We start from the raw sequence: 144,179 nt of genomic DNA on the forward strand, positions 1-144,179 counted from the left end.
CAGCTCATGCCCCGTGTGTCTCCCCCTTCCCCTCCACCCCCCGCTCATGCCCCGTGTGTCTCTCCCCTTCCCCCCACCCCCTGCTCATGTCCCGTGTCTCTCCCCCTTTCCCTCCTACCCCTGTTCATGCCCTGTGTCTCTCTCCCCTTCCCTCCTACCCCTCGCTCATGCCCTGTGTCTCTCTCCCCTTCCCCCCTACCCCCCACACATGCCCCTGTGTCTACACTTCCCCCCACCCCCCGCTCATGCCCCGTGTGTCTCTCCCCTCCCCCCACCCCCGCGTATTCTCCGTGTCTCCCTACTGTTCCCCCCACCCAACCGCTCATGACCCATGTCTCTCCCCTCCCCCTCACCCCCCGCTCAAGCCCCGTGTGTCTCTCCGCTTCCCCCACACCCCTGCTCATGCCCCGTGTCTGTCTAACCTCCCCCCCACCCCCGCTCATGCCCCGTGTGTCTCTTCCCTTCCCCCCACCCCCCGCTCATGCCCCGTGTCTCCCTCCTTTCCCCCCACCCCTCCAGCTCATGCCCCATGTCTCTCCCCTCCCCCCAAACCCCGCTAATACCCCGTGTGTCTCTCCCTTCCCACCACACCCCCTTCATGCCCCGTGTGTCTCACCCCTTCCCCCAACCCCCCGCTCATGCCTCGTGTGTCTCTCCCCTTCCCCCCAACCCCCGCTCATGCCCTGTGTCTCCCTACTGTTCCCCTCACCCCCCGCTCATGCCCCGTGAGTCTCTCCCCTTCCCCCACCCCCCGCTCATGCCCCGTGTGTCTCTCTCCTTCCCCCCCACCCCCCGCTCATGCCCCATGTCTCACCCTTTCCCCCATCCCCCGCTCATGCCCCATGTCTCCCTACTGTTCCCCCATCCCCCGCTCATGCCCCGTGTGTCTCTCCCCTTCCCCCCACCCCCTGCTCATGCCCCGTGTGTCTCTCCCCTTCCCCCCAGCCCCCGCTCATGCCCCGTGTGTCTCTCCCCTTCCCCCCACCCCTGCTCATGCCCTGTGTGTCTCTCCCCTTCCCCCACCCCCTGCTCATGCCCTGTGTCTCTCTCCCCTTCCCCCCACCCCACGCTCATGCCCCGTGTCTCTCTCCCCTTCCCCTCACCCCGCGCTCATGCCCGTGTCTCCCTCCTTTCCCCCCACCCCCTGCTCATGCCCCGTGTCTCCCTCTTTCCCCCACCCCTCGCTCATGCCCCGTGTGTCTCTCCCCCCCACCCCCCGCTCATGCCCCGTGTGTCTCTCCCCTTCCCCCACCCCCCGCTCATGCCCCGTGTCTCCCTACTGTTCCCCCCACCCTCCGCTCATGCCCTGTGTCTCTCTCCACTTCCCCCCACTCCCCGCTCATGCCACATGTCTCCCTCCTGTTCCCCCCACCCCCCACTCATGCCCCGTGTCTCCGTCATGTACCTCCCACCCCCTGCTCATGCCCCGTGTCGCCCCTGTTCCCCCCCACCCCCCGCTCATGCCCCATGTCCCCAGTTCCCCCACCCCCTGCTCATACCTCATGTGTGCCCTGTTCCCCCCCACCCCCCGCTCATGCCCACGTGTCTCCCCTGTTCACCCAACCCCCGCTCATGGCCCTTGTCTCCCTACTGTTCCCCCCACCCTGCCGCTCATGGCCCGTGTCTCCCTACTGTTCCCTCACCCCTGCTCATGGCCGTGTCTCCCTACTGTTCCCCCCACCCCAGCTCATGGCCCGTGTCTCCCCTGTTCCCCCCACCCCCGCTCATGCCCCGTGTGTGCCCTGTCTCCTCCTCACCCCCACTCATGCCCCGTGTCTCCCCTGTTCCCCCCACCCCCCGCTCTTGCCGTGTTTCCCTTGTGTTACCCCCCACCCCCCGCTCATGCCCCGTGTGTCTCCTGTTGCCCCCCACCCCCCGCTCATGCCATATGTCTCCCGCGTGTTCCCCCACCCCCTGCTCATGCCCCGTGTCTCCTGTTGCCCCCACCCCCTGCTCATGCCCCATGTCTTCCTCGTGTACCCCCCACCCCCCGCTCATGCCCTGTGTGTCTCCTGTTGCCCCCACCCCCATTCATGCCCCGTGTCTCCCTCGTGTTTCCCCTACCCCCTGCTCATGCCCCATGTTTCCTTGTGTTACCCCCCAACCCCCGCTCATGCCCTGTGTTTCCCTTGTGTTACCCCCCACGCCCCGCTCAAGCCCTGTGTCTCCAGTGTTCCCCCCACCCCCCGCTCATGCCCTGTGTCACCACTGTTCCCCCCACCCCCCGCTCAAGCCCCATGTCTCCCTACTGTTCTCCCCACACCCCGCTCATGCCCCTTGTCTCCCTTGTGTTACCCTCCCACCCCCCGCTCATGCCCCATGTCTCCCTCGTGTTACCCCCACCCCATCTCATGCCCCGTGTCTCCCTTGTGTTACCCCCGACCCATGCCCTGTCTCCCCTGTTACCCCCACCACCCGCTCATGCCCCGTGTCTCCCTTGTGTTACCCCCCCACCCCCCGCTCATGCCCTGTGTGTCTCTCCCCTTCCCCCCACCCCCTGCTCATGCCCTGTGTATCTCTCCCCTTCCCCCACGCCGCTCATGCCCCGTGTCTCTCTTACCCTACCCCTCTCCCCCTGCTCATGCCCTGTCTCTCTCCCGTTCCCCCCCACCGCCCCGCTCATGCCCCGTGTCTCTCTCCCCTTCTCCCCCACCACCCGCTCATGCCTCGTGTCTCTCTCCCCTTCCCCCACCCCCCGCTCAGGCCCCGTGTCTCTCTCCCCTTCCCTCCCACCCCCCGCTCATGCCCCGTGTGTCTCTCCCCTTCCCCCCACCCCCCTCATGCCCTGAGTGTTTCTCCCCTTCCCACCACCGCCCGCTCATGCCCCGTGTGTCTCTCCCCTTCCCTCCTCCCCCCTCTCATGCTCTGTGTGTCTCTCCCCTTCCCCCCACCCCCCGCTCATGCCCCGTGTCTCCCTAATGTTCCCCCCACCCCCCGCTCATGCCCCGTGTGTCTCTCCCCTTCCCCACCACCCCCTGCTCATGCCCCGTGTGTCTCTCTCCTCTTCCCCCCACCGCCCGCTCATGCCCCGTGTGTCTCTCTCCCCTTCCCCACCACCCCCCGCTCATGCCCGGTGTGTCTCTCCCCTTTACCCCCACCACCCGCTCATGCCCCGTGTGTCTCCCCCTTCCCCCCCACCCCCGCTCATGCCCCATGTGTCTCTCCCCTTCCCCCACTCCCTGCTCATGCCCGTGTGTCTCCCTCCTTTCCCCCCACCCCCCGCTCATGCCCCGTGTGTCTCTCCCCTCCCCCCACCCATGCCCCGTGTGTCTCTCCCCTTCCCCCCACCCCCAACTCATGCCCCGTGTGTCTCTCCCCTTCCCTCCCATCCCCCGCTCATGCCCCTTGTCTCTCTCCCCTTCCCCTCACCCCCGCTCATGCCCCGTGTCTCTCTCTCCTTCCCCCCACACCCCTGCTCATACCCCGTGTCTCTCTCCCCTTCCCCCCACCCCCCGCTCATGCCCCGTGTCACTCTCCCCTTCCCCCCACCCCCCGCTCATGCCCCGTGTGTCTCTCCCCTTCCCCACCACCCCCTGCTCATGCCCCGTGTGTCTCTCTCCTCTTCCCCCACCGCCTGCTCATGCCCCGTGTGTCTCTCTCCCCTTCCCCACCACCCCCCGCTCATGCCCCGTTTGTCTCTCCCCTTCCCGCCCACCCCCCGCTCATGCCCCGTGTGTCTCCCCCTTTCCCCCCACCCCCCACTCATGCCCTGTGTGTCTCTCCCCTTCCCCGCCACTCCCCGCTCATGCCTGTGTGTCTCCCTCCTTTCCCCCACCCCCCGCTCATACCCTGTGTGTCTCTCCCCTCCACCCGCCCATGCCCCGTGTGTCTCTCCCCTTCCCCTCCACCCCCACCTCATGCCCCGTGTGTCTCTCCCCTTCCCTCCCATCCCCCGCTCATGCCCCGTGTCTCTCTCCCCTTCCCCTCACCCCCGCGCCTGCCCCGTGTCTCTCTCCCCTTCCCCCTGACCCCCCTCTCATGCCCTGTGTCTCTCTCCCCTTCCCCCCACCCCGCGCTCATGCCCCGTGTCTCCCTCCTTTCCCCCCACCCCCCGCTCATGCCCCGTGTGTCTCTCCCCTTCCCCCCACCCCACACTAATGCCCCATGTGTCTCGCCCCTTCCCCCCAACCCCAGCTCATGCCCCGTGTGTCTCTCCCCTTCCCCCCACCCCCTGCTCATGCCCCATGTGTCTCTCTCCTCTTCCCCCCACCCCCCGCTCAGGCCCCGTGTCTCTCTCCGCTTCCCTCCCACCCCCCGCTCATGCCCCGTGTGTCTCTCCCCTTCCCCCCACCCCCCGCTCATGACCCGTGTCGCCCTCCTTTCCCCCCACCCCCTGCTCATGCCCCGTGTGTCTCTCCCCTTCCCCCCACCCTACACTAATGCCCCATGTGTCTCTCCCCTTCCCCCCAACCCCAGCTCATGCCCCGTGTGTCTCTCCCCTTCCCCCCACCCCCTGCTCATGCCCCATGTGTCTCTCTCCCCTTCCACCCACCCCCCGCTCATGCCCTATGTCTCTCTCCCCCCACCCCACGCTCATGCCCTGTGTGTCTCTCCCCTTCCCCCCAACCCCCGCTCATGCCCCGTGTGTCTCTCCCTTTCCCCCCACCCCCAGCTCATGCCCCGTGTGTCTCTCCCTTTCCCCCGCACTACCCGCTCATGCCCCGTGTGTCTCTCCCCTTCCCCCGCACTACCCGCTCATGCCCCGTGTGTCTCCCTCCTTTCCCCCCACCCCCCGCTCATGCCCCGTGTCTCCCTCCTTTCCCCCCACCCCCGCTCATGCCCCGTGTGTCTCTCCCCTTCCCCCACCCCAAACTAATGCCCCATGTGTCTCTCCCCTTCCCCCCAACCCCAGCTCATGCCCCATGTGTCTCTCCCCTTCCCCCCACCCCCTGCTCATGCCCCATGTGTCTCTCTCCCCTTCCACCCACCCCCCGCTCATGCCCCATGTGTCTCTCTCCTCTTCCCCCCACCCCCCGCTCAGGCCCCGTGTCTCTCTCCCCTTCCCTCCCACCCCCCGCTCATGCCCCGTGTGTCTCTCCCCTTCCCCCCACCCCCCGCTCATGCCCCATGTCTCCCTCCTTTCCCCCCACCCCCCGCTCATGCCCCGTGTGTCTCTCCCCTTCCCCCCACCCCACACTAATGCCCCATGTGTCTCTCCCCTTCCCCCAACCCCAGCTCATGCCCCGTGTGTCTCTCCCCTTCCCCCCACCCCCTGCTCATGCCCCATGTGTCTCTCTCCCCTTCCACCCACCCCCCGCTCATGCCCTGTGTCTCTCTCCCCCACCCCACGCTCATGCCCTGTGTGTCTCTCCCCTTCCCCCCAACCCCCACTCATGCCCCGTGTGTCTCTCCCTTTCCCCCCCACCCCCAGCTCATGCCCCGTGTGTCTCTCCCCTTCCCCCGCACTACCCGCTCATGCCCCGTGTGTCTCTCCCCTTCCCCCGCACTACCCGCTCATGCCCCGTGTGTCTCCCTCCTTTCCCCCCACCCCCCGCTCATGCCCCATGTGTCTCTCCCCTCCCCCTTCCCATCCCCCGTGTGTCTCTCCCCTTCCCCCCACCCTCCCGCTCATGCCCCGTGTGTCTCTCCCCTTCCCCCCACCCCCCGCTCATGCCCCGTGTCTCTCCCCTCTCCCCCGACCCCCTGCTCATGCCCCGTGTCTCTCCCCTTCCCCCCATCCCCACTCATGCCCCGTGCCTCTCTCCCCTTCCCCCAGCCCCGCTCATGCCTCGTGTCTCTCTCCCCTTCCCTCCCACCCCCTGCTCATGCTCCGTGTGTCTCCCCTGTTCCCCCCACCCCCCACTCATGCCCCGTGTTTCCCTCGTGTTACCCCCACCCCCTGCTCCTGCCCCGTGTCTCCCTCGTGTTCCCTTGTCTCTCTCCTTTCCCCCACACCCCCGCTCATGCCCCGGGTGTGCCCTCTTCCCACAACCCCCTGCATACGCCCTGTGTGTGCCCTGTTCCCCCCACCCCCCTGCTCATGCCCCGTGTGCCCTGTTCCCCCCCACCCGCTGCTCATGCCCCGTGTCTCTCTCGTGTTCCCCCCACCCCTACCCCGTGTTTCCTTCCTTTTCCCCCCCACCCCCTGCTCATGCCTCGTTTGTAACCTGTTCCCTCTCACCCCCCGCTCATGCTCATGTGTCTCGCCTGTCCCCCCCCACCCCCTGCTCATGCCCTGTTCTGTTCTCTTTATACACCCCGCCTGCCCTTTCCGTGGTGGCCATCTTGGTAAAAGTTTTCCTTCCTACACTGGGACGCCGCAGCCGTCCCGGTGCAGTAAGGAAAATCTTTTTTTTATTACCACCCGGGGTTCCCACTTTGAGGACCTAAGATGCTAGTGGTCTTCATCTATTGAAAAGGATGTTATGGTGACGTTGCACTAATAAAAACCTATAAAATTCAGTAAAAAATAAATGTGTTAAAGGGACGTTATGGTTAAGTTGCACTACTAAAAACCTATGAAATTCAGTGAAAAAACGTTGTCAAAGGGACGTTATGGTTCCAAGTAAAACCGAAAAACACTAGAAATTCGCCAGTTATGGTAAGCTAAGCAACAATAACTCGCGCCACCACCGTGCACAGCTAAGACTAACACCCAGGACATCAAAGATGACATCACAAATGTCATTGATGACATCACTGATGACATCACATGTCTGGCTCACTCTTTTTTCTTTTGCTGACATATCTAGGCCACATAGTTTTCTTCAGTAACAGTCAGAAACTAAAAAATGTATTTTATTTGTAGACGTATCCTTCAAGTAGGTTCTTACAGTAATTCCCTTAGAGTCCAGTCACATCGTATGAAACATATACATACGGGAAGACACAAGCTTGAAAGACAGCAATCGTTTTTGTGCATAAAGATAATCAATAGACTCATGAGCACTTTCTGATAGTTCTGTTGTTTTTTTTATGGCTGTACTTTCCCTGTATATGGTCATATTTGTATACATTGTACTCACACTACTTTCCTTAGGGTCCAATAACATCAAGTGATACATATACATAGGGTAAATAGCAGCTTTGAAACAGAGCAATCATTTATTTGCATGAAAATAATCAGTTAAGTTATGAATTGTTTCTGCTACTACTTGTGCTTTTTTGCTAACTTCACTTTCCCTGTATATACCCATATTGGTATGTGTTCTTGTGTCTTTGTGTTTTGTCTATAGTAATGCAATTATGTAATACGTGTCTTTTATTAGCTACTTATTACATATTTCACAGTACACAAAAATCTATTAACAAAACAATTAACATTTCATTATTCAACATATTAATATTACGAATACTATACCTTCATCTTGTACGCTGCACACAATGTTATGTTTCTGTATGAGTAGCTTAGTATACTAGATAGAACCCCATAATAGAATGCTATTTATATCAATGCATCGTTCAATGCACTAATTAGCGTATGATATTTATTGCTATGATCCTTGACACTTGTTTCGCAACATTGTAATAAGAATCCCTTGTACACATATTTCATGAAAAGTACATACACATGTGAAGTCATCAGTGATGTTGTCAATGACATTTGTGATGTCATCTTTGATGTCCTGGGTGTTAGTCTTAGCAGTGCACGGTGGTGGCGCGAGTTATGGTTGCTTAGCTTACCATAACTGGCAAATTTCAAGGGTTTTTCGGTTTTACTTGGAACCATAACGTCCCTTTGACAATGTTTTTTCACTGAATTTCATAGGTTTTTTGTAGCGCAACTTAACCATAACGTCCCTTTAACAACGTTTTTTCAATGACTATATATATATGTATATACATACATATATATATTCAGTGAAAAAACTTTGTTAAAGGGACGTTATGGTTAAGTTGCGCTACTAAAAACCTATGAAATTCAGTGAAAAAAACGTTGTTAAAGGGACGTTATGGTTAAGTTGCGCTACTAAAAACCTATGAAATTCAGTGAAAAAACTTTGTTAAAGGGACGTTATGGTTCCAAGTAAAACCGAAAAACCCTTGAAATTCGCCAGTTATGGTAAGCTAAGCAACCATAACTCGCGCCACCACCGTGCACTGCTAAAACTAACACCCAGGACATCAAAGATGACATCACAAATGTCATTGATGACATCACTGATGACATCACATGTCTGGCTCACTATTTTTTCTTTTGCTGACATATCTAGGCCACATAGTTTTCTTCAGTAAGTCAGAAACTAAGAATTTTATTTTATTTGTAGACGTATCCTTCTAGTAGGTTCTTACAGTAATTCCCTTAGAGTACAGTCACATCATATGAAACATATACATATGGGAAAACACAAGCTTGAAAGACAGCAATCCTTTTTGTGCATAAAGATAATCACTAGACTTATGAGCACTTTCTGATAGTTCTGTTGTTTTTTTTTTATGGCTGTACTTTCCCTGTAAATGGTCATATTTGTATACATTGTACTCACACTACTTTCCTTAGGGTCCAATCACATCAAGTGATACATATACATAGGGTAAATAGCAGCTTTGAAACAGAGCAATCATTTATTTGCATGAAACTAATCAGTTAAATTATGAATTGTTTCTGCTACTACTTTTGCTTTTTTGCTAACTTCACTTTCCTTATATATACCCATATTGGTATGTGTTCTTGTGTCTTTGTGTTTTGTCTATAGTAATGCAATTATGTAATACATGGGTTTTATTAGCTACTTATTACATATTTCACAGTACACAAAAATCTATTAAGAAAACAATTATCATTTCATTATTCAACATATTAACATTACGAATATCATACCTTCATCTTGTACGCTGCACACAATGTTATGTTTCTGTATGAGTAGCTTAGTATACTAGATAGAACCCCATAATAGGATGCTATTTATATCAATGCATCGTTCAATGCACTTATTAGGGTATATTTCTTGCAATGATTCTTGACACTTTTTTCGCAACATAATAAGAATCCCTTCTACACATACTTCATGAGAAGTACATACACATGTGATGTCATCAGTGATGTCATCAATGACATTTGTGATGTCATCTTTGATGTCCTGGGTGTTATTCTTAGCAGTGCACAGTGGTGGTGCGAGTTATGGTTGCTTAGCTTACCATAACTGGCGAATTTCAAGGGTTTTTCGGTTTTACTTGGAACCATAACGTCCCTTTAACAAAGTTTTTTCACTGAATTTCATAGGTTTTTAGTAGCGCAACTTAACCATAATGTCCCTTTAACAAAGTTTTTTTCACTGAATTTCATAGGTTTTTAGTAGCGCAACTTAACCATAACGTCCCTTTAACAAAGTTTTTTCACTGAATTTCATAGTTTTTTAGTAGCACAACTTAACAATAATGACTTTGACTTTATATACATGTCATATGGAACTGACTAGATCTCTTCTTATGAACTTGATGTCCGCAAACTTATTTAATGTTCGCGGACATGTTCGGAGAACAGTACCACCACCTAAAAACTCTGGGGAGGTATGATGTGTAATAGTTATATCATAACATCGGAACATTTAACAAATTCACAAAGCATCACACATACAAAGTATATGTAGTAATACTTAAAAAATGTTACCCATATATGTAACACACTAACCATTCATGTAAATACAATATGTTTTAAAATGGAATATACCAAAAGAAGATAAAGTGGCTTCCACCATAATTACCTCACAGACGCTCCACAACCAACAGCAAGACCAGACGTATACACTACTGATTACATATATCACCAGACATAGTAAGTGCACTTATTTTTACTCATATATTTATAAACTTTCTATATTAGAAAAAAAAAACATATTACTTCTTTGTTTTTTCACAGAAACGTGTAGTACTCTGGACTGGCTAGAGGACCATTTCCCACGAGACGAAATGTTAGAAGATAGTCCACTTAATGGTACACACTTTACTGTATAAACCAATTGATAAATATTATTTTGTATACATTTAACATATACATTTCTTTTACAGACCCTACAAAAATTGCAACTTCCAAAGAAAAAGAAGTTGTGGATAACACTCTTGAACACATTACCCACAAAATGGACCAACTTATGGCAAATTTTATGGATTTAAAGAACTTTGTGGAAGATCACCTAAAACCACCAACAACATACCATTGTCCCACCTGTACTTGCCCCCCCTCACCATATCCCATTCATTTATCCCCAAACTCTCTCCATGGACCACAACGTTTTGATGAGATTTCCATCCCTTCTTCACCTGATCCCACTAATATTGAAAACCCTAATTCTCCTGTTTTTGTTTCCGTTTCTGCCCCACCTTCTCAGTCATAAATTGTTTATATATGTTACATAAAGTTACTTTTTTATATTGTGTTGTAATTACTTTCAGTTCCTTGTAATAAAACCAATTTAGGTGTCCACGGACACCGCGGTTGTTCGGAAATGTTCGTAAAGAAACGAAAATGTAACTGTCCTGAGGACACTACATCTGTCCATAATGTTCTCATGCAAGTTCAAAATGTTCTAAGAACACTCGTAGTGTCCTGAAATGTTCGTAAAGAAACAAACATTAAAGTGTTCTAAAGAACACTATATCTGTCCGTAATGTTCGCTATCAACTTAAAACTGTCCTAAGAACACAATTGGTGTCCTGAAATGTTCGTAAATAAACAAAATGATGTGTCCTGAACAACAGTACAACTGTTCGTAGTGTTCGCTACCCAATTGAAAGTGTTCTAAGAACACAATTGGTGTCCTGAAATGTTCGTACATAAACTAAATTACACGTGTCCTGAAGAACACTATATCTGTCCTTACTGTTCGCTACCAAGTTTAAACTGTTCTAAGAACACATGCGGTGTCCTGAAATAATCGTTTCACGTGTGACGCACTTTTAATTACTTCAGAACCCGAACAGTGTCCGTAGGACATCAATGCGCATGCGCTAACCAATCTCCGTGCACTTGGTGTCCTGCGGACAGGGGCTTCCTTCGCAGACTAGTTCGCAAACAGATCATATGACCGCGCCCACGCTCATCGTGTGTCCTGAAATGCGGACACTGTTCGTGTCCCCGAACAATTTAAAAGTACATTTTCAGTTAATCCATAATATTTTTCAATAAAATCTCACCATGCCACAAGTCCCACATAGTAATCTTGAGTTTCTATATACCTTTTGAAACTTTCCGATCCTTTTTTTGTGTTCGATCTGTCCGCGCACAGTGTGCATGTCCGCGGACCGCACACAAGCACCCCTATAAAAGACCACGCCCAAGAGCTTATTACCATTGTGTTTCTGGCTATTCTTCAGAACACAGTGATTTTTGCTGCCACCTGCAGACTACACCATCATCAACATGGCATCCTTGTCTGCTGAACTGCCACTTGGTGCTGCCCTGCTTCAGCACCACCACCACCCCCTCCACCACCACCACCTCCTCAAGGGCCTGAAGAGGGGAACAGGACTGAGGATGCGGAGGAGGAAGAAGAGGATGATGAGAATGAGGTAGAGGAAATCCCTACTACCCGCACTAGGCGTGAGTCTTGGGTGTGGCGGTTATTTACCATTCATGGGAATGGTCCTAAGGCTTGTGCGAACCATGTTACCTGCAATGAGTGCAAAATGATACTCAGTCGCGGGAAGCACGGTAACTACAGCTTTGGGACCACTACTATGAAGCAACACCTGAGGTCATTTCACTCTGGGGCTATTCGCAGGGTTGTACCTTGCGAAGAACGTAGCAGGTTGATTTCCTCTACTTCATCCTCTGTTTCTGATCCTGTCACCACAAGGACCACCTCTGTGGGACAGCGTCTTTCTCAAGCTGCCTCACAGGCCATACAGAATGCTGATGACCCTTACCTTTCGAGGGTCACAGTTGTATGTATGTACTGTGACACCGTACTCTGCAGGGGGGAGCGACATCGGAGTGCTTTTGAGACTATCGTCTCAGAGCACGAGAAGACCTGCTCACTACCCAAATAAAACCCACTCTACATCTTCCTCTCTCAGCTCGCCCTTTCTTATCCCTGTGGTTGGTGTCCCCTTATTTACCCTCCTTTACCCTCCTCTCCTAGTGTGTCGTGTCTGAAAAACCAAAAAAAATACAAAATTACAAAAATCAAAAAGAAATAAGGCTCTTTTCAGAGCCGCCTTTCCCAGTTAAAAAATAGAAGTGAAAATAAATGAAGCAGGGCTCTTTGTATTTTTTAGAAGTCCGCGGACAGTTCGCGAATATTAAAAAAATGGGTTACTACTCCATCACAAACATTGTAATTTTCTCTGGAAAGAAGTGGTGGCTCTGAAAAGAGCCTTTGGGTGGTGTTTGTAAGTCAAAAATTGTAAATGCTTAACATCTACTTCAAAATCGTTGTTGTAATTCCAAAAAAGGTCGCAGTGCATTTTGTATATTTCTCAGAAAAATCTGATTGCCAGCATAAGTAAGATGGACTCCATCTCTGCGAAAAATGTATGTACTACAAAACATAATATTTTCATTGTGAAAAGAAGACATGCCAAAATCTCTTAGAAAGCCACAAACAGCCTTATTAACATTGCGCCTTGCTTTTTCCATTTGTGGACCAAATGAAAAAGAACGAAGCCACATTTGTCTCTGCGCAATCCGTGAAAATATCACTTGAGAATTAGGAAACATGTCCATAACCTTCCTGAGTCCTTCTTTCATAGCAAATTGCAAACAAAAAAATTCCAGTCACATGCCCTAAACTGTTCCCTCCACAATGAATTACAATTATGTCTGGATGTTGCTCTGTCTCCAAAGTAGCACAGAGAGGTAGCAAATCCAACCACTTCATTCCACGTACTCCATGCCAGTGTACTTCCACATGTGGGAATCCAAGATCTACAGCTACTCCACAGCTTTCTGCATGCACCTTCAACCAATGTATCCACAAATCTCCTAAAATCCAAACAATCAGTTTTCTGAAACACACAGCCATAGCTATCTTTTGTTCTCTCAGCAAAAATAGTATCTCAGAAAATCTCTCCTGGCACAACACACCGACCAAACTTTCCTGACCAATCCCTTTCAGTGCTTATTCTCATTTACATGACTTCTAAACCCAAAAATCCCCGGATGTAACTCCCGATGTCCGGGAACTACCGCCATGTCCGCGGACATATCGTAACATGAACAGCCCTTCTACCATTTCCACTACACTCTCTCTGCCATTCCCTCATTGGATGTACCTCAAAAATCACATGACCATGCACCAATCACATTCAAGACCTCTACATCTAACTGCATCATCATAGATCAGCACTGCAAATGTACTCTGAATCTCTCTGAGTCCAAGTGTCATATCATTGGCAAGCAGCATCTACCACAAATACTGTACAAGTCTTCAAGATTTCTACTTGCAGCTCCATGCATATCCATATGCATGAACACAAACTTCAGATATGCATATTTTCTGTATAGTAGATGACATAGCTCTCAACCATTTTTGTTTTACAGGCTGGTGAAATCACCCGATTTTGTTTTTGGCGGGTGAGACGCCCATTGGAATGAATGGGCATGCAGGAGGCTTGGCGGGTGAGTCTGCCCTTTACAAGGCGTGTGACACCCGCCAAAAGCGTGTGAGTTGAGAGCTATGGTAGATGAACACATTTTCAAACAGACTTTTACCTTGTAAAATCTGTAAAATGAATTTACTGTACTTTTTTCAATTTCCTAAAATCAACTATCACTTATACACCTTTATACTTTTTACTTTCTTTATACACACACACTCAAATCATGTTAAACTAACATTTTTTAAATGAAATATATAGATTACATATATTCAAACAAAATTGCATGCAAACACAATCTATGTTTAAACCTTTATAAAAAATACTTATACAATTTCATATTTTTTGTTTTTATTTATTTATTTACTTAATTACTTTAAATTAGACATGACATTGAGGCGCTATTACCTAGAACAGTTTACTTACAGAAATAGTGGTATTCACTAATATATTATGAATTTCACAAGACATAGTAAAGATATTTTATTTTTGCCACACTTAGTCATTCAATACAATTTGTTCATTAAGAACATATCATATGTACTGAACTGATGCAATGTATCTTATGTAAATAAATTAGTTTAATGGTTTTACAGAAGGCACTGAGGATTTCAATTAAAAAAATCAATATCTAAATTAAAAACAGTGCTATATACAAACAAAGTTACTAATTTGAAGCTTTTACAGTTGCAGTGAAGACCAATTTCCTGAAAAGAAGCAGCCGAATTCGAAGAAGAAAGAAAAACTAAGAAGTTACCTGTTAATTTAAAAAAAAAGTAAGTAAAATATCACCATAATATTTATATTAGTAATCAAATATACTATAACATTAATACCAGCTATTTTGGTTTCTTAAAATAGAGATTTTGTACCATTTTGTCCAGAAATGTCCATGTCGTAAACAGCGATTTACAACCAGAATGGCCCACAAATTTCTATTTTTGGACACACAAATTAGCCAACTGAACCACTACAATTTTCATATTATAGAACAAACAACTGTTTTAATTGTATACATTAGATTTACTATTTGTACTTTTCCACACCACTAGCTTACTTTTTTTTTGTAATCTGAACCCCAGTTTAGTGACACATACATTCAAGAATACCTATCCCTACTAGTTTTAGTTCCCAATGCACAATCACACACCATTACATACATCTTTATCATCTTACTCAAACACTCATGCACACAGCACACATACATTCCAGAACACCCCAACCCATATCTTCTTTATTTTTTTCAACAGACCCTAAAGAATGCCTACCAAAAGACAACTCCGTAGAAAGCAACGCAAAATTAGAGCAAATGAAAATAAAGGTGTCCAACATAAGCATCCATCTCTAGCAGAATTTGTAAAAAAAGTTGAAACAAAACAGCTAATACAATCATTTAGTGAAACACAAGAAGTTTCAAGTACAACAACTTCGCTTCCTCTATCAAAATGTAAAACAAACCAAAAAACAATTAACAGAAAATCAGCTATCAGTACAGATAAAACTACTTATTCAAATTTTAATATAGTGCAAAGTAAGCATACCAAGAAAAGTATTTTAGCCAAAATATACCGTCACAAAGTCCTTCAAAATCTTATAAAAACAGGAGAGAAATCAGGTTCAAAGCTTAAAACCTATCGTAGGAAATTAATCTTAGAAGCATTGATGGACAGTGCAATTCTTCTCAAAAGAAATGTATTTATTTTACTGTTAAACAAAATGAAACCACTAACAAAACTAATAACTAAATTACAAAAAAGACTTCTCAATAAGCGAAATGTCAACAGAAAGAACTTCTTAAGTATCTGCGGAGGTGAATGGAATCACACTACGAGCACAGAACCATATTTTAATGAAGAAGCGTACAAACAAAAGCAAACAAATACAATTGCCATAAATAGCAGTGGTCGAGGTTATGAAAAAGTGAATAATACCATAATGGAACAAGAAGTACTCCTTACAAAAATATGCCCTGAAAACTTAGAATTACCCCTCCATTCAACTGAATCAGAACGTCTAGTGTACAATTGGCCATGCACGTCAATGTGTAACATTCCCAAACAATGTTTCAAATCTTTACACCAATTCCTCAATAAATATGTAAAAAGCAAAGACAAAATCAAAATTAAATTACTGCAAAATATAGATACCTGTCCAGTGCGCAAGTACACAGGACTACAAGGACATTCATTGGCCTGCATTACAGGACCTACTTGTAAAACCACTTTCCATGATATCAAAAGGATATCAACACATCATTCAACTATAAGAAATCTAGTCTATAAACTGTACTATGCTAAAAGTCCTGCTTTAGCACTAGCAGTGTTAAATAACATCCTTCTACATGGTACAGCAAAAGACCTACTTGAAGAAATTCACTATATCCAGAAAAAATATTTTGGAAGTGAAAGCCATTTACAGAATGAAATAGCTTTAAACCAATTAAGCAGCAATTCTACACATGGCAACCTTTTGCTAAACACATACAAAAAAGAAATACTAAAATTTAAAAGTACATCAGCTGAAGTACCAAACCATGTATGTGTATGTTGCCGTAGAATTTTTTATAAAAGTGACACAAAAACTGTGGACCTATCATACAAAATAGAAGACAATGAAGATTCTAAATGGTTTGAATTAGCTCTCTACCTTCTAGCAGAAAACAAATATGAAATAACTGAGCCCTTAATACTTTGCAGTTATTGCACTACAAAACTTGACAACAACCAAACTCCTTCACGTTCTATCACAAATAATTTGGAATTATACCCAGTACCAAAACCTCTACAACAACTTAATTTGTATGAGAGCATCATAATTCAAACAGTACACCCATTTCAAGCAATAATACGCCTTCAACCAAAAACAGCAAAATTACCTCCCTCTGAATTGGTAAAAGGCATTCGTGGAAAAGTAGTTTATTTACCATTAAATCTAAAAGAAAATGTGCATACTCTAGGAGTGCAACGTCCAATGCAGCAAACTTTAATTATATTAGTAAATGGAGTACCTACAAAAGACAAAAAAATATGGCAACAGCTAGTAGATTTATATAAAGTTAGACAAGCCTTCCAATATCTTAAAGAGAATAATGAATATTACAAAGAAATTAATATTGAAGAAAACTTGAAAGATACAACTGAAATAATTCAAGAAACACAAGAAGCTACTAGATCCTGCTACAATATCAAATACTTTAGACCATTATACAATTCATCCTTTGCACTGTAATGACACCGTACAAGATGTACTAGAAACTTACCAAAAGGATCACCAATCAGTATATGGGAAAAAAGTATAGAAGCACGTGCTTTTCCTCTACTCTTTCCTACTGGCAAAGGAGGAAGGTATGATGATAGACCTTTTCAAATATCAGCTTCAGGATACCGCTCATTACGGATGTATTCTGAATATCCCAGATTTAGACAAAATGTGGAATACATATTCCACCTACTCTTTGAAAGTGAACTAGCAACTTTATGTTACGGAGTTGCACACATATTAAAATTAGGATCACACTTTCAAAATATGACAGCTACACAATTATTAGAGAAAGTGCAACAAAAGGATGAGGTTTTACAATAAAATATTACAAATCTATTAGCAAATATGCGTGGTACTAAAGAGTACTGGTTTCGACGTCATGGAGATGTACGTTGTATGATCAGAAACCTTGGCCCACCCACTTGGTTTGTTACATTAAGTTGTGCAGAATATGCATGGGAAGATCTACATGATTTCCTACGCATATCAAATAAAAACAAAACAAACATAGATATTCTAACACCTGGAGAACTTTGTTCTTTGGATCCTGTTAATGTTTCAAGATATTTTCACCATCGCTTCATTGCTATGCTACATTTTATTTGTAATAAAACTGTTCCTCCCCTTGGAGAAGTGCAACACTTCTTTTGGAGAAAAGAATACCAAGCCAGAGGAGCACCACATATCCACATGCTTTTATGGATTAAAGATGCTCCTAAATTTGGTCAAGACAGTGATGCCACTGTTTTACAGTTTATTGAAAAATATGTCACTTGTGAAATTCCATCAGAAGCCACAAATAGTGATCTTCGTGCACAAATTTTACAATTTCAAAGACACAAATGTGGAAAATATTGTCGTCGCAAATACAAAAACAAAGGCAAATACTACACCAAATGCCGATTTGGTTTCCCTAGACCAGTTACAAATACAGGTCAAGTAAACAACCTCATGTCTTCAGTTAGACATACTGTTAAAGGAAAGTCACCTAAAAATACATATTACATAAAAAGAAAAGAAGAAGAAAAATATATCAATGATTATAATGCAATCATTGCCCACTTATGGAATGCAAACATAGATGTGCAGTACATTGCAGACAATTCTACTGCAGTTGCACGATATGTCACAGCATACTTAACTAAAGCAGAAAAGACAGAGCTCCAAGACCTCTGGAATGACCTGTCATCAGATAAAACAGTATCTCAGAAATTATACAGCTTGGGCATAAAAATGCTCACCCATAGAGAATGTGGATCTTATGAAGCAGCTGATCGTTTAACTGGTACTTCATTGTATGGTAAATCTGAAAATATAGTATGGCTAAGTCTTGGTCCAGCTAAATCTAGAAAAAGAGTTCTAAAATCATATGAAGATATAGAAACAATAGCCAAACATGATCCCAACTGCCAAGACATTTTAAAAAACAATTTATTGGACACATACTACCCAAACAGAAGTAATACTTTGGAAAACATGTGTCTATACCAAATAGCCCAAAACTACACATACAAAAATAATATGAAACCCGATGAAAAAAAAGGTAAATATAGAGTGACAGACTGTGAAGGCAGCTTAGTTAAACTCACTAAACCAAATTTAATTAATCATATCAAATTGTCATTGAAGACTCCTCAACATAAAGAAGTATATTACATGTCCCTGCTACAACTCTTCAAAGCATGGAGAAAAGAAGAACAATTACTAGATAACTATGACTCATATGAGGATGCTTTCAAATCAAATGAAAGCACTATAACTGATGTAAACTTTACACAGTACAAAACAATGTTGCACAATGAACAGCAACATGAAGAAGAACTCCAAGCCCAACTAGATAAGGATACTCCTGACAGCAGTCAACCTTCTGTAACAGGAAGCCAAGAACCACTGGGAGAACCACTAATAACAAATGAGGCAGAATTAGCTATGATAGAAGTAGAAAACACCATGTGTCAGTATGAAGATAAGGAAGACTTAACTATACTACAATCAAAACTAAACAATGAGCAAAGTAGCATTTTTCAAGAAGTAACAAAACAAATTGCACATGATGTAAAACATGAAAATAAAGAATGTTCCTGCCATAATTATAAACCTATACTACTGTACGTCAGTGGTGAAGCTGGTTCTGACAAAACATTCCTAATCAAAATCATTAGTAAGTTCCTTCAACAATTGACAAACAACAAACTGTCAGCTGCTGTCACTGCCCCCACAGGTTTAGCTGCCTACAACATAGGTGGTGTTACATTACACCGATTACTACTATTACCAGTAGAACACCAGAACAAATTAGACTATTACAAACTTTCTGCAAAAGCTGCAATGGAATTATGCAGAGTATTGAAACAAATGAAAATGCTACTAATAGATGAAGTGAGTATGGTCTCCAACCTGATGTTAGCTTTGATTCACCTCCGATTACAAGAAGTACTCAAAACAGACTATGAAGAGCTCTTTGCAGGAAAACACATTATTGTTTTTGGAGATCTGCTTCAATTAACACCAGTAAAAGGTGAACCTATTTTTAAAGCATTAGGGCACAAACTCTGCCGTAAAACTGTTGGCAGCATTGGAAATGTCAACCTTTGGCAACATTTCCAATACAGAGAATTAACAGAAAACATGTGCCAATCTGCAGATCTAACTTATGCCAACATTTTAAAACGTTTGAGAGTTGGTATACTTTCTAAAGAAGCAGAAGCATAATTGAAAACACGGCACATTAATGCACTTTATGGCGATAATGCATGTGCTACAGATGTTATGGAACAATTAGCCCACAAAAATGTCAATTGTATGGCCTTAATGCCAACTCTTGCAAGCTGTTTCAAATTCAATGAAATCATTCTAAGTAAAGAAATGCAACCAATAATGGAAATTAGCGCCACAGACAAACTAGATGTACATGGTATGACACTACCCATGTGTGACCAAGCCACAACAAGACTAAATAATTTAGAAAAATCAATCTCAAACACAGCAGGCTTAGAAAAGATGTTAAAATTATCCTTAAATTGCAGAGTAATGCTTAAACGTAACCTTGACGTGGACCAAGGACTAGTTAATGGAGCACTGGGTACAGTTGTTGGCTTTCAAACATACCCACGTGACAACAAAATTCAGTTTGTCAATATACTCTTTGACAAACTTTCAAAAGTAAAACGGATAGGACGCTCAAAAGCTAGATTCCTTCTCTTCAAAGATATGTATGTACGCAGAGAACAATTTTCTCTAACTCTTGCACACGCAGTCACGATTCATAAATCACAAGGTCTTACCCTAGACAAAGCAATGATAGATATTGGTAACACAGTCTTTAAAGAAGGCATGAGCTACGTAGCACTATCACGCTTACGTACACTTGACGGTCTATTTCTAATCAACTTTGATGCAAGTAAAGTAAACGCTGATATTCCTTGCATTTTAGAATATAATAGACTTCGCTCACTATACACTCCCCATCTAAACACATATTCTGTTCCACAAAAACTAAAACATTGTAAAAGAAAACTAAATCAAACAGAAATGCAACAGGACGTCACTGCAAATCCTCCAAAGAGAGTAAAAGAAACTAATACTTCATCAAGTACCACAAACAAAAAAGAATGAATTAGAGAAAGTAAACCAGATACTTCTTTAAAGAAGGAAGACAAACTCCAAAAAAAGCAGTTAGATACAGAACTACCTGGACCATTTAAATTCTCAAATATAGTTGGTGTAAGTTGCTATGCAAATGTAGCAATGAATATTCTATTTCAATTACCACCAATTGTTGACAACATTTACTCACACAGTACAGACCCATTGTGTTTGCAAATGTTAGTACTTCACAGAAATGCAGCAAACAATCCTGACAACACATATAGTGTTTTTGGAATAAGACGACAATTGGACTACTGTGCTGGAATGGTGAAATTCACCATAAACTCACAGGAAGATCCACTAGAATTTCTAATGTACTGACTACAAGTACTGGAAAACAAAAAAATACCTATAAATGAAATCTTTCGGATTTCATACATGTGGAAACATACATGCACTCTCTGCAACAATGTGACACAAGAAGAAATCCCCAATGAACGCTTCATATATATATCAATACCAAATTGTGAATCCATTCCATTTCAGCAACTTGTACAAAATGCAAACCATGGTAGATTATGCTCTACCTGCAATTCAGATAATCGCTCCACGTTAGTAATACAAACACATAGTAAATACGTAATACTAATGTTTCTACGTTACAATGCAGATGGTACCAAAAACAACTGCAAGCTGACTGGATTCACACATGGTCAAATATCACTTGGTAAGAAAACCTTCACAACAATAGGTATAATCTACCACGCAGGAGCCACAACCAATTCAGGGCACTACACTGCATACATAAAAAAGAAATGTGGATGGTTTGAATGTAATGATAGTACCATTACTCTAAAGCAGAGATTACCAGCAAATCTTACAAACGCTTATTTGATGTTCTTAAAACCAAAATTTGATAAATAAACTGTATTTAAACCTTTAAGTAAATTTGTGTTACAAAAATATAAACTGTTAGAATACACCAAAAGCTATCTAACTGCTCAAAGATTCTGCAACAACTAATCAGATAAATGAATACCACTAAATTAGACCAAAAAATACACAGTTAGAATACACCAATTGGTATCTAACTGTCCCAAAATTATAAATTTGTGTTAAAATTATATAAACTGTTAGAGTACTCCAAAAGCTATCTAACAGCTGAAAGATTCTACAACAACTAATCAGATAAATGAATACCACTAAATTAGGCCAAAAAATACACAGTTAGAATACGCCAATTGGTATCTAACTGTCCGAAAATTTAACAATATCCAAATAGGTAAATCAAAACCACTAAAATATATTAAAAAAATAGACAGTTAGAATATGCCAATTGGTATCTAACTGCTCCAAAATTTTATAATATCAAAACAAATGAAGAATCTGTTACTGCTCCAAAAAAAATACAACAAAGCAAAGTATAAAGCATTAGCCAGAAACAACAAGTGAACACTGAAAACAAACAAACAAATAAACTGTAGCATAACAGAAAAAGGTTTTTCTTTTAATCCAACATGGATTTTTTTTTCTCCCACAGACCCAATGATTTTAGCAACAAATACAGAAACTGAGCAAATTGCACAGTACTCTGATTTGTACTCTACTAAATATGAGGGTCGAAAAAAAAATAAAAGTATATTGCTTATACAATGTAATAAGTCATTACAAAATACTAATACTAATATGCTATTTTCTTTTATCACAGAAATGAAGAAGAAAAACATGGACTCCCATTACTAGACCAAACAGTAAGTATACAATAATAAGGACAACCATAGCAGCATATCACATCCATAGTATCTAATACCTTTTTTCCTTATACATTTGTTTTTCACCCAAAGTTATAAGCAAATATGAATGTGATATGCTGCGGTGGTTGTTGCCAGGGCATAGAGTCTTGGGTGCATGGCCAAATGGCCATGCACCCAAGACTCTATGCCCTGGCAACAACCACCGCAGCATATCACATCCATAGAGTCAAACATTTCAACTATGATCTATGGGAAACTTTTAATGTCCGCGAACAATGTGAGTGTTCTTAGAACACTTTGAACTTGCCAGCGAACAATACGGACACTGTTTTCAGGACACCCCCTACGAACATTTCAGAACAACGCGATAGTTCTTACAACACTTTCAACTTAACAACGAACAATACGGACAGCGTCCTAAGGACACCCCCTACGAACATTCCAGGACACCGGAAGTGTTCTTAGAAGTGTCTTCAGAACACCACCATCTTGTTTATTTGCGAAGATTTCAGGACACCGCGAGTGTTCTTAGGACACATTCAACTTGACAAAGAACAATACGCACAGCGTCCTCAGGACACCCCCTACGAACACTCCCCGGACAACGGGAGTGTTCTTAGAAGCGTCTTCAGAACACCACCATCTTGTTTATTTGCGAACATTTCAGGACACCGCGAGTGTTCTTAGGACACATTCAACTTGACAAAGAACAATACGGACAGCGTCCTCAGGACACCCCCTACGAACACTCCCCGGACACCGCGAGTGTTCTTAGAAGCGTCTTCAGAACACCCCCATTTTGTTTATTTGCGAACATTTCAGGACACCGCGAGTGTTCTTAGGACACATTCAACTTGACAGAGAACAATACGAACAGCGTCCTCAGGACAGCCCCTACGAACACTCCCCGGACACCGCGAGTGTTCTTAGAAGCGTCTTCAGAACACCCCCATTTTGTTTATTTGCACACATTTCAGGACACCGCGAGTGTTCTTAGGACACATTCAACTTGACAGAGAACAATACGGACAGCGTCCTCAGGACACCCCCTACGAACACTCCCCGGACACCGCGAGTGTTCTTAGAAGCGTCTTCAGAACACCCCCATTTTGTTTATTTGCGAACATTTCAGGACACCGCCAGTGTTCTTAGAACACATTCAACTTGACAGAGAACAATATGGACAGCGTCCTCAGAACAACACCTACAAACATTTCAGGACACCGCGAGTGTTCTTAGAACAGTTTCACTTTGCTTGCAAACAAAACGGACACATATTGACTCCTTAGAACACCCCCTAGTCAGTTTATTTAGAACATTTCAGAACACCCGTGATGGCCGCAAACAAATCGAACACAAAAAGAACGTCTAACACATAAAAAACACAACTTTCATCCTATCTCATACACTCCCACCCTCCCCAAACACTCCTACACACCAACACACTCTACAAAATACACATTTTGAACAAAGTTTCACCGCGCTGTCCGGGGACGTCCGCGAATCCAATATGGCGGGCGCTACCGAAAAATCTGACGCGCTTCACGCTCCACGCCGTCCAATCAGCGAACACTTTGCATGGCCAATCAGGACACTTTCCGCGCAGCGAACAGGGAAGTGTATCCGCAAACCGAACACAGATATCACTAATTTTTTTTGACCTACTTTTTGGTCATTTTAAAAAAAACTACTGGACGGATTTTCACCAAATTTGCAAAAGCACGCTTTCGGGACCAAGCCGCTGCTCCTGGTCCAAATTTGGTGGAAATCCGTCCAGCGGTTGGGGCTGTATGCGCGAGCAAAATTTTTTTCCCATTCACTCTATGGAGAGTGAGTATAATGTATACAAATATGAGCATATTGAGAGAAGGTAGAGTAATAAAAATAAAACTATGAGAAAGTGCTGATAACCATAATGATTATCTTCATGCACAGAAAGGATTGCTCTCTTTCAAGCCTGTATCTTCCGCTATGTACATGTTTCATATGATGTGACAGGACCCTAAATCTACAAATATAGTACCTTTTCAATTTTTACTTCCTGACTGTTACTGAAGAAAACTATGTGGCTTCGATATGTCAGTAAAGGATAAAAAGGGAGAGCCAGCCATGTGATGTCATCAGTTATGTCATCAATGACATTTGTGATGTCATCTTTGATGTCCTGGGTGTTAGTGTTAGCAGTGCACGGTGGCGCGAGTTATGGTTGCTTATGTTACCATAACTGGCGAATTTCAGGAGTTTTTCGGTTTTACTTTGAGCCATAACGTCCCTTTAACAAAGTTTTTTCACTGAATTCCATAGGTTTTTAATAGCGCAACTTAACCATAACGTCCCTTTAACAAAGTTTTTTTTAATATCACGCAAACAATATACAAACATGGCGTGCAAAAACCAACTTCTACAGATGGCTTTACACAGAATGTTGCAAAGTAAGAATTTATGCTCGTTCACAGTGAAGGTCAGCTGCTTCCACAACTTCTACAGATGGCTTTACACAGAATGTTGCAAAGTAAGAATGTATGCTCGTTCACGCTTCCATTTTTTTCTCGGGCCCCGGAGAGGCTCACGAAGCGGACTATAAGGTTGTATTGTGTTTTGACCTTGACAGACAGAGATTGTGATGAAAGACTTCTCTTGAAGGAGTGTTGCTAAAACGTAAGAGAAGATAAAGATGAAATTTCTGAAACGAAACCACTTTTACATATTATATCACTATACGAAAGATCGTTGGCACACGCGGAGTCGTATTTTGGGACTGCACCACTCGTAGACAATGGAAATTGCAATTGTACTGTAAGTAACCCTTTAGATTACTTTATACCAAATATAATTACAATAGCGTAGCATTAAAGACCGCTCATGTTGAACTTGTTTGTTGAAAGTGGCATAATGTTTTCTACCGCGCACTATCACCGCCGAATTGATCCCCTGTCATTTAGAGGGCTCTGAAAAAGGCAGACGACACAGGGTGGGTTAATAGAAATAATTTAACTGGTCTATAGGCGGTCAAGCGCTCTACTCGCTGTGCCACTTCACTGTAGCCTGTTAAGTGGCACAGCGAGTACAGCGCTCGCTTTGACATCCGTGTACAGCTTGCTAACGCAAGTTTGAATCCCGGCAAGGCGAAACTCAGCCTTTCATCCTTCCGTGGTCGTTAAATGAGCACCACACACCGTGGTTAACAATAAGCACCGCTTACATACCTCACGGTTCTTAGCGCTATATGAATGGGAAAATATTATTATTTTATTATTAACATACTCTGTTGCACTATCTTCGATAGCAAATAGTTTCACGCCCTAATAAATAAAATGATGATTTTTAATGAAGATCGGCTGGTGAGACTAATTTATGTTTTTTAAAACAGGTACGTGGCCCCATTTTGTCTATGTCACGATTTACAGACTCCAGCGGATGGGGTCTTCAACTGACAGGTGCAAGTCCAAATATGCAACTTCATGACCCTCACCATTTTATGGGACAATCGCCAAGGACCAATATGCCCTTACGCAGTACTAGTGGCTACAAACAACATACCAACCAATAGGGTGGTCTAATGGCTCGTTGTTGGAGCAACCTTCCGATTATCAGAGCGACCATTTACTGCTTTTATCATAAACCAACAGCCTATCTACCGCAAAGGAACAACGCATGGCTCCAAATAAACTTTTGCTGATCGACAGCAGAGACAATAGCAAATCGCTGAATATTCACTAAACATTTCATGTGAAATAAATGTACTTTACCAAATGTACAATCCTGCTGTTTACTTTTAAACCACAGTTTCATATTCCGAATTGTGGCGCACTGAGTTGTAAGCTGACCTAACACTCTCTGTACCGCAAAGGAACATTGCGTGTATCAACATGAACTTTTGCGGATCAACAACAAAGACAAATGCAAATTGCTGAATATTCTCTAAACATTTGATGTCAAATAAATGTACTTTACAACATTTACAATCTTGCTCTTTGCTTTTAAATCACAGTTTCATATTCCGAATTGTGGCGCGCTGTGTTGTGACATAATGTGTGTTGTCTTCCGGGTTCTGTGTAAAGTCGCGTAGTACTGGAGATGACTGGGCGTGTTTCATTACGCACCCTGTAACGTCACGGAGAAAGGCAGGGAAAATGAATGCTTTGATAATATCAGGCTTAGGGGCGGGAGCTATGATTTAGTGTCGCAACAGCCAGTCAGCCAGGTCAATAGCGCCAATCATAGGATTATCACATAATGTCGGCGCACACCAGCCGGATTTATCGTTTCTTTAGTGGACAAAAAGTCGGTTGATGCCCCTAGGAAATTGTACTATTAGCGAACAAAAGGAGTGCTCTTAAAACAAGTTCACCCTGACAACGAACAATACAAACAACGTTCTCAGAACACCCCCATTTTGTGTAATTGCAACCATTTCGGGACACTGCGAGTGTTCTTAGAACACATTCAACTAGACAGATTACAATATGGACAGCGTCCTGAGGACACCCCCAGTTTGTGTATTTACGAACAATTAAGTACACCGCGAGTGTTCATAGCTCATTTTTACCTTCCTTGCGAACAAAAATGACACATACTCCGTCCTCTAAACACCCCACCATTTAGTTTATTTACAAAATGTCAGAATAGCCGTGTTCTCCGCGGACAAATCGAACGCAACAAAAAGGTCTAGCACATAAAAAAACAAAACATTGAACCTATCTCATACTCCCCAACCCTCCCCAAACACTCTTACACACCAACACACGGCACTAAATACAATTTTTTATCCACGTTTCACTGCGCTGTATGCGGTCGACTGCGAATACAAGATGGCGGGTGCCACAGAAAATCTGACGCGCTCCACGCCCCTCACCGTCCAATCAGCGAACACGTTGCATGTCTGCGGACATGACGCAAGCCCATGGGCCAATCGGGGTGCTGTCCGCGGAGCGAACAGGGAAGTCTGTCCGCGAAGCGAACGCAGATATCACTAATTTTTTTGCCTTACATTTTGGTTATTTTCTAAAAAACTACTGGACAGATTTACACCAAATTTACAAAATCACGCTTTTGGGACCAGGCCGCCGCTCCTGCCGCAAATTTGGTGTAAATCCGTCCAGCGGTTCGGGCTGTAGCCGTGCGCAAAGTTTTTTCCCATTCAGTCTATGGGAAAAAAGAAAGTTTTGGGACCCTCCCTATAAATTTTCCCCCCCTGGACGAATCCTCACCAAACTTTGCAAAAAAAATCAGAGTGACCCAACTACTTTTTTTGCAAAGTTTGGTGAGGATCCGTCCAGGTAGAGAAAAGTTATAAGCCGCCCAAAAAGTGCTCTTCATATGGAAACAGCAACTTAACCATAACTACATGGCCACTACCGTGGCCATGTAATATATATATATTAATAAAACATTCGACCTGCATGTAGAACCAATAGAAAATACTGTACAAAAACCCACCCCAAAGGAAGAACTGTGAAGTTGCAAGAGACTGGAGAAAGTAGCACTCTGACCATAGTTCCAAGGGTGGTAGGTAATTCACTAGCCACAAAATGATATTGGTGCTGAAAACAAAAGCTATTGTGTCCTAACCAGTCACTAGATTCCAAATGAACCGAGGGGGTCAGTTCAGAGTCAACTGTACCTGGATTCAGTTCTTGGTGAGTTGACACAGTCAGACTCTGCATCGAACATAGAATCAAGTGGATCAGACTCAGTTCGGGTGCATAGGATTGTGGAGGTCCCAGTAGCAAGCAGGCGCCAAGTAGGGGTGAAGAAGGGTGCTCTGTGTGGTAGAAGGGCAGCTATCACGTATGGAGTTTGGGGAAGTCCCAAGAACGCTTTGCAGCGCGTCAGGCCAAGTTGGGCTTTAGTCGCCAGGAGGGTTCAATGAGTTAGGCTCCAGCTGTTCAAGTCAGCAGACGGTGGTCGTCACAGTGGTGATCTTGAATGCTTCAAAATGCGATCAATGAGGCAGCAGTTAAATAGCTAGCTGGGTTGAGCCGTGGTTGTAACTCCCAGTTAGAGTCGGTGTGTGACTGTCCAGTGATTCATTTCAGGTCCTGGTGTCAAGCAGCCATTTCAGGCCTTAAAGATGACGACTCAATGCAGTGTTGAGCTGGTTGAAAGTGTAAGCAATATTTGATGGGATGAAGGAGTGCAGCAGCCAGCACCAGTGACTTCCTTTCTGTTCTAGGTGCAATGAACATGGAGCCACCAATTTGGTGCTATAGAACAGGAAGCTTCAGCTGGTCTAGCCCTCTGATTTATGTGAGCCCCAGTTAAGGGGACTTGAGGATAGGATGGTTTAGTTCATGGTCTAATCTCCCAGCTTAGGAGATTCCTGTGCAGAGGGGTAGGTCCTGATTCACTGCAGAGGTCACTCCCGATATACACTGGGAGTAGGTAGGGAACAGATCTTTCTTCTGTCTTGGATGATTCATTCATCATCTCAGACTGAGGGCATCGGAAAGTATAAAGTTCCCAAAGGAAGTCCAGTGTGATCTTTTGAATTAATCTGCAGCCTTAAAGGATGTAAGAGGAACTGACTGAATTTGAAGAGGAACTGAGTGAATTTGAAGAAGGGGTGGGAGAACTACACACATAGGCTATCAACATGTTGGATGGCTAGAGGTGTGTCTGAGGAAATAATGTGCTCCACATTACAGTCATTCCCTGGGGCATTATCATTAAAAAGATTGTTGTGTATTAACAAGGGCCGTTTCAATCTGTTGTTTTTGAGAGCAGTTACTGCAAAATAGAAGGGCTAATCTGACATTTCCAATTGCCCTGTCTGTGAGTATCAGTTTGAGGACATCTTACATTTTGTAATGTTTTTCCCTCTATATTTATCCGTTAGACGATGCACAATTCTGCCTGTTTTATGACAGATGAAATTTGAGCAATGCAGGCCTGCAATATGTTTCCTTTCAAAGGCAGATAACTCTTATGTGGCATGGACACTGCTTTTGTTTATGAAGGGAGCTTTGAACTCAAGAAAACTGTATATAGCTCTTATACCAGAGGTTTAAATTGCGACAGTTAAAGAGTATTTGCGCATAGGTTCTTAAGTGATCCTGAATATTAATCCTAACTATGGATTGCTTTATCTGTTTTGTCTGGTCTGCAGGGATTTGGTAGGAGTAAATAGTGTTTTATGAAAACTATTTATTTCATGATGATCTATTTTGTATTTTAACGTAGGATCTAGTAACTCTGTAACAAGGAACAATGATTAAGCATTGTCCGTATGGTTTGTACACAATGTTGATTTGGGACTATTTGTTTTTCTCATAATTGTATTTGACTTTTAAGGCACTTTGTGGCTGAAATAAAGTGTTAGAGCGATCATTAAAAAAATCCTCAATCATTCTTCCACCTGTTACCTTGTGTCTTTATAGATCCTCTGGACTAGGTTCAGTGTTGCACGACCACAAACATACATTGCATTCAAACATTAATTCAGTCCATTATCACATTTCAATGGGATAAACTCATCACTGCTTTAATCATGAGAACATATGAGCAAACTTCTTTTAAATAATTTAAACAACAGCGTGTCTTCTCTCAGGTGTAGTGAGGGTTAGTAGCAAATTGTGAAGATATCGTAATACATTATAAATCCTTTGTGATCTCAAAAAATCATGTATGGGACCAACACAGAGCCCTTCAACTTAGTGTCACACGAGGGGCCTATAATTGCTGGTATACCACTCTTTCACCTATTGCGACCCCCTGTCTTGGCATGCCACTGCGATATATCCAGGAAACGCAGGGTCATTGGTCATATTACCTATGACAATCCGCGTCATACATACAATTCAAACAACTTCACTGTAGCCTGTTAAGTGGCACAGCGAGTACAGCGCTTGCTTTGACATCCGTGCACAGCTTGCTAACGCAAGTTTGAATCCCGGCAAGGCGAAACTCAGCCTTTCATCCTTCCGTGGTCGATAAATGAGCACCACACACCGTGGTTAACAATAAGCACCGCTTACATACCTCACGGTTCTTAGCGCTATATGAATGGGAAAATATTATTATTTTATTATTAACATACTCTGTTGCACTATCTTCGATAGCAAATAGTTTCACGCCCTAATAAATAAAATGATGATTTTTAATGAAGATCGGCTGGTGAGACTAATTTATGTTTTTTAAAACAGGTACGTGGCCCCATTTTGTCTATGTCACGATTTACAGACTCCAGCGGATGGGGTCTTCAACTGCCAGGTGCAAGTCCAAATATGCAACTTCATGACCCTCACCATTTTATGGGACAATCGCCAAGGACCAATATGCCCTTACGCAGTACTAGTGGCTACAAACAACATACCAACCAATAGGGTGGTCTAATGGCTCGTTGTTGGAGCAACCTTCCGATTATCAGAGCGACCATTTACTGCTTTTATCATAAACCAACAGCCTATCTACCGCAAAGGAACAACGCATGGCTCCAAATAAACTTTTGCTGATCGACAGCAGAGACAATAGCAAATCGCTGAATATTCACTAAACATTTCATGTGAAATAAATTTACTTTACCAAATGAACAATCCTGCTGTTTACTTTTAAACCACAGTTTCATATTCCGAATTGTGGCGCACTGAGTTGTAAGCTGACCTAACACTCTCTGTACCGCAAAGGAACATCGCGTGTATCAACATGAACTTTTGCGGATCGACAACAAAGACAAATGCAAATTGCTGAATATTCTCTAAACATTTGATGTCAAATAAATGTACTTTACAACATTTACAATCTTGCTCTTTGCTTTTAAATCACAGTTTCATATTCCGAATTGTGGCGCGCTGTGTTGTGACATAATGTGTGTTGTCTTCCGGGTTCTGTGTAAAGTCGCGTAGTACTGGAGATGACTGGGCGCGTTTCATTACGCACCCTGTAACGTCACGGAGAAAGGCAGGGAATATGAATGCTTTGATAATATCAGGCTTAGGGCGGGAGATATGATTTAGTGTTGCAAAAGCCAGTCAGCCAGGTCAATAGCGCCAGTCATAGGATTATCACATAATGTCGGCGCACACCAGCTGGATTTATCGTTTCTTTAGTGGACAAAAAGTCAGTTGACGCCCCTAGGAAATTGTAGTATTAGCGAACAAAAGGAGTGCTCTTAAAACAAGTTCACCCTGACAACGAACAATACAAACAACGTTCTCAGAACACCCCCATTTTGTGTAATTGCAACCATTTCGGGACACTGCGAGTGTTCTTAGAACACATTCAACTAGACAGATTACAATATGGACAGCGTCCTGAGGACACCCCCAGTTTGTGTATTTACGAACAATTAAGTACACCGCGAGTGTTCATAGCTCATTTTTACCTTCCTTGCGAACACAAATGACACATACTCCGTCCTCTAAACACCCCACCATTTAGTTTATTTACAAAATGTCAGAGCAGCCGTGTTCTCCGCGGACAAATCGAACGCAACAAAAAGGTCTAGCACATAAAAAACAAAACATTGAACCTATCTCATACTCCCCAACCCTCCCCAAACACTCTTACACACCAACACACGGCACTAAATACAATTTTTTATCCACGTTTCACTGCGCTGTACGCGGTCGACTGCGAATACAAGATGGCGGGTGCCACAGAAAATCTGACGCGCTCCACGCCCCTCACCGTCCAATCAGCGAACACGTTGCATGTCCGCGGACATGACGCAAGCCCATGGGCCAATCGGGTTGCTGTCCGCGGAGCGAACAGGGAAGTCTGTCCGCGAAGCGAACGCAGATATCACTAATTTTTTTGCCTTACATTTTGGTCATTTTCTAAAAAACTACTCGACAGATTTACACCAAATTTACAAAATCACGCTTTTGGGACCAGGCCGCCACTCCTGCCGCAAATTTGGTGTAAATCCGTCCAGCGGTTCGGGCTGTAGCCGTGCGCAAAGTTTTTTCCCATTCAGTCTATGGGAAAAAAGAAAGTTTTGGGACCCTCCCTATACATTTTCCCCCCCTGGACGAATCCTCACCAAACTTTGCAAGAAAATTCAGAGTGACCCAACTACTTTTTTTGCAAAGTTTGGTGAGGATCCGTCTAGGTAGAGCGAAGTTATAAGCCGCCCAAAGAGTGCTCTTCCTATGGAAACAGCAACTTAACCATAACTACATGGCCACTACCGTGGCCATGTAATATATATATATTAATAAAACATTCGACCTGCATGTAGAACCAATAGAAAATACTGTACAAAAACCCACCCCAAAGGAAGAACTGTGAAGTTGCAAGAGACTGGAGAAAGTAGCACTCTGACCATAGTTCCAAGGGTGGTAGGTAATTCACTAGCCACAAAATGATATTGGTGCTGAAAACAAAAGCTATTGTGTCCTAACCAGTCACTAGATTCCAAATGAACCGAGGGGGGCAGTTCAGAGTCAACTGTACCTGGATTCAGTTCTTGGTGAGTTGACACAGTCAGACTCTGCATCGAACATAGATTCAAGTGGATCAGACTCAGTTCGGGTGCATAGGATTGTGGAGGTCCCAGTAGCAAGCAGGCGCCAAGTAGGGGTGAAGAAGGGTGCTCTGTGTGGTAGAAGGGCAGCTATCACGTATGGAGTTTGGGGAAGTCCCAAGAACGCTTTGCAGCGCGTCAGGCCAAGTTGGGCTTTAGTCGCCAGGAGGGTTCAATGAGTTAGGCTCCAGCTGTTCAAGTCAGCAGACGGTGGTCGTCACAGTGGTGATCTTGAATGCTTCAAAATGGGATCAATGAGGCAGCAGTTAAATAGCTAGCTGGGTTGAGCCGTGGTTGTAACTCCCAGTTAGAGTCGGTGTGTGACTGTCCAGTGATTCATTTCAGGTCCTGGTGTCAAGCAGCCATTTCAGGCCTTGCAGATGACGACTCAATGCAGTGTTGAGCTGGTTGAAAGTGTAAGCAATATTTGATGGGATGAAGGAGTGCAGCAGCCAGCACCAGTGACTTCCTTTCTGTTTTAGGTGCAATGAACATGGAGCCACCAATTTGGTGCTATAGAACAGGAAGCTTCAGCTGGTCTAGCCCTCTGATTTATGTGAGCCCCAGTTAAGGGGACTTGAGGATAGGATGGTTTAGTTCATGGTCTACTCTCCCAGTTTAGGAGATTCCGGTGCAGAGGGGTAGGTCCTGATTCACTGCAGAGGTCACTCCCGATATACACTGGGAGTAGGTAGGGAACAGATCTTTCTTCTGTCTTGGATGATTCATTCATCATCTCAGACTGAGGGCATCGGAAAGTATAAAGTTCCCAAAGGAAGTCCAGTGTGATCTTTTGAATGAATCTGCAGCCTTAAAGGATGTAAGAGGAACTGACTGAATTTGAAGAGGAACTGAGTGAATTTGAAGAAGGGTGGGAGAACTACACACATAGGCTATCAACATGTTGGATGGCTAGAGGTGTGTCTGAGGAAATAATGTGCTCCACATTACAGTCATTCCCTGGGGCATTATCATTAAAAAGATTGTTGTGTATTAACAAGGGCCGTTTCAATCTGTTGTTTTTGAGAGCAGTTACTGCAAAATAGAAGGGCTAATCTGACATTTCCAATTGCCGTGTCTGTGAGTATCAGTTTGAGGACATCTTACATTTTGTAATGTTTTTCCCTCTATATGTATCCGTTAGACGATGCACAATTCTGCCTGTTTTATGACAGATGAAATTTGAGCAATGCAGGCCTGCAATATGTTTCCTTTCAAAGGCAGATAACTCTTATGTGGCATGGACACTGCTTTTGTTTATGAAGGGAGCTTTGAACTCAAGAAAACTGTATATAGCTCTTATACCAGAGGTTTAAATTGCGACAGTTAAAGAGTATTTGCGCATAGGTTCTTAAGTGATCCTGAATATTAATCCTAACTATGGATTGCTTTATCTGTTTTGTCTGGTCTGCAGAGATTTGGTAGGAGTAAAAAGTGTTTTATGAAAACTATTTATTTCATGATGATCTATTTTGTATTTTAACGTAGGATCTAGTAACTCTGTAACAAGGAACAATGATTAAGCATTGTCTGTATGGTTTGTACACAATGTTGATTTGGGACTATTTGTTTTTCTCATAATTGTATTTGACTTTTAAGGCACTTTGTGGCTGAAATAAAGTGTTAGAGCGATCATTAAAAAAGTCCTCAATCATTCTTCCACCTGTTACCTTGTGTCTTTATAGATCCTCTGAACTAGGTTCAGTGTTGCACGACCCCAAACATACATTGCATTCAAACATTAATTCAGTCCATTATCACATTTCAATGGGATAAACTCATCACTGCTTTAATCATGAGAACATATGAGCAAACATCTTTTAAATAATTTAAACAACAGCGTGTCTTCTCTCAGGTGTAGTGAGGGTTAGTAGCAAATTGTGAAGATATCGTAATACATTATAAATCCTTTGTGATCTCAAAAAATCATGTATGGGACCAACACAGAGCCCTTCAACTTAGTGTCACACGAGGGGCCTATAATTGCTGGTATACCACTCTTTCACCTATTGCGATCCCCTGTCTTGGCATGCCCCTGCGATATATCCAGGAAACGCAGGGTCATTGGTCATATTACCTATGACAATCCGCGTCATACATACAATTCAAACAACTTCACTGTAGCCTGTTAAGTGGCACAGCGAGTACAGCGCTCGCTTTGACATCCGTGCACAGCTTGCTAACGCAAGTTTGAATCCCGGCAAGGCGAAACTCAGCCTTTCATCCTTCCGTGGTCGATAAATGAGCACCACACACCGTGGTTAACAATAAGCACCGCTTACATACCTCACGGTTCTTAGCGCTATATGAATGGGAAAATATTATTATTTTATTATTAACATACTCTGTTGCACTATCTTCGATAGCAAATAGTTTCACGCCCTAATAAATAAAATGATGATTTTTAATGAAGATCGGCTGGTGAGACTAATTTATGTTTTTTAAAACAGGTACGTGGCCCCATTTTGTCTATGTCACGATTTACAGACTCCAGCAGATGGGGTCTTCAACTGCCAGGTGCAAGTCCAAATATGCAACTTCATGACCCTCACCATTTTATGGGACAATCGCCAAGGACCAATATGCCCTTACGCAGTACTAGTGGCTACAAACAACATACCAACCAATAGGGTGGTCTAATGGCTCGTTGTTGGAGCAACCTTCCGATTATCAGAGCGACCATTTACTGCTTTTATCATAAACCAACAGCCTATCTACCGCAAAGGAACAACGCATGGCTCCAAATAAACTTTTGCTGATCGACAGCAGAGACAATAGCAAATCGCTGAATATTCACTAAACATTTCATGTGAAATAAATGTACTTTACCAAATGAACAATCCTGCTGTTTACTTTTAAACCACAGTTTCATATTCCGAATTGTGGCGCACTGAGTTGTAAGCTGACCTAACACTCTCTGTACCGAAAAAGGAACATCGCGTGTATCAACATGAACTTTTGCGGATCGACAACAAAGACAAATGCAAATTGCTGAATATTCTCTAAACATTTGATGTCAAATAAATGTACTTTACAACATTTACAATCTTGCTCTTTGCTTTTAAATCACAGTTTCATATTCCGAATTGTGGCGCGCTGTGTTGTGACATAATGTGTGTTGTCTTCCGGGTTCTGTGTAAAGTCGCGTAGTACTGGAGATGACTGGGCGCGTTTCATTACGCACCCTGTAACGTCACGGAGAAAGGCAGGGAATATGAATGCTTTGATAATATCAGGCTTAGGGGCGGGAGATATGATTTAGTGTCGCAAAAGCCAGTCAGCCAGGTCAATAGCGCCAGTCATAGGATTATCACATAATGTCGGCGCACACCAGCCGGATTTATCGTTTCTTTAGTGGACAAAAAGTCAGTTGACGCCCCTAGGAAATTGTACTATTAGCGAACAAAAGGAGTGCTCTTAAAACAAGTTCACCCTGACAACGAACAATACAAACAACGTTCTCAGAACACCCCCATTTTGTGTAATTGCAACCATTTCGGGACACTGCGAGTGTTCTTAGAACACATTCAACTAGACAGATTACAATATGGACAGTGTCCTGAGGACACCCCCAGTTTGTGTATTTACGAACAATTAAGTACACCGCGAGTGTTCATAGCTCATTTTTACCTTCCTTGCGAACACAAATGACACATACTCCGTCCTCTAAACACCCCACCATTTAGTTTATTTACAAAATGTCAGAGCAGCCGTGTTCTCCGCGGACAAATCGAACGCAACAAAAAGGTCTAGCACATAAAAAAACAAAACATTGAACCTATCTCATACTCCCCAACCCTCCCCAAACACTCTTACACACCAACACACGGCACTAAATACAATTTTTTATCCACGTTTCACTGCGCTGTACGCGGTCGACTGCGAATACAAGATGGCGGGTGCCACAGAAAATCTGATGCGCTCCACGCCCCTCACCGTCCAATCAGCGAACACGTTGCATGTCCGCGGACATGACGCAAGCCCATGGGCCAATCGGGGTGCTGTCCGCGGAGCGAACAGGGAAGTCTGTCCGCGAAGCGAACGCAGATATCACTAATTTATTTGCCTTACATTTTGGTCATTTTCTAAAAAACTACTGGACAGATTTACACCAAATTTACAAAATCACGCTTTTGGGACCAGGCCGCCACTCCTGCCGCAAATTTGGTGTAAATCCGTCCAGCGGTTCGGGCTGTAGCCGTGCGCAAAGTTTTTTCCCATTCAGTCTATGGGAAAAAAGAAAGTTTTGGGACCCTCCCTATACATTTTCCCCCCCTGGACGAATCCTCACCAAACTTTGCAAGAAAATTCAGAGTGACCCAACTACTTTTTTTGCAAAGTTTGGTGAGGATCCGTCCAGGTAGAGAGAAGTTATAAGCCGCCCAAAGAGTGCTCTTCCTATGGAAACAGCAACTTAACCATAACTACATGGCCACTACCGTGGCCATGTAATATATATATATTAATAAAACATTCGACCTGCATGTAGAACCAATAGAAAATACTGTACAAAAACCCACCCCAAAGGAAGAACTGTGAAGTTGCAAGAGACTGGAGAAAGTAGCACTCTGACCATAGTTCCAAGGGTGGTAGGTAATTCACTAGCCACAAAATGATATTGGTGCTGAAAACAAAAGCTATTGTGTCCTAACCAGTCACTAGATTCCAAATGAACCGAGGGGGGCAGTTCAGAGTCAACTGTACCTGGATTCAGTTCTTGGTGAGTTGACACAGTCAGACTCTGCATCGAACATAGATTCAAGTGGATCAGACTCAGTTCGGGTGCATAGGATTGTGGAGGTCCCAGTAGCAAGCAGGCGCCAAGTAGGGGTGAAGAAGGGTGCTCTGTGTGGTAGAAGGGCAGCTATCACGTATGGAGTTTGGGGAAGTCCCAAGAACGCTTTGCAGCGCGTCAGGCCAAGTTGGGCTTTAGTCGCCAGGAGGGTTCAATGAGTTAGGCTCCAGCTGTTCAAGTCAGCAGACGGTGGTCGTCACAGTGGTGACCTTGAATGCTTCAAAATGGGATCAATGAGGCAGCAGTTAAATAGCTAGCTGGGTTGAGCCATGGTTGTAACTCCCAGTTAGAGTCGGTGTGTGACTGTCCAGTGATTCATTTCAGGTCCTGGTGTCAAGCAGCCATTTCAGGCCTTGCAGATGACGACTCAATGCAGTGTTGAGCTGGTTGAAAGTGTAAGCAATATTTGATGGGATGAAGGAGTGCAGCAGCCAGCACCAGTGACTTCCTTTCTGTTCTAGGTGCAATGAACATGGAGCCACCAATTTGGTGCTATAGAACAGGAAGCTTCAGCTGGTCTAGCCCTCTGATTTATGTGAGCCCCAGTTAAGGGGACTTGAGGATAGGATGGTTTAGTTCATGGTCTACTCTCCCAGTTTAGGAGATTCCGGTGCAGAGGGGTAGGTCCTGATTCACTGCAGAGGTCACTCCCGATATACACTGGGAGTAGGTAGGGAACAGATCTTTCTTCTGTCTTGGATGATTCATTCATCATCTCAGACTGAGGGCATCGGAAAGTATAAAGTTCCCAAAGGAAGTCCAGTGTGATCTTTTGAATGAATCTGCAGCCTTAAAGGATGTAAGAGGAACTGACTGAATTTGAAGAGGAACTGAGTGAATTTGAAGAAGGGTGGGAGAACTACACACATAGGCTATCAACATGTTGGATGGCTAGAGGTGTGTCTGAGGAAATAATGTGCTCCACATTACAGTCATTCCCTGGGGCATTATCATTAAAAAGATTGTTGTGTATTAACAAGGGCCGTTTCAATCTGTTGTTTTTGAGAGCAGTTACTGCAAAATAGAAGGGCTAATCTGACATTTCCAATTGCCGTGTCTGTGAGTATCAGTTTGAGGACATCTTACATTTTGTAATGTTTTTCCCTCTATATTTATCCGTTAGACGATGCACAATTCTGCCTGTTTTATGACAGATGAAATTTGAGCAATGCAGGCCTGCAATATGTTTCCTTTCAAAGGCAGATAACTCTTATGTGGCATGGACACTGCTTTTGTTTATGAAGGGAGCTTTGAACTCAAGAAAACTGTATATAGCTCTTATACCAGAGGTTTAAATTGCGACAGTTAAAGAGTATTTGCGCATAGGTTCTTAAGTGATCCTGAATATTAATCCTAACTATGGATTGCTTTATCTGTTTTGTCTGGTCTGCAGAGATTTGGTAGGAGTAAAAAGTGTTTTATGAAAACTATTTATTTCATGATGATCTATTTTGTATTTTAACGTAGGATCTAGTAACTCTGTAACAAGGAACAATGATTAAGCATTGTCTGTATGGTTTGTACACAATGTTGATTTGGGACTATTTGTTTTTCTCATAATTGTATTTGACTTTTAAGGCACTTTGTGGCTGAAATAAAGTGTTAGAGCGATCATTAAAAAAGTCCTCAATCATTCTTCCACCTGTTACCTTGTGTCTTTATAGATCCTCTGAACTAGGTTCAGTGTTGCACGACCCCAAACATACATTGCATTCAAACATTAATTCAGTCCATTATCACATTTCAATGGGATAAACTCATCACTGCTTTAATCATGAGAACATATGAGCAAACATCTTTTAAATAATTTAAACAACAGCGTGTCTTCTCTCAGGTGTAGTGAGGGTTAGTAGCAAATTGTGAAGATATCGTAATACATTATAAATCCTTTGTGATCTCAAAAAATCATGTATGGGACCAACACAGAGCCCTTCAACTTAGTGTCACACGAGGGGCCTATAATTGCTGGTATACCACTCTTTCACCTATTGCGACCCCCTGTCTTGGCATGCCCCTGCGATATATCCAGGAAACGCAGGGTCATTGGTCATATTACCTATGACAATCTGCGTCATACATACAATTCAAACAACTATGATGTCTACACTCTGTTTCGGCCTACTTGACAGTGGTCGAGTTTGAGTTTCCAGGCAGGAAAGGGAGGTATCTTACTATCTACAGGATCCAATGCTTTGTAATGTGAAATAACCCCCCAATTTTGAAAGAACGTTTGGGGGACTTGATTTTGGACCAATAATCTATATACTCCCTCATGCCCAGAAGGAGCTTGCTTGCCTCCGTCACTCCAGGGGACAGTACTAACCTGTGCCCTGCCTCTATATTGGCCCTTAATTTGGTTTTTACATAAATTGTGAACTTATCTGATAACATCAGGCTGGAGGTTAAAGAGGACATGCCCAGTTTAAATGACATAGAGGACAGCCTTGGCTCTCCTTTGTATGGCCAGGACCTTTGAGCCACTTGTTTGAATATCATACCTCTGCATAAACCTCTGCCCATCATTGATCTAATTGAAATTCCACCTCCATCTAGTATCTAAAGGATGGAGCAGGGTTCTCCCCCTCTGGGGAATTCTGAGAGTAGTAACCAAGGTAAATCAATTGAAGCTCTATGTGAAATGATTGCATCAACCTCAGCAGCACCCCTCCAAGCTGCAAAATATAAACCTATGGTAACTGTTGGGAAAACATCTAGAAATCAGAAAAGAGGTAATTCCAATAAGAAATCTTCTAGGATCTCTTATTTTACAGGAAATAAAGTGAATCCCACAGGCCACTTTGTCACAGAAGCAATCTAGCCAGGTGAAAAAGAATCGACTTGGCAATAACACAAATATCATATTCAAGCCCAAAGTGACTATTGAAGAGCTGGCTGTAAGCCAACATGCACTGTTTGTTTCTATGGAGGTCAACACTGTTAGGAGTGGGGAATATGTGCTGGTGGTCTTGGAGGAAGTCAACCACTATTATGATCACGGGTTAGAGTGCCCAATATTTCAAATGATGGTGTATCAGACCCTAGAAGAGCCAGTATTCAGGCATCATTGCCCCATGTATTATCCATAAAGGAGAAAACCTTCAAGCCTGGGGATCTAGTAGAAGAAGTTTTGGTTTCCAGTAATAAGCATTACTAAGGACAACAGGATTGTCCAACACGGGTGAGTTTAGGACACAATACAGATCCTTGATGGAAGCCGCTCATTAACTGTCTCTCTAGATGCAGGACCTCATACCTTGTTTGATATTGGAATTCATCTTACAGGATCATTTTAAACCAGTTCTTAATAGATCAAATATACTGGCCCTGGTGTATGAAATGTTTACTCTAAGGCTTATTACCTCGTGTGATATTGACTTTGTGGAATGTATTGATGAGATAAGTGTGGATTTGGTCGGCCTGCAAATTCCTTTACGAGTGATTAGGGGCATGCTCTTGGGTGAGCCAGAAAGCCCCTAATTCCTATCCAGAGCGATTTCAGTCATTCAATCATTGAGAGTGTGGAGGAATTATTTATTAATTGAAGGAAGATGGCAAGGGGTGGTGCCAGGTGGAGATCGGTACAGGTCTGTAATAATTGGCGTAATGTAGAGTGGTCTTGGCTACCGGCTGTTCTCTCTAATCATCAGAACTATCCTGGTGCCACCCCACTGATGTTTTCATGTACTACCTGTTGTTTTTCTCAAATATGCGGAAACGTCAGCTCATGTGAAACCCTTCAGGACCACCAAATCATTATTCTACAGGAAACTTGGTGTGTGGTGAATATGTTTCGAGACAGTTTTAAGTTTTACTGTCAACCAGCTATTCAGGGGGCATGAGGTAGACCTTCTGGGTTTCTCATAATAAGCATAAATAACATATTGAATATGAACATTGGGAGGACATGGGTGGACTTTCACTGTCTTTTGGCCATTGAATGTAATTACCTTGCGGATTTGGTCCATTCTGACATTTAATTTTAAATATTTATTGCAACCCAACAATTCGATTGGCACTTCCTTAGGGAATTAAGATTGTTACTTGAAGAATGGAGGGATTTGTCATAACAGTGTGCCATTTTGTTAGCAGGTGACATTAACGCTTACATTCGATATATGGATACTGAGGAATTATTTCTAGCTGGAGGTTTGGCTCATTTATGGAAGGAAAGGTCTTCATGGTCCCCCTCCCCTCAATTCTCACCAGCATTCAGACTATGACTCGTCCAGCAGCCACCCATGCGCCTGTGGCCAGGGATGCAGGATGACTGCGGCCTGACACATGTGGCTGCAATGCTCATCTGGTAGGATGGTATCAGACTCCATTTTGTGACACGCTCAGGCTCCATTTTGAACATAACTACTTAGGCCTAACTGGCACAAGCCTCTCGCAAGCCTCTCGTAGGGCTGCAGATTTCCCCTCATAGCGAGCAAGTCCCTTCCCTCGTTCCCTCCCCTTGGCGGCCCTGCTACAGGCCTGTTCTCACCAGAGACGTGGCACGAACAAAGTTACATGACAAACACTGTATCTTTCACCTTCCACAGTCGATCATCGACCTCCAAATGACCAGGCCAATTCCGGGGTGTGAGAAAAACAAGCTGTCTCCATATACCGTGTCCTGTCCCCTCGAAATATGCTGTGGATAACCCCCCAACGCTGTTCCCTGTTTGAAGTGCCAGACACGTATTCCAAGCCTGTGTGCCACCCTGTTTCACCCATGCAGATAATCCTTCTGAAAGGACTATAAATTCACTTCTTTTGTCGTATGCCACAAGATTGATTGCATTTAATGAAACAGGGCGACCCTCACCTATCCCCGCCTGCACACAGAGAAGCCATGAATTGTATGTTTAAGGTCCTCTCCCTCGTTCAAATAACATTGGTTGCTGTAGACTACACAAGGCAATGTTTAATACCAATATGTACTCAGTGAGTTTCTAAACATGTATAATTCTCTGCATGACCAATCAGCATTGTCATGTGTATGGTCTTTTCATGGTATGTGGCAAAGTGTATATAGACCCGTTTTCTCAATCGTATAATTCCTGAGAATTGAATTGTGCAACCTATGATATAAGTGGCGTATCATACACCCTATTATTGTATTTGCACACATACTAACCTATTCCTACCCCATTCGTATGCTCCATGTGTGTGTCCCCCACGCACAGCTAAACAAGGTACGGTCATCAAGATACAGGGCCCCTTCTCCCCTCTCCGGTGGCGTTGCTTGCCAGCCCCCACCTTTTTCCCTCTCTGGTAGGCTGATTGTACAGCCTCAGGTCCACAAACAATGTGCTGCTATGAGTGTAACCCCTCACCCTCTTGGGCCCGCCAGACCCCACTCATCCCACTGTCTCTCTGATGTATATCATGTGCCCTCTGACTGGAAAGTAGTCCAGTTCACCTCAACCCTGAATGTCCCTCTGCTAGATCTACCGAAGAGAAAGTGATAGATGTATCCCTGGAATGTGCCCCCTTATAAGCCACCTGAACCCATGCGGCAGCCCACCTCGTGTTTAGTATATCCTGTGATGATGAAATACTCGCACTTAGAGTTATGTGTTATTTTTCTTGTGATGTTAGAATAACGAGTTGCTTTTACAGGGCATCATGAATTACAATTGATACTGAATGAGTATGTGTGGCCTCAAAGGAAAATGTTAAAATAGTCACAAGTTATAAATCAACCATCAACTGACCGGAGCTCCACCCTGATAAGTCCAGCTGACCTGCACGCATCATCAGGACCCTTCAAGGAGCCTCACCAATTCCAAAGCTTTGCATCTATGCATCTATAGGTGCTCTTCTCCATTGCCCAATCTCATCGATTCATGTATCCCTTCGTTCCCACGTCATAGGTGATGTGGTTTTGTAACAAAATGTGAATGTTTGCTGATGTTTGACAGAGCACTCTCGGAGTTTGCAGAGTTCTCTGCTTGCCCTACATTGGTTTGGATAAACTTTTGCTTTTTGACTTCTCCCGCACTTGGTCTTGGTCTCAATCCCATCTGGGATGTGTGCCTCATTGACTCTCAATGGGGAGTTTTAAATGCTTTTTTGGGGGACGCTCACTTTCACTCATACTAATGAGAATTGGCGTGGGCCACATTTTTAGATAAATGGAATTCACTCCAATTGAATGTGAATTTCATAAGAGCTGTGGGGAGGTTGGCAATTTATGAAAATTAAGCCCACTTTTCAAATATTGATTTCATTTGTGTTAGTAATAATCTGTTTCACAATTGCTCAATTCATAAGGTATTGAAAACTGAATACACTGATAATAGTATGTTTTTGCTGATTTTGGCCCGGTGAGGGGTGTTGCTAGTAAGAAGGGACTATCTGAGATTCCAGTGAGCATGGCTAGGAACTGTTTATCCTGGAACCACAAAAGCATTTGTAGACTTAATGCCTCAGTTTTGAAGTAATTGCTGCACTTAAAAGAGAATAAGGTGAAGCAACGTCTCTCCCCTTTAGTAGTGAATGCTTTTCTAAAAGAGAAGTGTGTCCACCTTCAAAGTCTAGAAGTTGGGGTGTAGTCTATTTACATGTGTTTGATGGTAATGTCCAAACTTTGAAGAGGAAATTCAGTAGGGAATTGAGATATATTAGAACCAGTAAAGAAAATCAAGTAACCAAACATGTTATCTCCCGCTCTTGAAATCAGACATATAAAAATTGTATCAGCCAACACCATTACACTATGGCACAGAGAGGTGCAGAAGTAATGTTGAAAACAATTGGAGAGAAAGATGTGAGGAATTTCTGGACCAGGATTCACTCAATAATATGGAAAGGGACCAAATAGTCACAAATGAATTTGGCCCTACAGGAGGAGTAGAGTAAGTACTTCCAAGAACTATATGCAGTGGGGCAGTGTACAGAAACAGAGCCTGTTCGGAAGTCCATAAAATAGTAACTGAATGTTGATATTGATGACATGTTAAAAAGACAGTACCTCTAGGGCTGTTGGTCCAAACCACCTCTCGAATTTGATGATAGAATCTCCAAATTTATCAGCCTAAATTCTGCTTACGTGGTTCTTGAATGTAGCCCGTCTTGGCAGCACTCCTGAATCCTGGAAATTGGCATATGTTGTGCCAATATGTAAAAAGGGCAACTGTCTTGAATCATCTACCTATTGATACATTACATTATTAGATATTGAAAGTATACATTGCTCTGCCATGATTCTGAAAGAGGTTGAAAGCTGGGCCATACGCATAGGACCTATGGGGACATTTCAGCGGGTTTTCTAAAAATGGTGGGGACCAAATTAAACACTAAGGGCCTCATTACACAGACAGCGGCAAGGGTTTACCGGTACCGGTATTTTACCGGTACCGGTAAAACCTTACAGCCTTACTACGAGGTCCCTTTGCGGGTTGGAGAATTTAACGCCTGCTTTTTGCAGGCGTTAAAAACCAACCCGCAAAGGGACCAAGGAGCTAATTACGGTACCGCAATTTACGGTGCCGTAATTAGCACCTTCCCCATTCCCATTATGCCCTATGGGGCAAAAATGGGAATGGGGAAGGGCAATGGGGGAAGGGGGAATTACCGCCCCACCAACCTTAGAATAGGGCGGTAATTCCCCTTTCCACCAAGGTGGTGCCGGTATTTTACCGGCATGGACCATGGTGCTAATAGCACCTTGGTCCACCGCAGTCCGTGTAATGAGGCCCTAAAATTCTGAACATCCTGCAGCATAGAGAAATGGTACCTCTTACTATGATTGTATACTTAAGCTTTGTTTACTTCTAATCAGCTTTCTATAGGGCGAATCGGTAGCAGCAGTGGTGGAAGTTATTTAATTGGGGTCTGCCTCCCGCCTCATTAAGCATCCTGAAATATCTTTATTGTGATACTTGCACACAGTTCTGACTTGACACCTTGGAGAATATCTCTGAGAAGATCCCTACAATGAAGGAGTTGGGATAGGCATACATTCTGGCACCATGCCTATTCAACATCTATATTTCTGACATAGGAGATTTTATTGATGGTGCAGCTTTGTGCCCCCGCACCTCCATTTGGGTGGAACGTGTCTTAAATGGTTAGCCTACACTGACAATTTTGTCATCATGATTTACGCACAATTGGGGATCCAAAGGATGCTAGAAGCAGTGTGCTGTTTCTTGTATTTCCCTGCACCTGCCCTGTATACATGGAATGCTAGAAGTGACTGACATGGAAAGCTTTCTGTGAGAATGTTATGTTCTGAATGGTTCATTGAAGGTCTTTTGATACTATGGGTTAAATGACAGAGGATGCCAGTGGATTTTCTGTCCATATAACTTACCTGCTGTGGCCTAAATGTATTCCTGCACCACGTACCCCGAGCTGGAACTTAGTAAAGATGTTTCCTCTTCATACGCTGCTGTCAGTGTCGTTCTTGGACAGGAAACCAACTTAACAATGGTGATGAGGATGCTGGCTGTGCTGGGCGACAACACCAGGAGAGGGACATCCACTGCCGCTCAAAACAAGAGAATATCCTCTCTTGAGGTAGGAGCACTGCAGGCTTCAGTGAGCCCTGCCATTGATGTGAGGATGCATCGTCAGGTCCTGGGGGCCTATTTTGTCTGCATGGGGCAGAGAATTTGCAGGGCTAAGGGTCCACCAAGTCTGCAAGGGACAGGCTGTAACTTTGCTGCATGAGGCATTCGTGACTAAATTTGGAGTCTGTGAGGGGCAACCAACCCAGGCCAAGGAAGGCCAGTAGTGACTGCAGGAACCAGTTTTGTCTGCGAGGGGCAGTGCAGGCCAGAGAAGAGTTAACAGGGACTTTGCTAGAGAAAACTGGTGAACATATTGCTGTGAGGGGCAGAACTACTTACATAAGTGAGGCACACGTGTGATATTGGTGGCTCTTGTAGGATCCCAGTGAAATGGGCCAATCTTGCTAGAATGAAGAAGGAAGTAGATCCCTTCGTGAGTAAAAGAGCCAGAGAGGGAGGCAGACCTGTCTCCCTAGGGTACTGTGGGGCAACATGTGTACACTGTTTGGTACTGCATCAAGAAGCAGTGATGGAGAAGAGAGGAGCTTTTCTTTTAAAGTGTGTGTCCTTTATCTGGTGCTGTAGTCGAAAGTCCAGAAAATAGCAATGTGTTGGTACTCCAGGAATTAGATCCTGGGTTCTTGATTTCAATTGAACAGAGAGAGTCTTAAGAGTTTAATTCACATTAGAGTTTTGGAATAGTGTGATGTGAGGCCTGTTGACTATTCTACATTTGTTGGTGTGCTTGTGTTTTGAGAGATTTATTGTGCATTTAGTTTTGTTTTGCTGAGGTTTAGTGTGCACTAATTATAGCTATGTTTTAATCCCTTTTTTTTACAGACGGATATTGTGTTTTAAAGTTAGTTAGGACACAGACTTCCTAAATTAGTAGGGTAACATGCAAGTTACGATGAATGTTCTGTTAACCCTTTTAGTTTACAGGCTGCATTTTTACTGATTGAATTAGAATTAGAATTTCACGTGCATAGTTTCAAGGGAGGTTTATTTTAATGTGTTTAGTGAACTGTGATAACCATCTAGAATATTTAGTCTGCATTGTCTGGTGCATGTGTCATGATGAGGTGTGGCTGTGCTTGGCTCTCTAAACTGGAGTTGCTAAAGTTGTGGAATGTAGTATTTCAGCAGAGGTGTCTTGTGGGGTGTCAACATCTGGAGTACTTGGAGTGCTCTTTCTGTGGGGTGTTAGTTATCTGTGGTACTTGGAGTACCCTGCCATATTTGAAAAGGTGCATTGTTGTATTTGGGAGCTGAGTTATGTTTATTGTACGAGTGTGTGATATACTGTGCATTTGGAGATCCACTCTTTGGGTGTGTTTTGAGAGAACCACTTTCTGTGCCCTCTGAGGTACTCCAGTATGTTGTAGTGAAGAGGTGTTTGGAAGATCAGTCTGCGTGCCCTCTGGGGCACACTTGGCATGTTTGTGTGGGGATGAGTTCTCCGTGCCTTCCGGGGCACACCTTGAATGCTAGTACGGTATGGTTTTTGCCTCAGTCATGTGGTTTGGGGCTGGAAGCCTGAAATTACTTGAAATTACTTGAACGTTTGGAAGTTGGATGTGGTATTCTTTTGTTCAGTGGTTGGTGTATCCATTAGTGGTAGAGGAATGGGAGTGGTTTATTATGGTGCAGATTGTCCCACTAGGTGAGGTTGGCTACACGTTGTGTGTGTGTGTGCATTGTTGGGAGGATTTGTTTTGGAAGTTGAGGATATACATGTGTTGTTGCGTGTGTATGTATGTCTTTTGCTTCTTGGGTGTGTCTTGTGTTGTTTAAGGGGAAAGATATGTTATGTCTTGTCTTTCCCTCCGCCTGCCCTGTATGCATGGAATGCCAGGAGTGACTGACATGGAATGCTGTGTGTGAGAATGTTATGTTCTGAATGGTTCTGTGAACGTCTGTTGAGAAGATGGGTTGACTGAGAGAGGATGCTGGTGGATGTTCTTTCCATATAACTTACCTGATGCAGCCTAAATGTATTCCTGTTCTGTGTACCTGGTGCTGGAACTTAGTAAAGGTGCTTCCTGTTCCTACACTGCTGTCAGTGTCATTCTTGGCCAGGCACCCAAATTAAGACTCTACAGGGCTCTCAGACTTATGTGTGTTTTTTCTCCAGTATTTAAAATGCATTGTGAAAGTACTTAAAATTGCATTGTGGAATCTAGGATTTCCCCCCCTCCTTTTACAGGACTCTCAGACTTAGGTGCGTTTTTCCTCAAGTATTTAAAATTGCATTGTGAAAATATTTAAAACTGCATTGTGAAAACTAGGCCTTTTTTCACCTTTTAGATGACTCTCAGACTTAGGTGTGTTTTCTCTAGTATCTAAACTACATTGTGAAAGTAGTGCTATACCACGGCTCTGACTTCTTAGCAAAGCATTCATCTAGCAAACCTTCTACCATTGTCTGAGCACCTGTCGTCTTGTCCAATTGTCTACTATTGTCTAGTTTCTCTCTGTCTAGTCTGCTTGTGCCTCTCCCTGCATCCTTTCCTCCTCCCTACCCTTATCCCCCCCTTCCTCTTCTCTCCTCTCTCCACCTAATCTGTGGTGTTTTTTCTCTATCTCCTATATTTTCCAACTGCTTCTCTATCGACCATCCTGATCTCCTCATTAAATCTGGTAGGAAGAACTTTAAAAAGGACATCCTGGTCTCCAACCCAGGCCTACCTATCGTGACACCTACGCACCTGCCTCATCCAGGCAAACCCTCACAGACATCCTCTTGGTTGTTCCCTCACCAGACCTATGGACTCTACATATGGTCTCTTTTACTATACAAGACCCAGATATATGGCTAAATTCAAGCCCCAGAACCAAGAATATTTTTCTTTTTTGGAACTAGCACTAACTTTGGCCTCATTTTCCGTACAGAATAGCTACAAGGAAAAGATACAGGGAGCCTTTCTCTAGACACCCACTATAGGGGGTCATATTAGCGAATTTAATAATAAGTTTTCCCTTTCAAAATTCATTTTTAAATGTCACACTTTGAAATTTTAATTATTGTTTGTCAGATTGTTGAATGTCTTTTGTGATGAAGCATGACGATAAATGCTTCTCGTTTGATTATGATATGTTTATTATGGAATACATTTTGGTTGAACACTGAGTAATCTTTGTATTAATGTTCTTTATTTTTTTGAACAACATGAATTAAAAAGCACATGTTATTTGAAAATGTGTTCTCACTCCAACCAGCTCAATTATTCTAAGATGTTCAGAAGTAATTGAATTAGATGATTGGTGCTTTTTAAAGGTCACCTGGAAAATAACAACTGAGTGATCACCTCCAAAATTGTTTCCATAGAGATTATTTTTGATGCAGGGTGGGATATATCTTTATGTTTACATTTGATATCTGGAGGCTTAGTATCCTCACCCTTTACAGCCTCGTCCTATAAACCCAAAGGGGGTTTATCTTGATACCAAACACGGGCAACCAAAGTTGCTAAGGACCTACTTACACCAGATAGGACTTTGTAAGTATTTTTTTATAATTATTTAGTCCACCACTTTATCATTTTGTGGCAAATAATTCTTTTACTATACAAGACCCAGATATACGGCTAAATTCAAGCCCCAGAACCAAGAATATTTTTCTTTTTTGGAACTAGCACTAACTTTGGCCTCATTTTCCGTACAGAATAGCTACAAGGAAAAGATAAAGGGAGCCTTTCTCTAGACATCCACTATAGGGGGTCATATTAGGGAATTTAATAATAAGTTTTCCCTTTCAAAATTCATTTTTAAATGTCACACTTCGAAATTTTAATTATTGTTTGTCAGATTGTTGAATGTCTTTTGTGATGAAGCATGAAGATAAATGCTTCTTGTTTGATTATGATATGTTTATTATGGAATACATTTTGGTTGAACACTGAGTAATCTTTGTATTAATGTTCTTTATTTTTTTGAACAACATGAATTAAAAAGCACATGTTATTTGAAAATGTTTTCTCTCTCCAACCAGCTCAATTATTCTAAGATGTTCAGAAGTAATTCAATTAGATGATTGGTGCTATTTACAGGTCACCTGGAAAATAACAACTGAGTGATCACCTCGAAAATTGTTTCCATAGAGATTATTTTTGATGCAGGGTGGGATATATATTTATGTTTACATTACCTATCGCTGACATCTACGCCACTGCCTCATTCAGACAAACCCTCACAGACATCCTCTTGGTCGTTCCCTCACCAGACCTATGGACTCTACATATGGTCTCTGTGCTCTCACCCTTCTCTCTTTTGCCAATTAATGGTGACTCCTCTAACGTCATCATAAATGTTTACCTGAATAGTACTGTCTTGGTCCAAGGCCCACAGGCCAACCTTCTCCTCTTTGATAGATGTTTCGCACACCTCTTCAACTTCCATCCTTCTCCTGCTGTCCCCTCTCTTCCCTCCATGGCTTCCTTGCCTCCCGCTGCGGTCTCCTCCTTGGCTACCTTGACTTCTCCTCCTTCCTCTTCTGCACCCCCTCGGGCTTCTTCTATACCTCTGCAGGGCATACCTCTTATTTTTACCCCTCCCCAGAAGTCTTTCAAGGACGGCAACCTACTCCATATTGCCACTCTTAACTCTTGCTTAGCTGTCAAATTCTCCTCTGACATCTGCCGCCTCCTAGAGAAACATGACCTCGATGTCCTCGGTCTCACTGAGACATGGTTAATGGCTAGCCCTGTCACGCGATTTGACACTCTCTTCCCTGATGGCTAGAAGATCCTCTCCGTGTCCAGGTCCAACTGTTCCAGAGGTGGCATAGCCCTGATCTCCCCCAAGTGGATTCCTGCCTCTGTCATTCCTACGCAGGCCTACTCCTCTTTCGAATGCCTGGTCTGCAGGCTCTCTCTCTCTCTCCTAACCATTCCCTTACTGTGGCTACCATCTATCAGCCATCTGGTCAGATGTCCTCCTTCCTCTCTGAGTGGGTGGACCTCTGCTCTTCCCTTCTGGTCTTGACCACTCATCTCCTCCTTCTTGGAGACTTCAACATCCTCCTGGATGCTTCCGGTTCTTCCTCTGGACTCTTTCGCTACCTCTTTGACTCTCTCTCGCTCTCTATTCTCCCCTCTGGCCCGAATCACTCTGCATGGCACACTCTGTATGTTCTTAAATCTTCAGACCTTCCCCTTTCTATCCCTTTTACCACTCCTCTCTCCTGGAGTCATCACTTTCTCCTTTCCTCCCACCCTACCTCTCTACCCCTCAGGCCAAGCCACCTCCAGCACTGCCACCCACCTTCTTGGTTATCCGACCCATGAAGTGTGTGTCAGTTGAGGCTTTTGCTGCCACTTTCTCACACCCTCCCCCTTTGGTTGACTCACACCCTGACACAGCCCTTTCCATGCACCACTCTGCTATATCCGATACTCTTGATGTTCTTGCCCCTGTCATGAGGATCCACCTGAAACCCAAAGCCAAGTGCAAGTCCTGGTATGACACAGACCTTGTCATCCTCAAACATGAGTGCATGGTGGCTGAAAGGAAATGGCGCACTTCTGGTACATCCTCCAACAAACTGGCCTGCCCCCTGCTCCAAAGGCAATACCGGCTCTCTGTCCACACCAAGAAAAGAGCTCAAATCCAAGCCCGTGTCTCTGCGGCATCTAAAATCTCAGCTGAACTCTTTAAAATCTGCAAGGTACTGGCCCATCTTGCTGCTGACTCTACCTCTCCTGTCCCCTCCTAGGCCCTCTGCACGGCTCTGGCTTCTCATTTCCTCTCTAAAACTCAGGACATCCTGTCAATTCTCTCTTCCTCCTCTCCTCCTCCCTCTACTCTCTGCTCTTCCTCCGGCCCTTCTTCAGCCTTCTCTCCTCCCTCCTTCTCTGCCTTTCCCCTGTTCTCTCCTGACAAGGTTTCTAGACAAGTCTGATCTATGAAAGTCTTGTCAAAACAGGTTCATCCCTGTTCCTACAAAACCATCAAGGACTACTTTGACACTGTGGCTCCTGCTCTGGCTGACTTCTGCAACCACTTCTTTACCACAGGAGTCTTCTCTTCCACCTGAAGCACTCCGTTGTTCACCCTCTTCTTACGAAACCCTCTGCTGACCCATCCTGCCTGGCTAACTATCACCCAATCTCCATCACTCCTTTCCTGGGCAAACTCCTGGAAAAGCTGGCCATCTCCCAACTTAATCTTCACACTGAATCTGTTGGCTGTCTCCATGACCATCAGTCTGGTTTCAGACGTGCCAGAAGCACAGACACTGCTCTCCTGAACATCCGTGAAGACCTGCTCTCCAACCTTGATTCCAACACCCCCTGTGTCCTCATCTTACTCAATCTCTCATCTGCCTTTGACACGGTCAACCATGCCATCCTGCTCAACTATCTCCGTGATAACCTGGGTATCACAAATCAGGCCTTGGCTTGGCTGACTTCTTTCCTCTCCGATGGACCCTCCCAGATCCAACTTGGGTCCTTCCTTTCCTCTACCTCCAGCTCTACCAGTGGTGTTCCCCAGGAGTCTAGCCTCTCTCCCTGGATGTTCAACCAATGCCTGGCACTTCTTGCTCACTGCATTGCTGCTCTCTGCCCCAACTTTCAGAGCTATGCAGATGACACTCAGCTCATTTTCAGGCTCCCTTCAGCCACCTCTCCTCCTTCTTTCATCTCCGAATGTCTGTCTGCTTTCCAGGAGTGGTGTGCTGACAATGATCTGTGCCTTTATGTCAGTAAGTCTGAGATTCTCCTCTTTGGCACACCCACTCCCTCTTTTCCTGTCTCTCTCTGGCCTGCCTCTCTATGGCCTCTTCCTGCTCCCACCTGTGAGACAAAAAACTTTGGGGTCATCTTCGACTCCACACTCTCCTTTTCTCCACACATCGCTGACGTCTCTAAGAAGTCTCACTACCAGCTGCACCTCCTCAGAGGCATTCTTCCTTTCCTCTCCTTCCCCCAGAAGCTCACTGTCTCCAGAGCTCTGGTTCTCTCTCGGTTGGACTACTGCAACAGCCTCTTTCTAAATCTGCCTGCCTCTACTCTCCACCCTCTGCAACTCATCCAGAACAGAACTGCTAGACTTGTCCTTGGCCTCAAGCCCAGGGATCGTTTTTCTCCAGGACTGAAATCTCTGCACTGGCTCCCAGTGGCTTTTAGGATTAAGTTAGAAAACCCTCTGCATTGTCCACAAGGCCTTATGGGGACTGGGGCCCCAATACCTTCAACTCTCTCTTCCTAAATATCTTCCTTCTCAAGCTCTTCGCTCATCTGCCTCCAACTCCCTCAGGGTCAGTCGCTTCTCCAAGCAACAAGTTAGTGGTAGATCTCTTTCCTTGGCTGGGGCCGCCTCTGGAACAGCCTACCTGCCTCGCTAAAACTTAGGAGAACCATCTCTGGTTCCGGAAGCACCTCAAGACCTTCTTCTTTGCTTCTGCTTTCTCACCTCCTCACCCCTGCCGATCTCCTGGCTAAATTGAAACAGCACTGGTCACCTGGCTACCCTCTGTTCTCAGGCCCAGGTCCCCTCCCTGCCAGTTGTACACCTGCACTGCCACCCTGGCAACCCTTGCACTCAGGAACTGTTCTGTATCCCTAGAGACCCCTACTAGCACTTGACACCTGATGTCTGCACTTACCCTTGCACTTACCACTAGCCAGCTGCACTTTTATTTATTGTCTTTATTTATTTTACTGCACTGCACTTCCCCTTTGCCCTGAATTTCCCCCTCCCCACTTCCCTGCACTTGTGTGATCTAAATGTCACCTGGCCTCGTAAGATCGATGACTCTGTCTTCCCTCTGTTTGCCCTCCCTTGCCTCATCGCACCTTGAAACTCTTGTGTATAGGCGTGTTATCAATGCCTTATCATTTCATATCATATCATAACAATAAACATAAGGCAACATTTCACTACATTTCTAGGCAGTTTGGCAGACATATGAGTAACATCAAAACACTGTTCTCTTTATTCTTTGTGAGACTGAAGTACAGTTTTGAGTAACCATTATAGAGTGCTTTTTATCCACAAAATATAAACTGTGTTAAAAGATATGAAATGTAAAAAGATACAGAAGGGGTTTAAAAAATGTAAAACAATCTATTTACTTATTATGTGTACATAAAAACAGTGCTCTGTAAATTACCCTTTTATCAAGAAAACTGTAAGGAAGAATGCTTATTTTCAAAGCAAATATATGTGTTAAATCCCTTCTGCTCTAGAGTGATAGGAGAGGCTTACAGGTCGGAATGGAATTGGAATTGGAAAGCTCATTTTCTAGCAGAGTTATAGGGAAAACAGATGCCCTCATGATGAGTTAACATTGTAATTAATTAAATACTATGCGTGGCAAAGCTGGGCAAATAGAAAATATGATGCCCTGTTAACCACAAGCTTAGAAGTACAGGATGCCTAAATAAATGACATTCCACTGTGATTTGTTCAAATATAGGCCTTGATGGAACATTTATCTTGTTATCATATGTCACATTGAGGAAGGAAACACAGATTGAGTTGAGAAAATGAAACTTAATCTTGGCTTATTGCTTTGTAAATAATGTTTCAAGTGGTCTTTTACATCTTCATAAAATGCTGAAAAGCGTACAATGCCATAGCTAGGCCTCACAATGCCTGTACACCGAAAAATACTTATATATTTTAGTATTTTATATTTATTTTATAGTTTTACATTTGCAGACAAGTTGTGTTTCAAGCCAGTTGGTTGAGGAGCATGTGCCACTAGCTATGTGGAGCTTAGCTGCAAGGTACAGTGCTGTGCTACTACTGACTAATTTGTAGTTGATACATGCAGCCGTGAAAAGTATCCTGCTATCCATACATATGTTTATTTCAGGTTTTTAACTTACATTTTCTCAACTGAATAATTGTAATCATAACTTTGCAAAGGCACCTTCTAGAGTGATTGGATGAAATGAGGCACAGATTCTCACTGAAAGACCTATGCAAATATGATTTTGAAACTGTGAGATTTCCAGAAGCTATATTTATAAAATTGTCAAACTATTCTGACTAAAGTCTTCAGTGATATCAGATGTGAACTGGCGGGTTTAGTTGAAACTGAAACCAGAATATAAGCAGGCATTCCTGTATCCAGACTTCTCATCTGAAAGGAGCAAGAGAAACAAATGTGAGTGTTACATTTGTAATTTTACCTTAGTTCTACAGACCAATCAAATACACTGACTAATAATAAACAGCTATGCTCACCTTCCCCTTATGAGATGAGTTTGCTTGTTATTTAAAATCACATACATGGGAGGAATGGACAGTTTTGGGAAAATTAGAAGGGAGAAAGCCCATCCAACATTGTTCTGCAAGAAGAGAAAGTGAATTGCATTCCAGCTGGTTGTAGCTGATAAGGAAATCACTTCAAACTGCCTTATCCATATTGGACAGAACACAGAGGTCTTGCTCAAAGCAGGGTCAGCTTACTTGAGTGGAATTTCCATGCAGGTGCATTGACAGAAAGGAGAGCTGAAATGACAGATCTTATTGAGGCCAGTCTGTGTCCTGATCTGTACAGGGTCTTTGAAAAACAGACACATATTGAGTTAATATGCTCAGAGATTATTTGTAACTTTTCATGAGAATGTGCGCCTTATGTGCTGAGGGTGCCATATTCGTCCTGAATCATTGAAGGCTCTGCCGACTCTTTAACATTTGGGAACCCTGTTTAAAAATGTTATCACTGGAAAAGGGAACCTAACACAAGGCATTTGTGCTTTTTGATTTATAAATAAACCTGAATTCCTAAATTGCATAATTGGATTAGGACTATTCCCTGCAATTTGGGATCTCTGGAAGCTTTAGAAAAATTAAATTGAGCATGTAACACATCATTTATGATTCATATCTCCCACAGTCAATAAGGACATTGAAATGTAGTGCCAAGTGAACACAATGAAATGGGGTGTTGGGAGGGTGAGCATGAGTTCTAGAAAATAATGAGTGTGTTAGGCCGCACCATCCATGTATTCCAAAAGCAACAGAAATCCTGCGAAACCAAAAATTGTATTAATTGTCTGCAACAGGTCCAACATCATAGAAGATTCAGTCAAGTAGTTTTGATTTCTATGCTTACAACCAACAGTGTGTCATATATAGTATACAGCATTTCAAATTTAAATCAGATTAAGAGAGAAAGAGCCAGATTTGAATTTGCATTACAACTGCAATAAATTGTTTTGTTTTAAACTTTATTTTGAACAGGAAAAAATCTATGTTAAGAGAGAGTTAAGGTAATCAGATTTAACACCACAAAACCTCTGAAATTCAGTACTCACATTTGAAGAAAGTCCACCTTAACTTTGTGCCCTCTGTTGCACAGCATATGACCACAATGATGACATTGCAGATGGCATCACTAATTACATCATACATGACATAACTGATATCACTGGTTGGATACATAACATTTTGAAATATGATAACTCTGCTTTGCTACTTGTCACAGTAAATTGGAGTCTGCCCATGTTTCTTTAAATGTTACATATGGTACACAATTATACGTACATGCTAATATTATTACAAACAAGCATAGTACATATGCATTTGTGGACTTTGGAAGGAAATCTGTTACATTTGATTACAAATTCATTTAGCAATACAATTGAAATGTTTATAGTTAAATAGTTACTTTATAATCTAGACTCCCACTTGCAATGGTAGGCAGAGCAGCAATCGTTAAGATGATAGTTCTCCCTGGATTTCTATATTTCTTTGTCAACATATGCCACTACGTCAGACCACCCTTCTTTAAGAAATTAGAGGCACTTATCAATGACTTCCTATGGCGACCTACCAGGCATACATTGACTTTGGCTACCCTATCCCTGCCACACAAGGAAGGAGGAATACAACTCCCAGACCTCCAGTTGTATTATCTTGTGGCACAGCTTAGCCATGTGACGAAGTGGCTCTCGGATGATCCGTCAGCCGAGCTGGGGTTATTGCGATCTCCCTCCAAAGTATTCCCCAGGGAAACTCTTTGGAACCCCCTACGACAATCCCCTGATGCCCCCCCTGATCGTCGAACTTGGTAGGCAGATTTGGACCAGAACCTGCTACATCAGGCAGGTGAAACATCCTTACTCTCCAGACAACCCCATTCTGGTTGACGTGTGCAAAACAGAATCAGATCTCTCCACAGCTAGGAGATGGGAGGGCGCCGGAATTTATACATGAGGAGATATGTTTGGGGAGGGCGAATTCAGGGATTTTGAGTCACTGCAGGCTAATGAAGCGCTCTCAAGCGGCCAGTTTTTCTGGTATCATCGGCTCAAACAAACCGCCAAGAAGAACTGGTGCAGCTGGCCAGAGGAACCCACATCAGACCCACTGTAACAATAGATGCACGACCTTACGGATGGCTGGAAACCGGTTTCTCGACTCTATAGGAGGCTCAACGACAAACCCAACCCCAAAAGTGCGGCACTGAAGGCGAAATGGGAAACAGACCTTGAAACTACGCTTACAGACAAGGAATGGGAAAGAACGTTACTATATCCCAAGAAGATGTCGAGAAACTCCAGATTCGATCAGATACAGCTAAACGTCCTATATCGGACGTACATGACCCCACAGAGGGTGGCCTCCTTCAACAAACAGGCCTTCCCGGCATGCCCATGGTGTGGGAACGACAAAGCTGATCTGATCCACATGTTCTGGACTTGCAACAGGACAATGGCGCTGTGGTCCAAAGTTAAACAGACCTGCACAGATGCCGGAATAAGCAGATATGAATGGACACCCGGGGAATGCTTATTAGGGGCTTATTCCAGACCAAGCAAATACAAACATGTTGTCAAGTTGATGGACATTGCATGTATACTTGCAAAGAGAACTATAGCCATGGCATGGAAGACACCAGGAGGCCCAAGACATGAACGCTGGATGAAAGAACTAGAGAGATGGACTGCAGCCGAAACCAGAGCCTGGCAAGATGGAATCATCTCAAGTGGAGACATTGCGAGTGGCACTCTAGACTCTTGGAAGACCCTCTTGAGAGATATATACTTCAGTGCAGACCATAAACCCCCTTAATAAACCGCACTACTTTGCCATAACTGATCCCTCGCACTCGCCTAGAGATGGCGATCCTCTCGACCGAGATCCCTCCCACTTCCCGAGATATCGGAACCCCTATTTGCAACCATGCCCACCTGAGACAGATGAACTGTTTTGCATGAAGACTATTGTTGTTTATGTTTAATGTTTTAGTTAATTTTCTTGTATTTGTATGCATCCAATACAAATGCCTATAAAATGCGTTAAAAATAAAAAATACATTTTTTCAATAAATGTAATTTTGTAGTATATGTAACTGATTATTTTCACAGATTTTAAGGTTTTTGTTATACTATAGTTTTGTTTGGGCCCACTAGCCATGACCAAAGGCCACAGCCTTTGTCCTTGGCCACTGTACTTGTTACACAAATAAGTTTCTTTAGGGCCCACTAGCCATGGCCTTTGGCCATGGCCAGTGGCCACAGCATTCGTCCTTGGCCACTGTACTTGTCACACAAATACATTTCTTTGGTGCCCACTAATGATAGCCTTTGACCATTGACAGTTGTTACTTCCTTTGGCTGTGGGATCTGTACATGTTGCACCAATATTTTTCTTTGGGGCCCATCAGCCATGGCCTTAAGCAATGATCAGTGGTCATGTCCAGAGGGCGAAGGCCATGGCAACTGTAGGTGATGCATCAATTGGTTTCTTTGGGGCCCTCAAACCATGGCTTTTGGCCTTGGCCACAGTACATGTTGTACCAATAGTTGTGTTAGGGGCCCTCTGGCCATGACCACTGTACATGTTGCACCAATAGGTTTCTTTAAGCCCACTAGCCTTGGCTTTCTGCCATGGCCAGTGATGTCACATGTTGCACCACTAAGTTCATTTGGTGGCCACTAGTCATGGCCTTCAGCCATGCCCACTGCTCATGTTGCACCAATATACTTCTTCGGGGACCATTAGCTATGGCTTTTGCCAATGTCCAGTGGCACAAACACCCATTCCCCCCTGCCTACTAGATGTGATCACTGTAGGTGTAAAATATAATTGTTTTTTAACTCTCCTCTGATTCCCCCAGGATTCCCCTGATATTCCCCCGATAATGGCAACAAAATACACATATAGCCAACAATCGTCGGTGGAGGATGTGTCCCTTAACATGCTGGCACTGGCTGATTTCTACTGACCTGCATTTACATCAATAACATGAAATCTCTTCTAAAATGGCCACTGGAGCTTCCTACCAACTTTGACTGGCTTCCTTGCCTGACCGATTGCGCCTGGCCACCTACCGCAACCCGATTGGTCCTACCTCACATCAAATGGAAGACCGGCTTCAATCCGGGAGGCAAAGTCAGCCCCCATTACAATGCCCGCGTTCTGAGGCCCAACTTCTCTCTTTCTCTTGCTATAGTCAGTGGAGGATGTGCCCCTTAACATGCTGGCACCGACTGATTCTTCCCGACCTGCATTTACATCAATAACATGAAATCTCTATTAAGATGGCCGCTGCAACACCTTACCACCTTTTCCTGGCTTCCCTGCCTGACTGATTGCACCTGGCCGCCTACCGCAACCCGATTGGTCCTACTTCGCATCAAATCGGAGGCCGGCTTCAAGATGGGAGGTGATGCCGGCCCCTGTTACAAGGCCCGCATTGTAAGGCCCAACTTCTGTCTTTTCCTGTCCTTCCTGGGACACTGGAGCCGAACCTGAGTGAGGTAAGAGGATTGTCCTCTATTCCACCCTTCGAGCGCCTACTCCGACCTCCCAAGCCGTTGTCACATCTGCATGTAGCCCTACTTTGTAACATTCACATACACCTGCATGTTAGTGATCCACTGCATTTGATACAGAGCCACTCACTGCTTCGAACAGTAACCTGGAAGGTCTGTGTGAAGCATGCACCCCTCCGCTGTAACCTTCCAGCATACTCACACTTTCCAACCAAGATGTATCACATCAACTAAATGTTTCTTTAACATTAGCGTGACACAACCTTTGCCTTGCTAGTTTGCATCTTTATTATCCTACTCTCCTTACCCCTATATAACACCACGCCACCTTCCTCTTAGTGGACAAATCCCTGCTCCTGGTTTTTACTATACCATGCCCACTCGAAACCTTATTCCACTCAGGTACACGTCTCAACATATGCTGTTCATCTTACATTGATATTGAACTCTACCGCAACTACTTCTATGCAACTTCAGACCTCTACTCGTAACTAAGATATGCTGCCTTAAATGCACTTCTACCTATGCACAACTCACAAATGCATGTTCTACGTTGTGGCTTTGCTACTTCGAGCCAGGCTTTCCAATTTGCGCAATAGCCACGATTGTTCCCACTGCATGTCTCGATGTAGCCGTCCCACAAGGGGGTCTGGCTCTCCAAAATGTGCCATTACTGTAACATACCTACTTAATACTGCATATTTTTGATGCAGCCATCCCAAAAGGGGGTCTGGCTATCCAATATATGCCATGACTGTAACTTACCTGCCTAATACTGTATGTCTTGATGCACCCGTCTCACAAAGGGGGTCTGGCTTTCCAATATGGCCATGACTGTAATTTACCTGCCTGATACTGTATGTCTTGGTGCAGCCGACACACAAAGAGTGTCTGGCTTTCGTATATGTACCATTACTGTAATGTACCCACCTAATACTGCATGTTCTTGGTGCAGCCGTCCTACAAGGGGGTCTGGCTTTCCAATATGTGCCAAGACTGTCACTCACTTAACTATTACTGCATGTCTTGTTGTAGAAGCCTCACAACATGAGGTTGAGCACTCCAATTCTGTAGCTAAATACTACTGCACCTTAGGTTATTGTAACTGTCTTCTTTAGCTGTAATTATGTACACCCACCTGTAACTAAGCCGACTTCATGTAACAGCACCACGATGCCTGTGCGTTGTTTGTGCAGTCTATAAATGCAAATAAATCAAAATCAAAAAAGTAAATGAACTACCTATTCACCCGGACCTCCCCCGATAATCCGAAAACATTAGAAAATCAAAAACTCTTCCTAGTCCTCTCAGGCACTCAACATGTGCCCAGCTGCTCTTTACATGGTCCCCACTCCACGCTGCTGATTTTTCCCTCCCTATCCCTTTCACTCTTTTTTATATGTGAAGCATTTTCTTTTCTGAGTGCATTTTCCATTGTAGCCACTGGAATCTCAGAAGAGTCACCCGGTATTCCCCCGAAAATCTGAAAAAGGTTTTAACTGTAACTGGCTCTCCAGACTACCCCCAACTCTGCAATTTCACATGGTATAATTTCCCCCCACCTCTAGACTTGTGCAGTTGCCTCCTTTTTCCTCCTCTAAATAACTTTTTGAGAAATGTTCATGTTCGCATGATCCCAGCATTACGCAGGTAATCGATTGCATCAAGTACAAAATATAAACTGCCATATTTCATTTCTGAAAAGCCTCTCTCCTGCAAATCACCAGAGAAATAGCCTTTTTGTGAGAGCAGGGGGTACCACTTTCACCATCAAATATGATAAGAACTACTGGACAGAATAACTCCATGCCTGTCCCATATGTAAGTCAACACTTCATGCCCAAGTTGCTTCTCATTTGGTCCAAATCCATCCAACAGTTTTTGTGCTTCGGATTTACCAAATTCTGACATTTTCTGTATGGAAAATGGAGTTATGCTTAGGTTCCTCAACCCATAGGAAGAGCACTTTTTGGGTGGCTTATAACTTTGCCCGCCCAGACGAATTCACACCAAACTTTGCCGAAAAGTATATGGTCCACTTAGAATGATTCTGCAAAGTTTGGTGAGGTTTCATCTGGGGGGGGGTTCAAAGTTATAGGTCTCCCAAAATGTTTGGTTTCCTTATAGATGCAATAGATATAAAAAGATGTTCATGCCTACAGCCCAAACCCATGGATGGATTTTCACCAAATTAGCACCAGGAGCTGCGGCTTGGTCCCAAAAGTGTGTTCATGTAAATCTGGAGCAAATCCATCCAGTAGATTTTGTAGAAACGGGCAAAACGTATGTTAAAAAAAATGTGTGATATCTAGGTTCGTTCCGCAGACTCACTTCCCGATTCGGTCTGCGGACAGGCCTCTGGGCCAATCAGGGGGTGATGTGATGTTCGTGGACATCAGACAGGCCCGCTGATTGGATGGTGGAAAGGGTGAGGTGCATCACATTTGTTTAAACAGTCGCCATTTTGGATCCACTGACAGCCACCGGTGTCTGCGGATAGTGCTGTGGGGAAAAAGTCTGGAAAGCACATTTGGGGTTATTTGAGGGTCAAAAGAGTGGCTGGAAAGCGTGGGGCTAGAATAAAAGTGATATGGAGTAGTGTTTATAGGTGAAAAAAGTGAGTGAGTTTGCCGTCTGCTCCGTGGCCACCACGTTAGTCTGCGGACTGCTGCATGAATGTACAGTTTGGAAAACACATTTTTCGATTGCTGAAAAAGGGCATAGAAAGGGTATGGGAGTGGAATAAAGATGATATGGAACTGTTTTTATAGGTGAAAAAAGGAAATGTAGTAGGAGTATATAGTGGGAGTATAAAGTATTTTGACATATGCAGTATAGTGTTGTGAAGTGGTTGTGACACCAGTGTGGCATATTATGCCTATTGTTGTGAAGGTTTTTTTGCAAAGAGACATTTGAGCTTACAGTTATTTTTGGTACCATATCCACTGTATCTTAGAAGCATTAGTATGACATATCGGCTATGTAAGTTTTTCTATATGCTGGAACGATTGTCTGAATTGGAAAAAGGGCATAATATGCCATGATTTGCATTCTGCAGAAGCTGGTGAAATGGAATGGATTCACAATTTGTTATGGACACATATAAAAATCGTTCATTAAAGATGTGTGTAGAGATTATGGTTGCTCGTAAGCGCGCCGTCATGCAAACCATTTTCTCTTTGTTATTGTTCTGGAGGGCTAGGTTCGCGTGATGGCAGCGACAGTTGGAGAATGGAGGCAGAGGGAGGGACTCTTCCGGCAGGCTCGCTGTAATAAACTTTAAAGTGACTTTTAACCTTCCGTGTCAGTAAATCCTTACATTGGCGACAAGGATGGGATTCGAACCGACACGTGCACAGCAAAATGGATTTGCTATGGTGTCCACTCCTATAAGAATGATACTAAAAAAGGGGTCCAAGTTTGATTGGACTGTGGAGTGTGGTGTGGCTTTTGAAAATATTAAAGAAGCAATCAGTAATGCACCCTCTATTGGAAGGTTTGATCCAATGAACAAAACAGTTTTGCTGGTGGAGGCTAGCATGTTGGGGCTGGGAGCAGCCTTAGTGCAATATGACAAGGAGAACAAGGAAAGGGTCATTGCATTTGCATCAAGAGCTTTGAGAGGGGTGGAGCCTAAGCACTCAGTTATTGAGAGAGAGACGTTAGCCATGTTCTGGGCCATAATACACTTTAAGTATTTTTGTGGGGTAGGCGTTTTGTTGTTCGATCTGATCACAAGCCACTAGTGCAGTTGTTTGAAAGTGGAAGATGGGCTTTGGGTTCACCTAGGATAAGTCGGTGGGGCTAGGTCTCCAAGGATATAATTTTGATCTTAGTTTTTTGCCTTGAAAAAAAAAATCTAGTGGCAGATTGCCTTTCTAGGATGCCTATCAGTGAAACTGAGAATATTGAGGGTATGGAAGTGGATGAATCAGTAGTAGCAGAAGTGAAAGATGTTGTGAGTCAGGAGAAGTGGTTGCAAGGAGAAGGTTCTGATGAAGAACTCAAGTTAATTAAAGAATGGACGGTGAAGGGATGGCCCCAAAGGAAGAATTTGGATAGAACGTTTGATATATGGTGGGAGGTCAAGGAGGAGTTAAACATATCAAGGACAGACTGAGGAGGGGGCGGTGTGTGATTACTCCAGAGTCATTCGGACTGTGTCTAATTGAACTGGCTCATGAGGGACACCCAGGGGAAGGAGCAATGAAGAGAAAAAACTGTTAGAGCTATTGGTGGCCACGCATTGACAAGACAACTGAGAGATGGGTGAAAGACTGCATGGTTTGTCAAACCAGTGACAAAACGAAAGTGGTACGGGACACCCCTTTTGTTCCCAATGTAGTACCGGATCAACCATGGTCCAAAGTTGCAGTGGACATCATGGGTCCCATTATGGGTTTGGGAGGTGGTTTGAGATTTTTGTTTGTGCTGGTTGATTTTCATTCGAAATGGAATGAATGGGAAGCGGTCAAGGAAGTCACGGCTAGAGAACTTATTGCATTTTTGGAGAAAATATTCCTTAGAGAGGGTGTGCCCACTGAGCTTGTCTCAGATAATGGGGTTCAATTTGTCTCGGAAGCAATGAGGAAGTTCCTCAGCAATTATGGTATAAAACACATCAAAACTGCGTTGTACTACCCCAGGGCCAATGGCCTTGTGGAGAGGGTCAACCACTTTTTGAAAGAGGGTTGCAATTGGCTATGAGAGTGAAAGAGCCATGGAGAGAGATACTAAACATCTTGACCTGAAATTACGTAACTACCCCGCATTCAGGGACTAGAGTCTCGCTGTTCACATCCCTGAAGGGAAGGGAGCCAGAGACCAGATTGTGTCCGGGATGGTTAGGGATGGCCAGAGTGGTTCAAGTAGATAGAGAACAGATTATGAAACTTATCAGCGAGAGCCAGGAGAAAAACAAAGACTGGTTCGATGCTCGGGAAAAGGTAAAGGAAAATGAATGGAAAGTGGGAGAGATGGTGTATGTAAAAAATCCCAGATTGGTGAACAAGTGTTTGGAGCGCAAGTTTATGGGTCCTAAAAGGATAAGTGCAGTAAGGAAGAGTGTGGTGATCTTGGAAGGAGGTGAAGTGTGGTTGAAAGGGAGAATTGCAAAGGCGTATGGTGTGAGTGAAGGAAGTGGAGACGGCAGGGCAGCTAAATAAAAGCAGAGGTAGGAGTGAGGACATGTATGGTGGTGATAGGTGTTATTGAGGAATTATCATAAACATTTGAAAAATTGTTGCCTTATGTTACATATTGAACTGCATGTCCATTTGTACACTGAATGGTTTATTTGGGCGAAATGCATATTTGGTTGATGTTTTTTCTATAAGGGTTTCTTTTGCCATAATGGTGTCTCCTAGCATTCCATAACATCGGCCACCACTGTCTCGGGCAATTGTATTTTTTGTTTCTTATTTATAAGCCTCTTTGTTGAAATATTGTTCTGTGATGCTTGTGTGCATTCATTCACCTTCACAGAATTTTGAAAAAGTATATATATTGACATTGGGCATGTTTAGAAGTACTTTTTGTAATTTATTAATTAATTTAGTTAGTGGTTTCATACTGTTTAAAGTCAATATAAACAATTTCTCTTTAGTAGACATGTGCTGTCAATTAGGGCTTGAATGATTAGTCTCCTGCAGTAGTGTCTAAGGGTAGATCATGACTTTTAAGCATTTGTGATAATATTGTGAAGAGCTCTACGGTGGAATATTCTTTTTAACATTATTTTTTTGGATTGCTTTGTAGTGGTTATGTTAAGACTGGTACATATAGATGTAGGTTCATTAGTATGTTTGCTTTTCTTTCTAGATGTTATTTTACTTTTAGTTTTTGCAAAAGGGGCATCACCTTTTTTAGTGATGGTGGTTTAGTTTTTTTTGAGTGAGCTTACTAGCTCTTTTGTTTTAGTGTTTTCTAGAAATGGTTTTAGAGGTGAATGTGTATATGGATTGTTTTTATTTTTATCTGCTCTATTTTCTTTCTTTCTTTTCTACAGAGTTGCTTTTAAATAGGTATTTTGTATTGTCTGTTGTAAAAAAGAAAGCTTGAGTTTGAAAGCTGTGGAATTTATAATGATTTGTTGTGCATGGGTGTGTGGGTGCGATTGTAGAAATGAATAGCATGCTGTGTGATTGTGTAGTGGGATGATAGTTGTGCTTGGGAAGGTTGTAAGAGTGTATACAGTTGTGATGGGTTTCATTTAGTGAGTACGAGAGTGGTGGTGTGAATAATAATAAATAGGGACATTGCGATGTTTTGTAGAAAACAGTGGGTGTTATACCGGTGGTGTTGAGATGGGAATAGAAAAATTGTGCATGTTACAATATAATGAGTAAGAGTGAAATAAAAGTTGTTGATTTGAAAATAACACTCCAGGCTAATATATAGTGACACTACAATGTAACAATAATAGAGGGATGAATACTATATTCATGTTCTCACTTTGTAGGATGTGAAGAGTGTTCTTTTTTCAGTAGCTGTCTTCGGGAATGTTCTACTTTCTTGTAATTGTAAAAAAAAATAGTAGGTATATATGGTAATGGTCAAGTACTTTTAGTATGATAGGTTTGTGTTTATGAAGATAGTAGGAGGAGTGTTTAGGAAAAATAGTTAATAAAGTTGTGTTATAGATGTATACTAAAGTATGTTAAGTATGTTGTTAGAACAATTAGAGTATGCATAGTGGTGTTTGGGGGATTTGAAAAAACAGAGCAGAAATGGGTATAAGAAAAAGGTGCATGTGTAGGTTACTTTAATGCTGCTGATTTTATTGAAAGAAGTGCTGTGTTTGTGGGGCAATTTATCTGTAATGTGTTGCAGTGTTTGTAAAGAATGGAGAAAGTGTGGCCTAGTTGTAATGCAATGGCAGATGTTGTTGCAGCAGGTTTTGGTGTCTTATAGTAGAGGTTGGAAAAGAAGATTACTTTATATGTAAGGTGAATGTTGTGTATAGGTACATTGCTGTATACACATATGTGTGAGCAGGCCGACAATTTTGGCAGCGTAAGGGATGTAATGAGTGAGGTTGTAAAGTGTGCCATGTTTATGGAATAGAAAATGGAAAATGCTGAGCATTTATAAATGTTTCTTTTTAGGAACAATGTCATGAAAGTAAAAAAAAATGCATATGCACATTTATAGGCTCATTATGTGCAACTTTTTTATAAAAGAAAATAAAATCAGATGGAGAAGATTTGTCGCACTTGGTGAGTGTAAGTTTAATATGTTGGGAGTACTGCATGCATGCATACTTGCAAACTGAATCCATGCCAAACTGTAGGTGCTTGTGTAGTCCTAGTTTTTTTGTGTTCTAGGAATTGTAGTTCCACTTTTCCCATTATAAAATCTGGACTACATGTTCCAGATTGCACAGGAAAAACCAGGACTGAATTAGCACCTAAAGATTTGAATGGGTTATGTTATCAAGTATGCATTTACTGCCAACATATTATACTTCCACCTACCAAGTGCCACTTAAACATGTTGTAGAAATGTTTTGCATCTGCATTTTCTTCCTTTTTGGAAAATGTTGCATATTGCTGCTATAAAAGCACATATGCATTTCTTTTACTTTCATGAACATGCTCCTAAAGAGAATGCACAGTATTTTATATTTGTTATTTGATATACATATCACACTTTTAAATATTCCACCCTAGTCCTGTTTTTTTCTTTGGCTTGTGGGACTTGTAGTTTCAGTTGTATAATGGGAGAAAATGAATTACAAGTCACAGAATACAAAGAAAAACATTAAGATTTAATACGCACCTACAGATTGGAATGGCGGTGTGTATGCATGTACTGCCAACATATTAAACTTCACACAACTAGTGCCACTTAAAAATATTCTTCAAATGTTTAGCATCTGCTTTTTCCTTCTGTTATAAATAAGTTGCATAATTTGCTGCTGTAAATGGAACTATCCATTTTTTTTTTACTTTTCTCAAATTGCTCCTAAAAAGAAACATTTTTAAATGCACAGCATTGTAAGTATTTGCTTCTTGATGTGAGCAGGCTGCCATGCATGGATGTTGCTGGAGTGGGTAAGTAGCAGGAACCCTTTAAAAAAAACACACATACATATATATATTTTGGAAAGAGTTACGGACAATACTTTTCAAAAATATAAGCATACCTGTACTATGTCTTGTTAGATACAGGTGTTGTTGAATCTGGAAATAGAAATGTTGGAGAGATTCACAGTCGTTTTTGATACAGATGGCTGTGATTAACAGGATATATGTACTTTCAGAGTTCAAGTATACATCTGAAGTGTTGAACTGAGATGACAGGTTAGGTATAGAATTTTTGGATGTGATTGGTGGATGGATGTGTGACTGAAAGCAGCCAATTAAAGGGTGTGAAAAACATGACAGTGCAAAGGGTAGAAGGGATGGCCTTGTGCTACGGGGTCTGTGGACAACACAGTAGACCATGGACGGCATGTGCCACATCTGGGTCCTTCTAGGATGCCTGGCATGGAAAGGGGACTGTGGGGATTAGCCAATGAGGTGTTCTGGTTGTGGTTTACAGGAAGAGAGCATAGCAGGTGTTTTGATTGTTGTGCGTAAGTAAGATGGATGTGGCTATTGCTAGGAGAAAAGCTCACTGTGTGTATGTTGGGAGATTATTGGATGGATCATTTGAAAATGTACACTGAGTTATGTGGCATCTCTGTTAATATTGGATTGGAGGGAGTGGAGGTTTTGTGATATACAGTGTCTGGCCTAAACTGGGTGAGTTTACAATCATTTTGTGAGACTATGGCTCACTTTCAATGCCCAGATACTATTGCTGTGAATTGTGGAGGAAATAGTTTGGGTTACGTTACTCCACTATCTTTGTAGGTTGCATTAAATGATATGTTGCAAAGCTTAATGGAACTATTTCCACGTAGAAAGATATTTCTTTCTCAAATACATCAAAGAGAAGTGTGAAGATGCCCAAATGTGTTTTGCTCACAACTAGAAGTAGGTAGGCACCATGTAAATGAAACTTAAAGTGAGTTTTTTAATGCTGTGGGCATGGCATCTTTTGAAAATGAAAACATCAAGTTGTATGGTGTAAACAATTTTCAGAGTGATTGAGTGAATTTTACTGATTTCGGCAATCAGATGTTTCTTGTGAATATTCAAAATGCTATGAGAAAGTTTATGTGACATAGATGTACAGTGAATATGAAAACATGTGTAACTAGTTCTAGGAAATAACAATCAGAAAAAGCAAACATAAATAATTCAAAACTAAAAAAAACAAAGGCTGCTCTTTTAAGAGCCACCATTGTACAATAAATTGTTCAAACTAATTGTAAACCTCCCACCCCCATCAATTGGATGATCGTGCCACATCCTTGTATTCTGAGGATGCCTGGGATGGAAAGGGGACTGCAGAGACCGGGGACATTCAGGGATGTCTGCAGACATTGGAGGATCAGCCAATCAGGTTTCGTGGGTGTGGTGTACAGGAAGAGAGGGTGGCAGGAGTTTTGTTTGATGAAAGCACTGAAGATGGCTATGGCTATGTCTTTGAAGAGGCGGAGTGTATGGAATTTGGGGGCCCCTTGTATCCATTGGCTGAAGGTCTATTTTGAGCACTGTGGATTGGATGAAAATCTGGGATTCCATGAATTTGAAGTGTCATGGTATGGAGAGCGAGGAATGAAGTGGGATGACTTACAACAGTTTTGTAAAATATGACTTTAAACATCTGGACATCATTGTTGTTCATTGTGCAGGGAAAAGTTTAGGGTACATTACCAGAATTTGATTTCAGTTTGCAGTGAAGGATACATTTGAAAACTTGATGGAAATGTTTCCAAATTCAAATATTATGTTTTCTTTCATTGCGCAGAGACAAATGTGGATGCATTCAAATTTATTTTGGCTGCAAATGGCAAAAGCAAGGGGCAATGTGAATAAATCTGTGTGTGCTTTTATGCGAGATGTTGGCATGACATGATGTGGTAAATCAGTTTTCTTTTGGGAAAACTTTCAAAATGAATTAAAGGAGTTTTTGTGAACACATAACGTATGGATTCAACTATTTGTTAGAAGTTACATTACATAAAAATGAAAAATACACAGAAAAATACAAAGCACTTTTTGTGAAAGTCACAAAAAATTATTAAATTATGTAGAATCTTTGTTGGTTTTGTATATAAAACAAAATATTCAAAACAAATATAAAAGTTAAAAAGAGAGAAAAAAGTTTCTTTTAAGAGACCATTTTTGCTTGAGAAACAATTAAAATGATTTCCATTCCCCGACTCGTTGCCTAGAATTTTCCAGATGTCTGCAGGCTACTGTGCTGTCCGCAAAGTATGCAGGCTGCGAAGGGGCCTGTGACATTTTTCTCACTTCTATTTTTAACTGTGAGAGGTGGCTCCTAAAAGAACAATTTTTTGTGTTTCTTTGGTTTTGTAATTATTTTGCTTTTTTTGGTTTTTTTGCAGGAGAGGCAAGACATCTTGTTACCAACATTAAAAACACAACCCTTTGTAAGGACTTATCATCAAAATTAATTTCATATGTGATGTCATCAGTGATGTCATCTTTGATGTCCTGGGTGCTAGTCTTAGCAGTACACGTTGGTGGCGAGAGTTATGGTTGCTTAGCTTACCATAACTGGCAAAGTACTGTTTTTTAGGGGGTTTTAATTGTAACCATAACATCCCTTTAACAACATTTTTTTCACTGAATTTCATAGGTTTTTATTAATGCACCTTAACCATAACATCCCGTTAACAATGTTTTCTTCCTGAATTTCATAGGTTTTTATTAGTGCAACTTAACCAAAACATCCTTTAACAAAGATTTTTCACTGAATATATATACGTTGCGATAATTGGAAATGAAGAGCATTTTGGACTTGGAAATGAAAAAAAACAAAATGACACAATCTCGATGAAGAACTCTATACTGTTCTTGGAACATAGGCAGCCTTTGACTGTCCACTATTCTGTCTGTCTGGTCTTCCAATACTTTATTTTGTACCACTTAGCTGTTTTATTTCATGTTGTATCTGAATATATGACTTCCTAGCACCGTATGTTTTCAGTCATTTGACTATTATAATTTTCTACTGTTGTTCCTATGAATGTATTGTGTATTTAGAGGTCCGATATTATGCACATTAGTTATAGGTTTATCCTATTTTGACGGACTGATCCAATCTATGTTTCGCTACTACTCAATTGCTGCTGCTAGACATGCACCATGCACCATAACTGTAAGCACTATGCACTTTAGAAACAAGTCATATGTGCTCTCTTTGCTTTTGTTCATATGAATGCATTGTATGTCACACTATTACTTAATTGCTGCTGCTATACATGCACTATGCACCTTAGCTATCATCATTATGCACTTTAGAATAAAGTTGTGTGTGTTTTCTCTGCTGCTGTTACTATGACCATATTGTGCATTAAGAGGTTTGACATCATGCATTGCAATACTTTGCTTACCCTATTTTAAGGATTGACCAAATGTATGTTATTGCCAGAGAGCCCAAACGTGGAGTATTTAATCATTACTTCTATGCATGCACTGTGCACTTTAACCACATGCACTATGCACTTTAGAAATAAGTCTTATACCATTTCTCATGGACTTATCATATATACCATCCTATGTGAACAACCATTTTATTGCCATTATGAACCCTGCATTACTGCTTTTACAAATACAATACAAATTGTAAACCTCAGCACATTTGCACTTTATCAATATAATTTTATACTGGTAACTATCTGCATCTCAAATTATGGTATGTTTACCAGAGGGTTATTTTTATCCTAATTGCTGCTGCTATGATTGAATTATGCATTTAGACTTTAAGCACCTAGCACTTTAGCAAATGAAGTTCATTTTATGTTTGGGTAAAAACATGTTTTCTTTAAAATTACTTTGTATCTTTCCTCTCTTTTGTTTCCAAACATTGGTCTATTCTATATATTCTTTTGGCACTTGAATAATATACAGTGGTGGTTGTGCATCTTTCACATTTGTTTAACACAGTTAGCTTTAGTTTTTTGTTCTCTGATCCTTAGCTCTTCATTTTTTTCTTTAAGGTCTGGCCCAACATATTGTGATAGAGAGGCTTGCTTTCTGATTTAATTACCTCATTTATTTTGCGCACATACTTATAGTTTGGCTATACTGATGTTTATCTATTTGTTCACTGATTGCAGTATGAGTGAAAGCTCTCTTTTTTTACATTAAAACATATGTGGAATACCATAACGGACCCAGAGGACGTGGCACGCCTTAATGAGGAGCCACACTTATAGTCATGATAACGGATAACGTGCACATTTATAGCCCTGCACTCAGTATATAAACTACCCCATTTTGAAGAAGTATAAAAAATAATTTTAAACGATTCTTTAAATTATTGGTACACTACGGCATGTTGTTAAAATTGTTCACGTTGGTTTGATTAATTAGTTCAATATACAAAGCCTCATTGAGTTACAAACAATAGTAAGAAATGGCTGTTGGATTTTTTGTCTGGTTCTAGTTTTAGAATCTGACCATGGACTCCTCGACATAGAGAAAGGACCACATCCCTGGGAACCATAGAGCTTTCACATCTTTATTAATGCTTCCAGATTTAAGATTATTTGCATATTCAGTGAGCCAATCGTGAACAAGCACCCAGTGGGTTGCAAAACGTGTCGTTTTTCCACTTTCTTCTGTCCATTGTGACACCTGAAATAAAACAACAATGTTTACAAGCACCTAAAAGAAGCAGCTGTGGAATGTGTATTTGTCTGCAATATATGGAGAGCCACTTGGAGTGCAGGTCCCCAGCGCTCGCTTTTTGCGATATATCCAGGGTTTCCATATATATAAGCTAGGCATCTTGTTAATACAGGTGTATATGCTTTGGGGGTGGCATCTTTTGAGATAGAAAATATGATGTTGGATGGTGTAAATCATTTTTGGAATGATGGAGTGCATTTTACAGATATTGGGAATAAGACTTTTCTTTTCAATGTTAAAAATGCTTTAAAAAAGTTAATGTGAACAAGTTAAATGGGAAAATGTGGAGTGCATAGTAAGGCATTAGTTAGTAGTTGTGGGATATAAAAAAGAGATAAATAAAAAAATTGAAAAACAAAACAACAAAAAAGGCTCTTTTAAGAGCCACCATTGTAGAATACATGTTTTAAATTGAGTGTAAACCTGACCACCCCCTTTAATTGGAATTGCCATCTGCGGACAAGGCAGCAGTCCTCGGACATCGCACATGTCATCAGGGTCCTTTGAGGATGCCTGAAACGGAAATGGGACTGCGGAGACCGTGGACAGTCATGATGTCTGCGGACACCAGGCATTAGCCAGTCAGGTTGGCTGTGGTGTACAGGAGGACAGGGTAGCAGGAGTTTTGTTTGTTGAGTTCACTGAAGATGGCTATGGCTATGTCTTTGAGGAAGCAGGGTCTTTGGATTTGGGAGACGCTTGTATTAATTGGCTGAAGGTGTATTTAGAGCACTCTGGATTGTCTGAGAATCTTGGATTAGAACAATTACAAGTTTCATGGTATGAAGTTCATGGAATGAAGAGGGTGGAATTGCTCTTGTTATGTAAGAGTATGGTTAATTTGAAGCATCCTGACATCATTGCTGTTCACTGTGGAGGAAATAGCTTGGGCCATGTCACCGAAATTGCATTGGTGCAACTGTTTCCACATTCGAAAATTGTTTTTTGACGGATCGCTCAGAGACAAATGTGGAAGCGTTCAAATGTAGTTTGCCCACAAATTGAGAAAACAAGGTGCAATGTTAACAAACCTGCATGTGCTTTTTTTCCAGATAATGCAAATATCAAATTTGATAGTGTCAACATTTTTCTTAGAGAAGGAGTGAATCTGACTGATGTTGCCAATCAGATTTTTCTAGAAAATGTTCAAAATGCATTGAAGCAGTTTCTTTGAACACAAAAATATGGATTCACGTCTTTTTTTGTAGTTGAAGTAAACAAAAACAAAAGAGGAGCACAGCATTAGAATTACTTTTTGTGAAAGTTAGAAAGATAAAGTTTAGTAGAACCTTTGTTAGTTTAGTATATAAAACCAAATAATCACAAAAATATATAAAAGTCAGGAAGCGAAAGAGCCATCATTTTTTAAACAGAAACAAGTTAATTGATTTAAATTCCCCCACTCCACACCTGGAATTTTCCAGATGTACACAAACTACCACACTGTTAGCGGACTATTCAGACTGCAAAAGGTCCTGTTATTTTTATTCTTAGTTCTATTTTTTAATTGTGAAAGGTGGTTCCTAAAGGCACCTTTTTTGTATGTTTTGATTTAGGTTTTATTTTGGTTGCTTTTTTTTTTTACAGGAGAGGCAAGGTAAGGTGGGGGAGGGAAGGAAGAGAAGGGAGGAAAGGAGCACCGATCAAAGATACAGAGTGGCAAGTGGACAGGGGAAGATGTTGAGTGGGCCTTAAATTTAAGGTAGGCAGCATTGTTTCTCGTGCTCCTTGACCAGAGCCTCGAAAGCACTAGGAAACTACTCCCCCTGCAGATCGGTGTGCCACAGGACAAACATAGTAATCTGCCCCTCAAAAGGTAAGAGTCAACAGTATTCTGTATGGCCTGCAGTGTGATCAATGGGATCCTCTGCCCCACATAGTAGTCTGTGTGGTGGCAGGAGGGGCTGAGGAAGATGGAGTAGAGTCTTTCAACTTGCTTCTCCCTGAGAAATAAACAGCCTTTCTCAGAGCACCTGGGTGGTTGGATATGGTGTAATAGTGCATGGAGGTGGTCCTATTGGAGTACAGCCCAGATTTTCCATGACTGAGTATGGCATGGAATCAGTGTACCTCATCTTGGCTGCCTTAGCCTACGGTACACCCCCAATGGCGGTAAAGATCCACCACACCCATGACCCACTTTGGGCACTGGAAGTAGGCACTTACTCTACCTCATCTTACTCTTCTTCGTCATCCTCTTTTGCATCTCCTCACCTGTTCCCCTCTCAAGACCCTAGAGGTGATTGTGGTGGTGGTGGTGGTGGTGCTTTTGGCCCCTGGGAAGGAAGACGTATGGCCATAGCAGATGCCATTGCTGCAGATGTACCTGTTCTGCAAAGCAGGTGCTGTCAGCTGCTCTCTCCTGGATAGCCATATTGAGAATGCCTGAAAGTAATAGGTGTGTCCATTCAGAGGAACTGTGTGCAGATCTTGCGATTGTCTGCCGACTACTGAGTCAAAATAGGCCTTGTAAAGTTGTAAAATGTTTTCATATGAACTAAGAATGGGTCTAGCAGTGCTGGCAGGGTACACTTTCAAATGGAAACAGTTTACATTGGCCAGAAATGCGGTTTCAAACTGTCCGCGGTCACGGGTACTGTCGGTGTACAGGCTGTCATGCTGCACGTGTGCGTTCACATGATGAGGTCCGGGGGCGTCCGTGGTAGTAGTGGGTGTTTGAGGACAACCACTGATTGGGAGACACAGAGCGCACATGCCTGGATGTCCTCAAATGGGCACTCTGCCCGCGGACTTATTAAAAGAGCGTCATACGAGAACACACATGTCTGGACATGGCACAATGACAGCGGACAGCCCATAGTGTAAAAGGGCACCCTGAACAGTCCAATAGTCTGTGTACTATTAATTTGTGTTTTAAAAATACTTTTATGACACAATAATATACAAGATAGTTATAGTATAAAAAATACATTTATTTATGAAAGGGATGGGGTATCAGAATGTGAAACATAAATGGCAGAATACAATGATCATCTTGATTTTTAACAACATTTAAAGTTATTTAAAGTCATTACTAAGTTCATCCAATTTTGTAGACAAGATCATGATTTCATTATGTTTAGTTGGAGAAAGGGATTGTCTTTGTGATTCTTGGGATTCTTCATACAAAAATGGGGGTGTTATTTCTTCATATAAAGTATTTACTATAGAAAAGAAGAAATCATTATTTCACTGTGCTCTGTATAAATGACATTATTTGTTTATATTGAAAGATGTATTGTTTACCATTAGAGATGTCATCATCACTCATGTGTTCTTTTGGAAAGTTTTCTTCCAACCACTCAAGTGTGTTTGCCATTTCTGTTAAAATATAAAAATTGTGCTATTTGCTTATAATGAATGTTTATTTAATGAATTATAATAATAGAGAAATGAATACTCTGTACTTACTATTTCGTAAGAGGTTGTTTTCGAATGAGCGACTGCTGATCTGAGTCTGTATAGAGAGTTGTACTGAGTCAATGAGGTAGATCAGGGGATTCACCCCTTGGGACATTTACCAGAAAATCTAGCCATCTCCGATGATAGCGTGGTTAGAAGATGTTTTACAGTTGCTACCATCTCTATCAGTGACACTGTGCAGATCATTTACAGATTTGGCTGCATCCTCCTCCCCTTCTTGCATCTTCACTGGCTCTGTTACCCTTGTTGCACTCATTTTTCTAGTTTTCTTCTTCAGGGGCAAGACCCTGGGAGGGTGAGCTAATGTTTTAAACATTTTCCCCCTGTTTGGGGTTTGCTTCTTTCTGTATGGGTGGGAAGGAGGTGGGGCATCTTACTGGTACACAGCCTATATGGTACAAATGCCTCTTTTTATATTCCCCCTTGCTTTCAGGCAAACCTTGCTTGTCCCCATTTCCCCCACTTGGTCAGGGATCCATTCTAGCCTCCTGGGATTCTAGTAGTGAGAACCCATTCGCCATAGGTATCAGTGGGCACATTTCCACCCTTTCTACCCCAATATTCTGGGTCCCAGCATTGCCCCTTCCACTGACCCCTCCCCATGTTTCCCCTCTGGACTTAGTTTCAGGAGGCAGAGGTCAGGACTTGTCAGATGAATCCCTAGCTCTGCATTGGCTCGATGGAGCCTTTGTTGTGCCACAGCAGGAGTAACCTCAATTACACAAGGTGTGCCCCTTTTGCTGGGGTCCCCTCTCCCCGCAACCAACTTAAATTCTTTGCCCTTCTGTTGCCCAGGCACATTCTCAGTGGTGTAGCCGTCAAGGGTTTCCCTTGATGATGGCATTGGCTTTCCCATGGGGGGACCAATTGGTGGGCTGGTTGCACAGTGAAGGAAGGGGAACAGGACAGATGAAATGCCCATATCCTGTTCCACTATTACACAGTTAGATTTACCCTTGAAAGGCGTGGGACCATCCATAATAGCTACTCTATCTCAGAAATTAAGATGTTTACATCCTGGATAGGTTTAAATATTGTAAAAAGTCTCTTGGGGATGATTCAGATGTTTCATGGCTGCTTCAATAGTGGGGTAAGTTAAAGAGTAAGTTAAGGGTAGGATAGCAGAAGGGGTAACTGTAGTTACAGTTAAGAAAACAGCAAAGAGAAACAAAGATAAAAGTGATTATAATGAGTCCATACTCCTGTGGTTATTACAAAAAATAAAACCCCTAATACAAAAATTCATACGCAACAAATCAATTTTTGTTAAAAAATCATTAAAACGCAAGGCAGCGATTCACAGGTAAAATGTAAAGTCAAGTGGCTGTGACAAGTACTCAGCCCTATGGCACTTTGTGTCTGGTTAAGCCCGTTGTTTAATTAAGAGTGAAATGAAGTGGAGACATGCCCGACAGGCTAAGGGGGCATCCATAGTCCTACTCCACCTCCTCCACTATTGTCCACCCCCAATGTCCAGTGAAGTTCAAACTCCACGTATTAGGAAGTTTGGCCAGGGAGGGCCCGGAATACCAGGTTTATGACTTGGGGTACCTCAGAGCACTAAGAGCACACAGAGTATCCTGTAAACACTCCCAGAGGAAACTGTCCCACAAACCAAGAGTTTAGCTCTCTTGCCTGAGAACTGATGGGTTTATAGTTTTATTGAGCATGAGTGTGGCTGGACCATAGTGAGTGACAGTAAAAATTACACAGGCAAGCCGATGTTTGGACAACCTCAGAGCCTTGGGGTGCAGGCCCCTACAACTTCCCAGCCAGATCAGTCATCAGCGCCCCAACACCCGCAGCAGGGGACACTCCATCAAGGCATTAGTTAGATGTGTCGCTGAGGATCAGAGGTGGGAAAAGGAGGGAGGACACTGTACTTCCAGGGCAAACTCTCCACTTACTAGCCGTGGACCTTCAAGTTGCTTCCTCGCGTGTGGAGTCCAAATGATAGATGAACTGCGGGGGAGAGCTCCAACCAACCTGCCACTCCAAACAGCCTGCGGCTCACAACAGCTGCTCTTAACTGTTGCTGGGCTTCACTGACTGCTCTGGGTTCCCACCGCACACTGTGTTTGCAAGGGGGCAGAGCTTGGGAGCGAAACTCAGCTTCCGCTACTGCTGATTCCTCCCAGAGCTCACAACAGCCACCCTTAACCATTGCTGTGATTCACCACTCTGGGGCTCCACCGCACACTCTGATGGTGGGGGGGCAAATCTTAGGAGCAAGACCCAGCTTCCGCTCCTACTGATGCTAAATGAAAACATCATTTTTACATTTTCAAATGATGAGTTGTAAAAAAATGTATATTTGGGTCTAGTAATTAGAAGTAATGTTTTATGTTTATGTTTTTGTTGGTTGAAGGGTACAATGTTTTCTGTTGTCCCCTGTGCTTCTGGGTTTTGTTGCTGTCACCAGATATCCGTGGACAATCACACGGTCCACGGACTCTGGAGCAGCTATATTGCGGGTAAGTGTGATTTTTAGGTGTAATCTTTATACATAGGTATATGAAACTTGTAGCAATAGCAAATTAAAGGGGTCTGGTAAAAACACAATCTGAAATTCAGTGAAAGATCTTTGTTAAAGGGGGTTTATGGTTAAGTTGCACTAATAAAAAGCTAAGAAATGTTGTGCAAAAACTTTCTGTGAAATTCTTTTCTCTAGTATACAATAAAGACCATAATCCATTGCCATGTATTACTATCCACAATCTCCACATTCCCCTGTCTCACTCATGCTTTATTAGAAAACCTGGTTTGCGCATGCACACCATCATAAAAGACAGCCCTTCTTCTCTTTTTACTATTATGTTTGTAACACTAGTCGCCTGCTTTGAACCATTCACACATATGAACACCATATTTTGCATCTGCATTTCCCATACGTATACCAACAAATTATACTTAGTGCTGCTACAAATGCACATATGCATTGTGCTTAGAGAGAACTACATAAATAAAAGGGGCAGTACAGATGGACATGTGCTCATGGGAGCCTAAGAGGAAAGTGGCAAGGGATGTCAAAGTGGGATGCCACTAGCTAACTGTTGGGGCACAGGAGCACGAAGGGTGGGGTACATGTTAACTGTAACATCCCTTTAACAAAGTTTATTCGGTTGAATAGGTTTTTATAAGTGAAAATATTTCATAATGTTACATCACTATATATAAAATATTAACAATTCCTCTTTTAACATATAGTAAACAACTATAAACTATAAAACTCCTTTAACAAACTTATTTTTTGCAATGCATACTTATGTGTATCGCTACAAGCAGCGCATGCTGGGGATGCAAGTCATTGTTCAATTGCCTTGGGCATGAGGCTTGACCTTGACACCAGCCCCACCATACCACCCCTGTTATCTACTGCAACTACCCAGCATCCTAGTTCAATGTCCACTATATTCTCATAATGTAACCAATGGCCAGTGCTCATGGCTTGCATCACCAGTCTTCACAATACTTGGGGCATGGGTTTTGGCCATGCGGCATACCCCAATAGAAAAATCAGAGTAGACATTTGTCCTTGCCGCGGGCCAGGCCCAAACCCCACAGCAGAACAGTTATATCACAATTCTTTGTACTTAAGTTTAAAGCACAAGACTGATATGCAAAAGCATACTTTCAGGTCCTTGCTAATGCCCCTCGCACAAGTCTGCTGCAATCCTGTCCAGCATTTCGGGCAGCAGCAGCAAGCAGATTTGTTTTCCCCATTTAAACCTAGACCTACTGCATGCCGCAATAAGTAAATCATAGTAGGCATTTGTCATTTCTGAGGGCTAGGCCCATTGTCCATGCACCAAACTGATTTCACTATTTTATGTGCTTACATTTGGACACTTCAAAAATAAAACACAAAACAGATTTGCAAAAGCATGCTTCAGGTTCTTACTGATGCTCCTTGAGCAGGTTTGTTGTAATTCAGTACAGCACTTTAGGCTGTAGCCACAAGAAAAATATGTTTTCCCATTTAAACCTAGGGCTTCAACCATGCTGAATGCCCCAATAATCAAATCACAGTACACGATTATCAAGTAATTGCAGGGCAGTATAATGCATAGATCACTACACTTCATCTAGTAATTCAAAAGGGTTTACCGTGCTGCTGGTGATAGGGTTGTTTTGTTAAGGTGCCCTTTCTTCTTTAAGTGTTAGCTTTTGAATAGGAGAGCGAGCCCTGTTCACCTTAGCGCTGGATTATTCAATAAGCAACCATTGTCGTAATAAAGCAGTCTTGAAAACCATTGTTGGTGCTATGTTTATTGTTAAAAGTCAGACGACATGCGTTTCGACTCTCTAGGGTCTTTCTCAATACGTGTGGAAATGAGTCTGGCATGCAATTCCAATATCTTGTCCCAGTAAGGTCCCAAATAAAGATGGCACCTGGTTCGGTGTACTCAGTAATGGTCTGGTTATTGCATTGTCTCGGAGTGTATGCAGCAGTAGTCAAGATGATTTGTCTATGCAATCCTGTGCAACATTTCGAGCTGTAGCCACAGGCAGAATTTTGGCCGCAAGCATCAAAAGAATGTCCCATTTAAACCTATCCCGGTTTTGAAAAACGTTACCACATAGCCATTCCCTGGTGACCATGCCCTCTTTAACTCCATTGCCAGTCCCATGTGGTCATGGCAAGTATTCTGATTGTCCTAGTCATGGCCTCAGGTCATGAGTCAGACAATCTGGCCACTGCCGATGGCCACAGTCCATAACTCATACAATCTGGCCACTGCCCATCGCCATAGGCTATACCTCAGTCACCAAAAGTATGTATATCACTATTTTTTGTACCTTCATTATGACACGTTTAAAAAAATCAAAACAGGGACACATTAGCAAAACCTTACTTTCGGGTCCTTGGCAATGCTCCTTGCACAACTTTGCTGCAAATCCGCTAATGTAAATGTAAAATTGATTCAGACTTTACACAAACATTCAAGGTTGGGTCTGTAACCTTTCTAAATTATTTTGTACACATTCGTCAAACGACAACCAAGTTATAAGCCATCTAAAAATGTTCAACCCCCCCTCTAATTCTGCCACCTCTTCACAAAATCCCACCAAACTTTGCAAACGCATTCCAATCTGGGTCTCACATCTTTTTGCAGACGTGTGTGCAGATCTGTGAAACGACACCACATTTATAAGCATTGCACATACTTTGACACCCCCTTCTAATTTTCTTCCCTCTTGGCAAAACAGCACCAAACTTTCTAGAAACATTCAAGGTCAGATCTAGAATGGTATCAGAGCATTCCATGCAGTTTCATTCAGTGGCACCAAAGTTATAAACCATCCCAAAAACTACTTTTCACCAACCCTGTCATGCAAAAATATGTATGGATGCCCCTGAGCAGCTGAGATGTTTGCGGACATTACAGGGCTGTCCAGGACCATTTGCAAACTTCAGACGTGGAAAATCACGCGTTTTTTGGCTTTTTAAGGCCATATCCCCTCTTATCCTCATCACCCCTAACCTCCCCAGAGATTGTTTCATTAGTTTCACAAGTGCAATGTTGTGTTTTTAAATATGTTTTTATCGCAATGTCTGCGGACAACGCAGCTGTCCGCGAATCCAACATGGTGACCGTTTCAAAATATCTGACGTAGCTCACATTTTTTACCATCCAATCAGCCCGAATCAGATGTACAAAAGCACCCTTTTGGGACCAAGCTACCGCTCTTGCCGCAAATTTGGTGAAAATACATCCAGCGATTTTGGCTGTAGGCATGCCTACATTTTTTTTTCATTGCTTCTATTAGGAAAATCACACATTTTGGGACACCCGTATAACTCCCACACGCCCCCCAGTAAAAAACCTCACCAAACTTCACAGAATCAATCCAAGGGTGGCACATCATTTTTTTTGCAAAGTCTGGAGAGGATTTGTCCATGGGAGGGCCAAAGTTATAAGCCACCCAGAAAATGCTCTTCTTGTGTGTTGAGCAACTTAACCTATATATATATAGTCAGTAAAAAAAACTTTGTTAAAGGGATGTTATGGTTAAAAGTAAAACCGAAAAACCCCTGAAATTCCCTAGTTATGGCAAGGTAAGAAACCATAACTCGCGCCACCACTAACAAGAATAACACCCAGGACATCAAAGATGACATCACAAATGTCATTGATAACATTTGTCATCCAAAGTTTGGTGTGGCTGTGTAATATATATGACATTTTTATGACATTTATTTGTATGACATTTCATTTATTAAAATAAACTATTATTGTAAACCATCTTCTTTCGTGTCTCAGAGCATGAGGGTTTGATTGTTGCACACTTATTAAACTGCGGTTTGTCCAACTCCCGAAATAGAAACTGAAAATAAAATGATCACATGTTCTAATCATTTTCAGGAATAGGTTTTAAGCATATATGGATAGGGTGCCTCCCAAGTGTCAAATAATCTGACACCAGATTAGTTCATCCTAATGCCACCTGCCACCATCTCATCAGTCAAACGTTGATTCCTAACACAGTTTAGATGTCTGGTAGTTGTTCCTGGATAATTAATACTAGTGTCTCCCTGCTCTGGGTTGAGTGAGATGATGATGACATATCTGCAGCGTACAGCTGCTTTCTCCCCATTGACTAAGGAAATAAAGTACGAATGCTGTAAAATGTGGCCCCATCTTTTTCCTTTCCCACTGTAAATACGTTATGGTATTTCCATTCCTGAGAAGAGCAAAGAGGCTTTACATTACAGAGGACTAAGAAGTCCAACCACAATGAGGCACACAACTCTTTTCTCCCTTCTCACGACAAGAAATGAGGCCCAGCGGGGCATGACTATGAGCTATATTATAAATGCTAACATGTAATGGTTTCTCCGCCAGAAGTACTAACTGTAATAACTGTAATTATCTTAAGTATAAAACTTAAAATGTTTCTGGTATGAATTAATTAGCAAGAGTGTACATTCAGTGCCTACAGTTGCAGTGTAGCAGCAGCAATTCAACATATGTCTAAAAAATCAATACTAAAATTACTCTAGCCAGTAATCTTCAAAGCACATGAAGAACAGCTTTATCATGGAAGTTGTGTAACGTGTTGGTGGAGAAAATTGTAAGATAAAATGTAATTAGTGAAATGAAGCGGACAGCTGATATTAGGCCATTTTTGTGTGCTTATGCGACTCTCCCTAGCTGACATTCAAGTGCCATCAACCTATCAGCAATATTAATGCTGGAATATCTTACATTACACTCGAGCATATAATTAACATACTTCAATAAATACCACAGAGATACATACTTTCAGCTCTGGATATTATCCTGATGCCCAATCAGCCCCAACATTTCAATAGGGGAACTTATTTTCAATACTGTAGTAATAAATCATATACCTGCCTATAATAAGGTTGAACCTAAGATTATGGATTTGAAATCGATCCAATTCAAACTAAGTAGAAACACCCAGGATTGTATCTGTTATTTTACCCTGCTTTTGCTTGAAATATTCTCCTTAACAAGTTATTTTTTTTCACAAAAAACAATTATGAACTGCAACCAATATATGGGAAACGTTTGAAACTCGCTTGAAAAACACAGTATTGTTGAGAGATTCTCAACGAATACAGATGTTTTATATGGATCTTCTCATACTGACATAGAAACATGTCCTAGAGCTACTTATACAAACATGAATGCTCATTTTTAATTGTGTCTCCTAGTGGAGCCCTTAACCTTCTATCTGAGAAAGAAAAACATGCATAGCATATGGTTTTTTTTTCTGGTATTTGTGTCAATGGAACTTCGTGCACACAAGTAGAAGCATCAGTGCTTCATTTTCTCTATTATTTAAAATCTTGTTGGATTTACTTGATTTAGAACAGTCAACACTTCCTGCAAAAACAGATTTCTGACAAATAACCAGTTCATTGCAAATATTAAGCTGACCCAGATTTAAAAAAAAAAAAAACATCGTAACCAATCGTGCTCTTCAACCCTTGAGTTATAAGCAATACGCAGCAAACAGAGTGTCCAAACAGAAAATGCTGGATACAATTAGTTAAAGCTCTTAACTTTCTTCACGTTGTTTTCATTTACATTCTTTTGAATTGAATAATACTGCATTTGGTAAATCAATGTAAATAGGCTTCTCATGTAAAGTCAAACAAGGCCACAAATGTAAGCTTGATGTATTTCATTTCTGCATGATATTGAGCAGCAGCAGAAGAGGTTTTAGTTACCCAGTCGGTTTGATTCATCCAGCTGATATATTTTTGCATGGCCACCTTGCTGGCAATAATGACAATTCGGAATGTTTGTAAAAGTATTCTGTGGTGCACATGTTTCTGTTTCTATTCTGAAATACTAGAAAAGTAAGGAGCTAGAAGGCTCTGGGCATGAATTGTTGTCTGGCAGTAAAAGTAAAACATTTAGCATTTTAGAACACAGCATGTTTTACACCTCGCCAAACTGCGAGTTCTGTTGCAGAAGCTCTAATTTTATTCCTGCTTTTGTGTGGAGGTCAGGGACGTCATTTCACCAAAATGCCAGGGGTAGCGGAAGTGACATCACACGACCCTTGACTCCCTGATGACATCATAGGAAGTGATGTCATTTGACCCCACCCCAAAATGATATCGCGGGAAGCGATGGAACACAACCTTTCACCCGTTGACAAAACAGGAAGTGGCATCACATAGCATTGTACACTAGGAAAAATATGGTTACGATATCACTATATCACTGTGATGTACATTTCATACCTGAATGGATTGCCATATATATCATTAGGATCAGTGTGTATAGGTCCATATTACAAAATTAGTGTGATTGCAAGCAGACCGCCATGACCAAATGATAATGATGTGTTATTATATAGCACTTACGCTTAAGTGCTTTACATAGAAGAAATATACACCCAATATCACCCAACCTGTGTTGGTACCCATTTATCGACCTCAGAAGGATGAAAGACTGAGTTGAGGCATTTGAGAACAGACAAAATCAGTGACTCACCCCCTGAAGTGTGCCTGAAATAAACCTTTATTGAGTCTAGCAATTATTGTATAGAATTCCAGAAAGACACATTTTTTGGTATTACTATTCTTTCTTATTTAGGTTCAGTGCTGAAAGTGACTTGTGGCCCTCATGTTCTTACTTTTTTTTAAGGGACCTGAACAAGAAAGATAGTCACTCCGGAATTAAAGAGCCACATGGTGCTGGCCACAGCCCAGGAACTTGCATTACAAAAAAAATATATATATGTTTTTATTTTTTTAAAGGTCGCATGGCAAACCACAGAGGTCGCAAGGGAGACCTCAGAGGTCTCAAGAGAGACCCCAGAGGTCGCACTTGCAACCTCTGGCGTCCCCCAAATGACGTCTCTGGTGGAAGTAGCATTTTTGTGATTTTTAAATGAGGAGGGGGAACGGATTGGGAGTTACACTTTTGCCTCCATTTACCCATCTGCTTCCAAAAAACACTCGGTTTTACGCCAACATGAAGTAAATTCTATAGGAGTCCATGCAAAAATGTCAGGTGTCATTTATTCCATTTGCAATGCACAGTGTAAAAACAAAAGTATATAGGTTTTTACGCCCGTTGTACACTGTTGTTGTGCACATCGGCTGGCAAAAGGTTAAAGTTGTCTGGAGGGGGCCTGTTTGCATGTAAGTGTAAACAAGAGTCCCTTCCGTACAAAGTCTTACAAGCAAAATGAAAAACAATGTGTTTTACAATGACAATCTTTATCAATATTATCATATGTTGGTCACTGTGTGCATAGCGTGATACTTAAAGTGAAATTCTGGTCTATAGCCCACACTGGCTGAATGGCAATGCCGTTTACAGAGCAATGCTTGCATATATTGGGCACATCCAGCTTTAAACTGTGTTTACAGTTGAGATACTGGCATATCTTGGGCACAGGCAACATAGTGGGCCTCATCACGAGTTGGGCGGTAACGCCGGTGGTATAACCGCCAGCGCTATTAGCCCTACTGCCAAACCCCCAGGCGCTATTAGCGCCGGATCAAGGGTTTGGCGGAACAGTTAGTGCCCATTCCCCATTCAGCCCATTCAGGAATTCCTCATTCCCCATTGGGCCCAATGGGGAAAATTTGCACTATTACCGCCAGCGGATTTCCCGCCGGTGGTAATAGCACCGAGAATCGGCAATTCTGCCGCAGATTTCTCCCCAGCTCAGAGCTGGCGGACCCTTAAATGCGGCGGTAATAGCGCTACCGCCGCATTTAAGGGTTACCGCCAAACTCGGGATGAGGCTAAAATTGTTTTACAGTGATAATACTGGCATGCACTGGGCACATGTAGCATTATAATTAATGTTTACAGTGCCCACCCTGATGCCAAATCAGTAGCTATGTTTTTAGTGCACAAGGTATTTCCTCGCTGGAGAATATGTGATATCCGAAAATCTGACAATGGGACTCACTTTTTTTAACAAGGTTTTCAAAGAAATGACTTCCCTTTTAGGTATAAAGCACAGACTCTGCTCAGTTTACCACCCTCAGGCAAACAGAATTGTGAAGTGCCTTTCCTGTCTTCTAGAACAACTTTTGACATTGTAATTCTTTAAGTATAAATTGGCTCTATCACCTTCCTGTTGCATTGTTTAGCCTTAGAAATCAGTCAGGAAAGGATCAGCATTTAACCCCTCGTGAGATAGTGATGAGCAGTTAGCAGCACACACCACTCACACCTGCACGCACAGCCTCTGATGTTCACAAAATAGCTGAAGTGGATGAGTTTCACAAATCTCTTAGAGACCTAAACAAATGTTTTAAAGTTATATCTCAACAGCTTGAACTACATCCACTCATCCACTACAGCTGTGCATTCCAGATTGACAACACTGCATCCCTGCAGCAACCACAGCTCTTCCCATGTTATCAGGTGTTTATCAGAACATTTGTCAGAAAGTGGAACCAAAGGCATTTTCAAAGACTGTACGAGGTTGTCTATGTAAACCCACTGCTATGAAGGTTAAAGGACACAAGACCTGGATCCACCTCACAGACCTTCGGAAGAACACTAGTTCCAATCACACTCCCCAGGAGCAGGACACAGAATGGTGGATGCCATAAAGATGAGTTCCGTCAATATGTTATTGACATTTCTGAACTTGGTGCTTCCCTTTGGACGAGTAAACACTAACTCTTCTTCACAGCCTTCAGGAACAGCAAATAGTTTTAGGAGTATTATGTTATACATTGGTTGTCTCTCACACTCTCTTATTTCTTTCCTTTCTTATGACAGGGTTTATTGAGTTAGGAGATGGAAAGGGGTGTATCATTATACTGCAGTAGCACGTGTGTTAGCAAAAAGGAATGTATATATGATTAGAAGCAGAAGGGACACTGTAGATGAAAAGCTTCTTCCAGAGAGTGTTACAGATGTACATCACCCTGATTCAGATAATTTATGGTTGCATCACATGAATAATGTGGAAAGAGGGAAGTCAAGCGATTCCTGTTGAATAAGCTTCCTAATACTGCATGCATCTGGCACACCCAGAGTGCTTATTGCTAAATAAATGCCACCGCTAATAGCACAATGTTTAGTGCGATTGACCCTATGTAGGTTGTGTGGGTTATTTCAGGGAGACAAGGTTCAAGCAACCGTATTAGAATCAGACAACAGTGAATGTGCTGAGAATAATGGGCAGGACAATTGTGGTGTAGAATAAGACCTCAACCCTCAATTACAATTGGAAGTTGCAGTTCTTCACAAGAATCAGTGGGGCAAGGGACGTATGAGCTGTAAAGTAGATGGACTGGTGGGTTTCAAGGGAAGTAGTGGCACATATAAATGAGACCTGTTATGACGTGTGGGGATGATATGTGAAGCAAATGGGCAGGATAAAGCAACACAAACTTCTAAATAAAGTACAGATACTTACACAATTCTCCTTGTGTTTTGGGTGCAATGGCTGTGGGCCTGTTGGCATCAATGTAGACTATTAACAGGTAACCTGAGATTCCAGACCTCAAAGGAGGAACTACGGCACTTATGGACATGTTCTGGATTTGGGAGAGCTATACGTACGTCCAGCTTCCAATGTTTTTGAAAAGAGTTTGTTCTCTAACCAATTCCACTGTCCTTACTGTGCCAGATGCCCAGCTCATTGTTTTATGGGCCTCTGCCTCCATAAATGCTCACATTATTTTTTGAAAGACTCCACTGAGATGCTTAAAGCCATCTCTGAGCAGGATTGGTTGTTCAGCAAGACAGAAATGTTTGGGAGCCGATTCGGATTGTGAATGACAGAGCATGGCCCCAATGCCATTAGGGAAGAGTTGAGGGCCATACAATTAATGAACTTCAGAATCACTATATATTTGACATACTCACCACCATGGAGGGTGAAGTATGCACAAAGATAGGGAATTCTTGTTGCAGTTACATTCAAACCCATGTTTCAGACAATGGTTCCGACACATGCCATTGGGGCCCTACACAATCTACATGCTGCAATGGAGAAGGAAGGTGGGGTGATGGAGCAGGATTGGCTGAATTCATTGTTTTCCTGGATTACTTTGTGGTTGAAAATAGCCATAATATTGCTAGTTCTCATTGTTGTCCTGTTTCTTTTCATATTTTGCTCCTGTCAGTTGGTCCTAACATACTGCAAGAAGCTGCTGTCCAAAGGAACAGCTAAGATGTCCCTAACCCTTAAAAAAGTTGAGGACAATACCCTCTTGAGACATGTGCACAGACAGACAAACAAATGGAATAGCAAGAGCATTTTATGGTAAGAGTAAGGAATCAAATTGGTCCCCCAAGTACACTTTCATATCCCCCACCTGATCTCGAAAATTTCACAGAACATTGGGTTGACTGTGCTGCAGATTGGGGTTGATGTGTTTTAATGTGCACCCTGAGGAATATGCCCCCAAGTGGTGAGAGCATGTGTTATGTTTGTAAGGTGTGTGAGCCCAGGAATCATTTTCACAGAAGGGTGGAAGCAGGCAGATTAGTTAATGGATAAACTAAAGTAGAGTATGTTGGAATGCAAGAGTAACTTCTTAACCATGGGACCCGGATCAGACTGCATTCATTTTATTAGCATAGAGCGCTGATGATTTAGTGTCAGTATTTTTACTAGTTGATTTAGCTTTTCTGCAACACATGTACTTAGCTTTGACACACTTTAGAGAGCATCAAATGGTGAAAGGAGGAACAGAAACAATATTGCTCACCATCTTTAGAGTCTAGGCCCTCATTAGTTTAAGGGCTTTGTAGCTAGCATTAGTGGATTATGCTGTGTTTTGTTTGCAGTTCGGAGAACTCAGAATATTTTGCTTTGGCAGTTGGTGAAAGGGTGGCGATCGTGCAACATAGAGCAGCATTTAGTAGGATAGATGTTTATGCTTTGTAACATAAGGGCTGTTGGCTGTGTTACTAAGAGTTCTGACATTTTGGATTAGGCCCCATTAGAGGTTAAAGCTTCTATTAGTTAGAGCATTAGGGTGCATTTTGGAGATTCTGTTTTGTTAATTTTATTAGATTTTATTCTTGCTTCCCCACCCAGCGACTGTTCAGACAGCAAGCGTCCCTGGAGGCAATGGGAGGCTCTGTGCAGATAGTAATTAATGGTGCAAGGCTGAGCAGCCCACATTGATGATTAGATTTGTGGAGCAGGTGTGAAGGTCATTCTGGTGGTAAGAAGGCACGGTGTTGAGATATTGCCAGAATATTGAACTAGGTTGTGGTTAAAATCCACCTACTGATAAATGGCAGGTTTATTGGAGCTACAGGTGTCCAACGAGAGATATGGAAGGGTGCGCAATGGGAAAGCAACATATGTCAAGATGGGAATTGCAAGAGTTGTTGCCAAAGAGTACATCTGCAAGTTCAAAGAGCTGTTTGGAATTGCCAAGTCGCCTGGTATCACCAGAAAGTCGTATTTCGCCAATTTTGTTATCACAGTGTATTAATTTTACTTTCCACATCTGTTCCATGATTGGTCCGTTTCAAGGGGCATGCACATCACAAGTTATCTCAAGTTGTTTTGGCCAATAAGAAAAATCCATTGTTGCAACTAGAAGTGGTCAGTTAGAACAAGGCATTTTCTGCTGACTGCCCAATTAGGTCATTTTCAAGGGGTTATAATCATGTCATTACAGAAAGGTCATTGGTCAATGTGATGTTTAGATTTCTGTATAGGGAATAGCCAATAGTAAATGCGTGTTTGACTTGTATTTTATAAATGTTGCATTTGCAGATTTTGTGGTCTTCTGCTATAAAACGTGTAACTGAATTGGGAGTGTTAAGCAAGCTTTCAGTTACCAGTACTATGGAGCTGAATGACACTCTCAGACATATTTGCATGTGATTTGTTGTTCTTGCAAAACGTGCACTCTTTATTTACCCCTTGGAATTGTTTTTTATTGATCGGTTTTTGGGCCTACCATATACCACCACCATGTGTCTGTCAGTGTATGCGTATGTCCAGAATGAACGGTTCAGTTACCCCAATTTCTAAACCTAAGATTCAGGGTAGCAGCACTACCTACCTTGTGATTTTCCAAACTATCCTGACAGCTGATGTGAGGCCCTGCTCTCAATTCCAATGTTCCTTAGGTTTGAGGCAATACCTGCCTCTGCCAGCACAACACGTAACATTTGGAGTACCGACAGAGTTAGGTTATGAGAAGATGTGGTAATATCGTACAAGTAGCAGCACCCAAACTTAGTACACTTATCAAAAAAGTGATCGTTTGGTTTTGTTTTTTTAAATCTAATTTCTAGCTGGACAAAGTGTGTACTTATTATCGTTCACAATGTATGTTTTCTTTACCATATTCTCATTATTCAATTGTGTATGTTTCAGCAGGAGCTGCAGGAAGGGTGAGCCCTAATCAAACAGTACAGAAGAAACACAAAGCAAATATATGTCAGAAGTCCCTGGATAATGTTAAATGCCATTATTGCTTACAACGATGATGCTGCAATATCTGAAAGCTCCCATCCCCCCTTCTAGTTCCTGCAGCACTTCGCACTTGCAAACGACTTTGCAGAAATCCAGAACGCTGCTCTCAGAGCGCCATCCTTGTGAAGGACCCGCACGGCTTCGCGAGCAGTTCCAGCTCTTGCCGTTCCACGCTTCCTGGAGGAGGCATGGCTTGCGATAGTCACGTGGAGGACCACGTGACCCCTCAGCGCTACTTCTGCAACAGTGAGGCACCCTTGCGGCGTTAAGCCCGACAGGGGTAAAGGCCTTGGGCTGTTAAGCGGGTGTTGCGCGGAGGTGCGCCTATGAATCCCAGACCCCGATCCCAGTAAAACATCTACCCTGCAACAAATAGGTTTGGTTACATCGCTGACCGTGCGTGGACGCTCAATCAGCTGCAGTCCGTAGCAGGAAACCAGCTCTCAGGTAAGACCTTCTTGATCATGGCCACGCGTTCCCAAGCTCGCTCGAAAGTAATTCAAACAAGTCACTGTGCCGGGCGGGAAATGCCTCAGATTACGCCAACCGCCCACTTAGAAGACAATATTCTGGTGGCCGGGTCAAAGGCACCGAATAACACATGTAGCCTGGGCGCGGGGTACGAGGAACCTGAGCCTCCCCTGTTGAGCCCCGCCATACGTGGTTCACCAAGTCTGGATCCCTCATCGCCTGACCATCGCGACCCCTCTCAAACCTCCCCACCGCCTTCAGACGCAACCAAGGCACAACAAACACTTAGCCCAGTCACAGAAGCCGCCGTTTCAGCAGGACAACCTGAGGCAAAGCCTCCAACTAATAGCGCAGATAGGCGCAAACGTAACATCTATCCCGATGCTCCACTAACCATGGGCAGAGAGGATTATTCTGCCAATCCTATGAACAAATATGACATCACATCAAAGTCTGAAAGAAATGTCCATTTCGTCTCAAAAACAAACTGTGAAGCCTCATTAAAAACACAGCCTCAATGTCGCACACAAGAAGAGCTCAATGAGGAAGGCGAAGACTCATTTTATTCGCCGTTTGATGTGACAGATGCTGAACTCTTGAATTCAGACGCACCTAGCATTCAAAAAAACATCAAAACTTTAAGATTCCACTTCCGGAAGCAGTCCTCAGATCAAACCGATGCCAACTCAAAACCATTGCCATTGACTCAGATGAGTCATCCACTAATCACCCAGCTGGCGAGAAACATCTCATCGATTGTTGACACAACAAACCCTGACACCTCAGTGTCTACAATGGAAAAAAAAACGAAAATATTGAACATAAACGACTTCGACTTAGCAGGCCGAGAAGCCAGACTTACAACGAGGCTAGAAGCCAATTATGAATCCATGAAAGAGAAGCTAGTTAAAAGTTTCTCTAAAGACAAATATAATCACGGTCTGTGTGCCAGAGAAAGTGATATGGATCTAGGGTGCGATAATCACCAGAAAAAAACAATAAGACATCAGGTGCAAAAGGAGAATGAAGTGGGCATCTTGTCAAGATGGGAAAAGGACGCCCCAGATTCAAATCACCCCCACGATTTTGGTGATGGACGTCCTGAAAAGTCACGAGAGGCAATACCACGTGCTAAGCACTTGACAAAAAAAGATGACAACGTTCCAACCTGTTCCACTCCTTTAATCACCCACACGGAGAAAATTTCAGAATCATACTGTGGGAAGCAATTCTCGCCCAGAAAACCCGAACAACGAGAAATGACTTGCCATTGCAAGGACAAGAGGACCAGCCTGATGGAGTCAATCACAGAAGCCAAAGCAAATTTGTCTGTCGCAGCAGCTATACAGATACATAACAACGTGCTAGCTGCAACATCGCAAGCCCTCCTACCTTTCATAAAATTATACGAAAGTGTCAATGAAGCAGTACATAACAATGGAATAACCATTGGACAATTAGCTGAAAAACTATCACTGTTGGAACTCAACTTATTTACTCAACAACAGCAAAGGATAAACGAACATAACGAGACAGAAGATGGACTCAAAGGAATATTTCGGTTAATCGAAAAAAATTCAAATGAAGCCAGGTCCCAAATGGATGACCTGTCAAACTTCATGAAAAAGGTGTTCATGATTCAAAATCCAGCACTTCCAACTCCAGAAAATCTAGGAAGTGGCACTTGGCCAGACACAAGCCCAGGAGAGCCATCCATCTTATATGGATTACCAACTGATAATAATATCCAAGCTCACACTCCACCCAGTACACTCCACCAGGAGAGCTCTGACACACGCACAACAAAGGAAGTCATAAAAACAAAAGGAACGGTCACAAACAGTGCCAATCCAGCACAACCTCATTCCAACGGATTAGGGGCCCCTATACCGCACGATGCGAAATCATCAAGTGACGACTTGAAATGCACAGTTCCACCGAGTATTTGGGACCTCCCTCCCATGATACCAAGCTGTTCCAACTCAAAGGCGTCTTTCGGCATTTTCCTTGGAGGAGCAAAAAACCTTCAGAGTGGAAAGAATCTAGGCACCATCCAAATTGAAGGACAAGGAGAGGTAGCAAGAAATTTACCACACACAAAGAAGAAAGAAAAGACTAAAAACACAGCTGTCAGGAAGCAAACCACAAATTCAAGGAAATTTATAAGAAATTTAACAACTCCTCCCAAACTCAAGACATCTCTAAGCGAAAATTCCCTAGGAAAAACGAATAATAAATTATCGTTATTTACCACTGCAGAAACACCAAAAGAATACGAAAAGGAAAACGAAAAGAAAAAATCACCTAGCAATTCGACTGTAAACAGAAAAGACACAAGGACAGCGCCTAAACCGTTAAGATCAAATCCAAACAAGCGAAGGAGAGTCGCCTCAGACTCTAGCTGTGATATGACCAGCGACGGACTCGAAGAACTATGCAATTTGTCAACTTACTCATATGACACAAGTGAATCAGGCAGCTGTAAAGCCCACGCCATCCTGAAAAAACAAAGAATGAGCTTTCAAGAAGTCCTAACCCACAATCATCAAAACAGGTCGAAATCCACACAACTTCCTCACCAAAAAATGGGAGGAAACCGAGCTACGACTCCTATGACGTCCATCAACCAAAAGGACGAAGGAAAGATGTTCCACCCTCGAAACCACACGGGAAAATGTGTCACCGAATTAAATCCAAAGTGCACAGCTGCCCACAACAAAAAAACTGGAGATTTTAACTCAAAGACAGACAACAACGCACAAAATCGCACACTACCACACAAAATCAAATTGGTAAATGTGCTGAGTGACGACATCGATGTAAACCTGAACCGTGGAAACGTAATGCGCCTCCTGCACTCAGTGCCATTGCTAAGGACAATTACATCTGAAGATATACAAATTGTCGAATATATCTCAGAAGCTCGTGTCGATAATGTACTACTTCATATCAGCTCCCAAGCAGTCAGAAGGCTACTGATAGGCGCAAAAGACGAAATACTAAGCCTTGGATTCGAGATCTCGGAGGATCACCAACCGACAAGAAAAAAAGGAGTAGATGGTGCAGAAATGCGAGTCTCAAAGAGCCCTGCGAGAATCTGGCATGACGCGACTTGTAAATACCCGAACTCAAACTCTATGTCTGTCACGGAAAATAGGCATACTTACCATTTTGGCAAAAAACATTAACTAGGCAATGACGAACGAGATTCTGTTAACACCTTGATCTCATGGAACACCAGAGGCTTCAGCCATCTATATAACAACTTCCCGGTGGATTTATCAGACAATTTTATAATTTGCCTACAGGAAACTTGGATGCGTCAACCCCCGGTAAAGGATGGATATCTGATCCTAATAAACCCTGCAAGCATAGGCACAAAAGGTCGTCCTTTCGCGGGGCTATTGACGATGATAAAATCAGGCACAAGCTGGGAAGTGGTGATTTCATCTAACCCAAACAATTATGTCCAATCGACCCTGCTTGTAAGGAAAAATAGAGGAATAGGAAATGAGTACAACATCTCCCAACACCAACTGTTACTTAATGTTTATTGGAATCCAGCAAAAATCTCGACAGGAACATTTACTCAATCAATAACAACAATAATTGACAAAAATGTGAGGAGTCTCCAAAATCTTTGGATCATTGTATGTGGCGATCTAAACACTTCTTGGTTCAATGTAAACCAACAGAAAAACAACTCCTGCGCACACGAAGCAAGCAGGGATTCTTCTAGAAGAGCACGTTGGTCCGACACCATGGAATCCAGAGACTGCACCATGGTTAATGGAAACGTCCCCGGCGATTGCCCACCACAAATTACGTGGCTAAACATGGGGATAAAGAAAACATTAGATTACATTTGGGTCTCAGAAAATCTGATGCATACAATAACGCATCTGCAGATAACACCGACAACGACCAGTGACCACTATCCCCTGAAAATGTCCTGGCAACCAAAGTGTAAGCGTATGAGTGGAACGAATTGTACCAACTTAGAAGTAAATTCCGGCAAAAACAGACTAAGACTGAACACCAAACAAATAGAACAACTAACGGCTACATTTCAGTCAGAAAATAAAGGAAGCTCCAAATTCACCAACTACCCGGCAATCCTTCTAAATCTGAACACGCTCCACTCGAGACCGCTTTATCCTGCATTAAATCACAAACACACGTGGAGTAACAGGTTGAACAGCGAAAAAAAGAAATTGAGAAAAGACTTAAAAAAATTACGATCAGGAGCCGGCACCAACAGAGCACAAGAAATCAAACAACGCAAACAAAGATATCGAAACTGGCTAATAGCTTTTGCAAACCAACGAGATCAAGAACGCGGCGAGACAATGCTCTCCCTGATAAGAACACATAACACCAGAGATATCTGGAAAATTTTAAATCACGACCATCAAAACCAAGCCGTAACAATGGCAAATGGAGTCTCAGAAGATGCTTGGGTGACCCACTTCCAGAAAGTGTTTTTCTGCAACCGGCAATCACTAGCTGAAGAAAACAACTCTGCCGACCCGTGCTGGGACACAACAGAGACGGTAGATGACATAGCTCACGCTATAGCCAAACTAAAAAACTCCAGAGCAGCTGGCCCGGATGGCATCACGAATATCATGTTAAAACATCACCCTCGTGAATGGGCCAAATTTATAGCTGATCTGTTTACGACTATAGCTAAAGCCAAGAAAATTCCATCATCTTGGTCTGAGGCAATAATTGTCCCAATTCACAAGAAAGGCAGCAGGGACAATCCTAGCAATTATCGACCAATTGCTTTATTGGACACAATTGGAAAGGTATTTGCCTCCTTCTTACAGGAAAAGATTTCAGCTTGGGCCTCCCAGTCTGGGCTAAACGACGTGAGACAAACTGGCTTCACTAAGGGAGTTGGCACAGAAAATAACCTTTCCATACTGAACCTCCTGAAACTAGAAGCCTTGCGAAAGAAGGAAAAATTGTTCCTGGCGTTTATCGACATGCAACAAGCTTTCGATGGAATAGATCGAGCAAGGCTCTGGGGGAAGTTGGAAAGATGGAATTGCCCTAATAACATACTAAATCCCATAAAGGCCTTGCATAAGTCAACTACGATAAGAATCCGACTAAACGAAAAAGGCGATCTTTCTCAATCAATTATTACAAATAAAGGCGTGAAGCAGGGCTGTCCGTTGGCAGCGATACTATTCAAACTCTACATTGCAGATGTATCAGAAACACTAGCCAAAACGCCTAGCTTCCCCCCTAGAGTCAACGGAAATCCTGTAAGTTGCTTGATTTACGCAGACGATCTGGTCTTGATTGACAAGACACAAATAGGCCTACAGAGGCTATTGACTATGTTGAATATTTATATGGTCGATAATGATCTAAGGATCAACGTGGAAAAATCCAAGATATTGAAATTTGGCCCTGTTGAGGGCCTGAGAAACAAGAACTTCAATTGGAAAATAAACAACGTCAAGATCGAGGAAGTAAACGAGACTCGCTACTTGGGCATACCCTTTAGCACTTCAATAAGAGAATGGAGTTGGGTCACAGAAATGGAAAAAAAAAACCAAAACTCTAGCTCTCCAAGGAGCCAAAATCAATTCACAATATGGAAAATTTTCCTTGATCCCGGTAAGATCTTTTTACCTACAAAAGGTAATACCCGCAATTACGTACGGAACAGAGTCAGGCTGGAACCTCGACCAAAAGATCTGGTCCAAACTAGAAGGATTGTTCTGGCGACGCGTACTAAGACTGCCCAAATATCTATCAACAACAGTAATCCGTTATGAATTAGGCTTGGAGCCACTGTACGGAGCCGTCATTTGGAAATCAATGACACTGTTGCGAAAGATGTCAATGACAAACCCACAACCAGCATTTGATCTGTTCAAACCCTCTAAAAACTGTAATATAAGAACTTTACAAGACATGTGGTTTGAGAAAGTAAAAGCAAATATGCAGGCCGCAAACATCACTATGGAGATGCTCCTGGAACGCCCTCTGACTGCTAAGAAAAAAGTGAGAGAATGGCTCTGGATCATCAACTTAGAAAAATATCAAGGTCTAAAGACCACCCTGGACATGAACCAAATCCTGAATAAAATGGACCAATTACCGAAGTACTTGAGTAAATTTCCGTCTAGATATCATAGAGACGCTTTCTTACGATTAAGAACAAACATCTACAAGACCAGGCAAGCCTGCTTTGTCCGCCACATTGAAAATGTAAAAGACCCTAAATGTAGGTTCTGCGCTAACAACCTGGAAACGACAAAACACATACTAACTGAATGTGAGCTTCTTAAAGACGTAAGAAGCCTATACCTGCTGAAGTTCGCCCCACTAACTGACAACATGGACGACTTGTGGACGCGAATTCTAAGTGGGTCTTCAATTCACCTGACTTGCGCAGCTATAAACTTTTTGGAAAAAATGTTAAATTAAAAGCCTTCACTCTATGAAATTAATAAGGAAGAAGAAGTGAAATGAAGAAATCCATGAGAAAGTTGACAAATGTAATAAAAGTTTGTAAAAAACTAGAAATTACACAAAAAAAAAAAAAAAAAAAAAAAAAAAATATGTTTGCTCTAGCCATACACAAGTAATGCGTTTCAAGTTGAAATGTACACTTGTAGATAATTATGCAATTCCTCAGACTGTAATGAAGTAGCAGTTCTTAAAAACCATGTAGCAGGGTCTGCAAGACAGAGAGTACGTGCACTCTGTGCACAGTGGTAGATGTTAGCAACACATTTAAGTCCTGCTAGCCCTACGAAATGCAAACTTTCAGGCGCCAAATCTCCTGATCCCAATCCAGAGGAAGCCACTTGAACATTGTTAAGGCTTGCAAGCAGATCTGACAGCTTACAAGCCGCTCATGACATATCCAGCCACATGTAGCATTCACAACTTCCATGCTCAGTAGGATTTAGTGCAAGGCAGAATGGTTTTGAAAAATATAAAAGATGTATGTCATGGTAATAACAATTCATCAGACGTACACTTGGAAGAGCACAACGGAATAAAAAAGTCCATCCCTCAAAATGCTCTTCTATTCATCAACTTCTCTTTTCTACTCCCTACCTGGACCTTTTCTTTACGTCAATCCACCGGCTTTATGATCATTGCCTGGATTTGCCTTTTTCATAAAATTGCATCCAGCCCTCACTCTACAATGATGAAAGACAAAATTGAACCTATACCACAAAGTCAAGGGGTCTGAAAGAAGTAATTTGATGTTAGAGAAGAAAAGCTTGACCGAAATGGCTCAGCAGTATATACTCCAAAGAATCCGAACACAATTGAAAAGTAGAATTTCTGAACGGGCTTTCTGACCACAGTCACATAGATGTAATTACACATCTCAGAATGTGATCTATACCATAGTATATAACACTCCATAACCTTTGCTTGAACAACTCACACAAATACCCTCACTGTCACTATTGAGACGATATGCCCCAGGCGGCAGCCCGACCCTGCAGTTTACAGCCTGTCTTCCATGTTAAGGCCTCAAGCATAGCGATGGTCCCTGAACGTGGTGGGCTGCTACATGCAGGGTCGGCCTGACCCTTGGGGCATATGTCCATTAACTCCCATGTAGATGGATCCCTAAGCGGTTGCTAATGGTGTGTTTCAAAAAATATATAATAATAAATAAACGTACCTGTCTTGCGCATCCTTGAGCCGGCAGTGCTGCTCTGACATCGATTTTTCATTTTGATGACTGTGCTATCATCAACATGAAAATGGTCAACATAGATAGCATTATTAGCACCTGTGTAGTTAGCTACATGGGTGCTAATTTGAAGGAGGAGAAGGGAAGGGAAGGGAAAGGGACCGCTGGACACCAATGAAAATGCTTGGAACTCAGGCTTTCCTTAGTGAATACAACCCGCATTCCGAGCATTCTCTTCGGTTGATGGCGCTCCGAGGGTGCTAATGGCTCAGACAAAAAAAAATGATAGCATGCTAGTATGCCCATTTGTCAAAAACCACAAATCAGAGGTCTGCATGTTTTGTTTTAATTGTCCTCTAGGAAAATTAATGGGAACAGTCAAGGCTGATATCTTTTTCATGTGGATGGATGTTGATGTTTTCAGAGTGGCAAGTCCAGCACTTGATGCAGAACTCATTAGGGAATTTTTGAGTTGTTCTAGATAGAGCCTTGAAATTGGGCTTTTTGTAGCACATATGTCAGAAAAATAAAGTAGAAATATCAATGCAATTAACAATCAATTCTGTAGGGGAACACATGAAAAACTATAATATATGCCAAGTCACCAACAGTACACTGCAGCACATTCCCGTGCATGTTAACACTGGCTGCATGAACAGCAAAACCATGAGGCATACCACAAAATGAATGACACCCTTGGCTTCTACACTGCATTTTCTCCCTGTCAGTGCTAAGCTGTGCAGTATTGCTGTTTCATAAGCATGTCTGTGCAATGTCTGTGCTGAATATAATCCAGTATTGGGCGTGTACAGTCTTTGTGCCATTATTGTAACTGTGATTTACATGGCTTGCGTGACCCCATATATACCAGCATGAATTCACTATAAATAAGCATATTCACGCTGGTTGTGCCAAATAGATGCTAGCATGCCAGAGTAATGCTGGAGTATCATGCTGGCTGTGTTCATTAACTTCCAGTGGCCTCCCATTGTAAATACGCCGCTTCATACAGGCTGGGCTCAATACATTTCACTGAACGATAACATGCAATTCTCCCTTTGCCCAACTGAAACAAACGTTCATGGGAGGATAGTTCAGCGGCAACGTGCTCGCTTTGGAAGCAAGAGACACTGAGCAACAAAGGTTTGATCCCTGGTCCCCGCTTAGAAACCTCTGGATATTAAGCACATTATAAACAACCAATCATATCATATCATATCATATCATGTTTTATTTGTCAAATCTGTGCCAATATTGCCAGTATAAGGTTTCATGCTGGCTGCCATGCAGAGTCCTCCTTCAAGTCAATTGGAGAATGGGCACACTACATCAATTAAATAATGAAGGTTACTGCACCTGTCAACATAATCAATGTGGAGCTCCGGAAATGGTGTAAAACCAATGGATTCCTAGGTGTTCAACTTGTTTTTTAGACCAGCTAAAAACAGGCCAATTCTATAAGAGTCTGTTGTAAGTGCTGCCTTCCATGCAAAAATGTCAGGTGGCATTTACTCCATTTGCAATGCACAGTGTGAAAACAATAGCATACAGGCTTATTCCCTTGCATGTACTCCATTGTTGTACACCTCAGAGGTAAAAATGTTGACGTTGTATGGAGTGGACCTGTGTACACGTAAGTGTAAACTTGATGCAATCCGTCTGTTCAATTTACAAAGTCTTACAAACAAAATGAAAACCAATGTATTCTACAATGAATATAAGCATATGTTGGTCACTGTGTGCATATCGTGATATTTAAAGTGAAATCCTGGCATATGCTACAGACTGGCTGAATGACAATGCCGTTTACAGGGAAACACTTGCATATTTTGGCACACCCAGCTTAAAACTGTTTATATTTTACAGTTGAGATATTGGCATATCTTGGGCACAGCCAGTATTCAGTGTTTTTACAATGACAATAACAGCATGCACTGGGCACATATAGAATTATAATGTATTTTTGGTATGCAAGCAGGGCAATTTATGTCCTATCAGTTCATAGGGACAGTGCAGTCCTTTGTTGAGGGCCAGAAACAGTGTATTTAGTTAGATTCAATCATAGCACAAACACTGTTTATTTACTCAATTCACCCTAGTGAAGTTAAAATATAGCTTTTTATTTTATTTTTTGATTGTTCATTTCTAACACGCTTAATACCACTGAACGTTCTCTAAATTCGGAGTGGGATTCAAGCCTGTGTTGCTCCGGGCCCTCTTTCTTCCAAGACAAATGCGTTGCCCCTAGGCTATCCTTTCTCCCCTTTGTGGTAGAGTTATCGAAACTTCTGTTCTACAACAGGTTCCATGTATATCATTGCATGCAGGGCAGCCAGCATGGAACCTTACACAGGCAATATTGGCACAGATTTGGCAAATAAAGCATGAACATTTCTATTTTCAGTTGCATAGTAAAATGTATTGGGCAAAGTGAGAAAAACATTGTATCGTTCAGTGACATGTATCGAGCCCAGCCAAATATGATGCTAGGTATTTACAGTAGGCGGCTACTGGAATTTAATGGACACAGCCAGCATGAGGCAGCAGTGTTACTCTGGAATGCTAGTGTGTATTTGGCAAAGCCTGCATGAAGGTGTTCATTTATAGTGAATGCCTGCTGGTATATATTGTGCACAGCAAAGTAGGTACATTACAGTTACAATAATGCCCAAAATGGTGAAAGTATGTCCTCTGTGCGCACACTCCAGAGTAAAAACAACCTACGAGGGAATAAAGCCAAGAAATAATATTGCAAGTACAACAAAGTTTTACTCATACAAAGTACAAATACCAGCAAAGCACTCTGCAGATTTTCATCATCAAACATGAGTTTATAAGTATACAAAACGGTTTATAGTGACTTTTTCGAATGTCACATTTTTGAATGCCTTTTTCTCGACACAAATATGCAGGAAAAAAAAAAATCAAATGTTTTTTTTATTTTATTTTTTTATTTGCGGGGGTTCCTCCAACCCCTCATTTTTTCACTCTATTTTTACTAACTAAACAAAAAAAACATAAAATTTTAAAAAAACATTTGGATATTTTTTTCTGGCAAATTTGTTTTCGACAAAAAGGCATTCGAAAATGTGCATTCGACAATTTAACTGGATACCATACAAAACATCATATCCGTACTGGATGTTCTGGTGCTCATGATTGGAGGCACCATATACACAAACATGCTGCATAGGGGATGCCAGGCTCTAATTGGCTGGTTCTTTCCCATCGATCTTGGCGCACGTGGGTCAGCTGGGCTCATCCTTCCGGTGAAGATCAGGGCAAACATTTAATACAGTATATCTATTCTAAGCTAAACAACACAAATTAGTTATTCATCCATTATGACAGGCGCCTGGGCATCACAGGAAAGGGGTGCCAAGGAGAGGGGAGGATGAAATACAATCATGCTGACCCCTACATTCAGGTCTGTGTTAATACTGCAGTTCCCGCACCCAAGGTCTCCCCCCTGGAGATTGATCTGTGATTTACCTGTCCCGGTACCTCATGTTACAGGAGACGTGTGTTGCTATTGGAGAGATATGCAGTTGTTCGGGCTTTAGATCTGTTGTAGCCTCTTAAGGGGGTCAAGGCCTGGGGGTCGGGTCGGTGAAGTGTGGCCAGCTCCAGCCTGGCTGGGTGGAGGTCAGAGGCCCAATGGCAGTTTAGTGGAGATGGTTGGACACAATGCGCAGCCTGGTACGGTCTCACGATCTTCGGAGGGCTAATTCCTGGCAGCAATACTAGATATTCGCAACACTGAAGGGACAAGAGGAAAATTGACTTGTGTGGGAACAGGGATCTTGCGGAGTAGGCTTGGTATGCCAATAGTGAGCATGGCACCTCTGTGTGATCTCAGGACGGAGCATTGCAGTCCATCAACGTGTCTTTTCTTGGCCTAATACAAAATGGAGTCGCAGGGCAGAGACTGGGCTAGCACTATTTGCCTACTTCTATGCACTACAGGAACTCTATATTTGCCCTGGGGGTGGGGACTGCTACCCCTTTTGGGTTATATCGCTTTGTATGGGGTTCGCCTAACTTGGAAATGTCTAGGGGGTGGAATAGGCTTATTTCCATCCCTACATTCCCCCTTTTCATTACTTCTACAGTAATGAATTCACCCCCGCATGTGTTCGCTCATTTGCTCGTCTTTCTGCTTCTTCCCAGGCTGGGGTGCACTTCATGGGCATCCATGCTCTACATACGCTTCTCAAACTTTCCCAGCGCTGTGCATACTGTTCAGGGGTACAGGACATACATATGCTTCCCCCATTTCTGGCTAAAACTATCCATGCTTGCTTATAATTTTCGGGGTCTGGTGGGGGTGCAATAATCGTGTGATATAGAGTGTGCACCTCATCCCCCTGACCATGGTATATGGCAGCCATGCGATATTTAGGATCATCATTTTGTTTTGTCTGTCTTTCTACTTCCTGTGTTTCACAAGGTCCCTTCATATTATCACTATTCCCAATTCTCACCATAATCATTGCACTATTAGATACTGCATTGGCACAACAACGGAAACCCAGCTGGCACACGCAGAAAATCAGAAAAATGAACTGGATGATAGGGATCGTTCTAAGCGATGATGGCATACAGCCGAATGCCTTGCTTACCCAGTCATCTTCTTGTATTCATGCTTGCATTTTCATTTTCACTCCAAGTTCATGCACCGCTGCTATTACATGTGATCATGTTCCATTTTCAGCATCTGCAGGAGGTACGAACGTGCAACATGAACTCGCAATCTTTTTGCAGTCCCCACCCTCTATTGCAGTGAGAAGGTTGAGGGCATAACGATTGTGCATTGTCATTAACCTAAATGCTCTCATTTCTACTTTGATGATGTTGAACCCTTCTTCGGTGTCATTTGCTAACTTGATCATCTCCCAGTGGACAATTTGGAGCCACTTGGCATTAGCCCTGGTTTGGATGCTGGGCACGAGAGATGCGAAAAATGTCTCTGCTGAGCTTTAAAGCTTAAATTCATTGGGTATTTGTGCAAGCAGATCAGAGGAATCTTGGGACAAGTAATAGAGGATTGCTTCTTTCTGATCAGTCGATCATGGCCCTTTTCCTCTGGAAGGGCACAGAAGTCTGGAGGTGATGCAGGAAGCATTATTAGTGTTGTCTCAAATGTTGCTTGTCTTTCATCAGGGAAGAGTGCCCCCTTTAGGTGCTCTTTGGGCACTGCCAACAGGGCAGAATGCAGCATTGCAAGTGAACAATATCCCCTGCTTGATGACAGGAGGGCAGGTGCAAGTACACCTTTTTGCCACAGACCCGGTAGTAGTCCATCATTGCTGCAGTTCCTTTTCGGAGGTCTGGAATGAACAGTGTTCTGTTGCATTGTTTTTTGGACCCTACAGCAACAGCCCCTTCACTGTAAAAGAAAAGTTCATAATGTTCTTCTTGTTGTACTTTAATTTGCTTCTCAATTGTGGTAACCCATGTTAGTTTTGTGACATGATTTCTCCATATTTGTGCACATGTTTCTTCTGAGTAACTACAAAGTCCTTTAGATTTACACATGAAATTTGCTTCTTGCCATTTGTTTTCTGTGAAGCTTGTTCCTTTTATAACCAGGAAGTGTTCTATGAAGCACCTGGGATCAGTCCAGCCCAATTTGCATTTACGGATGTCTGGATCAAGGAGTGTTAGCTGGACACTGAGTGCCTGACAAGTGCCCTTTATCCTACATAATGCAAGGTGGATGAGAAATTGGGCCTCATAAGTTTGCTGGTCCGGGAACTACAGTACCAGTAAGCATGCCAGTACTGTAGTTCCCGGACCGGCAAACTACGAGTTGTGCTCACAGGTGCCTTTCTGCCCGACAGGTCACACCTGACGGGCAGAAAGGCACCAGCGAGCACAGCATGTCAAATGCACCGGCATCGTTATAAACTGTGCTGGTGCATCCAACCTCCCCATTCCCATTCGGCCCTAACGGGCCGAATGGGAATGGGGAACATTGTTTTTGTGGTGCCCGCAAATGGGCAATTACTGGGTCCGGCAGGGGCGTAATGACCCGGTAATTGCCTATTCATATTACAGGCACAGCTACCGTGGATGTCATAATGAGGCCCATTGTGTTTCTTCTAAGGGTACCACTTGGGGCACTAAAACCTTGGGTGCCCCAGATGCGTGTAGTATTACGGAACAAATGTAGCAACTCCCATTAGTCATTCATGTTCCCATTGCACTCATGTCAGAGTACCAACTATTTGAGTGGCTGGGATGGCAAAGGTCTTCCACCTTATCTAATCCTAGACCATGATATGTATCATATTTATTTTGACGTGTTTGCCGTTTTCTTCTCTCACTGCGCAGGGGAAATTTTCTTCCTTCTAACATTGTTCTATATTCTCTACTTCTGATGCATAGTAACCTCTGTACACGTGGCGTTCATAGTTGAAACATTATACTATTAAACAATGTGGGTTGGGAGTTGCTACAGGTAGTATTTGTGGTATTTACATGCATGCTTTCTTTCAGGGTTGGGAAATGGGAGGAACATATAACCATGTTAAGGGCTGGAGTGGATAACATGTTAACCACTGAGGTAGATGGTTGGAGATTAAATGCTATAGAGGGTATAGTAGTGGTATTTCGGGCATCTGGGGACTCTTCAGTTACATTTTCAGTGGATACAAGAATACCTAGGATCCTTCTCATCGTATTTTTGTGCAAGCTGGTGATGTTTGAGGATATATTATCATTCCAGTTCCACTTATGTCCGTCCCATACCCGCTTCCCCGTACTCACCTTCTTTCAGATGGGTACCCCAGATAAAAGATGCTCCCCAATAAACACCTAATGTAAACATTAACAAAATAAACAGCATTATTGAGAACTTTATTCTGCAATTAAAATGATATGCTCTTGTAAAGCTAATTCTATTCCTGCTGCTATCTACATTTTCATTCAGTAGTATCATTTCCATGGTCATTTCACCTATGGAGAGGGAAATAACGGGATGGGAAAGTGGAGATGGAAGGGATGAGAAAGAAAGTAAGAGAGATAGAGAGAGAGAGTTACTTTTTGAAACTCATGCAATGCATGTTCTTTTTTACATTTTCAAATGCACAAATACAAAATAACCTAGAGCTACTTATGTTGAGGTAGTGGCAGTTGCTAGTTCCCCAATATGTGCATTCTTGAGGGTGTTGCATTGTGCTTTCTGAACATCTGAAAGGTGGATCCTGTATTGCAACCCCTTTACTTTTATAACAAGTGGTGTGCAATACACTGTTTCGTACGGGTCGTGGAACCTTGGGGTGTTCCACTTCTGAACGAATCTTTGCACATAGACCCGTTTTCCTGGCAGTAAGGGCTAGATCGGGTGCCCTCTGCTGGGGTCCCTGTGGTTGTTTCTCTGTCCTCTGTGTGTGGGGGTGGAATTAGTTTTGATATACATATTATTGCACGTGTGAGTTGTGTAAGATACTGCTTGAATTCTTCTCCTAAAACAGTGGCTGTTCTGTGTGCATCACCTGCTCTCCTTACTGGTGACAGTGGTGTTTGCATGCATTAACCAGTTACTATTTCATGGGGGGACCGGTGGTGGTCCTTGCTAGGCTGTGTGTGCAGCTGAAACAGTGCCAGGGGCAGGCAGTACCTCCAATTTTTCTTTAGATTGTTCCATAGTTTGGATAATCTATTCTTGAGGAGGTCATTTATTTTCTCTACCACCCCATTTGCTTGTGGGTGGTAAATTGAGCACATCTTTTGTTTTATTCCTTCCTAAAAAGGATGTTACTTCCTTAAACAACTCATTAAAGAAGTGGGTTCCGTTAGCTGATCCCATGACCTCACACACTCCCCATCGAGGGGAATACTTCTCTGATGAGAAATTTCACTGCAAACTTTGCATCGGGGTGGGCACAAGGCCCTGCTTCCACCCATCGGGAGAATGTACACACCACCACAATCAAGTATCGGGGCCTATTGCACCTTTCTCCCATGTCTACATACTCAAAGTGCAGTTCACAGACGGGGACCACAGTGTGGGGTAACGCTCCCTGTAATTTTCTCAAAGTCATCCCTGTACTAAACACTTGACAGGTGGTACATTGGAACAACATTTAGGTCAGGTGCTCCTGTAAGTTTTGAATAAACCAATCTTCAGGAGATTGGAAGCTATATGTTGCTTTGAACGTTGTTCTGGAAAATGCAGTTATTCGGATTCTGTGTATAGTAGCTCAACGGGCATGACAACCTTTCCTGTTGTTTGTTGTCTCCATAACAGATTAGTTGGTGATTGAGTTGCCCGCGTTTAAGCCATAAATCTTGCTCTGTAGTTGGTGCCCTGATCTGTAGCTCTATTATTTGTGCTATTTGGAGCACCGTGTATGCGTCTGTTGTCAGGGTGGTGTCTTAAGTGGTGATGACATATTATGCACCCATATGAATTGGGAGATAAGGTGCTTTTTTGGCTGCCACATCTGCTACTGCATTTCCCAATGTTATTTCATCTGTATTATGAGTGTGAGCTAGGCATTTGACAACAGCTACTACGGAAGGCTCTACAAGAGCTGAAGTCAATTTGTTCAGTAATTCTGTATGCTGTATTGGGGAGCCGTCTGCCCTTCTAAACCCCCTTCTTCTCCATATGGACAGACCCACGTGCACCATGGTGGTGATGTACACAGAGTCAGACTAAATGGTAACACAATAACCCTTTGCTATTTTTAGTGTTTTGATCAATGCTACAAGCTCTGTGGTCCGTGCAGAAAAATTCTTTGGCAATCTATTCATAATTAGTGTCTCATATTCTCCTTCATCCATTCTCACTACTGCATTGACAACATGTTTTTCACCCATTTCTTGGTATATTGACGCTGATCTATCAATGAATAACACCTCTAATTCTTTCAAGGACCTATCTCTAGCTTTTGGGATATCATCCCCTTCTCCTTCATATTTTGTGCAGTCATGCTGCTGCATGTCCTCGGCAGTGCAGGCTTCTGTGAGAAATGTGGCTGGGTTTACTGTTTTGCATCTCACTATGTGGATATTTGGACTTGATATTATGATTTCATATGTGCATGCTCCCTTTGTGGTTAGTGTGGATTTTGATTGCTCCAATATTGCAAACAGTGAATGATCGACATACAATGTTACTGAACACCCCATCTTGATAGTGGCCATTTTTTCAATAGAAAAGGCTGCTGCATGACCAAGTCAAGTGTGCTGCTGTACGATGACATGGGTTTGTGTCCCATTGAACTTTTCTGTGTTAACACGGCAGTCATGAGAGTGCCATTTGAATGGGAGAATAGGTAGAACTCCTGTCCATAATCTGCGGTCAATAGGACTGGCGCAAATGATATCAAATTCTTTAGCTCGTTAAACCCAGTGATAATTTCTGCTGTCCACTTGATGGGCGTTCCCTCTTTTTGTGCTTCTTTAAGCTATTGTAGGAGTGGCCTGATGTATGCTTCATAATCTAAAATCCAAGCCCTGCAGTAGTTGCAGGCCCTAAGAACTTTTGCATCTCCTTTACTGTATTTGGTTTGGCAGTGGCACATACTGTTGCCACTCTGGAATTATCCTCTTGCCATCTTTGGAAATGAGCTGTACCAAGTACAGGACCTCTGCTAAACAGTACTGGAGTTTTCTCTTGCATACCTTGTACCCTTTTTGTACCAATAGTTGAAGTAAAGTGATTCGCTGTTGATGCAGACCAGTAGGTCATCTACGTACTGTATGATCATGCTGGGGACCTAATTGTTATCAAGATCTTCCTGCAATATTCTGTTGAAGATGCAGGGGCTTTCACAATACCCCTGAGGTAAGTGACAGTGCTCATATCGCTTCTCGCCCAGGGTTCATGCTGTAAGGTACTGTGACTCTTGATCCAGGGGCACTGAGAAGAAGGCATTTTTCAGATCTACCACAGTGAAGTGGGTGACTTGCTTTGGGATACTGCACAAGATGGAGGCAGGGTTAGGAACAAGAAGACATTCTTTCTGTACAATATTATTTAGGAGGCAAAGGTCCTGGATCATCCTCCAACTCCCCCCTGTTGCTTTTTTGATCAGATATATAGCGGTATTACATGGTGACATGGAGGGGACAATGATTCCCTGCTGTAGGAGGGCCCATAATATTTCTTGTATCCCTTCCTCTCCTTCTCTGGACAGGGAGTATTGTTTTACTCTCAGTTGGATTGCACCTGGCTTGAGCATTATATTTACAGGTCCCACTTCTTTGAGCAGTCCCAAATCATGCAGGTTGGTTGTCCACAGATGGGGAGGGACCTGTTGCAGGTCTATCTCACAAAAAGATGGAGCCTGCCGACAATGGCCATGAGGGGGCTCGGTACTTTTCTGTACTGCATCATGATGTCACAAGGGATGCAAATCACTAGCACGATGTCCCCACCATTGTTATCGTCCTCAAATAACTCTTCATCAGTCAATTCTCAAAAGTGGTATAATGGGGTCAATACATAACACTGTGCACCACTCACACCCATGGATATCAGTTCCCAGTACTATAATTCTCTTTGCAGTTACTTGCAACCCCTCCAAATCTAGAGACAGAATGGTGCCAGCTACCACTTCAGGGGTCGCTACTGGGTGGAAAACAAAATCTGCAGGTACTCTGCACTCTTTCCTGGTAAGCTGGGGTACTGCTCTTGCTAACACTCAAATTCTATAAATGAACATGTCTGAGTTAACTGGGATCCCACTCACCACCATCTCATTTGCCACCGTGTGGATCACCAGCATTGCTCTGAGGGAGCACATGCCAGGGGTTGCGCAAAAAAACGCTCTTTCTGTGAAAGATATGGTCATGTTTAATTTACTGAGCAGGTCCCTTCCCATTAGGTTTACAGGTGGACTTTCATAGTAAAGGAGGGGCGCTCGAACTACCTTCCCCCCATCTTAACATCCAAATCTTTTGCATTTGGAAAAGTTACCACAGCCCAGAGAATCCCTGCATCTCGAGAGTTTATCTTGATAACGGGAAGTCACCTTCGCAAAGGCATGACTTTTCCGCCCCTCTGTCCACCATGTAGATTAATTGCTTATTTCCTATCTCTGCTTCCACCAGTGTTTCCTCTTCTGGATGCAAGGTCATTGATAGTACCAGACACACAAGTGCTCTCTGTGGGCTGTCCTAGTCAGGATAGGTGTCTGTCCCCGGGCAAGCAAATTTGTCCCCACCCATCAGGCAGGCACCTTAGTAAGGTGCTGCTGCGCTGTTCAGAGCAGTGGCAAAAGGGTGTCTGTTCCTTCCAACCTGAGAAGGGGGCAGCTCTCTTGTGTTTGCATTGTGTGAGGGGGTGGTGATAGGTGCTGGGGCCAGGCATCATGGGAGGTAGCTGGGTGTAAGCTTGGGGTATGTTGTATGGGTTCATCATTGACCCTTTGGCTGGCCCCTGTGGACTACCAGGGTGGGGGTTTCCATACTATTGTGGGGCGTAGTAGGGTTGGTTATATGGGTAGTTCCATCCCTGCCGCTGCAGCATTCCCTGGCAAAGTGTCCCCACCTCCCGCATGATCAACACTGCCCTTGTCCACCTCTGCCCCTTGGCCCTTGTCCCCCAACTGCCCCGCTTCTTTGCCCTCAGGACTCACCTCCTCCTTTTGGTGGCCTTCCTTGCCAATGGGGTCCCGCATATTATTGGTTTCCTCCCCACTGCTCTTGCCCGTTGTCTGCCCACACAGCATCCACCCTCGCCTGTGTGGTGACAGAGGCACATCCCTCTTCTACCATCTGTTCTGGGGGCAGTTCTACTGATACCGCAGCTACTTTTACTAGTTTGGTTTGCACTAGTTTCACTTCCTCAGCCTACCTTCTTTGAATAGTTTCCTTTTCTCTCTCTTTTATCCTCCTACAATGGTGCACTATGATGCTTTGAGTTTTGGGCTGACATTTTGCTTCTCTCCCTGCTATTTAATCGAGGGCCTTCTGAACTTCCTTAGGGAGTCAATCCTTCATGATGAAATAAAATAAGGACGTCTATTGGTCCTTGGCAGTGCCCGTTTCTGCCCTCCACATCTCTTGATCCTGATATATTGAACTGCTCAGCATCTTCCTCATCTCCCATGGTGCATTGCCTTATTGAGTATAAATCTGAAGTATCTTGGAAGGCTCTCCGCAGTGCATCCCACACATGTGCTCTGATATTATTACTTAAAGCCCCATCATGGGTGTCATTACTTATGGTTACTCCAGGATAACCTGTTTCACCCACACCGATTCGACCTGATCTCCCACCGCAGACACTAGCAAGCTCTTCATATCTCCTGTAGCTAGAGGCACCCCTGGAGTGTGTTTCCCAAAGGCATAAATCCATTTGACCGTGCCTGCCGTGAATGCGGGGAGGGATTTAAGGAGGTTGTTTATATCCATATGTGCCCATGGAGCATAACAAGGCTGTCCTGCTCCTTTATGGATCAGGGGCATTTGCAGTTAAGATTGTACTTTCCAAGCTTTTACTCCACTTCCTTTCTTTTTTGCTATGACCATTCTCTCAAACCTTTCTGACAGCCTTCCTTCACATGTCCCATCCAGCCTTGGTGTCGTTAGGTGTACTTGCTGAACCCCTCCCACTGCCCCTTCTTCCCCATCATCAAAGTTACTTCAGTACTTATCATCCCTTATGGACCTCACATTCTCATATCCCAACCTATCTGTCTCCCCTTCCCTTTCTATGTGCATGGCCCGTTTGGGGCGCTATCGATCCTGAACAGAAATCTCATGATTTCCACTCATCCTCCTGTGGGGGAATAGACATGATCTTCGTCTAAATAAAAACAAGATGCAATTACAGCTTCACTCTTTAATATTGAAATGTTGCATTGCTCCATACCACTCTTCTGATCTTTGCAGAACTAGCATTATGGACATAACAACTGTATGCTGTGGCCAACAAGTTTGAAATCGTTAAACAATTGCATAGCGATCACCATAAGCTTACTCTTTATTGGACCTGAAACTGCAAAAGTCCCAAAGCTACTCATCAATGGCTCAAGTCCTCACTTATAGTTAATAATGGCAAAATTAGTTTTCGGTGGACTGAAAACAAACTACAACAACTGAATAACAAGATACTGCAAAATCAGTTAGGCAACAACGGAACATCATATATTTTTGCCTTAAACTTTTTCAAAGTTCTCCCCACAACCACTCCTCATTTATCTCATAGAAATAGGCACCACTTTGATTCTGACCTGAAGCAGAAGAAAGCTGACTTTCAATGTCTCAAAAGGTCACTCACTCAGCTGCCTTCGACAGACAGATCTGTTGCTCTGCAGAAGCAAAATGCAGATATAGAAATTGGGTTCGTGGCAGAAAAGCCATAATGTATCAGCATGGTGGAGAAGCCATTTTAGAGTCATTAGCAAACAAGAACTCTGCACAGATCTGGAGTCTTCTAAATCAAGCCATTCACTTAACTCAATCGCGCATCCAAATCAATGGCGTTACCGAGCAGCAGTCGCTTGAGCAATATGTTAAACTATATGCTGACCCTACACCCACTACACCCTAGTCAACCATCTCAAACATCAAATTTGGCACTTGCAAACCTCCAAAGAAGACATAGTACAACTCATCAAAAAATCCAGTCGATCAAGAGCTCCTGGTCCAGATGGGCTAAGCAATGCAATGCTTAAAGCTACCCCCAAGATCTGGTGCATCATCTTAAATAACATCTTTGTTGAGGTCATTAGAAGCTGCTCCATACCACACTCTTGGTGCAAATCAATGATCGTCCCAGTAGAAAGGGAATTGCTCTCTTGCTACGAATTACAGACCAATGTCATTATTGGATGCTCCTGGAAGACTTTTGCCCAGTTTGTTCTTCACCATTTCAACAATTGGACACTGTTACACCAGAAACGAGATCCAAACAAGACAGGATTTGTGGTGGGCATGGGAACTGCAATCAACTTGATTTCTCTAAATGCCATCAAGGCTAAAGCCTTTATGACAAAACAACCTATTTATTTGCATTTATAGAGTTCCATGCCGCCTTTGACTCCATCTCCAGAGGGCTTCTCATGAGCAAATTGCATAATGCAGGCTGCTCACCCATTTTGATTGACATCATCAATGCATTACACTCAAACACTTCGATTCACATCAGACTGACAACTGAGGGATTGCTATTTGCCCCCATTCAAACCTTTAGAGGTCTGAAGCAGGGGTGCATCTTTGCCCCAGCCCTCTTCAATTTTTTTATATTTGATATTAACTATGCATTTGAAATCATTGCAGCTTGGGTCTTAAATCAATATCTGCATTGCTATACGCTGATGACTTAGGGCCTCATTACACGTTATGCGGTAAACCATGGTGCTATTAGCACCATGGTTGCTGCCGGTACCATACCAGTACCACAATGGAGAAAAGGGGAATTACCACTCCATTCCAAGGTTGGTGGGGTGGTAATTCCCCCTTTCTCTATGGCCCTTCCCCATTCCCATTTTTGCCCCATAGGGCTCAATGGGAATGGGGAAGGAGCTAATTACGGTAACACAAAATGCGGTACCGTAATTAGCACCAAGGTCCCTTTGCGGGTCCCAACTTTAACGGCTGGTCTACACCAGCCATTATGGTCGGGTCCCGCAAAGGGACTTCGTAGTAAGGCGGTAAGCGATTACCGGTACCGGTGACCTTACCGGTACAGGTAAACCCTTACCGCCAACCGTGTAATGTGGCCCTAAGTCTTACTTTCTAAGACCACCATGGGCCTTCAAAAGTTGCTTGATTCTTTATCTCGTTACAACAAATCAACTAACAATAAATCTTCAGAAAACTAAAATCTTGTCCTGTTTTAGCAAACACTCTGTTTGGAGCAAACCTAAATGGACCTTACAAAACACTGAGATAGAGGTAGTTACTCACTACACATATCTAGCTATGAATATTGACAATCTCATAACAAGACTCACTTATTAACTTTAGAAAGAAAACTAACAGCCACATCACAGACAAAGTCATTCTCACCAAATATGGTAAATTTTCATTGAGCCCTGCTATGACCTTCTATAATCAGAAATGTACCCCAGTACTATTGTATGGCATGGAAACAAGAGGAACACTACTCACATGTTTTTTCATAAAATGGAGGGAAAATATTGGATGAGAAAAATATGGAGCAGAAACCATCTTTTTTGTAAGGGGGCCTGACTCTAGATGGTTAGGTAGTAACAGCAACATGGAGAACAGAGTCAACAGCTACCCTTGTCATTGTTGTCCAGGGGGTCACTGTGTATTTGCAGTGAGGCTAGACTAATATGTACTAGCTCATACAGATCACCAGGAGTAGAAATGTCTAAAACAAATTTTAATCTTTTACATAGACACACATTCAAATATACATACAAACTTAAGTGGCACACGAGGTATGTGTAACACAATAACAATATGCATATCCGTGGGTTAGTAGGCAGAAAAAGAAGTGACAATCAATTAATGTACTGCTGCATCAATTAGAAATATGCAATGTTTGTCGACACACACATTTGCGGTGTTTCTGGTTCGGTAAGAGAATGGGACTTTAGCAGGGGCTGCATAAATTCGACAGCACTGTTAGAGGCACCGAACTGTCATCAGGATGGTGATTCTGATGTGAGGAAAAATGAATCAAGGTATGACATGCACCTAAATTAGTGAGAAAGCATCATGGCATAGAGTTGTTTTTAGTTTATCCGACTGTCGTTTGTTCAGCTGGCGATGTTGTAATCTGTGTCATCAGATTCTGGTATCTGGTTCTGGATGGATGGATTCCAAGAGTGTGCTAATAGTCCAGGATTTTGGTCTTCAAAAAGTATTCATGCAGGAAGCTAATAGATGCTTGGCACTGCAACACTCTCTCCTTTATGTCCTTCCCAAAAAGATTGTATATTGCTGAAATGTATCTGAGAAGAGCCCTCGTTGCACGATTTTCAGTCCATTGATCTCCACCAACGGGAGTTGCTCAAACAGCAAATCTCCACATAGGAATGCTACGTGGGGATCGTGGCTTGCTCCTGCACTACCATGAGAAACCACTTCGAAGGACAATTCTCAGTAATAGAAAAATAGCATTCCTACGTGGAGATTTGCTGTTTGAGCAACTCCCGTTGGTGGAGATTGATGGACTGAAAATCATGCAAACGAGGGCTATTCTCAGATACATTGAGGCGAAATACAATCTTATTAGTCTAGCCTCACTGCAAATATTATGTGTCCCCCTGGGCGTCAATGACAAGGGTAGCTGTTGACTCTGTTCTCCATGTTGCGGGAAAATATTGGAGACACACTCTAAAATGACCACAGTACATGCCCGTTGCATGGCTCAGATACAAACTAGGATTGATTTCCTTAAATCGGCTATATCGATGGCGGCTTTGCGCTCTGTTTTGAAAATGTCTTTTGGTGGGCAACTCAGACACTTTATTAAAAACACTGTCTAATTACATATTCCCGTCTGAACACAGATTTGTAAATCAATGGAAAACGGCCATCTTCCACATATTGGTCAGTGTAGATGTAAACAGAAATGCACTGCTTTTGGATCCTAGCAGGGCTAAAATGAAAATATACCTGGCCGACTGGTTGAGATGTGTAGGCAATGCATTTTGTGTAAGGATTTCAGAGCAAATCTCTTTAGAAAGAAAAAACTCTGTGTAACCGACCCATATTTGCTTAATCATCCATAACCATATATATATGGTATATATATAGGTCAGCAATATTGTGTTTGAGATGTAATCTATGGCCGACAAGAGAACTAATGGCCAAACACAAAATGATTAGTGAAAAAATGACAATTTGTCACATTTTGCACTAAAAGCAATCAAAAAGAGACTCTGCGACACCTAATAATACAATGGGCCTCATTACACGGTAGGCGGTGAGCCATGGCGCTATGCCGGTAAAATACCGGCACGGCCTTGGCGGAAAGGGGATTTACCACCCCATTCCAAGGTTGGAGGGGCGGTAAATCCCCCTTCCGCCATTGCCCTTCCCCATTCCCATTTCTGCCCCATAGGGCTCTATGGGAATGGGGAAGGCGCTAATTACGGCACCACAATTTTGCGGTGCCGTAATTAGCTCTGAGGTCCCTTAGCGGGTTGGTTTTTAACGCCTGCAAAAAGCAGGCGTTAAAGCACCAACCCGCTAAGGGACCTCATAGTAAGGCGGTAGGGATTTACCGGTACCGGTATTTCACCGGTACCGGTAAAACCCTACCGCCATCCGTGTAATGAGGCCCAATGTCCTGGGCTTTCCATAGAAAGAAAGAAGTATTTGGCTGAACACTTTGGGCCTCATTACACGGACGGCAGTGGACCAAGGTGCTATTGGCACCTTGGTGAATGCCGGTAAAATACCGGCACCGCCTTGGTGGAAAGGGGAATTACCGCCCTATTGCAAGGTTGGTGGGGCGGTAATTCCCCCTTCCCCCATTGCCATTCCCCATTCCCATTTTGACCCATAGGACATAATGGGAATGGGGAAGGTGCTAATTACGGTACCGCAAATTGCGATACCGTAATTAGCTCCCTGGTCCCTTTGCGGGTTGGTTTTTAACGCCTGCTTTTAAATTCTCCAACCCGCAAAGGGACCTCGTAGTAAGGCGGTATGGGTTTACCGGTACCAGTAAAATACCGGTACCGGTAAACCCTTACCGCCTACCGTGTAATGAGGCCCTTTGACTATTTTAGAGTGATCGACGCAGACACTTTATGGCAACTTATTCTCTCCACTTCGAGCACTAGCATCAGAATTGGCACAGTGAACTTCCTGAATGCATTGACATTAATCAACAGCCTAGACTTGATACCTGATTACATGCAACCGTTTCTTATGATCTGGCATACAAGACCACAACATTGCACTAATTATGTAACCTAACAACATCATGTGTTTGATGAACACCTGATGAGCACTTATGTGAACTGAAAAGTCAAAGTTTCGCCTATCTATGATCATGTAGTTGTGTATTATAGGTCCTCATTATGACCCAGGCGGAGGAGCATGGTGCTATTAGCACCATGGTTCATGCAATAGCACCATGCTCCATGCCGTTGTCCGCCATGGCGGAATGGGGAATTACCACCCCATTCCGAGGTTGGCGGGGCAGTAATTCCCCATGCCACCATGGCCCTTCCCCATTCCCATTTTTGCCCCATAGGGCTCAATGGGAATGGGGAAGGCGCTAAGTATGGTGCCGCAAATTGCAGCACCGTACTTAGCACCAAGGTCCCTTTGCGGGTCCCTACTTTAACGGCTGGTAAAACCAGCCGTTAAAGTTGGGTCCCGCAAAGGGACCTTGTAATTAGGCGCTAATAGGTTAACGGCGCCGCAGCCTTTTACGGCACCATTAACCCATTAGCGCCTGGGTCATAATGAAACCCATAGCCTGGACACATGAATTATGTTCATCGACAAATAGCCATTATTTAGATTGTATCTTTACTTATAAAATGAGAAAGTTATTTCGAAGTATACTAGACCTCATTAATGATTCTGATTAATATTCGAGTATTGAGATCAATTATTTTTTTTTTACATGACGTTGTTTGGCTTAGCTGTAGTTTTTTTGTTTGTTGAATTATTTTGCTTAATTACTTTAAATTTGTTAGTTTTAACTTCATTGTGCCATTATTGCTCAGCTATTTATATTTGATTTGATTATTATTTCGTTTTCCTTTTAGACTGTATAATTGCTTAAATTGTTTGATTTATTTATTTCCTTACTTTTTCTGATCAATGAATGTGTATTGCAAATTTCTATGACTCACATTTATGTAATTTGATATTGAAAAGTTGATTTACTCAGCTACATCGATAATAAAAAAAAGATAACTCTACTTCGATGTTGCTAGCACTCACCCCTGTATGGGTGGGTGTTGTTGTTGGCAGAACATATGGTTGGGTTTGCTAGGGTACATCCCCCAGACATATAGGTCAGATTAGAGTATCTTAGGCTGGTCTTGTTAGCAATGGGTACATTTTCTTTGGTTGCCCTACCCACTTCTCACCGTCTCCCATGTTGCCTGTTGTCAATTTTTCCAATGTTATTGCTTTTTTCTCTAGGACGGGTGTTTCTTCAACACCCGCCACAAATCCAGTATTTCTTTTAGATTCTGTAGGGCTTTCCCCTTGTATTTAGCAGTCAGGTATGTAGACATGTGGTCTAAGGCACCCTTATCAAAGGACCCTTCCTCTGGCCAGCAGTAGGGCATTCCTTCCCCCTTTGTCTCTGTCACCCATTGGCTGTGGTATTTCTTAATTCTGTCACTATACAGGGGCAGGCTTTTACAAATATGAGTCAAAAGGGTGTCTTTCCCCATGATTGCCATCTGTCTAAAGTGTGTGTCTCATAAATATTCATACAGTATTTATACTGTCAGGGCACACAGGGTCAGTCACCTTATATTTGTCACACATATGTTAGAATGGATCTTAAACTGTTAGACATGGTGGACACAATTGCTTTTTAGAACATAAAAACAAACATATGCCGGATGAATGCTTTTCTCCCCCTTGGAGAATCTCCACGCCTATCCTACTCACTTCTCATTGACACCATACATGCCCCTTCTGGGCCTCCTCCCTACATATGAAAAAAGATGCAGAAAATAATAAACTAAAATAATAATTGAAGACAATAACCACTACTTTTTCTCTGAGCCCTCTAATTAAATGGAGCTCCTAATTTTTTCTCTGTATTGATATTTTCCTGTACTGGTCAGAACAGTGCACTGTGGCTGCCACCTTCTACCCCTGCTCAGAGAGGCTCCCTTTCCTTCTTCCTTCTTCCTCTATATTCTCTGTTTAACTTAAAAGAACTAAGAATAAAGAATAGAAAATAGCCATAAAAACTTTCACAATCAATTAATCAATCTGCCCATTCACATGCAGTCACTGCGTGATCCCCTCTATCATGCTGCTCCATACCCAAACCCAGACATTGTTATACCTTGCACTCTACACTCACTTGTTCGTGTTCTTCTGAAATGTTATTTATTTATTTATTTATTTATTTATTTATTTATTACATTTGTTACTAGCCCAGACCCAAAGGTATCACGGCAAAATTACAGGCATCTTATCACATTTCTTATACAATGTACAATCCATCAAACAGTGATTAGCAGTTCATTTTCAAACTCTTGTTACAGGCATGTGAGGCCACTGGACATACATATAGGCCATAGGATCAGCATTTGGTATTGCAATTAGGTAAATTGATTAAGTCGGGGACATTCTGGTGAAAGCCTCAGTTCACAGTTAATCCACAACACGTCTGGGCTTCTACCTGGGGCCGTACCCGCTCCAACGAGCAGGCAGAATTTTCACAAACCCGGCACCCACATGGACCACTTCTGCTGCATATGCGTTTTGGGGGGACTGGTCAGCTGTAGGTGGGCACAGCCTTTCCTGAGATGCCCCTGAATATCGCTGCAAGTATGGGGGCTAAGGAATCATGTCACAGGGGTCACCAAATGAAAGTATGTCCCTCTGTGCGCACACTCCAGAGTAAATACAACCCTCTAGGGAATAAAGCCAAGATATAGTTTTGCAAGGAAAACAAGGTTTTACTAGTACAAAGTAGAAATAAGCAAAGAACTCTGTTGATCAAGAACGCTCTGACTTTTCATCATCAAACATGTGTTTATAAGTACACAAAACATCATATCTGTACTGGACATTCTGGTGCTCCTGATTGGAGGCATGCTTACACAGGCCTGCTGCATAGGGGATGCCAGGTGCTAATTGGCAGGTTCTTACCAGGATATCTTGGCACACGTGGGTCAGCTGGGTTCATCCTTGTGGTGAAGGTCAGGGCAAACATTTAATACAATATATCTAATCTAAGCTAAAAAACAGAACTCGGTTATTCATCCATTATGGCAGGCACCTGGGCATCACTGGAAAGGGGTGCCAAGGAGATGGTGGGATAAAATACAGTCATGTTGACCCTTACATTCAGGTCTTTGTTAACACTGCAGTTCCCGCACCAAAGGTCTTTCCCCAGGGGATTGATCTGTGATTTACCCCTCCCAGTACCTCATGTTACAGGAGACGTGTGTTGCTATTGGAGAGATATACAGTTGTACAGGCTTTATATCTGTGGTGGGCATCTTAAGGGGGTTATGGCCTGGGGGTCGGGTCGGTGTGGTGGGCATTTTAAGAGGGTTAGGGCCTGGGGGTCAGGTCAGTGAAGTGTGGCCGACTCCAGCCTGGCTAGGTGGAGGTCAGAGGCCGAATGGCAGTTTAGTGGAGATGGATGGACGCAATGCAAAGCCTAGTACGGTCTCACGCTCTTCGCAGGGCTCATTCCTGGAAGCAATGCTAGATATTCGCAGCACTGAAGGGACAAGAGGAAAATGGAGTTCCTTGGGAACAGGGCTCATATGGAGCAGGCTTGGTATGCTGATAGTGAGCAAGGCACCTATGTGTGAACTTGGGACGCAAGCACCGCAGGCCAGCAGCAAATCTTTTCTTGGTCTAATACAAAGTGAAGTTGCGGGGCAGAGACAGGGCTAGCGCTATTTGCCTACTTCTATGCACTACAGGGCCTCTATATTTGCCCTGGGGGTGGGGGCTGCTCCCCCCTTGTGGGTTATATCACTTAATATGGGGTTTGCCTAACTTGGAAACGCATAGGTGGTTTGGGATAGGCTCATTTCCAGCCCAACAATGTGTACAGGTAGCATTAAAATGTCTGTACAGTGGCAATACTGGATTATATTCAGCACAGACATTACACAAATATGTTTATATATCAGCCATACCACACATATTAGGTACTGACAGGGAGAACATGTGGTTTACATGCCAAAGCTGTCATTCATTGTGTGGCATGCTTCACGGTTTTGCTGTTCATGCAGCCAGTGTTAACATGCACGGGAATGTGTTCCAGTGTACGGTCGGTGACTTGGCATATATTAGTTTTTTAAGTGCTCCCATACAGAATTGATTGTTAATTGCATGGATATTTCTACTCTCTTTATCTGAAATATGTGCTGTAAAATGCACCATTTGAAGTCTGTATCTTGACCACCCCAAACATATCCTAATGGGTTCTGTCCCAAGTGTTAGGCTTGCTCACTCTGTAAACATTAACACCCATCCACATCCTTGACTGCTCCTATTAGTATTCAGAGTGGTCAATAAGAAAATGCAGAGGTCTGTTTTTTTAATATTTTTTATTTTATTTGATATACTGGCATATCATCAATGTTTTTGTATGATCCATTAGCACCCTGGACGCACCAACAACCAATGAGAGTGCTCTGAGTGCTGGCTGTGTTCCGAGAATGTTCACTGGTGTTCCCTTCCCTTCCCCTTACTTTAACACCCGTGTAGTTACCTACACAGCGCAAATACTGTCTTTTAAAAAGAAAAAAAAAGTTCCTTTATTGTGAGGCCTGGCGCTGCTCAGTGCTGCTATCTACAAAGTCCATTTTCATGTTGATGACGACACAATTGTAACTCTGAAAAATGAACTTCAGGAACAGCATCACTGGCAGCGCCTGGACCGGCATGCAAGGTACGTTTCTTTTCTTTTTTTTAAAAAAAGGACACCATTATTACCTGTGTAGGGATCTACATGGTTGGTAATGGCGATTTGCCCCTTAGTGGCAGGCCAGCACTGTGGGTAACAGCACGCCACCCTCGTTAAGGGACCCTCAATGCGCTCTGGGCCTTAACTTGGGCGTCGGCCGTTACCTACTGGGTTGGCCCACCACCTCGGGGCATATCGCCTCAGTAGTGACAAAGACGGTATTTTCTTGTGTTGTTCAAGCTAATGTAGTGCAGGGATAGATACTTTGCGATTGAACACGTTCTCAGATGTGTAATTAGATCTACTTTTCAAGTTTGTTCGGATTCTTTGGAATATATACTGCTGAGCCCTTTCTGGATTTATGGAAAACGTTTTTTCTGTCACATCAAATTACTTATTTCAGACCCCTTGACTTTGTGGTATAGGTTACATTTGTCTTTCATCATTGTAGAGTGAGGGCTGGATGCAATTTCATGAAAAAGGCACATCCAGACAATGATCATAAAGCCAGTGGATTTATGTAGAGAAAACATCCAGGAGGGTAGTACAAAAAAGTTGATGAATCGAAGAACATTTCGAGGAATGGAGTTTTTTCATTCCCTTGTGCTCTCTCAAGTGTACGTCTGATGAATTGTTATTATCCTGAAATAAATCTTTTATATTTTTCAAAACCCTTCTGCCTGGCACTAAATCCTACTGAGCATGGAAGGTGTGAATGTTACAGGTGGCTGGTTATGTCATGTGCGGCATGTACGCTGTCAGATCTGCTTGCAAACCTTAACAATGTTCAAGTGGCTTCCTCTGGATTGGGATCAACAATTTTGGTGCCTGAAAGTTTGCAGTTCTTAGGGCTGGCAGGATTTAAATGTGTTGTTAACATCTACATTGTGCCACAGTGTGCAAGTACTCTCTATCGTACAGACCCTGCAGCATGTTTATTTAAGAACTGATATCTCATTACAGTCAGAGGAATTGCATAATTATCTACAAGTGTACAATTCAACTTGAAACACATTACTTGTGTATGGCTAGAGAAAACATATTGGTTGGGGTTCTGGATGTGGTGCTGTGGTAAGACGGAGGGATGGGAGCTTCCAGATATTGCAGCATAAATGTTGTCAACAATAATGGCATTTAACATTATCCAGAGACTTCTCACATTTATTTGCTTTGCGTTTCCTCTTCAGTGTTTGATTAAGGCTCATCCTTCCTGTAGGTCCTGCTGAAACATACAGAAATTGAATAATTTTGAATGATAATAAGTACAAACTTTGTCCAGCTAGATATGAGATTTAAAAAGAAAATACTCAACTTTTTTGAGAAGTGTTGTAAGTTTGGGTGCTGCTACTTTTATTTTGTGTACTATGTTACCATATCTTCTCATAACCTAACTCTGTCGGTGCTCCACACATTACTTGTGCTGGCAGAGGCAGGTATTGCCTCCAAACTAAGGAGCATTGGAATTGAGAGCAGGGCCTCACACCAGCTCTCAGGAGAATGTGGACCATTACTAGGTAGGCAGTGCTGCTACCCTCAATCTTAGGTGTGAAAATGGGGGTAACTGAGCCATTCATTCAGTACAAGTGCATAGACTGGCAGACACATAGTGGGGTTGTATGCAAGATCCAAAAACCAATCGTTTAAAAACATGTTTCACAGGTTGCCCCTATGTTTTGCAGGATACCCCTTTGTGGAAGACTCTGCCTTTGTCACTTCATGCTGAAACAGATCTCCTGAAGTTTTGAAAGGAAGTAAAAACTGTAATTTTTGGTTGAACTCTCTCTGGCGTCAATCATACTTGATTCTGTTATCTGCTCTCTCTTCTTTTTTGCGCCCTGATGCCTGCGGGCTCTGGCACAATACAAGACTAAATAACATAACATAGAATAACATATCAATCCAAGGGGTCAATAAAGAGTGCATGTTTTGCAGGAACTACACATTTTATAACATGCAAATATGGGCAGGAGTGTCAGTCAACTCCATAAAGATGAAAACTGAAGCTTGTTCGAAACGCTCATTTCAGTTACAAGTTGTATAGTGGAAAACTGCAAAATCTACATATGGAACATTTATCAAATACAAATCAAACCCACATTTCCTATTGGCTAGGCCCTATACAGAAATGAAAACATCACCTACGTGTTATTACCACATTGGCCTATGAACTATCTGTACCAACATGAATACAAACCCCTGTTAACAACCATATTGTGCAGTCAGCAGAAAATGCCATTTCTATTCAGGTAACTTGTTGCAACAATGGATTTTTCTTATTGGCCAGAAGAACTTGAGATAACTTGTGATGGCCATGTCCCTTGAAACGAACCAATCATGGAACGGATGTGAAAAGAACAGTCATTACCCTCTTATAACAAAATGAGCACAATACTACTTTCTCGTGATACCAGGCAACTTAGCAATTCAAGTTGCAGCTGTACTCTTTGCAAACACCCTTTGTGAATCCTGTCATGATAAAATGTTGCTTTCCTAGTGTGCATCATTCCATATCTCTCTTCGGACGCCTGTATTTTCAATAAACTTGCCATTTCTCAATGGGGGCAGTATAACCACAACCTGGTTCAATATTCGGAAAATATCTCAACACATGCCTCGTTCTCACTAGACTGCCTTTTTCACCTGCTGCACTAAACTAATCATCTGGATATAACACATTCCGTTCTCACTCCTGTGTACTGCTCGCCTTGCATCATTAACTGTTATCTGCACAGCACTTCTCCCTCTCTCCAGGGACCTTGGCTGTCTGAACACTTGAGGGGGAGAAGCAGGAATAACATCGAAATAAATGAACAAAAAAACAGAAGATCCACTATGCAGCCTAATGCTCAAACTAATAGAAGCTACAACCTCTAATGTGGCCTAATCCAAAATGACAGAAGTCTTGCTACCACAGCCAACAGCCTTTATGTTACTAAACATAAACATCTATCCTACGAAATGTTCCACTACGTGGCACCTCAGCCACCCTTTCACTAACTGCCAAAGCAACATATTCCGAGTTCTCCTAAATGCAGACAAAATACAACAGAATCCACTAATGCTAGCTAAAAAAAGCGCTTAAACTATTGAGGGCTTAGACAATAAACATGATGAGCAATATTGTTACGTCTCTTCTTTTTAACGTGTGGACTCTTTAAAGTGTGTCAAAGCCAACTACAAATAGCAAAACTGCTGACATTAATGACCAGCTCTCTATTCTACTAAAATGTATGCATGCTGAACCTCCTCCCACGGTTGGGATGTTGCACTTACACCCCCACAGCCTCTTCCTTTGGGAATTGAGCTTCCAAATTTAGCCCCAATAAAGCTGGGTTAATTGCCAGTGTCTTATGTCCACACTTAGTAGGATATATTCCTAATATTCAAGCACGCCCTCAAGTGTCTAGAGGTCCCACCATCTTCGTATGAAGCAATGGTACTCTGTGTCCTTTAAAAGCTGTCCTCAAAAGATTTAAGAAGGGTTCCATAGCAAGGCAAAGTGACAAATAGCCATAGGGAGTATGAAGTCTTTATTCAGGCAAAATGATGAACTCGTGAATGTCTTTGTCCTCCTAGGCCTGCATCATGAATACATTTCATCAGAGGGCAAACCCTGGCTTTGTTTCAGGGGCGACAGTTGTTTGCCATAGTGTTCAATTTTGATATTTGATATTTGAACAAATTAAGTCCAGATTGTGCATTTCTGGGGTTTCTAAAGGTGACAGTTGCTAAAGCGATGTAACCACATTAAAAACCACAGGTTTTATGGTGTGAGATGCATGATTAAATGCAACAACCCTACTCTTTCTGACCAACTACTTTTTTCTAAGAATCAATGTAGAAATACGGCATATCCCCACAGCCAGATGAAATAAGCACATGCTGCTGCATGTGATTGTAAAGAGAGCATGTTTTTCATCAACTAAAGAGATAGTTTAAAGCTTCACACAGACACCAATGAGAAAAAATAACATATGGCCCATGAAAACCATTGGGGATTTTTTTTTTCGGCAATTCAATATTATTTTGTGGTCAAAAATAATATGAAGGGAATGCAATCTAAGCATACTGAACTAATCTGCAAAAGAAAACAACAACATACATACACGTAGATGTCATTGGAAGGCGTGATAATCATTTCTATTTTGACATGGCACATCAGTGCATAAGAGGAGTTTGGCAGTTCAATCTACTCTGGACTTGCAAGCAATGTTTTACAAAAGTAGGTGTGCAAATTACACTGCCTATTGCAGATGTTCAAGGTTTTCTTGGGACTAGTGAAAGTATATTGCAACTATTAACTATACACTATTAAATATTCAGAATACCACCATCACCAGTTCTGTGCATTAGAAGACTAAACCAAATTAGAATGCCATAATGAACAATCTCTCTCACTATGTTACACATTCTGATGTGCTTAGAGCTCCACTCAATAATCTCTGTTCTATGAAAGTGCAAATTGGCATTTGCTTCTGAAAATAATTTACCTGCATATACTTGTAAATGACGAGTCTCCGGTTCCTAGTAATTACTCGTTGTTGGACACAGTCACTGGGTAGCTTGCAAAACGTTGGACCTGATCCACAATGATTCCCATTCAAAAATGCTTTGTGAATGAGGCCCTATTTATTTTTTAGTTTGAAAAAGTTGTATTTGAGAATATTAATAGATGGCAGTATGACAACAGCAGTGGCTCAAGTAAGTGATCTTATAACAATTAATAAAGATTCATCCAAATATCGGAAACGAAAATACATGCAACCAACGTATATATGCAAAACCTGAGAGGAATATAAGCATGTTGACATAAAATAGGACATTACATACAATATAGGTAGAAGAACATCAAAAAAAGACACAAACATAAAGAGGAGGGACGGTAGAAACAGGATAATATAACAATAAATCTACATTATGAATTTGGAGCAACATTAGGTACAAAGCAAGGAGCATATTCCATTTCAATTCATGTTTACAAACAATATTAGGGGAGGACGCACTACATTGTTCTAATCTATAAATGTTACAAACAGAGTTCCACCAAATTTCATAATTAATCCAATCAAGGTTTTTCCAGTTGTCATCAATTGTTTGAATTGCAATTAGGATAAAAGGTCAAACAAATGGCAAGCAATGATCTCTAATACACCCTGCAACAGTGTACTCACACGTAGAAGATATTTGAAACTAAAATCATGATGTATCCTAAAAATGAGTTTAATTGCATTGCAAACATTTTACCAATACATTTTAGCAAATGTACATTCGACAAACATGTGTTTGAATGATCCTTTAGTGCAGGCACCTCCAGCATCTATCATTTTGTTCTATCTTGTATTTGAAGAACTTTCTAGGAATAATGAAAACTCTATGATGAAAAAGATATAGCGTTTGAGTCAAACTGGCTGATGTGGTGACATGGGAAATGTTATTCCAAACAGGGGGTCAACCTTTCACTTCATTGTTTGGGTGGCATTCTTGCTGCCATGCAATTTTTGACCCCTATGCAGGATCACAAGGTTGTTCAGCAGATAGGAGCTTAAAGAACATGGAGGCACTAAAATTAAGAGGTTGCATATGTTGTAGCCTGTCTTTGTGAGGAGAAGATGAGTTAGACAATAAAACTTCCAAATTGTCCTTTAATGCATTGATAATAATATCATATTGGTGCCAATAAGATACAGGGGGAGAACATGTTTATCTAAATTGATTGCACCCTGAATTAATAACTGGTTAACATATTTAATACCTCTGGAAAGCCATGTTCTCCAAAAGACAGACTTACCTTTTACACGCACCAATTTATTAAACAAAAGAAATTGTGAGGTCAAATGTAATGTATTCACAGTAAACGGATGCAGATAAGTTCAAAGGTAACAAGCAGAGATTGTAACATTTATACATTTAATTAATCTATGTTTCTCTTTGATAGCATAGCAATCAATAAGTGACAAAAGGGATACCATAGCTTTTTCCAAGAGTAACCATGCAGGCACAGTAGTATGATCTTTGAGGACAAACCACATTTGCGTTTGTCTCAACACAAATGCCAAGTGAATTTATTCGAAATCAGGTAACACACTCCCCCATTATAAGTAGATTTTATTTTGTTTGCTTAGCGATAGCCTGTGTCCCCTTTCCCCTACAAAATCATGGTCAGTCATGAATCATTTGCTTTATAAAGAGAACATGACATTAGACTGGTAGCATATAAAGAAGGTATAGAATGATCAGATATATCATCATCATTTTAATGGTCTCAAGAGGACCCCACCAGCAAACTTTATGGGAGATGATGAATTGCCAATTCTTTAATTCTGGACAGCACAATGTTTGCATTTTGCTTGTTAATATCTTTAAGTAGAAGAAGAAAATGAATATCTTAATATTTAATCTTGTTTGTTACCATCTCATATCGAAATCTCAAATGTGAGTTTAGTGCAGTATACATTAAGAGGTAGTATTTCAGATTTATTAGTATTCCGTTTATAACCAGAGGCAAAGGAAAACTGTGAGATGATACCGTATTTTTAATGAGCAGGAGCACATCATATTCATACGCCACTACTTTTATTAGTACATCTCCAGAATGAAACCCTTGTATTGTCTTATCTAATATAATTGTTTCTAGAAAATGTTCCATTGACAATATAAATAGGAAGGGGATTAAAATGCAGCCTTGATGAATACCTCTAAACATGGGAAAGTATGATGACATGTGTCTATTTCTGAATATAGCCATTTTGGGGTTGAGTATGACACATCGATCATTGATAGAAAGGGGCTGCCAAAACCATGCCATTTTAGAGCATCACACATATAATTCCATTTCACCCTATCTAATGCTTTCTCTGCATCAAGAGCCACAGCTGCACATGTATCCTAGGATTTATCTAGAATATGTACAATATCCAGGAATAGTCTTATGTTGGAAGGGGGCAGTCTACCTTTAACGTAACCCAACTGGTTATTCTTTATCAAGTTGGGCAAGAATGGATGAAGCCAGTTAGCTAGAATCTTAGGAAACATTTTGCAGTCAGTTTTATGAGGGATATTGGTCAGTAGCTTTGAGGGAGTTTGGGATATTTATTAGGTTTAGGAATCACAATTAGCATGGCTTCTGAGAAAGTTCCTTCTGATTTACTCAATATAACATAATTAGTAATGCGTTTGTCAAGTTTGGGCACTAATAAATTATTAAATTGTCTCAGATAGCTTTGAGAATTTCATCTGAGGTAATGGGGTGTCCTAGCGACCAAAGATTCAAACTGGGATAAGTTGTAGAATCAGATGGGTACTTAAGGAAATATTGGCAATAAGGGTTATTTTGCTGTGATTCAAAAGTACATTTTTGGTCGAATTTGGAAACAAAATCAATGATATCTTAATCTAGACACGTTATATTACCTGATAGATCCTTAATAATTGCAACGCTTGTCTTTTCCATTTTAATCTGAAGATGCAAAGCAATTGATTTGCTTGTTGTCTTAGACAATTGATATATGTTTGCCTTATATTTTTATATATTAATACTTGAGCATTCAGATGTTATTTTGTTGTACTTAAGTTGTAATCGAATTACATTATTAAGAATGTATAGAGTGGTGTTATGGGTATGTTGTATTTCAAAAGATTTCAATTGTTTCAGGTTGGTATCTGATTCCAGCCTTAATTCTTTATTTTTCCTACAACAACATATGAAATCATTTGGCCTCTAAGCACAGCATTATAACAGTCCCAGTTATTTACAATGGAGGCACCTTGACTTTTCTTCTCAGCAAAGAATCTATGATGTGTTTCTTTTAGAAAGGGAGTAAATAACTAATCATTTAGCAGAACAGTGGTACATCTCTATCTATTTGATTTCTGTCATCAGCCCTCATTACCAGGTTGAAGGTAAACTGCTGGTTCTACTGGCCAGTTGCTGCCAACCCCGTAATACTGTTACTGCCGCCTGACATCCCGGTGCTACTGGGATATCACAAGAGGAGGCGGTACGGTTATTTGCCATTCCCATGGAGTCCTACAGGACTCCATAGGATCTATCAGATAAATAAACTCTTATATATCGTATTGTACATGTCCCGCTAATTGGGTCAGGCAAAGTCAAGCACTTGACTTCAAGTACTTTCACTTGATTCCAATTAACTCTCCTCACTTGGTTAAAAGGCGGAATCTAGAGACACACTCTGAGCAGGATAGAACATGAGTACGAGCAGAACTCCTGGGGAAAAGGCAAACTTACTGGAGCAGAGTGACGGACGAAGGGACGACAGCATCGGGCAAAAAACCCCAAGAGTTCCCTACAGGAGATCATTGCCTCCACAAGGCCGTGAAAGACATGTGGGTAATCTCAGATCCCAATATCGAAGACTACATTGTGTTTGAAGGACTCAAGTGACCCTCCCGAGTGAACGGCAGAGTTGGGAAGGGAAGGCCAACACTATGGTACTAACCTTGACTCATGAATTGAAAATCGAAAAGCAGCAAAGAACTGAACACAGCCTATGAGTTGGCAAGTGACCTGAGAGGCCGGTGTGTGCTAAGAAAGATTGAGGTTTTCAACAATATATCACAAGTGAAGTATGCATGTGTGTGGATGAGACAAGAGGAGAGTCAGACCTGTAAGTGAACTTTAAGATAAAGAAAGCTGAAAAAATCAGCGATACTGAGTAACGGACTGGTCCGGCAAAAAGGAATAGCCGACTCTAAAGTCTCTATGAAAGGACCATTGTTTGAAGCGATAAAAGTGAATGGGCCTCATTATAAGTTTGCCAGTCTGGAAACAAGGGTGCCAGTAAGCTAAACGTCACCCTTGTTTCCAGATCGTCAAACGATGAATCTGCCTACCCTGGCTGCTGTTACCGACAGGTCTGACCCTGCCGGGAGCAGTGACCATGGTAGGCAGACACTTCACGGGAGCACTGGCACTGTTGGTAACGGTGCTGGTGCTCCCGTGTCCCCACTCCCATAGAGTCCAATAGGACTCTATGGGAATGGGGATTAACAAATATACCGGTGCCTGACTTCCTGGCTGCCAGTCTCGTAATGAGCCGGCAGCACCGGGAGGTGAGGCGCGGGTAAATTATTACTGGTCCGGTGGAAACCGGCTGGTAGCCCTGGCAGGGTTACCGCCGGACCCGTAATGAGGCCCAATGAATTGTAAAATTCAAAGTGAACAAAGTTAACCCTGAGATAAGGGGAGAGGAAAAGTTGAACATTGAATTCTGAATCTAAGTGGTCCTACGGTAGTCTGAAAAGGAAGCCCGCACATTTGTAAGTCTTCGAAATCCAAAAGGCAGGCTGAGCCCGACTGAGGGAGACATGAAGTGTAGAAACCATGGGCAAGGGAGCCCCAGCAACAGTTTTTGAACTGTGAAAGGTCTGAGCCCGGCATAGGGGGAACAACTTTGAACTTTGCAAGGTCTGAGCCCAGAAAGGGAGGACCAACATTGAACTGTGCAAGGTCTGAGTCCGGAAGTGGGGGACCAAGGTTGAACTTTTGTTTTTCTTGAGGAGGTCTGAGCCCAACAGAGGGGAACTGTTTTGTTTTGTTATTTGGGGAAGACTGGAACAAGAACCTTTAAGGTGGAAAGCCAGGCAGGCCTCGATCTACATTCCAAATTGTTTCAGTGTTGTTTCAGTGTTGTAGCCGAGCCAGAGTGTGTCATCCTGCCTCATTCCATGCTGTCTAAATGTGGGGAGGAAAGCTGTTTCAGCCACATTTTGTCTTTGTTGAACACTGGTTTTCCTTTTATATACATACTTCCTTTATACAACTTTTTATACAAGAAATAGGTCAGGCATTAGGCTTTATTAGCATAGGCCATTTTGATTTGACAGACACGATTAAGCCTGTTTGCTTATTAATTGATGGTTAAGATGACCCCATCCCAGTTATAGTAGGAGTTTTCCAAACCACACAAAGTTAATAAAGGTTTTACAAATTGTATCTTTTGTGTCAGTGTCATACTTGTGATACCATGCCTCCCCTACAGTACCCTCTCAAGGACTGGTTCAATTCTATCCTCCAAGTAACCAGTGGGCATCAGTCAGCAAGATGGGTCAGCTTTCCTACAGTGCCTGGTTTCTCACTTTCTGTTTAATTCCATATAATGAGCTCACAATGGACTGCTAGCAATCCAACATGTGCCCAAAGAAAAGCAGGCTATATTATTCTATGTCATGTTGTTGACAATTCTACTTTCTCCTTCTTCCAGTGCGTTTATCAGTCATTTCATCAGTGAGTGAGGCACTTCAACCTATTGATTTGAAACCTTTCGAGGTGTATATCATTTCTCCATTTTGATTGGTCAGTCTATGTGGGTTCATGGCAAGGGATTTCTCAGTTACTTTTGTAATAGACATGATTGTATGTGTTTACAACACATTTTACATTGGGAGCACAAAAAGAGAACACGGTTTGAGGATCCGGGAACAGCCATATGCTATCAGAATTGACAATTCCCAGTTCCCATTAGCATCACATTGGAATTCTGAGCACCGCAAAGAGGACAACGACAAGATAAGATTTTTCAGCTTCAAGAAATCAATTTGTTGCCAAGGTAAGACAACAGAGAAGCAAGGATGAGAATAAAAGAGGCCAGATTTATTTTAGAACTGAGATATTTTAAGGATGGCCTTAATGAAGACAATGAACTCAATATCTTTATTGAACTGGAACTTGACAATAGACAACTAATAATTAAATTGTGACCACAGTACAATTCCATTTGAAATACATATATACAACACCGCTAATCCTGAAAACAATATACACCATTGAATCCTTGTTCAGAATGGCTGACGCTGTAGAAAGGTACGCATCCTTATTGATGCAAGTTTGGTATATGAATAATTGCTACCCTGCCTTAGTATGCTTTCTGACAGTAATACCATCCTGCAACCTTTTTATAATTCAAACACCCAGCCCCCAAAATAATAAAAAACAGAGGAGGGTCTGGGAAACTCTTTACCAGCACGAACACAGCCCATTGACTTGTTCTTGGGTGGATGGCCCCTGTGTGTGTGTCAACCAAGTCTTTAGCTCACTGTTCTTTTCACAGAGAAGGCATTTCCCCGCATATTAGTCTTTTTTTATAATAAACATATACTGGGGTTAATACTCTGGTATCAGGAATTATGATCCAAAACATATTTCATATTTGAGCAACTGCCTCAATGGGTATGAGTTCCATGTAGGAAGGAAGGCTCAGATTCAAATTTGTTTTTATTAACATAGGACTATAACTTTTAGCAGCACATATGTTGCCACAATGTAAATACTTCTATCTTGTTTGTCACACAGTGTCACGCGCCCTGGTGGTTGGCGCTTCTGGAATCAATGGAGGACTCGCCTCCATTGAGTTGTGCCATCACATCATTCACCATTCTCCCGATGCTGTCTAGTTGTTTCCATGATGCCCGCCGCTGGGAGGTTCTTATTCCATTCCCTCCCAGCATCGGCGCATTGCAACCCTGATTGCTGTGTTTTCCACTTTTCGGCTCACTGCCGTCTATCTTACTCGTAGCAGGCTCTCATCCCTGTGTGCAGCTCTGGGTTCTCTCCTCAACATCTCCCTGGCTCGCCCCCTCTCTCTCTCTCTCTCTCTCTCTCTCTCTCTCTCTCTCTCTCTCTCTCGCTACCTTCCGTTTCTCTTTCTCCTTGCTATTCCCGACCCTTTTGGTTTCTCAGCCCAGTCTTTTTTTGTCCTTTGTCTTTGCCTCCTGTACCTCCCCGGAACTCTGTCTCTCCCACTCCCGCTGTCCTTGCCTTTCAGAGCTTCTTTGCTTGCTTCCTGGGGAATTTACCTGTTATCTTTGGATTACATTGCTCAGCACACTGGTCGTTTATCCCTGAAGCCAAACCAGGATACGAATATCCTTCAAGAGCCCTCCTTAGCACGGACCTCTCTACTTGGCACCAGTAATCTCTCTGCTGTTCCTTCTGGCCATCACTAGTCAGCGGTTTTTCGGTTATCCCGGAAGCGAGGTCACTGGCCTGCTGATACCTTATGGCTTCCTTTAGTGGTAATCCATACTTGCATAAAACAAGACTACCGAGTCAGAGGAAGGAAGAAGATGCCATCTCCAAGCTACAGCACTCCAGGTGAGGAGGAGGGGGGACTCCTTTGAAACCGATACTGAGTCTTCTGAAGTTGACATTGACACACAGACAAAGTTCATGTAAAGCATTGCGATATAGAAAATCATGTACACAAACATAATTGGATCTTTTTTAGTAAAACCCATTTATGATTATCAGTATTACATACTACTGATCTATAATCAGTCCACAGCATGAAACTAAACAATGCAGTCAAACACATTCCAGTACTGCTGTATTCAAGAGTATTTATTTTTACACAATGACACGCCAGAAATATTTGAAAATAAAAGATGACACACCTAGCAGTTACACTTACTTTGAGGAACATTCTGGATGGAGGACAGCTAGAATACCACGTTCAGGTGAGAAAACTGCTCTGTGAACATGGAGGATAGACCATTTAACCATTCTGAAGACTTATTGTATCACTGACATTCTCATTTTCAAAAGGATAACACTTTGATTACGATTGTCCACCCTGGCAAGGTATCAAAATAGTTCTGTGCCAAGGCAATTGTAGCCTAAGGCTAAAATAGTCACACCTCGATTAACAGATGTAATTGGACTCATATTTTCACAAAAGAAAGTTTAAAGTACTTCTACTTATGACACCATTGTACAAATCATAGGAATGCACAAACACTTACTGTGCAAATATTACACATTTTTTTTTGTATTATTTGTCTGTGGTTTATACAAAACCTTTACAAAACAACATAATTCAAACACAACAAAAGAAACCTTTTAAAAAAACATAAAATACTACAAGAATTTAAAATAGAAAACGTTAAACCAATCTCCCAACTCTCATAAAAAGAAGAGAAGCAAAACAAAATAACAGAAAAACATATAGCTTCATTCAATTTCTTTACAGATTATTGGTCCAGGGACCAACTAGGTATCATTTAGAAAATGTCAATTATTTTTTTTGATGTTCAGGTTCCTACTTAGGTAGGAACCCTTCCAAGTGTGCTGCCTATGATCGAGTGATGAGAGAACATTGTTCTAGGATTTGTACTACAGTTCACATTAATGCTACTCAACTTTCAGATTAATTATGTTTCATCTCCGATCAAAACAACTTTTTGGAGTCTCAGACGCATTGAAGTGGATGTTACCTTGCAATACTGGTAACCATTGCTTAACACAAATATACAAATGACATTTTCATCCCCCACTTTACCTGGGTGATATGCCATGGACCCCCCCTTACCAGGTAACCAATAAGAGTTACCCACAAGTTTCATTATACACAAACCACTTTTGGGGAAAGGGTGACTTGTAATGTATTGGCATGTGAATGATAGCATTGCTGGCATGCAATAGTTCTGGTTGCACCGCAAATGGATGCAGGATGGTGGGCCTGGGCAACACTAAGGACTGACCTGATGTAAATAACTGAATGATTAACCGGTTATAATAATAACATTTAGGGGGTAATTCATAGAATTCAGAGCACAAGTGGCGCACGCGGCTGGCGCACAGTGTGCGAGTGCGAATTTCTGCGCCAGCCGTGTGCGCTAAAATCCATTTCCGCGCACAGTATATTCATGGATTTTAGCTTCCAAAACCAGCCGTGGCGCAGAGTGGTGCAGCGACCTTGCAGGAGCACCAGTTACAGCGCACAAATCCAGTATATGGCGCACAGGCCCCAACCACGAAAACGCCTGTAAAACTCCCCGCATACCCCTCCAAATACACGTACCCCACTGCACAGGGAGTGTCACACGTGATTGGAGTGTGGTACGTGTATAACAGGGGTTCGCGGGAAGTTTCACTTGTGAAATGCCCTGTGCGAGTGGGGTACGTGTATTCCTGGGGTGCTCGGGTAGTTTCACACGCTATAGGCCCTGTGTGGGTGGGGTACGTGTATTCCTGGGGTGCGCGGAAAGTTTCACACGTGATTGGAGCGGGGAACGTGTATTTCGGGGGTGCGCGGGAAGTTTCACACGTGAAATTCCCTGTGCTAGTGGGGTACATGTATAACTGGGGTTTGCGGGAAGTTTCACACGCGAAATGCCCTGTGCGAGTGGGGTACGTGTATTCCTGGGGTGCGCAGGAAGTTTCACACGTGAAATGCCCTGTCCGAGTGGGGTACGTGTATTCCTGAGGTGCACGGGAAGTTTCACAAGCGATAGGCCCTGTGCGAGCGGGGTACGTGTATAACTGGGGTTCGCGGGAAGTTTCACACGCGATTGGCCCTGTGCGAGTGGTGTACGTGAATAACGGGGCTTTGCTGTCAGAGCGGGGTACATGAATTTCGGGGGTGCACGGGGAGTCCTTCACGTGAATTGGCAGTGTGGGTCCTCCCAGGTGTTCCCTCTACAGTCTCCACGGCCCCTGCAGGCAGCCCACACCACAGGGGACTACCCTGCACCCCTGGTCATGTCCCGCAGGCAGCCCATCCACCATGGGCATGCCCCCCAGCCAAGCCACATGTCACCTTGCACTAGTGATCACCAACTCATGTCCCCCAGCACCCCCACCCCCCAGCAGTCAGGGGCACCTGCCAGCAGGCCTCCACTCATGTACCCCAGCACCCCCACCCCCCAGCAGTGAGGGGCACCTGCCAGCAGGCCCTCACTCATGTCCCACACATGTCCCCCAGCACCACATCCCTCAGCAGTCAGGAGCACCTGCCAGCAGGCCTCCACTCATGTCCCACACATGTCCCCCATCACCCTCACCCCCCAGCAGTGAGGGGCACCTGCCAGCAGGCCTTCACTCATGTCCCCCAGCACCCCCACCCCCTTGCAGTGAGGGGCACCTGCCAGCAGAGCCCACTCATGTCCCACACATGTCCCCCAGCACCCGCACCCCCCAGCAGTCAGGGGCACCTGCCAGCAGGCCTCCACTCATGTCCCCCAGCACCCCCAACCCCCAGCAGTCAGGGGCACCTGCCAGCAGGCCTCCACTCATGTCCCACACATGTCCCCCAGCACCCCCACGCCCCAGCAGTGAGGGGCACCTGCCAGCAGGCCTCCACTTATGTCCCCCAGCACCCCCACCCCCCAGCAGTCAGGGGCACCTGCCAGCAGGCCTCCACTCATGTCCCACACATGTCCCCCAGCAACCTCACCCCCCAGCAGTGAGGGGCACCTGCGAGCAGCCCTCCACTCATGTCCCCCAGCACCCCCACCCCCCAGCAGTGAGGGGCACCTGCCAGCAGGCCCTCACTCATGTCCCACTCATGTCCCCCAGCACCCCCACCCCCCAGCAGTCAGGGGCACCTGCCAGCAGACCTCCACTCATGTCCCACACATGTCCCCCAGCACCCCCACCCCCCAGCAGTGAGGGGCACCTGCCAGCAGGCCTCTACTCGGTATCAGGTAATATTATCCCCATATATATGGTCGCCGTAAATAATACCGCCGGGAAAAGGTTGTGGCAATATTATTTGGGTGACCATATATATGGGGACAGGGTCAAAAAAAAAAAAAAAAAAGAAAAAAGTTTGGGGGTTGCGGGGTTGTACCCCGCATGTTCCATGCAATAATGTCGCCACAGAAAACGGCCATTTTTCGGCGAGATTTTTGCATGGCGAGATTTTTGTGGTGACATTATTACATGGAACCCTCCACTCATGTCCCCCAGCACCCCACCCCCCAGAAGTCAGGGACACCTGCCAGCAGGCCTCCACTCATTTCCCACACATGTCCCCCAGCACCCCCACCCCCCAGCAGTCAGGGGCACCTGCCAGCAGGCCTCTACTCATGTCCCACAGCACCCCCACCCCCCAGCAGTGAAGGGTACCTGCCAGCAGGCCCCCACTCATGTACCACACATGTCCCCCAGCACCCCCACGCCCCAGCATTCAGCGGCACCTGCCAGCAGGCCTCCACTCATTTCCCCCAGCACCCCCACCCTCCAGCAGTGAGGGGAACCTGCCAGCAGGCCCCCACTCATGTCCCCCAGCACCCCCAGCCCCCAGCAGTCAGGGGCACCTGCCAGCAGGCCTCCACTCATGTCCCACACATTTCCCCCAGCACCCCCACCCCCCAGCAGTGAGGGGCACATGCCAGCAGGCCTCCACTCATGTCCCCCAGCAACCCCAACCCCCAGCAGTCAGGGGCACCTGCCAGCAGGCCTCCACTCATGTCCCACACATGTCCCCCAGTACCCCCACCCCCCAGCAGTCAGGGGCACCTGCCTGCAGGCCTCCACTCATGTCCCCCAGCACCCCCACCCCCCAGCAGTGAGGGGCACCTGCCAGCAGGCCCCCACTCATGTCCCACACATGTCCCCCAGCACCCCCACCCCCCAGCAGTCAGGGGCACCTGCCAGCAGGCCTCCACTCATGTCCCCCAGCACCCACGTCATGACGATCCTCAATCATGGGCCTCCGGGCCACCCACATCACACCCCACGCCACCCCAGCCCAAAGACCCAACCAAGTATTGCCTCCACCCACAGAGAAATGGCGATTACATGATACAACCCAAATGGCAAGTATGTACATGAACACATGTCCGTCACACACACACAATGGGTGCAAGTGAATGTGAAAACCCATATCATGACATGCATGAAACCAATGAGAGAATACCACACATCAAAGTATGAAACAAAAATGTATTGAACACAACATGAATAAAATGAAAAAAAAAACAAAAATGTGTCCAAAGTCTCAGTCCAACAAAGCAAATCCAAGGGAAAATCAGCTATATACAAATCACCAATCCAGGGTCCATGAGCCCAACAAATGAAATTAAACCTACAAAAAACACTACGTAATAAAGAACTATACCCAAAAATGTGGTGCATTGTCCAAGCGGCCCAAAATAAACAAAAACAGAAAGGAAACCTAACACTATCTAACTATTTACAATGGCAGCAGGCTAGTCCGACAGCTCACTTTTTGATGTCCCGGGCCAGGGCATCATCGAACTCCCGCTCAATGTCCTGGAGGTGGTCCTCTTCCATGGCCCGAGGGCTCGCAGGGACGATAACATGTTCCCCTCGAACTCCCTGCGAATTGCCTCGAGGCACTTGGCCCGCCTCAGTGCCCTCTGCATGGAGTTCTCCGCCCTGACCATTGTGAGCCATGCCTCTTCCACCCTCTGCCACTCCGCATCTATTGCGTGGCCCAACTGCTGCCACACGGAAGACACTTGGAATCCTGGGTCCTCCTGCCCTCTGGCCGATGCCTGCCCCTCCGATGTTGAAGGCCCCGAGCCATCATTGCTCCCACCATGTTGCTGCTGCTGCTGTGCCTGCGCCCTGGCTCTTTCGCGTGTTACGCCCCCTATTCCGCCTACTTTTGTTTTGTGCGCTGAGTTATGTGTGCTTTTGCTGTGCGCTTAGCGCACGCTGTTTGGAGACATGTGCGCCAGCGTGCGCCACGCAGAATTTTAGCGCACATCCAGGGATTTACATGAGCACAGACTTCCATGAATCGCTGTGCGTGGGTTTTGCTGCGATTTTCGCACTTGCGCTGCGATTCGCACGCTTTCGCACGCTTGCGCCGAAAATTTCAGCGCACATTAATTCCATGAATCGGCCTGTAAGTTGTGGTTGTTTGATTTGCAAATTTCATATTTTTATATTTATTTGTATTTTTTTTTTTAAATTCGCCTTTTTATTAGTTTTCAAAATAAAAGTTTGACAATCATATACAGGCATTTACAACCGAACGATTAGGTACAAGAAAAATTAATATCACATCGATAGCAAAACAGTGTATAAAACGTTTGGGATCTGATGCACATCGCAAACTTTGAATAGGTTCATCAAACCCAATTACTTTGAATAGGTTCATCAAACCCAATTACCCCTACCCTCCCACCTCCCCCCCTTGCACGTAGCACCGTCTGAAGGGCTGGAAGAAACCAGTATCTATCTCTGAACCACTATTATTTACCTGATATCGGATTCATAGACATATTAGAACTTGCAAGTTTGGCCTAGCGGCGAGACTCAGCCATCAACCAAAATGCCTCCAAACATTGTAACGCTTTGCACAAGTTTTTTATATCATATATTTAGCCCGAAACTCCGGCCATGCATTCTCTACTGAGGTGTGATCTCCATGTAGGAACGCCGTGAGGTTGTCCATTCTATATATATTCAAGGCCACACTCAGCCATTCGGTCTTTTTAGGGAGCCCTGCGCTTTTCCACACCATGGTGAGGCACGCTCGACCGGCCAGCAGTAAACCCAAAACCATTTTAGATGCTTTCTTAATTGTGTCTTCTGTTTCAACCAAGCCAAACAAGATCAGAAGTGGGTGTACTTCTCTGTCCTCATCATCCAGCTCCTTGATCCAACTGAGGACCTCCGTCCAGTAAGCTTGGACTGCCTCACACCCCCACCATATATGCCAGTAATCGGCCCGTTTTCCACAGCCCCTCCAGCAATGTGGGCTTATTCCTTGGTACATTTTGGCCAACCGGACCGGGTCATATTGCCATCTGTATAACAACTTAACGGCATGCAATTTATATTGGCATGATATAGAAGATTTCACTGTCCTTCTGCAGATTTGGAGCCATAGCTTTTGTGAAATCTGCCTTCCCATGTCTGATTCCCACCTGTTCCTCAGTGTGTGTGATGGTGTGATATCAACCTCAATCAGCGCTGAGTACATTGCACTTATCAAGCCCTTTGAACCCGTACATGTGTTGAGAATGCTTTCAAATGGGGTGAGATCCCTTTGTAGTTGTTCCTTCCATTCCGCCCTTGTCATCACCCCCTTGAGTCTGAGATATAGGAAAACGGAGAGTGGGCCTATGTTGAGCACCTCCTGTAAGTCCTGAATTGCAGTAAAGGCACCATCTCTCCAGAGTTGACCAGCCCTCTCTAATCCCGCATCGTACCATGTCTCGAAGCTCCCTGGTTCTGGGATAGCGTCCCGAATCCCCAGTGACCACAGGTGTCCAAGGGGGGATGGCCAGGTTGTTACTCCCACCATTTTCCTGCCTGGTGTCCAGATTGCCCATATTGTTCCAATAATAGGGTGGTTTTTAACACTATTTCGCAATTGGGGCCCCGGAACCCATAGCCATTCGCTTAGAATGAATGGCTGGAGATGGTAGTTATCTAGGGCTATCCACTGTGGCTCTGACTTTTGCCTGATGTGCGGGACAAGGACACGTAGTTGGGCTGCCTTGTAATACGCTTCTATATCCGGGAGGCCCACTCCAGCGTTGTCCTTCCGAAGCTGTAGCAAGGATCTGGGGGCTCTCGGCTTCTGGCCCTGCCACAAGAAGGCTGAGAGGGTTTTTCTCATGCATGTAAAGTATTCTTTGGGCATTTTAATGGGGAGCATTTGGAACAGGTAAAGTATTTTAGGGAGAATCACCATTTTTATTGCATTTAATCGGCCCAGCCAGGAGAGGGTGAGTCTGGACCACCTTTGGATGTCCTTTGGAGGGAGAGCGATAGTGGGGGAAAGTTAGCCTCATAAAGGGAGTCAAGGTCTCAGGTCACATTAATACCCAGATATCGAAGCGTGGTGAGGCTGACCTTTACTCCTAAGGGAGCAAATCGATCTGCCTAAGAGTCTCGACTTTTGTCAAGTGGAAGGAGGATTGACGTTCCGGTGTTGATTTTAAGGCCAGACAGTTCCCCATAGTCTTTGATGAAGCTGATCGCGCCCGGACAGAACTTAGGGGGCCAGTTAGGTGCAGTAGTATGTCATCCACATAGAGGCCTAGTTTGTATTTGCGATCTCCTACCATAATGCATTTTACCCTAGCATCCTGCCTCAATCTCTGCGCCAACGGCTCAAGAGAGAGCACGAATAGTATTGCTGACAGTGGACAACCCTGCCTCGTTCCCCTTTCCAGAGGGAACCATCGCGAATAGCCCCCGTTTACTGTCACTGATGTTGTGGGAGATGTGTACAGGACCATAATGGCACAGAGTAACTTCGACCCCAACCCATTCCGGACTAGTACTCTTTCTAAGAAGTCCCAGGCAACCCTGTCGAAGGCCTTCTCAGCATCTAGTGAAAGAAGAGATGGGTCCCCTCCCATTCCCTGCGCCTCGTAGATAAAATGTAAGGTTTTCCTCATGGTGTCTGCACCCTGTCTCCCGATGACAAAGCCAACCTGATCAGAGTGAATTAGTCGTGGTAAGTATGTTTCGAGTCGGGCTGCAATGACTCTCGCGTATATTTTAGCATCTATATTCAGAAGAGAGATGGGGCGGTAGGAACTACAACGTGTGGGATCTCTCCCTTCCTTCGGAATGACAGCGAGAAGGGCTTGTGAGAAGGACGGGGGCGCTTGGCCTGTTTCGAAAATGTGATTAAATAAGGATGTAAGGAAGGGGGCGATGAGTGTAGAGAAAGCCTTGTAGAATCCGGGTGTGAAACCATCGTCTCCCGGGGCCTTCCCAGTCTTTAGACGTTTTATGGCCTCTGCGACTTCTTCTTTGGTAATTGGCGTGTCTAAGGATTTGGCTTCTTTGGATGTGAGTGTGGGGATCCTAACTTCTCTAAGGTAAGTGTCAATGCTTGCTGGGGGAGGGAGGGGGTCGCATGTGTATAAATCCTCATAAAAGTAGGCGAATGCCTCCTGTATCCCCTCAGGAGACGTAACGATCGTATCTGTGAGGGTGTCATCAACCCTTTCAATACTATCTACCCATCTTTCAGCTTTCTGTGCCTGAAGACGAGCCACCAGAAGAGCATCTGCTTTATCGCCCTTTTCATAGTATTTTTGTTTTAAATGTTGTAGGGTTTGGGCTGTTTTTACCAACGATGAGTAGTCGGAGCTCTTCCCTGAGCCGTCTGGCTTCGGCCATGTGTTTGGGTCTGTCACACGGGGAAGATTGTACTAATTTCCGGGCTATGTGGAGCTTTTCCCTGATGTTGTTTTCTATCAATGCACGTTCTCTCTTTTTTTGGGCCCCTTCCCTAATGAGTACCCTCCTCCCGGTGGCCTTAGCAGCTTCCCATACGTGTACCTTCCCGACCTGCCCCGTATCATTGGTAAGGAAGAATTGCTCAATCTCAGTTTCAAGGGTTTCCTTGAAAACCGAGTCAGTCCATAGGGAATCGTTGCACCTCCATTTGGAGTTTCGAGGGGCCAAGTCGTCCCAGCACATATCGACCATGACCATGTCATGGTCTGACCACGCAGTGGGATGAATACTTGCTGCATGAAGTATTCGCAGGAGGCCGTCATTAAGGAAGATATAATCAATACACATAAGCATGTCATGGGGGAGGGAGTGGAAGGTGAAGCATCTACGTGCTGGGTGCAGGTGACGCCAACTGTCAGAGAGACCATATAGGTCAAGGGTAAGTTTAATTTTGGCTACATCCTGAGAGGTGGGTGGGTCATACGCACCTGCCCTAGTTTGTCTATCCATCGAACTGTCCATCCAGGTGTTAAAGTCACCCCCAAGAGCTATGTGTCCCTGTGCCATGGTGAAGACTTTCTCTGTAGTCTTATGGAGGAACCTATTCTGCCCTTGGTTGGGTGCATAAAGTGTAGCCAGTGTGAAAATTGTGCTGCAAATGTTCCCCACCACCACGAGAGCCCTTCCCTCGTTGTCCGTCCACGTGTCAAGAGTCGCCATCCGGAGACTTTTGCGAATAAGAATCCCCACTCCCCCCTTTTTTGTGATATTGGAGCACCAGAAAGAAGGGCCCACCTCACGAGATGGAATAAGTATCTCCTCCCCTCTGCGGTATCTTGTCTCTTGGAGAAACAGGATGTCTATGTTCGACCGCCTAAATTCCCTGGCCACCATGGAGCATTTTATGGGGGAGTTCAGTCCCTTTACATTCAGTGTGCATATGCGTAGCGTGTTGTTTATGGATGCAAATGCGGGAGACATCACAGAGTTTATGTGAATATTTCAATGGCTGAATCGCCTGCTTCATGGCCCTTGAGTCGATTGATAGGACGGGGCGTGATCCGTCTTTCTCAGATCGGGACCCAACATGTCCTGAGGAGGCCAGTGAGTGACCCGCCCAGTATGCCTTTGGTTACTTCATCAACTTGGCTCGTGTTCTTCCGCCCCCCAGGTTTGCCTTCCAGTGTCCTATGTGTCGACCCATAAACCCCAACCACCCCATCCCCCCCGTGCATTCGGCGTCCGGTCCTCCCAGGTTAACATCACCCAGTCGGCCTCGGACCACCAATGGGAACTGCAAAACAAGCGGTCCTATCAACGTATAAACCAATATAACAGTGAGCCCCCAGCTTTGCACGTAAATACAACTTCCAGCCTCAATCTTGGGCATCTGTGCAGTGTCTGACAGTAAGACAAGTGTTCGACCTTCATGCCGGGCATATCAGTGGCGCGCACCGGGAGTCAGATCGACATCAAGTGAGCTGAGTTACTCCACCCATTGTTAGGCGACGCTCATGCTCCCGGGCCTCACCTTGTTATCATCTCAGTGTTTCTTTGCATTATGCGGCATGATGTGAGAATCCATGCCTCCGATTAATGTTCCATATCCTGGGAATTGTTCATCCTACAGAATTTTCTGGATCCTTGGATTCTTCTCCGCCTTGGGCCCTTAGTGTGCCACTCACCCTCCTCCTTGTTGGACTCCACAAGGGAGGAACCCTCCCCCTGGGGACCTATCAGATCCGCTATACAGTCGGTGATGTCCCTCTCCGAGCCGAGTCTCATCGCCGAGCCTTCCCATTCAAAGGTGAGGGAGAACGGGTAACCCCATCTGTATCTAACGCCTTTGTCCTTTAGCATCGTCGTGATCAGGGAACACTTCTTCCTC

This window comes from Ambystoma mexicanum, chromosome 12, assembly GCF_040938575.1.
Source record: "Ambystoma mexicanum isolate Mex_15411 chromosome 12, UKY_AmexF1_1, whole genome shotgun sequence".
Lineage (NCBI taxonomy): Eukaryota > Metazoa > Chordata > Amphibia > Caudata > Ambystomatidae > Ambystoma > Ambystoma mexicanum.